The sequence below is a fragment of the Dendrobates tinctorius genome, unplaced genomic scaffold, assembly GCF_039654945.1.
Source record: "Dendrobates tinctorius isolate UK_male_01 unplaced genomic scaffold, ASM3965494v1 ptg000463l, whole genome shotgun sequence".
In the NCBI taxonomy this organism is placed as follows: domain Eukaryota; kingdom Metazoa; phylum Chordata; class Amphibia; order Anura; family Dendrobatidae; genus Dendrobates; species Dendrobates tinctorius.
In genome coordinates this window covers 22,469-147,056 of record NW_027362125.1, presented here as the reverse complement: position 1 = coordinate 147,056, position 124,588 = coordinate 22,469, and the positions used below count along the sequence as shown (strand labels likewise).

General features: G+C 44.2%; 1 protein-coding gene across 1 annotated transcript; it reads left to right on the top strand.

The window, feature by feature from the left end:
• The first annotated feature begins 13,637 nt into the window (after positions 1-13,637).
• Positions 13,638-92,009, top strand: LOC141077866 (transmembrane protein 209-like). Its single transcript, XM_073564591.1, has 9 exons — positions 13,638-13,871; positions 14,794-14,865; positions 17,072-17,168; positions 19,275-19,400; positions 51,848-51,945; positions 56,667-56,781; positions 57,763-57,860; positions 69,709-69,782; positions 91,583-92,009. Exons 1-9 carry the CDS (start codon positions 13,653-13,655, stop codon positions 91,638-91,640), a joined length of 957 nt encoding a protein of 318 aa, XP_073420692.1. The 5' UTR covers positions 13,638-13,652; the 3' UTR covers positions 91,641-92,009.
• The last annotated feature ends 32,579 nt before the right edge of the window (positions 92,010-124,588 follow it).

The following is a 124,588-nucleotide window of genomic DNA, read 5'->3' as shown; positions in this document are numbered from 1 at the left end:
ACACTTTGCAGGGTGAAAGCACGGAAATGAAGGTGCATGCTTGAATAAACACACATGAGGCAATCCAAAAAATAAGAAAGGAAAAAAAGCAGCACACTCCGTTTACCGTATCCTAAAAATCCTAAGTCCTTTATTTTAGAAAAGTATGCATGGACAAGGTTTGTGAGGGCAGGACAAGTGCAGGCATGCAGACAAGAGAAAGGACTACGGCCGTTTTGCGTTTAACACGCTTCCACGGGTCCATCTGGAAACGTGGAAACGTGTTAAACGCGAAATGGCCGTAGTCCTGTCTCTTGTCTGCATGCCTGCACTTGTCTTGCCCTCACAAACCTTGTCCATGTATACTTTTCTAAAATAAAGGACTTGGGGTTTTTATGATATGGTAAACGAAGTGTGCTTTTTTTTTTTTTTTTTTTTCTTATTTTTTTGGACTACCAGTAACTTCATTGCTATATGCTGCATTCTCTAGTAGGAAGCGTGGAATGCAGATCCACCATTTAAAAAGTCCCTGACTAGCTTGGTCTTTCAAGGCTCTAGACTTTTTGGGTCCAAACTGGATCAAATAGTTTCAGATGCTACCGGCAGGAAAAGTACCTCTCTTCCCCAGTCCAAGCCTAAACGTCCTTTCAATAGGAAAAGGTTGCTTCAATTTTGTTCCTTTCGGCCCTTCTCTTCAGGGACTTGCTAGCAATAGGTCCGCTCTTCCACCCATGGGTAAAGAAAGTAGCCGTCCTTCAAACCAGGGAACCGGGAGAATTTCTCTGCTTTGTAGACATTCAGGATGCTTATCTTCACATTCCTGTTTGTGTCCACGGGGACCACTGTCGGATCATGGCACTTCCCTTCGGCCTGACCTCTGCCCCCTGAGTATTCACTAAGGTCATGGCAGTGGTCATGGTCACCCTTCGCTCCAAGTGGTTTCTCATCTCTTACTAGGACAATCTTCTGATATAGGGGCCGTCCCGCCGAGACTACGACCAGTGACTTCAGATCACCTTGGACACTCTGGTCCGTCTTGGCTGGATAGTCAACAAGGAGAAGTCCTCCCTGACCGCAGCACAGTACCTGGCGTTTCTGGGCATGAGGTTCGACATGGCCTAAGCCCGTGTCTTCCTTCCACAGGAGAAGTTTTTCTCCCTCTACTAGGGGATCTGCACTCTAAATCGACCAGCTCCATTCCCCCTGCAATCCTGCATGAGAGTTCATGGAAGATGATTGCTGCCATGGAAGCCGTGCCTTTTGCCCAATTCCATACCCGTCCTCTTCAGCTGGCCCTCTAGTCCAGCCCGTGCTTCTGCCTCTCAAAGTGAGGCAGTTCCTGACCTGGCGGACGTTATCAGCATCAGTCCTGCACGGGAAGTTCTTCCTTCCTTTCCGGTGGCAGTTCATCACCATTGACACCAGTCTCCTCGGTTGGGGAGCGTTTTTTCTTAATCACACAACGCAGCATCGCTGGAACGTCCAAGAAGCTGCCCTTCCTATCAATATCCTTGAGATCAGGGCAATTTTCTTTGCCCTTCGCCGATGACAGACCCTTCTCGCAGCCCAGCCGGTCCGCATACAGTCAGACAACGCCACTGCCGTGGCTTACATAAACAATCAAGACTGGACCCCCAGCAAAGAGGTTATGGTAGAGGGAACAACGATTCTGCGATGGACGAAATGTCACGTGCATATTCCGGGAGTGAAAAATTGGACAGCCGATTTTCTGAGCTGTCAGGGTCTCGCATTGGGCGAGTGGTCCCTCAACCCCGCCGGTTTCATCCAGTTATGCCAGAAATGGGGACACACCGGTCTTTGACCTGATGGTGTCTCGGATGAACCACAGGGTTCCTCAGTACGTAGCCAGGTCCCGGGATCCGCTAGCCATCAGTTGCGATGCTCTAGTAATCCCGTGGTCACAATTCCAACTGCCTTATCTTTTTCCGCCTGTCCCCTTGATTCCAAGAGTCCTGAAAAAGAGAAAGGCGAAAGGGAATACAGTAGTGCGTGTAGCTCCAGACTGGCCCAAGAAGGAACTGGGAAGAGGAGATGGTGGATATGCTCATGGGAACTCCGTGGAGGCTCCCAGACCGTCCAGATCTTCTCACAGGGCCCCTCCTTCCACCAGAGTTCAGTCTCCTGAGTTTAACGGCATGGCCTTTGAGGCCGCAGACCTGAGGGAGACTGTGTTTTATTTTTCAGCAGTCTGCATTATGAATATCTAATCAGAGCACTTCATGAAGACCCCCCATCCCAAAGGCCGCCCCAGAGCACGAGCATATCATTAACTCAAAACTGAAAATAAAGATTAAGCAACAACCATAGGACGGATTTCATCAACCAAGGTATCATTTTAATCAGTATAACAGCGCCAACCTGACACTGTGTGTAGGTTACGGTGCACAATCCAAATGCCAGGTTCTCTTTAAATTGCGAAGTGTGTGTATAATAAATATATATAATTGTTAGTTGCTGTAGAAATAGAAAGTTTTCAGCAGAGCATCTGTTCTTCCATAGTACAGGTAGTGTATAAACCTTAGAAATGAAGATCCCATGGAATGATCGATGTGTGTGTATGTTCTGTGCCCTATATCAAAACAGTGTCCTTGTTGTGTACATAGTATGACCTAATAAACACTTTATTTAAAATTAAGCATAATCTTGTACTATGGGGCACTTTTTATACATACCCTCCATCTTTAGTTTGTAGTAGTACAGTGGCATGTAAAAGTCTGGGCATCCCTGGTCAAAAGTCAAAATTACTGTTATTGTGAACAGTTAAAGCAAGTTGAAGATGAAATGATCTCTTAAAGGGTTAATGTTAAAGACGACATTTCCTTTATATTTTAGGCAAAAGAAAAACAAATGTATTTTTCATTTTTTAAATTTTAAAAATTACAAAAATTAAAATGGGCCGATGCAAAAATTTGGGCACCCTTGGAGATGTGTGCTCAGATAACTTTGACCAAGGTTTCAGACATTAATTATCCTGTTAGGGTTATGGATTGTTCACAATTAGGGTTGACTGAATAGCTTCAGATAAGTGCTTATCCGAATAGCTATAGCGCTTCCCGTATAGCTTCATCGGGAACCTGGATACCTGGAGCGCTCCCGATAATCAGCTGTCCGGTGCCGCAGCTGCATGTGTCGCAGCTGTTTCACAGTAACAACACATGCATGGAGAACCTGTTTGTTGTAACTGTCACACAGCCGCGACACATGCAGCGGCGGCACCGGACAGCTGATTATCGGGAGCGCTCCAGGCATCCAGGTGTCATGTCGGACGCTGTTCACACCACAGCGTCCGGCAGGCAGAGGTAGTTCCACCTCCAGCCACTATAGCCTCAGTGGTGCCGGCTTGATCTTCAGGCTCTCGGGGGTTAATCCTGCTGGAGACCAGGTTGGAAGGTTAGTCACGCCCACGGTCTTTAAATAGTCATGCTGGCATATGGGCGTCGCCGAATATAGCTTGTGTTTCATACCAAGTGGTTCCGGTCTGGAGTGGAGGTGCTGAAGAGAGAGAGATTCGTATCTGGTGGCGTATGATCCGTCGTTATCCTTTCTCCTTCCCATATTTGTGTTTAGTTGTGCCCTGTTCACATTACTGTATATTCCTGTGTGTGTGCGGCGCAGTGCAGTTTAAGTTCTCCCTGTCTGTCTTAATTTGTGTGGGGGCTTTGGTGGTGTGACTCCTCACTGGGTGGAGGGTTAAGTGCAGGGCTGAGCAGGAGACAAGGAAAGGTTGGAGGCTCAGGCATTTGCACGATCAGCAAAAACCCTGGGTTGAGGGTCAGACAGGGTTTCCCCTAGTTACAGGGACATCACAGGGGCCCCGGGAATTACAGCCTTAGTTGAACTAAGCCCCACGTGACACCAGGTTACCAATGCAGCTATTCGGGAAGCGCTATAGCTATTTGGATAAGCTCTTATCCGAAGCTATTCATTCAACCCTATTTACGACCATTGTTAGGAAAGGCCATGTGATACAAATTTCCCAGCTTTATAAAAACCCAGCCTCCTCTAACCTTGTGCCAAAAAATGTCAGCCGTGGACTCTTCTAAGCAGCTGCCTAGTACTCTGAAAATGGTGGAGGCTCACAAAGCAGAAGGCTAAACAAATCTGATGCATTTTGAAAACAAGTCCTGTGGACCGATGAGGTATAATGTCACTCTTTGTATACAATGATCAAAGGTGTGTGTGAAGAAAAAAGGGTACAGAATTTCAAGAAATGAACATCTCCCCAACCATTAAGCATGGGGATGGCTCAATCATGCTTTGAGGCTGTGTTGCAGCCAATTGCACTGGGAACATTTCATGGGTAGAGAAGAAAGTATTCAATGAAATTTCAACTAATTTTTGATGCAAACATAACTTCATCTGTAAAAAAGCTTAAGGTGAAAAAGAGGATGGCTTTTACAAATGAACAATGACTCTAAGCACACGTCAAAATCCACAATTTTCTACCTCAAAAAGGCGCAAGCTGAAGGTTTTACAATAGCACTCACAGTCCTCTGATCTGAACATCATTGAAAATCTGTGACTAGACCTTAATATGGCAATGTATGCAAGACGACCCGAGAATCTCACAGAACTGGAAGAATTTTGTAAGGAAGAATGGATGAACATCCCTCAAACAAGAATTGAAAGACTCCTGTCTGACTATAAAAAGTATTTACAAGCTGTGATACTTTCTCCTTCGTCTCATTGGGGGACACAGAGACTGTGGGTGTATGCTACTGCCATCTGGAGGCCGACACTAAGAATACAAAAAACAAGTTAGCTCCTCCGCCGCCGCATACACCCTCGCCCCGATAGTGGGCGGAAACCAGTTTTTTTTGCTTAGTGTCTGATGGAGGCACACGCAGTCTGGATCTCTCCAGACTATTTTTTTTTTTTTTTTTTTTTTTTCTCGCTATGAAGAGGAGATGGGGGCGGCGGATCCTATTGAAAGGGTCCTATCTCCCCAAACCATCAACGGGCGAGTACGCATGAGTATCGCCTCCGCGTATCCTTTCCCGCACCGAGGGACATCTCTGGGACTTTTCCCCAGACATCTATTTTTCTTTTTTATTTTGTGAAGATAAGACAGGGGCAACGCATCCTATTGAAAGGATCTGATTTCCCCAAACCAGCAACGGGCGACCACGTGCGAGTGTCCCTCCACGTATCCTTTCCCGCGACGTGGGACACTATGCCAGACTTAGCCCTGTCCACCCCTAGGTATTTAAACCATGGGCTTGCACAGAGGCACAAGACTAGTCTGTGCGGCCCCCACTGCTCCACCAACGCACGACGGCAGTGCTGCATGGCGGCGGACGGTCCCTCTCCTCGCCCCTACAAGGCGGACGGAGCTAGGGTGTCTGCACCGTCCAAAAATGGATTACCTCATGGCCTCTGCTGAGGGCAGGTATGGATGGCTGGGGAGGGCCCCTGGGCAGCGAAAGGCTTCAGGTTAGCGGTGCGGCCAGAGGTGGCAGGTTCTTGGGCTAGGGCTGTGATCCAGCAGTCTCCATTCCTCTCCCTCCTCCCCCCTCCTCCTCTCCTCCCTATACCTGCACGTGGAGGGCCGCGTTATGAAGATTCCCCAGCGGTGGTGAAGGAGAGCGCTTCATGGGGGTGCCGGCGGGATCGCCGGGATAGCGGGGCTGCCAGTGCACGGGCGGGCAGTGACTAATTTAGCCCGCAGCTTCGGCCTAGGCCGCGGGTGGAAGTTCCGCCCCCCGGCGTGACGTCATATCCGGCGCCGCCCCCCATGACCAGGGCGGGCGCTTGATAAAATTGAGGCCCTGGCTTCAGAGCAGGGTAGGCCGCGATCAGGCGGTGTATGAGGCATACCCCGTCCCGGAGCCACACTAGGGCATTAAAGGGTTACCCTCCTCCTCCTCCTCATTTCCCATTGAACCTTCAAAGAAAGAAGAAGAAAAATAAATAAATTGGCCAATTTCAGCAGTATGTCTGGGAAAGGAAAAACGCACACGTTCCATTATACCACATGCGTTTCCTGTGGGGTTATGTTCCCACGAGCGCAGACTGTTAAGTTTTATGTGAAGCCTGTAACTCCGAACGCGCCCAGGAGCCCTCCCCTGCAACGGAGCCCAGGGGTCTGGATCCCCCGGAATGGGTGTTATCACTTTCTCGGTCCATGGTTTCGCTTACGAAGGCGATTGAGACCCTTCAGGCCTCGGATAGGGGTAGAGACGACGGCTCGCCTGTTTGGGAGGGTTCATCCACCTCACAAGAGCCTCCGGCCTGCAGGGGCCGCACTCTCTCTAAGCAAACGCATAGGAAGAGAACCCATACGGCGTCTCCGGGCCCCTCCGGTGCTTCGGCATCGTGAGTGCTGCGTCTCGCTCACCGTCACCATTTTCTGGGAGCGAGCAGAGTTCAGGTGATGACGTGGAGGAATCCTTGGACCTGGATACCCTGGGGTGTCGGGAGACGGTAGACAGTCTCATTGAATCTGTCAATCAGACTCTAGGTATTGAGGAGGATGTCTCCCTAACCGCAGGGTATAAGATATCCTTTAAGAAGGCCAGGCGACCACATAGAGTGTTTAGCATTCATCCAGAGTTCGAGGACATAGTGCAGCGGCACAGGGAGCGTCCAGACAAGCGTTTTTCGGGACAGAAAACGCTAGAAACGAGATATCCGTTTGCACCAGAGCTCTGTGAGAGATGGGCGGAATCTCCGGTTGTGGATCCCCCAGTGTCACGCCTGGCCTCAAGATCCTTGTTGTCAGTACCTAGTGGTTCTTCCATTAAGGACCCCACGGATTGGCTCATAGAAGGTTTAGCCCGCTCGGTGTATGAGGCATCAGGATCAGCGCTCTCTCCTTCATTTGCGGCAACATGGGTAGCCAAAGCCATGATGTCATGGTCAGATTCTTTGAATAAAGTCCTACAGGATAGAGACTTGCCGATGGAGGTGTCTGAGATAGCAAATCAGATCGTGATGGCGGGTGACTATTTAGTGCGTCCTTGGATGCGGCTAATTGCGCGGCACTAGCGGCGGCAAATGCTATCGCCATTAGGAGAGCCTTGTGGCTAAGGCTATGGCGGGCTGATTGTATTTCTAAGAAATCTTTAACTTCCCTGCCATATCAGGGTAACCGGCTATTTGGGGAGAAATTAGACAAACTCATTTTGGATGCTACAGGGGGAAAAAGCAGCTTTCTCCCACAGCAGAAGATTAGACTGCCTTTTCGTCAACCTCAGGCGCGCTTTCGAGCATTTCGCACCCCCGGGTGGGCGACAGCGGCCAGTTCTTCCGCCCCAGCTTGCTACAACCAAGACAAAGAGCGTCAGGTCACGTATAGAGCCAACCCGCTGGGTAGGATGCAGGGCCGACCTCCCAGGTCAAGGGGGGTCAGGTCCCAGAGGCCCTCAGCAAAATGACTCGGGGCATCAGGTACCCGAAGACAGCAGAGTAGGCGGACGTCTGCTCAGGTTCTGCCATGTCTGGGTCGAGGTGGCACACGACGCATGGGTGGTGGAATTAATGTCATCCGGGTACAAAATAGAATTTGTCGGAGATCCTCCAAGACGATTTTTTCTTTCCCGGCTTCCCAAATCGGAATCCCGGGCAGAGGCATTGCTAGGGGCCATCAGGGTTCTTCAGCGCAACGGGGTCATTGTCCCGGTACCAGAGTGTGAAAGAACTCAGGGATTTTATTCCAACCTGTTCGCGGTCCCCAAGAAGGACGGAACAGTAAGGCCGGTTCTGGACCTAAAGCTCCTGAACAGGTTCATCAGAGTCAGGCACTTTCGAATGGAATCCCTCCGGTCATTGATATCGGCCATGGAGCAGGGAGAATATTTGGCCTCGATCGATGTCCAGGATGCCTTACCTGCACATCCCCTATTTTTTCCCCCGCATCAAAGGTTCCTTCGGTTTGCAATCGATGGTCAGCATTTCCAGTTTGTGGCTCTTCCTTTTGGGTTAGCCACGGCCCCCAGGATATTCACGAAGGTAATGGCGGTCGTCATGGCCATTCTACATTCTCGGGGCATAGTGGTTTTGCCGTACTTAGACGACCTCTTAGTAAAGGGTCCGTCCTTTCGGGCATGCGAGGAAAATGTCAGCATCACGCTGGATACCCTATCTCGCCTAGGATGGTTGGTCAACGGGAAAAAGTTATCCCTTATCCCAGCTCAGAGGATTCCATTCCTAGGGATGATTTTCAACACTTCCCGAGGGTTGGTAATTCTCCCTCAAGACAAGGCTCGGGCGCTCCGGCAGGGAGTTCGGAGTCTTCAGCAACCAGGCCCTCACACTATTCGATTCGGGATGAGGTTTCTAGGGATGATGGTGGCGGCAATGGAAGCGGTTCCGTTTGCTCAATTTCATCTTCGTCTCCTGCAGCACGCTCTCTTGGCATCTTGGGACAGGAGTCCGTTCTCCCTCGATCATCAGTGCAGGTTGTCCTCTCAAGTCCGACGGGCACTTCAGTGGTGGACGCGTGACTCCTCTCTTCTTCAGGGGAAACCCTTTCCCTCAGATCAATGGTTGGTGATCCCAACCGATGCGAGTCTTCTCGGTTGGGGAGCAGTTTTTCGCCATCACACGGCCCAGGGGCAATGGTCGCCTCAGGAGGCTCGTCTCCCGATCAACTTGTTGGAGATTCGAGCGGTGCGGTTGGCACTGCAGCATTTTCAGCACTTGCTAGCAGGACGCCCAGTCCGGCTTCAATCAGACAACGCCACGGCAGTGGCGTACGTGAATCACCAGAGAGGCACGCGCAGCATGGCAACCATGCGCGAGATAGAGCATGTACTCCGTTGGGCCGAGAGGCACCACTCTGTAACCTCAGCAGTTCACATACCAGGCATGGAAAATTGGGCAGCAGATTTCCTAAGCCGGCAAGGTGTTGCGGCCGGGGAATGGTCCCTGCACCCCGAGGTCTTCCAGCAGATTTGCCAACGGTGGGGGACTCCGGACGTGGATCTGATGGCCGCCTGGGAGAACGCCAAAGTGGGCACGTTTGTCGCTCGGTCTCAGGACCCGCGAGCACTCGCAGAGGATGCGTTGGTCCTACCGTGGAACCAGTTTCGGCTCCCATACCTGTTTCCCCCACTGCCACTTCTCCCGAGGGTCATCAGAAAGATCAAGACAGAGTGGGTCCCGGCAATTCTGCTGGCCCCAGACTGGCCCCGTCGAGTATGGTAAGCGGATCTAGTGCAGCTCCTCGCAGACGTGCTTTGGCGTCTGCCGGAACGACCAGACTTATTGTCCCAGGGGCCGATCTGCCACCCAAACTTAGGGGCCCTGTGTTTGACGGCATGGCCGTTGAATCTTGGATTCTGACCCAGGCGGGGTTTGAGCGTGAGGTGGTTGCTACAATGGTTAGCGCCCGGAAGCCAGCCTCGGCGAAGGTTTATCATAACACTTGGAAGGTTTTCTTTCACTGGTGTCGAGAGCACGGGGTTGCGCCATTGTCCTTCTCGGTTCCCAACATCCTGGCTTTTCTGCAGTCAGGCCTAGACGCAGGTTTGGCCCCGAGTTCCCTGAGGAGACAGATATCGGCCTTGTCTGTCCTTTTCCAGCGAAAGATCGCTACCAATATGCAGGTCAAGACGTTCATTCAAGGGGTCTCTCATTTGGTGCCCCCCCTTTAGAGCACCCATAGATGCCTGGGACCTTAACCTGGTTCTGAGTGCCCTGCAGGAAACTCCTTTTGAGCCATTACAAGACATCTCATTGTCATACCTTTCCAGGAAGGTTGTATTCTTGGTAACATGAAGAGAGAAGGAAGATCCGGCACTGGAGACTTGATAAAATCGACGATAAGTTTTATTCACATGGGGGCCTCACCACACATGGATAACATGTGATGTTGTTGCTCTATATTCATGTATACCTCATGATTTGGCATTATCTGCTGTTTCCACCATTTTGACTGAAGAAAGTAATTTCAGTTCTGATCTTAAAAAATTTATCATTATGGCGTTACAACATCTTTTGAACACCAATTTTTTCAAATTTGACACTAAGTACTATCTTCAGGTGTGTGGCTGCCCGATGGGGTCAAAATTCTCTCCTACTCTGGCCAACTTATATATGTCCTTTTGGGAGAACAAATATATATATACTATGGATAATCCCTATTTAGACAATGTATTGTGGTGGGGGAGATACATTGATGACGTGATCCTATTGTGGTTTGATCGTTGTGATGTATCTCCCTCTCCTGGCATGCTTAAGTTTTTTGAGTATATTGGGACTAATTCTTTGAATATTAAATTCACCCACGAAATACATGGCATTTGTGCCACATATCTGGATGTTAAAATTATGGGAGATGTCAAAACGGGGAATATATATACTTCCCTATATAGAAAAGATACCAGTGGTAATGCCATATTGCATGCGGATAGTTGTCACCCGCCACATGTGATACGAAATTTACCGTTGGGTGAATTAATCCGTGCCAAAAGATCATGCTCTAATGACGCTCTTTATGAATCCGAGCGTCGTAAAATTTGCACCAGGCTATCAAAAAGGGGTTATAAGAACTGGATGTTAAATAGGGCTATTAAGAAAGTGGATAACAAAACTAGGAGTAGTTTATTGCAGAATGACATGGTACACACTAATCAAAATAAAAATATTCCCACTTTTTCTACCGCTTTCAGTTCAGATTACAAGGGTGTTATTAAAATCATAAATAAACATCTTCCCTTACTGCATCAAGATCCAGTCTTATCGCAGATATTGGCTGGTGGACATAGGTGTGTTCCAAAGAGAGCTAAAAATTTGAGTCATTTTTTGTCCCCCTCATTGTATTTGTCTGATTGCACTAAACCTACGTGGTTAAATTACTTGGGCAATTATAAGTGTGGTGAAAAATTGTGTGGTTTGTGCCGCTATATGGATATTACAGATAAATTTGTTAATTTTAGTACACAACAAACCTACAAAATTAAAACCTACATGAATTGTAACACCACACACTTGGTGTATATGGCAGAGTGCACATTGTGCAGTTTATATTACATTGGCTGTACTACACGCAGCCTGAAGAGGAGACTAAGTGAGCACATCACCGCTTCTAATCCAGAGTCTATGTCCAGTCGTAAGAATGTGTCTGGCTTGTCCAAACATTTCCTTGAAATACACAAGGGTAATTTATGCAGTCTTAAAGTTAAGGGAATAGAACGGGTATTGAAACCCCCCAGAGGGGGTGACCGGGAACATTTACTACACTGTCGGGAAGCCTTCTGGATACTTGCGCTTGATGCACGATATCCGCAAGGTCTAAATTATAGAAATGATCTTATGTATTTCTATTGAGTGCTGAGATTTTTGGTGTTTTTTATTTTTTTTTATTTTTTGGGGTTTTTTTTTTTTTTTTGTTGTCATTTGATAGTTGCTATGTATTTATGCATTTATACGTGTGTATTGCACATGTTTTTATTTATTCTATGTCTTGTCCATTGTTGTATAGGTCTTTTCCTTTTTTTTTTTTTTTTTTTCTTTCTTCTTGCAAGGGAGTGACTCCACCAGTGATTTGAGGGCTTAGTTGTTTGCCTCTTTGATTATACACATGTGTGGAGTCCCTCTGCTGATTAGGAATGTTTATAATCATTTTGTGAACTGTTTTGTTTCATGTCTCTGAGGAAGAACCTGGTGTAAGGTTCGAAACGCGTCAGGCGTGGGGGTCTGTTTTCCCCTTTATGGTTTTATCATGAAATTATGTGAATAAAACTTATCGTGGATTTTATCAAGTCTCCAGTGCCGGATCTTCCTTCTCTCTTCATGTTTGCAACACATGGTGGTCAGCCATTTGATCCCTAGGCACGACCGGCTTACAGGACTATTTTGGTGAGCACAAATTTCCCTTTCCCCTTCCTAATTTTCTATGTATTCTTGGTAGCCATAACTTCCATTAGGCGGGTCTCGGAGTTGGCAGCCCTATCTTGTAGAGCTCCGTTTCTGACTTTTTTTTTAAGGATAAGGTAGTCCTTAGACCACCGCCGCCATTTCTGCCGAAGGTCGTGTCCTCTTTCCGTATTAATGAGGACATTGTTCTGCCTTCGTTTTGTCCAGCACCAGTACACAGAGTGGAAAGGGCGCTCCACGTGTTGGACCTGGTAAGAGCTCTCAGGAGGTACGTGTCAAGGACAGCACCTTTTCGCCAGACAGACTCGTTGTTTGTGATACCCAAAGGGCGCAGGAAGGGGCTCGCAGCCTCACGGTCGACCATAGCCAGATGGATTCGTCTAACTATTCAAGAGGCTTACCGTATTAGAGGCACACCGATTCCAACAGGAATAGGCGCGCACTCTACTCGGGCAGTGGGCACCTCTTGGGCGCTTCGGCACCAGGCTTCGGCAGAGCAGGTATGCAAGGCGGCAACCTGGTCAAGCCTGCACACGTTTTCTAAGCATTACAATGTGCATACTCGGGCTTCGTCAGATGCGAGCCTGGGTAGAAAAATTCTCCAAGCAGCAGTGGCACACCTTTAGACAGGAGGGCATGCGGTTTGGATCGGTGAGTTGCTCCCACCCAGGGACTGCTTTAGGACGTCCCACAGTCTCTGTGTCCCCCAATGAGACGAAGGAGAAACATGGATTTTTGTGAGTACTCACCGTAAAATCCTTTTCTCCGAGACGCTCATTGGGGGACACAGCACCCACCCTGATAGCCAGTTGGCTCTTGTTTATTTAATTAGTATAATTCTTTGTTTAAGGTAGGGTGGTCCTTTTTCAGACATATGATTTTTTGCGTTAAGGCTAATTTTGTTTTTATGTTCTCCTACTGCTTTTGCACTAAACTGGTTTCCGCCCGCTATCGGGGCAAGGGTGTATGCGGCGGAGGAGCTAACTTGTTTTTTGTATACTTCGTGTCGGCCTCCAGACGGCAGTAGCATACACCCACAGTTTCTGTGTCCCCCATTGAGCATCTTGGAGAAAAGGATTTTACGGTGAGTACTCACAAAAATCAATGTTTCAAAAAGGGGGTGCTACTAGGTACTAACCATACATGGTGCCAAAAAAAGTTATCGGCCCATTTTTCTTTTTTGTAAGTTTTAAAATGTAAAAAATGACAACTTCTTTTTGCCTAAAATACAAAGGAAATATGTTTTATCTTTAACTTTAATACTTGGCACTCATATAGGTGTATTCAAGAACTTATTTATTGAATGAAGAAATTCCAGAAAATTAAGAGACGTTTCAGTCAATACCTGACCTTCATCAGTCATCTGGATAGAAATAATCTGTGTGGAAGCCCGCTGTGTGAGGGTCTTCAGTGTCCACTACTAAGACAGGAAGCGCTCTTTCTGTCTTAGCAGTGGACACTGCAGACTCTCACACAGCGTGCTTCCACACAGATCTCCTCTATTGACCGAAACATGTCTTAATGTTCTGGAATTTCTTCATTCAATAAATAAGTTCTTGAATACACCTATATGAGTGCCAAGTATTTCTACATCGCAGCTGACTGATTTGTTTATCCTACTTATGCGCTAACAGAATTTCAGAAGTTCTGTGTTTTCCTAATTAATATCTTTAACTTTAGGCCTTTTAGAGATCATTTTAATCTTGAACTTGCTAAACTGTTCACAATAAGAGTAATTTTGACCAGGGGTGCCCAAACTTTCACATGCCACTATGTTTACTGGCTGATACGCATGAGACCCTGCTTCTGAATAGCGCAGAACTGTTTGTCCTATGGGAAATTTCTCTTCAATGCTCTTTCTGAATGGAAATGTAGGGAGTCCAGAATCCAGCTCAACGTCAAACAGCCCAACCTTCTGGAACTATAGCCGCTCCATGGGAGATTATGCCCACACGCTCAGGAAGTATCAATACCAACTGGCATGCAGGTCTCAAGCCCCTTCTGCACACAAGGATGAGGCAGATCTTGGCTCCAAGCAAGCAGCAGAAGAGGTACAGTAATACATGAGACATGCTGTTTGTGGTTACAAACCATAAATAGTGATGTTTTTTTTTTTCTTCTTTTTTTGCTACATTCATTTAATCTCCTTGATGGATTATTATGCTAGAGAAGGTGTTCTGAACGATCACTCAGTAATAAATGTTTTTTTCCTCAAATGATTTAGTAGGTAAGAACTATGCTTTCTTTATAAACGTTCATACTCATCATTTCTATTGTGTTGCACTTAAGAATTAGCTTGCAATTTACATCTACTCATATAATTTGTAACCTTTAAAGGGATATTCCCATCTCCAAGATACTATCCCTATATGTAGTAGGTATAATGGCAAATACCTCAAATAAGAAATGTAGTTTAGGTTTGTTTTTTTTTTTGTTTTTTTTTATTCGATATGTCTTTCCTCTTGTGCAGGCATTGTAGGACCTTAGTTTACCATGGTTACGACTTACGACCACTAACATAGCGACAGTTGCTAGTGGTTGTCATGGATACCTAAATGCCTGCTCATGTGGACAGAGACTTAGAAAATCAGAAAAACCATATTAGATTTCTAATTGGAGGCATTTGCCAATATTGTTGTTTTTACACCTACTGCATATTGGAATAGGATTTTGAGATTGAAATACCACTTTTAAAGGGCTTGGCCACTACTTATTTTATTGATTGGTTAGCAATATTTGATCGGTGGGAGTCTTGACACCTCCTCCGAACAGCTTTTATTGGTGTTGGCCGGAAGTTCTCAATGTTCAGATGAGTAGGGGGTGGATCTGCAGTACCCGGCCATGGAAACTATAGTTTTGACAGCTGCTGTTTCTGCAACATACAAGAACTTCCTAGGCAGTAATAATTTAAAAAAAAAACAAAAAAAAAACAACCTATTTAGTAGAAGAAATAACTTTTATTTTTCTTTGTAGATCTGGGCAAGAGTAATGATGAACCGTCAACTTTTGGATCACATGGATTCATGGACTGAAAAACTCCGCAATGTATGTCTTACTTTAACCTCTTCCCGACCGCCCACAGTAGATAAACGTTGGCGCTTGCTGGGCTTTGTGCAGCGCCGACGTTTATCTACTGTCGGCGGTTTTGTGCCCCCCGGGACCCCCACATACCTTACAACGCGGGGATCCCGGTGCACAATGCATGCTGGGACCCCCGACGTCATCGAGACCTGATTGGTTCAGGTCCTGATGACGTCAGCGTCACAGCAGCCAATGGGAGCGATCGCTGGGAAAGCTGCTTGTTTCCCAGCGATCTCACTCATTGTACTATGAGTCAGATCGCAGGGCAGCAATCTTGTCACAAAAATAAAAAAAAGTAAAGAAAAAAAAAAGCAGGTACACAGGTTAGGGCTAGGGTTAGGGCTGGGATTAAGGTTATGGGTGTGTTGGTGTTAGGTTTTTGGTTAGGGCTATGGTTAGGGCTGAGATTAGGGTTAGGGGTGTGTTGGGGTTAGGGTTGGAATTAGAATTGGGGGTTTCCACTGTTTAGGTACATCAGGGGCTCTGTAAATGCAATATGACGCCCGCAGACCATTCCATCAAAGTCTGCATTCCAGAACGTCACTACTTCCCTTCCGAGCCCCACCGTGTGCCCAAACAGTAGTTTTCTCCCACATATGGGGTACCAGCGTACTCAGGACAAATTGGACAACAACTCTTAGGGTCCAATTTCTCCTGTTACCCTTGTGAAAATAAAAATTGGGGGCTAAAAGATCATTTTTGTGGAAAAAAAATGATTTTTTTATTTTCAGGCCTCTACATTATAAACTTTACTGAAACACTTGGGGGTTCAAAGTGCTCACCACACATCTAGATAAGTTCCGTGGGGGGTCTAGTTTCCAAAATGGGGTCACTTGTGGGGGATTTCCACTGTTTAGGTACATCAGGGGCTCTGCAAACGCGACATGACACCCGCAGACCATTCCATCAAAGTCTGCATTTCAGAACGTCACTACTTCCCTTCCGAGCCCCACCGTGTGCCCAAACAGTAGTTTTCTCCCACATATAGGGTACCAACGTACCCAGGACAAATTGGAAAACAACTTTTGGGGTCCAATTTCTCCTGTTACCCTTAGGAAAATAAAAATTGGAGGCTAAAAGATCATTTTTGTGGAAAAAAAATGATTTTTTTATTTTCACGCCTCTACATTATAAACTTTACTGAAACACTTGGGGATTCAAAGTGCTCACCACACATCTAGATAAGTTCCTTGGGGGGGTCTAGTTTCCAAAATGGGGTCACTTGTGAGGGGTTTCCACTGTTTAGGTACATCAGGGGCTCTCCAAATGCGACATGGCATCCGATCTCAATTCCAGCCAATTCTGCATTGAAAAAGTCAAAAGGCACTCCTTCCGTTCTGAGCTCTGCCATGTGCTCAACAGTGGTTTAGCCCCACATACGGGGTATTGGCGTATTCGGGGGAAATTGCACAAAAAATTTTGTGGTTCATTTTCTCTTTTTACACTTGTGAAAATAAAAAAAAATGGTTTTGAAGTAAAATGTTTGTGAAAAAAAGTTAAATGTTTATTTTTTCCTTCCATATTCCATTCATTCATGTGAAGCACCTGAAGGGTTAATAAACTTCTTGAATGTGGTTTTGAGTACATGGAGAGGTGCAGTTTTTAGAATGGTGTCACTTTTGGGTATTTTCTGTCATATTGACCCCCCAAACTCACTTCAAATGTGAGGTGGTCCCTAAAAAAAATGGTGTTGCAAATTTTGTTGTAAAAATGAGAAATCGCTGGTCAACTTTTAACCCTTATAACTTCCTAAAAAAAAAAAAATTATGTTTCCAAAATTGTGCAGATGTAAAGTAAACATGTGGGAAATGTTATTTATTAACTATTTTGTGCGATATCACTCTCTGATTTAAGGGCATAAAAATTAAAAGTTTGAAAATTGCAAAATTTTCTAAATTTTCGCCAAATTTTGATTTTTTTAACAAATATCGCAGATCATATCAAAAAAATGTTACCACCATCATGAAGTACAGTATGTCATGAGAAAACAATGTCAGAATCAGTAGGATCCGTTGAAGCGTTCTAGAGTTAAAGTGACACTGGTCAGAATTGAAAAAATTGGCCCGTCACGAAGGCAAAAACAGGCTCGGGTGCGAAGGGGTTAATTGAAATCTGCAAATTCTGCAAGAAAAAAAATACCTGTTAATTTTTTTTCTTTTTTTTCTTTTAGTGGATAAATGAAACTATTTTGGTTCCATTGGTTCAAGAGATGGAAACAGTTAACATGCAGATGAGAAGGCTTGGGTGCCCTGAGCTGCAAATAGGAGGTAAGTCATTTGAATCACCGAGTGCTGTTAATACAGGTATATTATTGAAGAATGGTATGTATTCTCCAGAGCTTTTGAGGTACAGATTATTTAAAGGGAACCTGTCCGCTCTTTTGGCTGCTATAAGATGCGGCCACTGCTTTTCAGGGCTTATCTACAGCAATCTATAAGCTCCCCTGACCTGAAAGATAAGAAAAATAAGTTTTATTATACTCACCCGGGGGGGGGGGGCGGCGGTCCGGTCTGATGAAAGTTGCAGGTTCGGGTCCGGCGCCTCCCATCTTCTTGCGACGCTGCCCTTCTGCTTGCTTCCTCGCTCCCGGTATCGCACCTGCGAACTGCAGTACTTTGCTCTGCCCTCAACAGGGCAGGGAAGTACGCCTGCGGAGGAGTGCGATGCCGGGAGCGATGAAGCAAGCAGGAGGACGGCATCGCAAGAAGATGGGAGGTTCCGGACCCAGACCTGCAACACCCATCGGACCGGACCGCCCCCCGGTTGAATATAATAAAACTTATTTTTCTTATCTTGCAGGTCCAACCGGGGGCTTATGTACAGCATTATAGAATGCTGTAGATAAGCCCTGCAAGGCAGTGGCCGCATCTTATAGCGGCCAAAAGAGGTCACAGGTGCACTTTAAAAGTAACTGGACAGCTGTCTAATGGTGCCTGAGCCACTGCAAGCATGAATCGGCCTCTGGCCCTGTCATTTCAAGCAGATGTGTATGCTGCAATTTTTCAGAGAAAACCTAGAAGCTGCTGTGGACCAGCCTCTGAAGCTAGTCACCCTATTGGCCTCCCGTGACTTTTAAATGTATGTTTTATGAAATGTGGCAGTAGCTCAGAGTAAAACATACATTGCTATGCTTCCTACTGAATCTGTACCCCCGCTCTATGTGGGTGCCCAGCTGGCGTAGTTGTGCACTCCTTTCTCCTCTAGGGTGAGATGGGTTATGTAATCGGTAGGAGGCTTCTGCACGCACAGCCCCAACAATCTACCTGTAATTATTATGGCATTGGAATTTGAAACTACACTTCAAAGGTTTAATTATTATTTAACATGCATATTTAGGGCTTGAGTCTGAGCTGTAGTTCCTGTGTTTTTTTTTTTTTTTTTCTGAACTTTCTTCTGTCTGACATTAGTGTGAATTTGCAGGGACTTCCACTCCTGGAAAATTGTAAGCTGTCTTAAGTGTTTTTCACTTGCAAGTAATCTTTCTCATTGACAGACTCCACAGAGGATTCATTTTGTGAGGTAAAATATGTCACTGACTTTTTAAACAATATTTTACCTCACAAAATGTATCCTCTGCGATCTCCTGCTGTCATGTCAGTATTGTCTTTTGCTTCCTCCCCTGCCTATGAGCTGTGGTATGCTCTGTACACGGTCAGACACAGGGGTGACAGAGACAGAGCACAGGGGGAGACAGCTTAAACGGGACAGCACATAAGTGGAGAGAGACAGCAGGCAAGGGGGATAGCATATGGGTAGACAGGTCAAAGAAGAGAAGTCAGCACATGGGGAAAGAGAGAGTGGATAGGTGGGGAGCACATGGGGGGGGGGGGATTCTCAACCCTGCAAAGCTTGCCCCCATCGTGATGTTACCGCCCTCCCGATGCGATAGCATCAGGCCTCCATCTAGTGCATACATAAGCTACTGCAATGCCTGCACATGGGGAAAGAGGCATAGTGACCTGGTCTTGAACTGGTTAAGTGTCGTGTTTTATCTTTTTATTCTTTTTTTGTATGATATTGGTGTTTTTCATTTGGAAGATTAATTTTATAAGGGATAAAAATATATTGTGCAATTTATATATTGCTTCAGCATTTTTTCCTAGTTTTTAATGACTTGTAATGTAAATGTAATTTGTCACGTGGTGGTAATCTGAGGTTGTATGTGTTGTTTTTCCCTGATACATAAAACTAAAGAATTCAAAGTCTAGGTGCTTTGTTTCTCATGACTGTATATCTAGTATTGTGCCTTCTAGATGATTGGTCTGTATTTTAAATGCATCATGTTGAATGTGGAGCATGAGAGCAATGTGAAATGTATACCTGAGTTGTAGTGCACCCTGTAAGATGCAGAATTGCTTTGTGTTTATATCTAGAGTCCAGTATTAGCAGTTTAAAGCAAGCAGCTATTGTAAAGGCACCGCTAATCCCTTCCCTCAATGTGATTGTTCAGTACCTGGACATCACTCCAAATCAAGAATACCTCTTTGAAAGAATTAAAGGTAAGTACTTAAGGGGTATAATGTGCTAAAGAGACACATATTTGACACATTTTTTATAATATTTTTATGCAAATTAAATGCTGAATTTTACATTACCAGCAAAAGCTATGTACTTAAAAAATCTCATACAAATGATTGTTTTTTTTTCTGATTAAATTGGAAAACTGTCATTTAAAAAAAAAAAAAGAAGAATTCACTTGCTACAGTTTTTTCTGCATTTTTTTTGCATCGTTTTTCACCCATAGAAAGCATTGAGTAAAAATAAAACAAAAAATACACATTTTGGGGGGCGTGGCTATGTAGCCGAGGAAGAAGGAAGCACACTGAGAGAGCTCCTGAAAATCCTGCTTCTATCTTGCGTCTGTGGCCTCATAATTGCAACACACCTGTCAGCATTCGTGACATCTGGATGCCAGGGACCCCGGTGGACCCAGCTGGGAGACGTGAGGTAGCTCTGGTGAGCTCAAAGCCGGGGGGGCCGGAGCGGGCGGCAGGGCCTGCACGAGGTGACATCCATTTTAAGACGCGCGCTCTATCAGTAAGAGCTGCGGTGTCCAGTTTCCTTTGCCACAGTGCTACCGGACGGTGACTCACATCCTGAGGACACAAGGGACTCGCGGTGAGTGCCCTGAAAAATTGGGCCCTGCGTTCCTCCCTTTCATTAATAGATTCACTGTGCCGCTGGCGCCACTTCTGTGGGGACTTCTGTACCCCCCCCCACTGCTGCTGTCTCTGCGGGGGCTGTGATCTCTATCCCCTCACCTGGCTGTGACAAACTTTGCTGCTGCAGCACCAGACACTGCCCTTCCTGATTCATGTGACTCCCCCTACATAGGAGCTGCTTCTGAGATATATCTCTTTTTACAAGCCCTGCTGTGCATATAATTGGGGGAAAGTCCCCAGAGCCTGCACCTCTGGTAGTCCTGTTGCGCTGCACTGTATGAGTCGATCTAAAGGATCAACAGCAGCAGAAAAATTAAAAGAATATGCCAGACCCGACCCCTCTGAAGGTGTACGGATTCCCAAAAATAACCCTTCACAAGCTCAGCGAAAAAGCCGTCCCCATGGGGGCGAGGAGGAGAATGAGCAGGAAGAACTGACCCTCAAACAGGCGTCTGAACAGCTAATGCAAGCCATCTCCTTAACTAGAACTTCTCTGACGGAGAAGATAGAGGTGAGGCGACTCCGACAGGACATGCAAGCTATGCGGGGACGCATTACGGAAGTGGAGACGAGAGTATCCCAGGTAGAAGACACCATCGCACCTATGGAGGTCAAGTTGACAAAGGTGGCAGGCTCTATGAACGCCTGGAAGCAAAAAGTGGACGATCTGGAGAACAGGATGCGTCGAAATAACATCCGTGTCATTGGACTTCCGGAGTGTTCAGAGGGTCAATATCCTGAGCAATTTCTGGAAGGCTGGCTTAACCCCTTCACTACCAAGGGTGGTTTGCACGTTAACTACCGGGCCAATTTTTACAATTCTGACCACTGTCCCTTTATGAGGTCATAACTCTGGAACGCTTCCATGGATCCCGGTGATTCTGACATTGTTTTCTCGTGACATATTGTACTTCATGTTAGTGGTAAAATTGCATTCAAATAACTTGCGTTTATTTGTGAAAAAAACGGAAATTTGGCGAAAATTTTGAAAATTTCGCAATTTTCCAACTTTGAATTTTTATGCCCTTAAATCACAGCGATACGGCACACAAAAAACTTAATACATAACATTTCCCACATGTTTACTTTACATGAGCACAATTTTGGAACCAAAATTTTTTTTTGTTAGGAAGTTATAAGGGTTAAAAATTGACCAGCGATTTCTCATTTTTGCAACACCATTTTATTTTTAGGGACCACTTCACATTTGAAGCCACTTTGAGGGGTCTATATGATAGAAAATACCCAAAAGTGACACCATTCTAAAAAATGCACCCCTTAAGGTGCTTAAAACCACATTCAAGAAGTTTATTAACCCTTTAGGTGCGTCACAGGAATTTTTTGAATATTAAAAAAAAAATGAACATTTAACTTTTTTTCACAAAAAAAATACTTCAGGTTCAATTTTCTTTATTTTACCAAGGGTAACAGGAGAAATTGGACTGCAAAAGTTATTGTGCAATTTGTCCTGAGTACGCTGATACCTGATATGTGGGGGGGAACCACTGTTTCGGCGCATGGCAGACCTCAGTAGGGAAGGAGCGCCGTTTGACTTTTTCAATGCAAAATTGGCTGGAATTCAGATCGGACGCCATGCCGCGTTTGGAGAGCCCCTGATCTACCTAAACAGTGGAAACCCCCCAAGTGACCCCATTTTGGAAACTAGACCCCCCAAGGAACTTATCTAGATATGTGGTGAGAACTTTGAACCCACAAGGGCTTCACAGAAGTTTATAACGTACAGCGGTACAATTAAAAAATCATATTTTTTCCACAAAAATGATCTTTTCACCCCCAATTTTTATTTTTCCAAGGGTAACAGGACCTTAAAAGTTATTGTGCAATTTGTCCTGAGTACGCTGATACCCCATATGTGGGTGTAAATGACTATTTGGGCGCATAGCAGAGCTCGGAAGGGAAGCAGCGCCATTTGACGTTTTTGGCTAGAATTGAGATCGGACACCATGTCGCGATTGGAAAACCCCTGATGTACCAAAACAGTAGAAACCCCCCACAAATGACACCATTTTGGAAACTAGACCCCCCAAGGAACTTATCTAGATGTGTGGTGAGCACTTTAAACCCCCCAGTGCTTCACTGAAGTTTATAACGTCCGGGCGTGAAAATAAAAAAATCGTATTTTTTCCACAAACATCATCTTTTAGTCCCCATTTTTTTATTTTCCCAAGGGTAACAGGAGAAATTGGACCCCAAAAGTTGTTGTCCAATTTGTCCTGAGTACGCTGACATCCCATATGTGGGAGAAAACTACTGTATGGACACACGTCAGGGCTTGGAAGGGAAGTAGTGACGTTTTGGAATGCAGACTTTGATGGAATGGTCTGTGGGTGTCATGTTGCCTTTGGAGAGCCCCTAATGTACCTAAACAGTGAAAACCCCCCACAAATGATCCCATTTTGGAAACTAGACCCCCTGAGGAACTTATCTAGATGTGTGGTGAGCACTTTGAACCCCCAAGGGCTTCACAGAAGTTTATAATGCCCAGGCATGAAAATAAAAAAATCGTATTTTTTCCACAAACATGATCAATTAGTCCCCAATTTTTTTATTTTCCCAAGGGTAACAGGAGAAATTGGACCCCAAAAGTTGTTGTCCAATTTGTCCTGAGTACGCGGATACCTCATATGTGGGTGAAAACTACTGTATGTGCACACATCAGGGCTCGGAAGGGAAGTAGTGACGTTTTGGAATGCAGACTTTGATGGCATGGTCTGCGGGTGTCATGTTGCTTTTGGAGAGCCCCTGATGTACCTAAACAGTGGAAACTACCCACAAGTGACCCCATTTTGGAAACTAGACCCCCTGAGGAACTTATCTAGATGTGTGGTGAGCACTTTGAACCCCCCAGTGCTTCACAGAAGTTTATAACGACCGGGCGTGAAAATAAAAATATCGTATTTTTTCAACAAACATCATCATTTAGTCCCCAATTTTTTTATTTTCCCAAGGGTAACAGGAGAAATTGGACCCCAAAAGTTGTTGTCCAATTTGTCCTGAGTACGCTGATACCTCATATGTGGGAGAAAACTACTGTATGGGCACACGTCGGGGCTCGGAAGGGAAGTAGTGACGTTTTGGAATGCAGACTTTGATGGATTGGTCTGCGGGTGTCATGTGCGTTTGGAGAGCCCCTGATGTACCTAAACTATTGAAACTCCCCACAAGTGACCCCATTTTGGAAACTAGACCCCCCACGGAGCTTATCTAGATGTGTGGAGAGCACTTTGAACCCCCAAGTGCTTCACAGAAGTTTATAACGCCTGGGCGTGAAAATAAAAAAAACATTTTTTTCCGCAAAATTATATTTTTGCCCCCACTTTTTTATTTTCCTAAGGGTAACAGGAGAAATTGGACCCCAAAAGTTGTTTTGTAATTTGTCCTGAGTAGGCTGATACCCTACATGTGGGGGTAAAACACTGTTTGGGTGCATGGCAGAGCTTGGAAGGGAAGGAGCACCATTTGACTTTTTCAACGCAGAATTGGCTGGAACTGAGATCAGACGCCATGTTGCCTTTGGAGAGCACCTGATGTGCCCAAACAGTGGAAACCCCCCAATTATAACTCCAACCCTAACCTCAACACACCCCTAACCCTAATCTGAGCCCTAACCCTAATCTGAGCCCTAGCCCTAACCCTAGCCCTAACCCTAACCCTACCCTAACCCTAACCCTAGCGGGAAAATGGAAATAAATACATTTTCTTTTAGTTTTATTATTTTTCCCTAACTAAGGGGGTGATAACGGGGGGTTTGATTTACTATTTATGGCGGTTTTTATGTTTGGCGGCTGTCACACGCTAAAAGACGCTTTTTATTGTAAAAGTAGTTTTTCCATCACCACATATTGAGAGCTATAATTTTTCCGTATTTTGACCCACCGAGTCATGTGAGGTCTTATTTTTTGCGGGACGAGTTGACGTTTTTATTGGTACCATTTTCGGGCACGTGACATTTTTTGATCGCTTTTTATTCCGATTTTTGGGACGCAGAATGAACAAAAACCAGCATTTCATGAATTTCTTTTGGGGGGTGCGTTTACACCGTTCCGCGTGCGGTAAAATTGATAAAGCGGTTTTATTCTTCGGGTCAGTACGGTTACAGCGATACCTCATTTAGGTCGTTTTTTTATGTTTTGTCGGTTTTTTGCAATGAAAACAATTTTATATAAAAAATAATTATTTTTGTATCGCTTTATTCTGCGAGCTATAACTTTTTTATTTTTTTGCGGATGACGCTGTATGGCGGCTCGTTTTTTGCGGGACAAGATGACATTTTCAGCGGTACCATGGATATTTATATGTGTCTTTTTGATCGCGCGTTATTGCACTTTATGTTCGGTGGTATGATAATAAATCATTATTTTTTGCTTCGTTTTTTATTTTTATTTTTTAATGGGACAGTTTTATAGGGCAGGTCATTACGGACGCGGCGATACCAAATATGTGTACTTTTATTGTTTTTGTTTTTTTTTTATTTTGAAAAAATGGATTTATTGGGGAATATTTTTTTTTTTTTTACTAATTTATTTAGCGATTTTTTTTTTTTTTTTTTTTTTTTTTTTTTTTTTTTAATTTTTTTTTTTTTTTTAACTTTATTACCTTGTCCCAGGTGGGACATCACTGTCCTGTGACAGATCGCTGATCTGTCACATCACAGATCACTGTGACAGATCAGCGATCTGTCACAGGCACTGCTGCAGACTTCCTCATGCCTGCGCTTTGCAGGCACTGAGGAAGCCAGCTTCCTCAGGCCCCCGAAGGCCCCCGTCGCCATCTTGGATTCGGGGGCCTGGAGGAAAGGAGCCCCCCGCAGCAGCGCTGCACATTGCGCTGCTGTGGGGGGCTCAGGGAAGCACGGAGGGAGCCCCCTCCCTGCCGATGCTTCCCTTTAACCCCCGGTACACCGCGATCGCGTTTGATCGCGGTGTGCAAGGGGTTAACGTGTCGGGGGCGGTCCGTGACCGCCCCTGACACATTGTGCCGGGTGTCAGCTATGATAATTAGCTGACACCCGGCCGCGATCAGCGGCGCTCACCACATGGGCGCCGCTGATCATGGTGACGTAATATTCCGTCCATGGTAATTAGGTCCATGGTCACATGGACGGAATATTACGTCAATTGTAGGTAAGGGGTTAAGGCCTCTCTGGGGGATGAATTTTCTCCAGTATTCGCCGTCGAAAGAGCGCATAGGGTCCCTACAAAACCCCTTCCTCCAGGAGCCCCACCTAGACCCTTCTTGGCACGTCTCCTCAACTGTAAAGACAGACACCATTCTGCGTCTCGCACGGCAAAAAAGCCCCATCAAATGTGATAATGCTGTGATTTCCATTTTCCTGGATTTTTCCTTGGAACTTCAGAAGCAGCGGGCACAATTCATCGAAATTAAGAGGCGGCTCAGAGAGATGAACATTGTGTATTCCATGATCTACCCGGCCCGGCTCCGGGTTGTACACGGGGGCTCACCTATGTTTTTTACGGATCCAGCGGAGGCGACTGAGTGGCTGCAGTCCCATGGTGGATCCCCTGCAAAGGAATCCTAATGTACTTGCTCCTTCAATTAGAGGCCCAGTTGGGGCTTCCTCGGCGGGTATCCAGTTCCACAACAATACCGGACATTGAGTTCAGTGATGGTATCCCCTTATTCTTTTTTCAATAGGGGCGTGGGACTCTGATCCTATATTACTAGACTAATGTTTTGTTTTTTTCCTTTTAATAGTCTCAGTTTTAATAGTTTTTTAGGTAGTAGTCGCAGTCAGTGGCAACCCTGTCTTTTGTGTGATGTTTCCAATCTCTGCTCGGGTACTAGCATACACCATATTCAGATAGACAAAAATGGGGTCTGAAATATGTATGACCTGGAATGTGAGGGGCATTAAGACCCCCCCGAAAGAAAATCAAGGTATTCTCGCAGATCAGGCAATGCCGTCCGCACATTGTGGCCTTGGTGGAGACGCACCTGACCAGGGATACTGCTCGGTGTGTGCAGAAACCGTGGGTACAATGGTATATCCACTCATTTCATACCAGTTATTCAAGGGGGGTCTCGCTATTGATACATAAGGATGTTAGATGGGAGGCCAGGGAGGCCCGAAGGGATCCTGAGGGACGTTTTGTATTTGTGCATGCACTTATTAATTCCAGACAATATGTTATTCTATGTATTTACAATCCCCCTCCAGCCAATATGTCTCTTCTCCAGAAGGAGATGGGCTTCGCCCTGAACTATCCAGACGCAGATGTCATATGCATGGGGGATTTCAACCAGGTCACGAATAATCATCTTGACAGGCTGAGATTGAGTGATGAAGGGCAGGGGGAATCTCTCCCACAGGTTATATCCCAACTATCACAATTCATGGAGGGCAGTGGATGGCTGGATCTATGGAGAACGCGAAATCCCGAGAAGAGGGAATATACTTGGCATTCATCCACCAAGCGCTCCTTGTCACGTATAGATTACATATTTGGATCCAGTGGTCTAATAATGTGGGTAGATAGTATAGAACATGGCAGTAGGGGGATTTCAGATCATAGCCCTGTCGTTCTTAAACTTAAATACGGACCACTCAGCAACAAGATGGCATGGAAATTAAACCCCTTTTGGCTGAAGTTGATAGAATCACCCGATAGAACGATCGATCAATTACATGGCTTCATTTCATCCCACCCTGAACCCCGGAATGTTAACTTATTTTGGGATGCCCTTAAGGCATACTTGAGGGGCTGCGTATCCTCTACGATCTCTTATATAAAACGGGTGACATCGAGGGAGGATGATGAGGTGGAGCAGCGATTGAGAGACTCGGAGGCCACCTACATATCTGATCAGACTAGTGGCAACAGGGTGGAGTGGCTGGCTGCTAAAAGATTATATACTCAACACATAGACACCAGGACCAAACGTAAATTATTTTTTGCCGTCAATCTTATTTTGAGCTGGGGAACCAGGCAAGTAAATTCTTGGCCTATTTGGTACGTCAGCACAACACTCCTAACACAATATTACAGATCCGTAGCTTAGATGGTACTCTGGTGTCTTCAACTGAGGAGATACTGAGCTGCTTCCATAACTATTATAGATCACTGTACAACTCTAGAAGTGATGTTGATAGTCAGGGGTGTTTGGAATACCTGTCGGATATCACATTTCCCAGTCTAAGCCCTTCCCAGTGGACCTTTATGGATGCTAAATTTACTCTGGAGGAGATAGACAATGCCATAACGGGCATGGCGTCTGGGAAGGTCCCTGGACCTGATGGGTTTCCCATTGAATTATATAGGAAATACCGGGAGATATTAGCGCCACTGTTGTTGATGGTGTTCCAAGGGATTTGGGAGGGAGGGTCTATGCCAGAGTCCTTCTATGAAGCTAACATAATAGTACTAAAAAAAGAGGGGAAAGACCCATTAGACTGTGGATCTTATCGCCCCATATCATTAGTGAATGTGGACTGTAAGATTTTTATGAAAATGTTGGCTACCAGGTTGAATTTGATTATATTAGAACTTATACATCCTGATCAAACTGGCTTCATGCCTGGTAAAAGCACTTCTATTAATATTAGATGAGTCCAGTCAGTGGTCCAATATAGCTCCCTGGTACCAGATAATCAATGGGCATTGGCATCGCTGGATGCGGCCAAGGCTTTCGACCCCCTTGAGTGGCCCTTCCTATATGCATGTTTACAGAAATATGGGTTTGGCGACAGGTTTCTAAAATGGGTTAGTACATTAAATATGAAACCTAAGGCTCGTGTCATTGTAAATAGTTCTATATCTGAGTCCTTTTCATTACATAGGGGAACCCATCAGGGTTGTCCTCTTTCTCCAGCCCTTTTTGCCCTGACGATCGAGGCATTGGCTATTCGTATAAGATCTTCCCCTAATATTGAAGATATAGAAATAGCGGGTCGAGTAGACACCATAGGCTTATACGCTGATGACATGGTGATTTTTATGGGTAGCGCGGAGGACACATTGGCACGGGTAATAGCCACTATCAATGAATTCAGTAAATATTCCGGCTTATTTATAAATTGGGAAAAGTCTGCCCTGATGCCCCTCTTCCATGCCCCGATGCCACGACTGGAGGCCCTCTCCTCATTACCTATTGTACCCAGTTTCAAATATCTAGGTGTTCACATATCTCAAAGCAGTTTGTTGGATTTGCGGCTCAACATATACCCATTGTTGGAAATGGTTAAAGCTAAATTTCTATTTTGGAGTAAACTCCCGCTTTCTGTAGCCGGACGTATTAATTTAATCAAAATGATACTGCTCCCTAAGCTCAGCTACTCTCTTCAGCACAGTGCTGTGGTAGTACCCCGATCCTTCTTTGCAAATTTGAACTCTCAAATTACATCTTTTATATGGGGAAAAGCTAGGCCCAAACTCAGGCTGTCCACTCTGCAAAGACCAAAAAACGAAGGTGGCGCTACCAGACTTTTTTCTGTATTATCTTTCTGGACAGGCCAAAGCCATATGCAAGTGGATGCCTGATGATCACCTCCCTAACTCTGAAAGCCACTTGCTCCATGCCGCACGAGTTAGCTGTCCACTGGGCTTCTTAGAATTGGAAAAAATAAATGTCCCCCGTTTGCTGCCTCTGCTTCGCCTGGTACGATCAGTGTGGAGGCAGATTAAGAGAGTAATTGGATTTGGAGACATAGTGGCTGAAATTTTCCGGCATTGCTTGAACACCCGTCTGCTGAGTTCTGGACTCAGCACAGTGTTTCCTCGGTAAGCGATTTGCACGGTCATGGAACCTTGGTGTCTTTTGAACAATTACAGGTCAAATGTAACGTCCCAAGATCCCAATTTTTCCGTTATCTACAATTGAGGTCGGCCTTTCAATCACATATGAGAAATATTGGGGTAAACAAAGCTATATCGTCTCTGCCCTTGATAGGCATCTTTAAATCGCAAGGTCCCCAGGGTCTCATCTCCACTTTGTACACATATATGCTATCGGTAGGGGCGGAATCTGCCATAAACTCGGTAAAAGGGAAGTGGGAGAGGCTCATCCCCGATGCACAAGGAGAGGAATGGGGAGAAATTCTGTAATCTTTGGTATCGCTGCTTTCAAAAAATGTACGATCTATCAAAATTTAAAATAAATTAATCCAATCTTTGGTATCGCTGCTTTCAAAAAATGTACGATCTATCAAAATTTAAAATAAATTAATCCAATCAGTAAATAACGTAATAAAAAATTAATGGCCAGAATTGTTTTTTGGCCATCCTAACATTGGAGTAAGAGGCAGTATAAAACATCGTCTCTACCCCAAAATGGTATCAATAATATTTCGGTGTGTTTAGTATCTTCGTACTTGTACTGTCCTAGAGAATCCTATTATTATCAGGTCAGTTTTACCATGTAGTGAGCATGGTAAATAAAAAGGTGGAGTTGCGTTTTTATTTGCAATTTCAATGCAATTGAATTTTTTTTTTCCGCTTTCCAGTGCATCACAGGATAAAATGAATGGTACAACTTGTCCCTCAGAAAACAAGCTCTGATACGGCTATGTGCATCGAAAAATAAGAAAGTTATGGCTCTTGGCATAAGAAGAGGAAAAAGCAAAAGTCCCAAAAAATCACAGAAAATCGCACCATCAGGAAGGGATTAATTTAGTGGTTGGAATAAATTAGATTTAAAAAATTATAATAATTTTTTTGTTTGTGTTGCCGTTTTGAGACAGATTTGACATTTTAATTCATACCAATTTGTGCTAAATCGATGTGTTGATCGCATCTTAGCAAAAAATTAATAAGATAATGGCATCACCTGAAAATTAAGGAGTGCTAACTAAAACACATGTAAGGGCTTATTCACATGTCAGAATTTGGTTAGTGTTTTTATCTGTGTGTATATATGTCATAGTCCATGAGTGGACTATACAGGAAAAAACTATACTTGAAAGACTGACACCTGTTCTGTGTTTTGAGACACTACTGGTTTTGACATACAAATACTGATGAAATTCTTATTTAACCCCTTCACTACCAAGGGTGGATTGCACGTTAACTACCGGGCCAATTTTTACAATTCTGACCACTGTCCCTTTATGAGGTCATAACTCTGGAACGCTTCCATGGATCCCGGTGATTCTGACATTGTTTTCTCGTGACATATTGTACTTCATGTTAGTGGTAAAATTGCATTCAAATAACTTGCGTTTATTTGTGAAAAAAACGGAAATTTGGCGAAAATTTTGAAAATTTCGCAATTTTCCAACTTTGAATTTTTATGCCCTTAAATCACAGCGATACGGCACACAAAAAACTTAATACATAACATTTCCCAAATGTTTACTTTACATGAGCACAATTTTGGAACCAAAATTTTTTTTTGTTAGGAAGTTATAAGGGTTAAAAATTGACCAGCGATTTCTCATTTTTGCAACACCATTTTATTTTTAGGGACTACTTCACATTTGAAGCCACTTTGAGGGGTCTATATGATAGAAAATACCCAAAAGTGACACCATTCTAAAAAATGCACCCCTTAAGGTGCTTAAAACCACATTCAAGAAGTTTATTAACCCTTTAGGTGCGTCACAGGAATTTTTTGAATATTAAAAAAAAAAATGAACATTTAACTTTTTTTCACAAAAAAAATACTTCAGGTTCAATTTTCTTTATTTTACCAAGGGTAACAGGAGAAATTGGACTGCAAAAGTTATTGTGCAATTTGTCCTGAGTACGCTGATACCTGATATGTGGGGGGGAACCACTGTTTCGGCGCATGGCAGACCTCAGTAGGGAAGGAGCGCCGTTTGACTTTTTCAATGCAAAATTGGCTGGAATTCAGATCGGACGCCATGCCGCGTTTGGAGAGCCCCTGATGTACCTAAACAGTGGAAACCCCCCAAGTGACCCCATTTTGGAAACTAGACCCCCCAAGGAACTTATCTAGATATGTGGTGAGAACTTTGAACCCACAAGGGCTTCACAGAAGTTTATAACGTACAGCGGTACAATTAAAAAATCATATTTTTTCCACAAAAATGATCTTTTCACCCCCAATTTTTATTTTTCCAAGGGTAACAGGACCTTAAAAGTTATTGTGCAATTTGTCCTGAGTACGCTGATACCCCATATGTGGGTGTAAATGACTATTTGGGCGCATAGCAGAGCTCGAAAGGGAAGCAGCGCCATTTGACGTTTTTGGCTAGAATTGAGATCGGACACCATGTCGCGATTGGAAAACCCCTGATGTACCAAAACACTAGAAACCCCCCACAAATGACACCATTTTGGAAACTAGACCCCCCAAGGAACTTATCTAGATGTGTGGTGAGCACTTTGAACCCCCCAGTGCTTCACTGAAGTTTATAACGTACAGCAGTACAATTAAAAAATCATATTTTTTCCACAAAAATGATCTTTTCACCCTCAATTCTTATTTTTCCAAAAGTAACAGGACCATAAAAGATATTGTGCAATTTATCTTGAGTACGCTGATACCCCACATGTGGGTGTAAACCACTATTTGGGCGCATGGCAGAGCTCGGAAGGGAAGCAGCGCCATTTGACGTTTTTGGCTGGAATTGAGATCGGACACCATGTCGCGTTAGGAAAGCCCCTGATGTACCAAAACAGTAGAAACCCCCCACAAATGACACCATTTTGGAAACTAGACCCCCCATGGAACTTATCTAGATGTGTGGTGAGCACTTTGAACCCCCCAGTGCTTCACTGAAGTTTATAACGTCCGGGCGTGAAAATAAAAAAATCTTATTTTTTCCACAAACATCATCTTTTAGTCCCCATTTTTTTATTTTCCCAAGGGTAACAGGAGAAATTGGACCCCAAAAGTTGTTGTCCAATTTGTCCTGAGTACGCTGACACCCCATATGTGGGAGAAAACTACTGTATGGACACACGTCAGGGCTTAGAAGGGAAGTAGTGACGTTTTGGAATGCAGACTTTGATGGAATGGTCTGTGGGTGTCATGTTGCCTTTGGAGAGCCCCTAATGTACCTAAACAGTGAAAACCCCCCACAAATGATCCCATTTTGGAAACTAGACCCCCTGAGGAACTTATCTAGATGTGTGGTGAGCACTTTGAACCCCCAAGGGCTTCACAGAAGTTTATAATGCCCAGGCATGAAAATAAAAAAATCGTATTTTTTCCACAAACATGATCAATTAGTCCCCAATTTTTTTATTTTCCCAAGGGTACCAGGAGAAATTGGACCCCAAAAGTTGTTGTCCAATTTGTCCTGAGTACGCTGATACCTCATATGTGGGAGAAAACTACTGTATGGGCACACGTCGGGGCTCGGAAGGGAAGTAGTGACGTTTTGGAATGCAGACTTTGATGGATTGGTCTGCGGGTGTCATGTGCGTTTGGAGAGCCCCTGATGTACCTAAACTATTGAAACTCCCCACAAGTGACCCCATTTTGGAAACTAGACCCCCCACGGAGCTTATCTAGATGTGTGGAGAGCACTTTGAACCCCCAAGTGCTTCACAGAAGTTTATAACGCCTGGGCGTGAAAATAAAAAAAACATTTTTTTCCGCAAAATTATATTTTTGCCCCCAATTTTTTATTTTCCTAAGGGTAACAGGAGAAATTGGACCCCAAAAGTTGTTTTGTAATTTGTCCTGAGTAGGCTGATACCCTACATGTGGGGGTAAAACACTGTTTGGGCGCATGGCAGAGCTTGGAAGGGAAGGAGCACCATTTGACTTTTTCAACGCAGAATTGGCTGGAACTGAGATCAGACGCCATGTTGCCTTTGGAGAGCACCTGATGTGCCCAAACAGTGGAAACCCCCCAATTATAACTCCAACCCTAACCTCAACACACCCCTAACCCTAATCTGAGCCCTAGCCCTAACCCTAGCCCTAACCCTAACCCTAGCCCTAGCCCTAACCCTACCCTAACCCTAACCCTAGCGGGAAAATGGAAATAAATACATTTTCTTTTAGTTTTATTATTTTTCCCTAACTAAGGGGGTGATAACGGGGGGTTAGATTTACTATTTATGGCGGTTTTTATGTTTGTCGGCTGTCGCACGCTAAAAGACGCTTTTTATTGTAAAAGTAGTTTTTGCATCACCACATATTGAGAGCTATAATTTTTCCGTATTTTGACCCACCGAGTCATGTGAGGTCTTATTTTTTGCGGGACGAGTTGACGTTTTTATTGGTACCATTTTCGGGCACGTGACATTTTTTGATCGCTTTTTATTCCGATTTTTGGGACGCAGAATGAACAAAAACCAGCATTTCATGAATTTCTTTTGGGGGGGTGCGTTTACACCGTTCCGCGTGCGGTAAAATTGATAAAGCGGTTTTATTCTTCGGGTCAGTACGGTTACAGCGATACCTCATTTAGGTCGTTTTTTTATGTTTTGTCGGTTTTTTGCAATGAAAACAATTTTATATAAAAAATAATTATTTTTGCATCGCTTTATTCTGCGAGCTATAACTTTATTTTTTTGCGGATGACGCTGTATGGCATCTCGTTTTTTGCGGGACAAGACGTTTTCAGCGGTACCATGGATATTTATATGCGTCTTTTTGATCGCGCGTTATTGCACTTTTTGTTCGGTGGTATGATAATAAATCATTTTTTGCTTTGTTTTTTTATTTTTATTTTTTAAGGGGTTAACTAATGGGACAGTTTTATAGGGCGGGTTGCTACGGACGCGGCGATACCAAATATGTGTACTTTTATTGTTTTTTTTTTTTATTTTCAAAAAATGAATTTATTGGGGAATTTTTTTTTTTTTTTTTTTTTTTTTTATTATTTTTACACTTTTTTTTTTTGTTTTTTTACTTTATTACATAGTCCCAGGTGGGACATCACTGTCCTGTGACAGGTCGCTGATCTGTCACATCACAGATCACTGTGACAGATCAGCAATCTGTCACAGGCAGTTCTGCAGACTTCCTCATGCCTGCGCTTTGCAGGCAGTGAGGAAGTCAGCTCCCTACAGGCCCCCGTCGGCATCTTGGATCCGGGGGCCTGTAGGGAAGGAGTCCCCCGCAGCAGCGCTGCACATTGCGCTGCCGTGGGGGGCTCAGGGAAGCACGGAGGGAGCCCCCTCCCTGCCGATGCTTCCCTTTAACCCCCGGTACACCGCGATCGTGTTTGATCGCGGTGTACAAGGGGTTGCCCCTGACACATTGTGCCGGGTGTCAGCTATGATAATCAGCTGACACCCGGCCGCGATCAGCGGCGCTCACCACGTGGGCGCCGCTGATCGCATTAGACGTACTATCCCGTCCCTGGGGATTAAGTCCCAGGGCACATGGACGGGATAGTACGTCTAATGGCAGAAAGGGGTTAATGCAGCACACCCAGAGCCTCGGAATATCAGTCTATTCGGGGATACATTAAAAGCATACCTTGGCGGTTGTCTATTCTCAACAATTTCATGTATTAAGAGTCACACCTAAGGAGGACACAGATACAGAACTTAAATTGAGAGAAGCTGAAAAGCCATATATGTCCAACTCCTCCAGTGAAAATAGATTGGAATGGCTAAGGTCCCATATGCTCCATAAGCAACACTCAAATTCTAAATCCTAACGTAAACTGTTCTTCACAGACAGTCTTACTTTGAATTGGGGAATCAGCCAAGCAAAGCTATTAGCATTTATTGTTCTTCAGCATAACTCCTCTAATACCATACTCAAAATGCGAAAACTTGTCGGCACTATAGTTATGTCCGCTGAGGACGTTCTCCCTCCGATTTTTATGAATACTATAAATCAGTATATGTGTAACAACCCTGCCGGCATCACTGCGTGGCCTCCCATCCCCCACCAGCCTTACTCACTACTCCGGGCCATCCTGTGAGTTCTGTCTGCTGCCGGCTCCATGCTGTATGCCTCTTGCTTCCTGCCTGCTCTCTGCATGCTTCCTGGCTGTGTGCATAGGGGGCGTTGCCGGCACTCTCTGGTTCTTATAGAATCAGGGTGCACCTGTCTAACGTGCCCCTGGCCAATCACCAAGAGGCCTCTAGTATTTAGGGCAGCTCCACCCAGTGGTAGCTGCCTGTGCAATGTCTTAACTCAGTTAGTGTCTTGCTGCTGAGTTGCCAGGTCCTGTACTGTGTTTCGCCTTCTCTGGAGGCTTCATTCCTAGTCCTGTGTCTGTGCCTGTCTTAACGCCTTCCAAGAGGCAGAATATCCTGGTCTCTGTGCCTTTGTTCCTTGCCTTGTCTTCTATCTGTCCTGTCTGACCTCCAGGAGGCAGTATATCCTGGTCCCTGTGCTTTTGTTCGTTGCCTTGTCTCGCACCTGTCTGCTCTGCCCTCTAGGAGGCAGTATATCCGGCTTTGTGTCTTTGTTCCAGTACCTTGTCTCACACCGTTTACTTTGTCTGAAATCTGTCCTACCTCTGTCAGTCTCCTTGTCTGTGTCTCCTTTCCCTGCTGTGTCTATCCTTGTGTCCTCTCAGTCTGCCGGTGCTCCGCACTCTTGCGGTTATGCCGGTGCTCCGCACTCTTGCGGTTGTGCCGGTGCTCCGCACTCTTGCGGTTCTGCTGGTGCTCCGCTTCTTCTGCTGCGGAAACTCTTGCTGCAAACTGCAGCTCCTCTCCGCAGTCTTGCGGTTCTTCAGTGTGAACAGGTCTAAACCTGTTTCCTCATACCTGTCCATATTTCCATCCTACTTGTACCAGTTTCTACACCTAATGTGTGAACAGGACCCTACCTATTCCATACACCACTCCTTCCTGCCTGTGTCCCTGTGCCTTTCGAGTTGGTACCTGCCCCTGTGTCTCAGCCGTGCCCACCTGCCTGTGTCTCAGCCATGCCTGCCCGCCTGCCTGTGTCACAGCCGTGAAATTTAAAAAAAAAAATAAATTCCACAATTGTATTTTGTATTTTTTTACCCTGTTCACCAAATGCTAAAACTGACCCCCATTGTAATTCTCCAGGTCATTATTAGTTTGTAGATACCAAACATGTGTAGGTTCTCTTTTATTTAAGCGGTGTAAAAAAAGGTTGCTCAAAAAAATAGTCACCTTTTTCCAAGACTCACAGCATCTCGATTTTTCGTGATCTGAGGCTGGGTAAGGGCTTAATTTTTGCACACCAAGCTGACTTTTTTATTGATACCATTTTGGTGTAGATACAATCGTCTGATCACTGATTACACTGTGTTACGAAGGTTTTGTCCCTCGGACAATTTTGAGTGTTCCTGATAGATTTTTTTTTTTTCATTTTGATTTCAGAAATGACTTCAGATTTTTGCTATCACGTAAGGTTTTTGAGAAATTATATGAAACATTATAATATTTTGTTATAATTCTAAAAACTCATATATGAACTTTTTCTGAAACAGTATATTCTGAATTTTCCAATGAAATAACATAAATCACTGATCTACACATATGCAGGCACTTATGCGAATTCCGCACAAGTGCAGTGAATCATTCGGCTGACCGTGTAGGAGCATACCACATCTCCTGGGCAGGGGAGGAATCAAAAGACAACGCTGACATACTTCGAGCATGGCTGAATGGATCACGACCTTCAATGCCGTTCGCTGTCCTATGATATGGAGAGAGCAGAGAGCTCATGTAACAGATTGCTACTTCTGCCTTACAACTGTAACAGGATATTCAGCAAAAAACAAGAAATCAATAGAATATCCTAATCTTCTTTCAGCCATAATACCAGTGCCAGACGATGAAAGTCTTCGTGTTCCAAAGCCGCCCAAAGTATGGACAATGAAAGAAAACGAAGATGAACTAACAATGTCAGTGAAAAACGAAACTGCTGCAGACCCAGACTTTGAGCCTTCTACATCTAATCCACATCTGTTCAGTCAAGCTGATCTGAGTGAGTTGGTAAGAGAGTTGAAATTGTCAAAGAGGCAGGCAGAATTCTTGGGTTCAAGGCTACAAGAATGGAATCTCTTATTATCAGGCACAAGAGTTTCTGTTTTTCAGTCGTCAAGAAGACAATCAATTTTTCAACCAAGTCGACCGTTTAATCTTTTGCAACGATGTCTTGGGGTTGTTTGGTGCTCTTGGATGCGAACATGACCGAAGGAATGGTGACTGTTCATTGACCCGTCAGTTTTAAGTCTGAAGGCTGTTTTACTAAACAACGGAAATATCTATCCTTCTATACCTATTAGACATGCCGTATACATGAAAGAAACGTATGAGAATATGGAGTTACTGTTGACCCACATTAATTAAATTATGACTGGAACATATGTGGTGAGCTAAAAGTTGTTGCACTTCTTCTTGGACTGCAGCTTGGATATACCAAGTATTGTTTTATTTGTGAGTGGGACAGTCGTGCATGAGAAATGCACTATTTCAGAAAGGACTGGCCACTCCGTGAAAACCTGGTTGCTAGACAGAAGAATGTTAAACATAATCCCCTCGTTGATGCAGCAGATATTTCTCCCTCCTTTGCATATTAAACATGGGCTTATGAATAATTTTGTCAGCGCAATGAACAAAGAATCGGAAGCCTTTTCTTACTTGCGACAAAAATTTCCAAGAATAAATGATGCAGAAATTAAAGAAGGTATTTTTATTGGCCCACAGATCAGAGATATAATCAATGACAGTAGCTTTGATGGTCTTTTGCAAGGTGCTGAACAAGTGGCATGGAGATCTTTTAAAAATGTGACCTTCAACTTCCTTGGCAACAGCAGGGCACTGAACTTTAAACAACTCGTGGACGACATGCTCACAGGATATCATTTGATGAAATGCAATATGTCACTAAAAATGCATTTTCTACATTCTCCCTTGGACTTTTTTAAGCCAAACTTGGTGCCGTTAGCGATAAACACGGTGAAAGATTTCACCAAGACACTGCGCTAAAGGAGAAAAGGTACCAGGGAAAGTGGAGTACGTCAATGCTGGCTGACTATTGCTGGAATCTTATTCGAGAAGCATCTGACACGGATTATAAACGAAAGTCCAGAAAAAAAAATCCTCCCAGATAACTAGGATCCCTTCACACAATTGAACTTCACACAAATTTTATTATCTCATGAAAGACTGCACATAACGCAATAAAAGTGTACCATTTTGTAGGGACCAAAATAACAGAGAAGCACACAGGAGGTATGACCCAAAAGGATTATTATATGCAAAGGTATGTGCAAAGAAATAAGATGCATAAATACCTAAGCTGCCCTATAAGCATTAAAAGGGATACACAGTACTAGTAAGGTGTCACCCATCCAGATCAACAGGTGACTATGGCGTTTAACATAAGTAAATAAAATGCCATCAGTGAACAATAACCTCAGTATCCCTTAAATAACCAGCATCCATAACTGCTGAAAAAGTATATCAATGGTAATTGCCTGCAGTCATGATGCAAATTAGGGGTAACCGCCTGTGATAAAGCACCTTCACGCGTGTTTCACCGTCACAACACGCGGTTTCGTCAGGAGGTCGTGTAGCACGAGTCTGTAATCTTTTATATAGTGGTCTCTTAATCAGACATATGCGGCAGCGCACTGGCCGCCATGATGCGACGTCCCAGAGGGGACGGCGCTCAATGCACGCGTCATCCGGTCACATGCCCGGCCATGTTACCAAGACAATGCGTCACATTATCAGAGCACCTCCCCACCGCAACATAACAGCGCATGTACGTCACGCGCTAGCATGTGCTATATATTACAAGAGGGAAAAAGTATAGAAAATGTGTTTAACTACTCCTATTACATCATGATGATATACCATGTCAGCAATCTGAATGCTAGAAAACAATATAAAGTGATGTAAAAGAAGGAAAAAGATGCGGCACTCACCCAGATTTGCAGTGCAGTGTTTCTTTATTCAACCATTAAAGGTCACACAATAAAGGACGGGCAGATAACATGAGGTATGCGGGGAAAAAAGACGGACGACAGCCGTTTCGCGTACACAGACGCTTCAACATGTCCAGGTCGATATAATATAAAGTGATGATAGGTGCCGAGGTTCTCCCACTGCACAGGGGGAATCTCAAGCCATGTCCTCTGCGGTCTCCCATTCCTCTACAGCCGCAGAGGTTCCTGCTCAGCAGAGATGTCGGTCCCAGCGTCTTGCCCAGGCTAATGTTAGGCTTCTGGTTGCTACTCCAGGCTCAGCTATTGTACCATGCATGAGTCAGCGGCGAGCAGTCGCTCCTGGGACTAAGTCCTGCTTTTCTCCTACTGAACATGCCCGTGGTACGCCCTCTCATTGGAGGTCGGAGGTCACATGCTCAGGTCCTATTGCAGCTCGGATTGGGCCATCAGGAAGGTCCCGGAAAGCTGCGTCTTTAAAAGGATCTCATGGCCATGCGCTAATGTAGAAAAAGATTAGGCCATGTGAAGTGAGTGTTGTATGCATGCATGTATGAATGTCTCTGGTGAATGACTCATTATGAAACCCCTACCTTTGGTACACATGTGTTGTGTAGCCTAGTCTACTAGCGCCCAGGCTGAAGTCCAGGTAGAGTCAGAGACTGGCATCGGCATTCACCGGAGGCATTGTCTGTACGCCACGGTGCACATAGTCTGTACTCCTTAGTGGTCAGCGTTCATTAGAGGCGTCTGCAGGTGCGACGCCGCATGCTCTGTAGGTCTAGAGGGACTCGGACCTCGTGTCCTTGGGGCTGAGTTCTGTGACCATTTACTGAGCCCTCTCTTGCCGAGTGCTGTGTGTTTTAACAGGCTCCGGCATTTATGTTCCGCGGTACTGCGGCTCTGTGACGTAACAGAGTCCGCTCCTGTTCACACCGGGTGACGTTAACCCGCGTGTCACCTTTTGTATACTGCTATATACATCCGCCATTACTAAGCAGTTTACCACCTCTGCACGGTGGACCCCGGCCTGCGAACGCACCTTGCTATTATTTTAATATTTGGTGTGTTCCGCTAGACCTAAAAGTTTGTATACAAAGAATAATCCAATTAAACATAGACAGAGAAAAAATAATATAAGTAGACAGTATCCTATAACTAGTGTAACAATCAGGGCCCTCATTCCTCTTGGTATCTGTTATGATCTACAGTTGTGGCCTAAAGTATTGAAACCCCTGCAATTTTGTTAGATAATACTCAGTTTCTTCCTGAAAATGATTGCAAACACAAATTCTTTGGTATTATTATCTTCATTTAATTTTGTCTTAAATGAAAAAAACACAAAAGAGAATGAAGCAAAAAGCAAAACATTGATCATTTCACACAAAAGTCCAAAAATGGGCCAGACAAAAGTATTGACACCCTCAGCCTAATACTTGGTTGCACAACCTTTAGCCAAAATAACTGCGACCAACCGCTTCCGGTAACCATCAATGCGTTTCTTACAATGCTCTTCTGGAATTTTAGACCATTCTTCTTTGGCAAACTCCTCCAGGTCCCTGATATTAGAAGGGTGCCTTCTCCAAACTGCCATTTTTAGATCTCTCCACAGGTGTTCTATGGGATTCAGGTCTGGACTCATTGCTGGCCACCTTAGAAGTCTCCAGTGCTTTCTCTCAAACCATTTTCTAGTGCTTTTTGAAGTGTGTTTTGGGTCATTGTCCTGCTGGATGACCCATGACCTCTGAGGGAGACCCAGCTTTCTCACACTGGGCCCTACAATATGCTGCAAAATTTGATGGTAGTCTTCAGACTTCATAATACCATGCACACGGTCAAGCAGTCCAGTGCCAGAGGCAGCAAAGCAACCCCAAAACATCAGGGAACCTTCGCCATGTGTGACTGTAGGGACCGTGTTTTTTTTTTCTTTGCTTTTTTTTCTCTCCTGTAAACGCTATGTTGATGCCTTTGCCCAAAAAGCTTTACTTTTGTCTCATCTGACCAGAGAACATTCTTCCAAAACGTTTTAGGCTTTTTCAGGTAAGTTTTGGCAAACTCCAGCCTGGCTTTTTTATGTCTCGGGGTAAGAAGTGGGGTCTTCCTGGGTCTCCTACCATACAGTCCCTTTTCATTCAGACGCTGACGGATAGTACGGGTTGACACTGTTGTACCCTCGGACTGCAGGGCAGCTTGAACTTGTTTGGATGTTAGTCGAGGTTCTTTACCCAACATCCGCACAATCTTGCGTTGAAATCTCTTGTCAATTTTTCTTTTCCATCCACATCTAGGGAGGTTAGCCACAGTGCCATGGGCTTTAAACTTCTTGATGACACTGCGCTCGGTAGACACAGGAACATTCAGGTCTTTGGAGATGGACTTGTAGCCTTGAGATTGCTCATGCTTCCTCACAATTTGGTTTCTCAAGTCCTCAGACAGTTCTTTGGTCTTCTTTCTTTTCTCCATGCTCAATGTGGTACACACAAGGACACAGGACAGAGGTTGAGTCAACTTTAATCCATGTCAACTGGCTGCAAGTGTGATTTAGTTATTGCCAACACCTGTTAGGTGCCACAGGTAAGTTACAGGTGCTGTTAATTACACAAATTAGAGAAGCATCACATGATTTTTCGAACAGTGCCAATACTTTTGTCCTCCCTCTTTTTTATGTTTGGTGTGGAATTATATCCAATTTGGCTTTAGGACAATTCTTTTTGTGTTTTTTTTTTTCATTTAAGACAAATTAACCTCTTCACGACCGCCCACAGTAAACGTTGGCGCTTGCTGGGCTTTGTGCAGCGCCGACGTTTATCTACTGTCGGCGGTTTTGTGCCCCCCGGGACCCCCACATACCTTACGAACGCGGGGATCCCGGTGCGCAATGCATGCTGGGACCCCCGACGTCATCGAGACCTGATTGGTTCAGGTCCCGATGACGTCAGCGTCACAGCAGCCAATGGGAGCGATCGCTGGGAAAGCTGCTTGTTTCCCGGCGATCTCCCTCATTGTAACGCGGCTTCTCCCTCTGATCTAACACTGACAGCTGATCAGAGGTGAAGCAGCGTTATTGTGTGACTAGATCGCTGCCTGGCACAGCTGATCGCTGCCTGGCACAGCTGTGCCAGGCAGCGATCTTGTCACACAGTAACGCTGCTTCACCTCTGATCATCTGTCATTGTGAGATCAGAGGAGAAGTCGCGTTATTATGTGCCAGGCAGCGATCTTGTCACATAGTAACGCTGCTTCTCCTCTGATCTCACACTGACAGATGATCAGAGGTGAAGTGGCGTTACTATGAGTCAGATCGCAGGGCAGCGATCTTGTGACAAAAATAAAAAAAAGTAAAAAAAAAAAAAATGCAGGGGCTAGGGTTAGGGCTAGGGTTAGGGCTAGGTCTAGGGCTGGGATTAAGGTTATGGGTGTGTTGGTGTTAGGTTTGTGGTTAGGGTTATGGTTAGGGCTGAGATTAGGGTTAGGGGTGTGTTGGGGTTAGGGTTGGAATTAGAATTGGGGGTTTCCACTGTTTAGGTACATCAGGGGCTCTGTAAATGCAATATGACGCCCGCAGACCATTCCATCAAAGTCTGCATTTCAGAACGTCACTACTTCCCTTCCGAGCCCCACCGTGTGCCCAAACAGTAGTTTTCTCCCACATATGGGGTACCAGCGTACTCAGGACTCAGGACAAATTGGACAACAACTCTTAGGGTCCAATTTCTCCCGTTACCCTTGTGAAAATAAAAATTGGGGGCTAAAAGATCATTTTTGTGGAAAATGATTTTTTTATTTTCACGCCTCTACATTATAAACTTTACTGAAACACTTGGGGGTTCAAAGTGCTCACCACACATCTAGATAAGTTCCTTGGGGGTTCTAGTTTCCAAAATGGGGTCACTTGTGTGGGGTTTCCACTGTTTAGGTACATCAGGGGCTCTGCAAACGCGACATGACACCCACAGACCATTCCATCAAAGTCTGCATTTCAGAACGTCACTACTTCCCTTCCGAGCCCCACCGTGTGCCCAAACAGTAGTTTTCTCCAACATATGGCGTACCAGCATACTCAGGACAAATTGGACAACAACTCTTAGGGTCCAATTTCTCCTGTTACCCTTGTGAAAATAAAAATTGGGGGCTAAAAGATCATTTTTGTGGAAAAAAAAAATGATTTTTTTATTTTCACGTCTCTACATTATAAACTTTACTGAAACACTTGGGGGTTCAAAGTGCTCACCACACATCTATATAAGTTCCTTGGGGGGTCTAGTTTCCAAAATGGGGTCACTTGTGGGGGGTTGCCACTGTTTAGGTACATCAGGGGCTCTCCAAATGCGACATGGCATCCGATCTCAATTCCAGCCAATTCTGCATTGAAAAAGTCAAACGGCACTCCTTCCGTTCTGAGCTCTGCCGTGTGCTCAAACAGTGGTTTAGCCCCACATACGGGGTATTGGCGTATTCGGGAGAAATTGCACAAAAAATTTAGTGGTTCATTTTCTCTTTTTACACTTGTGAAAATAAAAAAAAATGGTTTTGAAGTAAAATGTTTGTGAAAAAAGTTAAATGTTTATTTTTTCCTTCCATATTCCATTCATTCATGTGAAGCACCTGAAGGGTTAATAAACTTCTTGAATGTGGTTTTGAGTACATTGAGAGGTGCAGTTTTTAGAATGGTGTCAATTTTGGGTATTTTCTGTCATATTGACCCCCCAAACTCACTTCAAATGTGAGGTGGTCCCTAAAAAAAATGGTGTTGCAAATTTTGTTGTAAAAATGAGAAATCGCTGGTCAACTTTTAACCCTTATAAGTTCCTAAAAAAAAAAAATTATGTTTCCAAAATTGTGCAGATGTAAAGTAGACATGTGGGAAATGTTATTTATTAACTATTTTGTGCGATATCACTCTCTGATTTAAGGGCATAAAAATTAAAAGTTTGAAAATTGCAAAATTTTCTAAATTTTTGCCAAATTTTGATTTTTTAACAAATAAGTGCAGATCATATCTAAAAATTTTTACCACCATCATGAAGTACAATATGTCATGAGAAAACAATGTCAGAATCAGTAGGATCCGTTGAAGCGTTCTAGAGTTATGACCTCATAAAGTGACACTGGTCAGAATTGAAAAAATTGGCCCGGTCACGAAGGCAAAAACAGGCTCGGGTGCGAAGGGGTTAAATGAAGATAATACCAAAGAATTTGTGTTTGCAATCATTTTCAGGAAGAAACTAAGTATTATCTGACAAAATTGCAGGGGTGTCAATACTTTTGGCCACAATTGTATGTGATTATTGTTATGCTGTAATGTCTATTGTCTGTACAAGTCCCCTCTGAAATGTAAAGTGCTGTGGAATATGTCGGCGCTATAGAAATAAAATTTATTATTAAGAAAATAAATGACAAAAATAGAATATAATAAAATAAAAAATAATAAGAAATGGTGAAATATATATATTCACAATTGAATATATAAATAAAGTGACTCAGTGCAAATAAAGTGCAATATATAAATAGCATAATAATAAAAAATCGCCAGTGCGACAGTGAAAGTCCATAAGGAATTTTTTTAAAGGTGCAAAACATCTTGATAATTTTTCTCTATCCATGAAGAGACAATAGCCTTGATCATCTTCAAGATTATCGATCAACTGGTGGACAACATTATGGAACAAGTACATCACATGGAGATAACAATCTCAAATAAATAGGCTGAAAATAAAAAAACAAATGTTAATAATATGCAAATAATTAAGCATAATACAACAGGAGCAAGAAACCCACAAAACAAACACAGAAACAACAGCTAAAACAAAATATTAAAATTCGCGCTAACCTAGAAAGGGTTTGAAACTCACATACTCGTTTAGACCATTGGTTGCAACCGTATCCAGAACCACCATCCATTTAGTTTCACGTTTCAACAATTCTTTTTTGTAGTTTCATCCTCTGATGCCCAATTGTACCCTATCAATCCCCCGCACCTTAAAGGGAACCTGTCACCCCCCCCCAGGCGTTTTTAAGTAAAACAGCCACCTTGTGCAGCACTAATGCTGCATTCTGTCAAGGTGGCTCTCTTACTGAGCTTCCGTTCCACCGCAGAAATAGTCGTTTATGAAATTGTTCAAAAATACCAGAATTTTGACAGGGGGGCAGGTCTTTCCCCCTCTGACAGACGCCTCGCATCCATCAGTCATTTCGTATTTGGCGCCGCCAAAAGAAAGCTGAATGTGGACTCATCAGACCAAAGCACGAATTTCCACTGGTCTAATGTCCATTCCTTGTGTTCTTTAGCTCAAACAAGTCTCTTCTGCTTGTTGCCTGTCCTTAGCAGTGGTTTCCTAGCAGCTATTTTACCGTGAAGGCCTGCTGCACAAAGTCTCCTCTTAACAGTTGTTGTAGAGATGTGTCTGCTGCTAGAACTCTGTGTGGCATTGACCTGGTCTCTAATCTGAGCTGCTGTTAACCTGCGATTTTTGAGGCTGGTGACTCGGATGAACTTATCCTCCGCAGCAGAGGTGACTCGTGGTCTTCCTTTCCTGGGGCGGTCCTCATGTGAGCCAGTTTCTTTGTAGCGCTTGATGGTTTTTGCCACTGCACTTGGGGACACTTACAAAGTTTTCCCAATTTTTTGGACTGACTGACTTTCATTTCTTAAAGTAAGGATGGCCACTCGTTTTTCTTTACTTAGCTGCTTTTTTCTTGCCATAATACAAATTCTAACTGTCTATTCAGTAGGACTATCAGCTGTGTATCCACCAGACTTCTGAACAACACAACTGATGGTCCCAACCCCATATATAAGGAATGATATCCCACTTATTAAACCTGACAGAGCACACCTGTGAAGTGAAAACCATTTCCGGTGACTGCCTCTTGAAGCTCATCAAGAGAATGCCAAGAGTGTGCAAAGCAGTAATCAAAGCAAAAGGTTGCTACTTTGAAGAACCTAGAATATAAGACATATTTTCAGTTATTTCACACTTTTTTTTTGTTAATTATATAATTCCACATGTGTTAATTCATAGTTTTGATGCCTTCAGAGTGAATCTAAAATATTCAGAGTCATGAAAATAAAGTAAACTCTTTGAATGACAAGGTGTTTCCAAACTTTTGGTCTGTACTGTATATGTGTGTGTGTGTGTGTAGGTATGTGTGTGTGTATATATATATATGTGTGTATATATATGTGTGTATATATATATATATATATATATATAACACTATGACTTACCTCAGCTAAGACAAACCCTAGATCCTCAGGCTACATGCAGACCATGGGCGTAGCCAGGATCAAACCTGGGGGGGGGCAGAACCTCATACTGTTCTGCAGAACCTCATACTGCACACCTCAGCTGCTGCAGAACCTCATAATGCACACCCCTACACTTGAAAATAAAGCCTGCACCATAAGAAGATGTGGTGAATGCAGTCTATTTATTCCAACTATCAATTGATGTTGATGTGTTACTAAGGACGAGCAATGTCTGTCCTGGGCATCCTTTTTGGCGGCTATGAGGTGTACCTGACTGGTGCTAAAAAAAAAAAAAAGGAGTGTTAGTCTGTGTGCTACCCGGCTTTCATTCTTTTTGGTACTGATAAGATATGGATAGACAGATATGGATAAATGGATAGCGCAGATTTCTAATCTGCTTTTGCTATTGAAAACATTATCTATGAGCTTAAAAACCTTTCAGGTGATGCGATATTTTTAAAAAGCTGATCTGCTTTTGCAGCTGAAAAACGTATCCTCAAAAAATGCAGGAAAAACACTGTGTGTGAATGTAGCCTTAGATCAGGAATAGAACAGTCATTTATAGGACATTTCATAACTTTCCCAAACTCCTGTGAAAAAATATTCAGCACATTCTGCATTGATTTACTGTACCCAATTTATTATATATTTTAGGAGTCGGAGTCCGTCCATTTTATTCCGACTCCACGACTCCGACTCCACAGCCCTGGTGACAGGTTCCCTTTAAAACCACTAGGATTGCTTTTATGATGAGTTCTAAAATGCCTAGGGATTGTTTTGAGGATTTCAATATCTTGTAACGAAGATCCTTTTTTTTTATGTCTCTGACTTGTTCCAGAACTCGTGCACGTAATTGATGAGTTGTCATGCCAATGTAAATGAAATTACAAGAGCATTTGGCATAGTAGACTACATTTTCAGTTTTGCAATTGATGTGATGAGTAATGGAAAAAGTTTTAGTGGCATTACTGTTTTCAAAAGTAGATACTCTCTCCATGAACCTGCATGCAGAACAATCACCGCATTGAAATGAACCCCATTTTGGGCCAATTTTATTATAAAAAAAGGACTTTGTAGGTGCTACATAGTGTCTCCTAGTTAAAATATCCTTCAGATTCTTGGACCTTCTCCAAGTTACTGAAGGTTGACCCGGAATATGTGGCTCTAAATCCTCATCCGCCAATAATACCAACCAATGTTTCCTCAAAATTGCCATAACATCCTTCCATTCGAAGTTGAAGGTCGTAATGAACGTCACTGATTGTTTATCAGGGTGTTTATTCACTGGGGAATCCTTATGAGAAAGTAATGACTCTCGTGGTGTAAACTTGGCCATTCTATAACCTGATCTGTTGACTCTATGATTATAACCCCTCTGTTGAAGGTTGTTTCTCAAAATAGTAGCCTGATGCTCAAACATAGTCATTAGAACAGATACGTTTCATCCGTAGAAATTGGCTGACAGGTATGGACTTAAATACCTGCGGATGATGTGAATAGCTGGCATGCAACATGGTGGTCGTTGCTGTACACTTGCGAAAAACATTAGTGGTAATGAATCCTCTCATGTCTTTTTGCAGACATACATCTAGAAAATCTACTTTCTCCTTGCTATACTGCCATGTCAGATGGATGTTCAGTTGGTTTCTATTCAATCTATTGAGGAAGGAAACAAGAGAAACCTCAGACCCTTGCCAGATAAGCAAAATATCGTCTATGTATCTAGACCATGAGACCACGGCATCAATGCCCTCCAAATCATGAACAACCTCTCTTTCCCACAGCCCCAGGAAAAGATTTGCATTCGAGGGCGCACAAGTCTCCCCCATAGCAGTTCCCTGGAGCTGTAGGAAGAATCGGTCTTTGAATGTAAAAAAATTGTGGGTCAAAAAAAACGTAACAGATCAAGAATAAAATTTAACTAAATCAGTGTCTAAATTAGCCATTTGGAGGAAAAATTTTGATGCCGTGATCCCATGGTCATGCTGTATGGACGTATACAACGATTCGACGTCGCAGGCAACTAAGAACATATCGCGTTCCAATTGAATACCATTAACACGATTGAGGATATCTGTTGTGTCCTTGATGTAAAAAGGTAATGTTTCCACACATTTTTGAAGATAAAAATCAATGAATCTACAGATGCCCTCCGTTAAGCTAACCTATTCCTGAAACAATGGGGCGTCCTGTCGGATTACTGGAGTTTTTATGTATTTTTGGTGTTAAATAAAAAGTAGGGATCACCGGATGCTCAGTAACAAGACCCTCAAACATCTTATTAGAGATTATACCTTGGTCTCTGGCCAGATTTAACATATGATCCAACTCAATTTTGAACCGATCCAAAGGATTATTATCCAATTTTTTGTAACACTGTGTCATATTGAGTTGTCTAAACGTCTCCCATTCATACATATCTACAGGCCATAACACAACATTTCCCCCCTTATCAGCAGGTTTTATAACTACATTTTTCAAATTTTTAAGCTCCTTAATCGCTTTATTTTGTGCTGCTGTCAAATTAAATCTTGAAATGCGTTTGAAGATCCCAGCCATGTCCCTTTTAACTAATTTGACAAAAATATCCACATTGGGACATAGACCAACAGGGGGAAAATGTTGTGAACGACCATGTAGATATGTAGACACCCCTATCTGTTCAGAGGCCCTCTGTTCGTCCAAAAGAACTTCTAGATCTGCCAATGCCCTTTGTTCTACATCACTCGGAAATATATTTTTGGACTGATTGGCAAAATATTTCTTGAAAGTCAATTTTCTGGCAAATAGTTCAAGATCTTTAATAAACGTAAGAGTCAAACGCGGCCGTTGGTGCAAAGGTGAGACCCTTTTCTAACACCTGTATTTGTGTAACTGTGAGGGGTATATTAGAAAGATTAATTACCTTTAAATTCGACGTTGTCGTGTGTCTCTCTTGACAAAATTTACACATGGGAGGAAATGGAGTGGCGGATTTGTGGGACTGATGATCTAACATTCTTTCCTCTCCTCGCCCACTCCGCTTTCCTCAAAAATTGTCTCCACATGATTCTTCAGATTGATTGGAGGTAATAGATGATGACCGTGAGGTTGCCTTTCTATTGATCTTGTTATTCTGCCACCTATAGACTTTCTTTTGTGCAAAATCTTGCAGATCACATTGGAACTTACAAATTTTATGGCTCTGTACCTCTTGTTCCCACTTTATCTCGATATCGACTTCTTTATCGAAATTATTACACTCTTGCGCAGTGAGATTTGACTGTATTTTGGTTCTCAGAAGACCAATTTCACCTTCAATAACTACAAGCCTTTTTTTTATCTGCACCAATACCAATGTTCACTGATGGCATTTTATTTACTTACCGTATATTAAACGCCATAGTCATCAGTTGATCTGGATGGGTGACACCTTACTAGTACTGTATATCCCTTTTAATGCTTATAGGGCAGCTTAGGGATTTATGCATCTTATTTCTTTGCATATACCTTTGCATATAATAATCCTTTTTGGTCATACCTCCTGTGTGCTTCTTTGTTATTTTGGTCCCTCCTGTTTGGTACTTTATTTTATTGTGTTGTTATGTGTAGTCTTTCATGAGATATAATAAAATTTGAATTTATACATTTTTACAAATTTGATCTTTGTCCTTCATTTGTGCTTTTTGGTAGTATAAAGGAAAGTCGTCTGCAAAACACTTTTGAACAGCTGCTTTTGCTTCTGACATCGATGCACATGTATGTAGTGTTTCGGACGTCATAATGTAAATATAAACTTTCTTGAAAACCTTACGTGATACAGACTTTTTGTATTCAGCATATCAAAATCTATAAGATACAATAAAATTTTCTCGGGATAAGAACTTCTCTGAAATTTGTTGCGCAGTGTTATTGCATCTTAATGCAGTGTAGCGGCAACCAAAAAAAAAGTAATTCTGGCGGTTTTGACTTTTCTCTCATTATTCCGTTTACCGATCAAATTGGTCCTTATATATTGATCGTGAGATTCTGAACACCGCAATACCAAATTTGTGTTTTTGTCTTTTTTTTTTTTTGGTTTTATTTTGGGGCAAATAGGGGGTGATTTAAACTTTTTAATATTTTTTTATTTTTTAATTTTAAAAACTTTTTTTTTACTTTATTGAAGCAAGTGTAGTCATCCAATATTTGCAACTGTCATATGCTTCACAGCGCGGCAAACAGTGCTTCTCATCAAATGACAGTGTGCACCCGCATCTGTGATCGGAGGTAAAAAGTTTACCTCCGGTCACTGGCATCGGCTAATGGGACTACTGCTCACATCAGCTTATGCCTGCCGCCGCTAATAGCAGCGAAAGCAGGCAGCGGCTGATGGGTGTATTTATCAGCCAGCGCCTGCGTTCTAAATATATAAGTTAAAAAAAAAAAACTTGAGTGGGTTCCCCTGTATTATTGATGACTAGCCAGGCAAAGTTCACAACTGGGGGAAACAACCGGTGTTCGGGAGGCTGAACCCGAACAGTAACATGTACTTCCTGGTGAAGTCTGTGTTCGGTGTTCATGCCCGAACAGTACGTGTTCGGTACGGACACCGAACACTATTATTTGGGCTCACCCATCTCTACTCTTTATTCAAATCCATATTGGCTACATGTTGTTGATGTATACCTTAGACCCTGCTCTCATATTGCTACATACTTGAAAAATGTAAAGCACAAGATTTGTTTCATTGAAACTTTATTGAAAAGAAATCTGAATAACAAAGACTTTAGAAATAGCAAACTATACTGTGTTTACACATGTAACTGTATATATCTGTCCATAACATGGATTATTGTTAATAAAAGCTAATAAATACTGATGTGTATTTAATGCCTTTTTCACACAAATGAAAAAAGGACACATCCAAAAGATCATTGCACTTTCTAAATTTAAATGTAATTGCTTATTGTTTAACAGATACATTAATAATGCAGTATTATCAGAAGCATATTAGAGGTAAGCAATAACACTGCATTGGAGTTGTGCATAGTCATCAAGGTACATTAGCTCATAGAAAGTGTCATGTTTCACTAAGGACCCAAACTCTTTTTTGAATACTATTTGACATTGCTTTAGGAGAAGTTTCTAAATATCTATTTTAGATATTCACTATATTTACATAGCTCTTTTGGTTATCATTCCAGTTATCTGGAATGTAACCTAGTGTCAGTTTTTGGCCTAGGACACCATTTCTGGCGTGTTTTTGTCTACGTTTTTGCGTTTTGATATATAATTAAATTCCGGAGGTGCAATCGATCTTTTGTGTTTTTCCTCTTTTTAATTTGATCACTTCTTACTGCATGTTGTTTTTGTTTTCTGTTTATAGTGTTAACTGATCGGGTTAAATTTGATAGATCAGACTTGGCTACAGGCTGGGTTTCAACAAAGCTCCGTCACAGGCATGTAGTGCCCTCAGTACACCCCCAACTGTCATAACTCACTGGCGCCCCTCGATCACATCGCAAGACAACTGATGGGCGCAGACGATGACAGGCCCCCATGTCGGCACTGTGTTAATGCATCTGTCAGAGACTGACAGCAGCATTTAGCACGTTAGTAGTCACAGGCAGATCTCTGCTCCAACAACGGCTGTTTGTGGCTGAATGTCACATCCAGAGTCTGGCTCCATTTATCCGATCCCATACATATATGGCGGGAAGGAATTAAAGTGGTTTTATTTAAGGCTATTGAGTTTCTTGCTTGTTTTCTTTTTTATTCTAGAACTATCCCATGGTGGATGCATGAGCTCTTACCGGTGGAATGGAGGTGGAGATTTCAAAGGCCGGAAATGGGATACTGACCTTCCTACAGACTCTGCGGTATGGTAGTGTTCATAAACACAGGTTCCTTGAATTGACAGCTCACCAGTGATCACATAGCGATTCACCAGCGATCCTGACACATTGATATCGTTGTCAGGATCGCTGGTGAGTCGCTATGTGTGACTCCAGCCTAACAGTTGTCATTGTGAGAATAAGACAACATTCACATATTTATTTGTTGGTCAAATTTTTTTCCCTAAAATCTGCAGCAAAAACTATATAAAACAAGTTTGAAAAAAAAAGTCTCTCAGATTTCATGGTGTGTTGCCGGTTATGCAATTCAAGCATGCTGTATTCTGCCAGCAATTTCCTCATGAATTTACCATGGATTTCATGCATATCTGTGCAGAGGATAAAATCTGCAGCCAAATTTGCATGTGACACACAGCCTGGAATCCATTACAAAATATATAAGTGTAGCAGACTTTTTCAGGGTCTGAGTGAATTTCAGCTAAGACAGATATATGCGTATATTTTTTAATTATAAACTTCCACAATGAGCCGCTCAAGACTTGTGACAAATTAAAAATACATTTTGTCTGCCTCATCACAAGAACTGCTTGGTCAATCTAGCCTTTTTTCTTTACAGGTGTGGATTTGTCTCAATAATAAGCTGTCCCACTTTATTGGCTATGTAATTGGGTCATGAGGATCAGATCAGTAGCCGTGTGATACCCCTGTTGATCAGCCGTTAGCTCTGGAGACTGCCGTATACAGTGGGGCAAAAAAGTATTTAGTCAGTCAGCAATAGTGCAAGTTCCACCACTTAAAAAGATGAGAGGCGTCTGTAATTTACATCATAGGTAGATCTCAACTATGGGAGACAAACTGAGAAAAAAAAATCCAGAAAGTCACATTGTCACGACCAGCTCTACCCTCGCCTACTGTATTATCACCCATCCCTTGAAGATTGTGAGCCCTCGCGGGCAGGGTCCTCTCTCCTCCTGTACCAGTTATGACTTGTATTGTTTAAGATTATTGTACTTGTTTTTATGTATACCGCTCCTCACATGTAAAGCGCCATGGAATAAATGGCGCTAGAACAATAAATAATAATAATAATAATTGTCTGGTTTTTTTTTTCATTTTATTTGCATATTATGGTGGAAAATAAGTATTTGGTCAGAAACAAAATTTCATCTCAATACTTTGTGATATATCCTTTGTTGGCAATGACAGAGGTCAAACTTTTTCTGTAAGTCTTCACAAGGTTGCCACACACTGTTGTTGGTATGTTGGCCCATTCCTCCATGCAGATCTCCTCTAGAGCAGTGATGTTTTTGGCTTTTCGCTTGGCAACACGGACTTTCAACTCCCTCCAAAGGTTTTCTATAGGGTTGAGATCTGGAGACTGGCTAAATGCTTCTTACAAAGCCACTCCTTCGTTGCCCTGGCGGTGTGCTTTGGATCATTGTCATGTTGAAAGACCCAGCCACGTTTCATCATCAATGCCCTTGCTGATGGAAGGAGGTTTGCACTCAAAATCTCACGATACATGGCCCCATTCATTCTTTCATGTACCCGGATCAGTCGTCCTGGCCCCTTTGCAGAGAAACAGCCCCAAAGCATGATGTTTCCACCACCATGCTTTACAGTAGGTATGGTGTTTGATGGATGCAACTCAGTATTCTTTTTCCTCCAAACACGACAAGTTGTGTTTCTACCAAACAGTTCCAGTTTGGTTTCATCAGACCATAGGACATTCTCCCAAAACTCCTCTGGATCATCCAAATGCTATCTAGCAAACTTCAGACGGGCCCGGACATGTACAGGCTTAAGCAGTGGGCACAAGTCTGGCACTGCAGGATCTGAGTCCATGGTGGCGTAGTGTGTTACTTATGGTAGGCCTTGTTACATTGGTCCCAGCTCTCTGCAGTTCATTCACTAGGTCCCCCCGCGTGGTTCTGGGATTTTTGCTCACCGTTCTTGTGATCATTCTGACCCCACGGGGTGGGATTTTGCGTGGAGCACCAGATCGAGGGAGATTATCAGTGGTCTTGTATGTCTTCCATTTTCTAATTATTGCTCCCACAGTTGATTTCTTCACTCCAAGCTGGTTGGCTATTGCAGATTCAGTCTTCCCAGCCTGGTGCAGGGCTACAATTTTGTTTCTGGTGTCCTTTGACAGCTCTTTGGTCTTCACCATAGTGGAGTTTGGAGTCAGACTGTTTGAGGGTGTGCACAGGTGTCTTTTTATACTGATAACAAGTTTAAACAAGTGCCATTACTACAGGTAATGAGTGGAGGAAAGAGGAGACTCTTAAAGAATAAGTTACAGGTCTGTGAGAGCCAGAAATCTTGATTGCTTGTTTCTGACCAAATACTTATTTTCCACCATAATATGCAAATAAAATGAAAAAAAAACAGACAATGTGATTTTCTGGATTTTTTTTTCTCAGTTTGTCTCCCATAGTTGAGGTCTACCTATGATGTAAATTACAGACGCCTCTCATCTTTTTAAGTGGTGGAACTTGCACTATTGCTGACTGACTAAATACTTTTTTGCCCCACTGTATGTACATATAAAGTACACATTGAACAGACGATTGCTATTCAGCTGCATTCAATGTTTTAAGGCTGCTGCTGAAAACTGAGATCAACTCTAATTCTCTTAAAATAGAAGGGATCTGCAGTGCCAGGCAGCAGCTGCTGCACATTAACCCCTTAGTGACAGAGCCGTTTTGCAGCTTAATGACCAGGCCAATTTTTACAATTCTGACCACTGTCACTTTGAGGTTATAACTCTGGAACGCTTTAACGGATCCAGCTGATTCTGAGATTTTTTTTTCGTGACATATTTTACTTCATGTTAGTGGTAAAATTTCTTCTATATGACTTGTGTTTAGTTATGAAAAAAATGGAAATATTGCGAAAATTTTGCAATTTTCAAACTTTAACTTTTTATGCCCTTAAATCAGAGAGATATGTCACAGAAATTTCTTATTAAATAACATTTCCCACATGTCTACTTTTACATCACCACAATTTTGGAAACAAAATTTTTTTTTGTTAGGAAGTTATAAGGGTTAAAGGTTGACCAGCGATTTCTCGTTTCTCTTTCGCCTCATTGGGGGACACAAGAGACCATGGATGTACGCTGCTGCCACTAGGAGGCTGACACTATGCACAAAAAGGTTAGCTCCTCCGCAGTGTACACCCCACTGACCGGCAGGAAATTCCTCAGTTTAGCTTAGTGTCAGTAGGAGGTGGACACAGGTCCTTCATTGGACCCATATCTACCTCGATGTGCGTCGTTCGTTTTCAGGTTTCAGGAGGGATACAGTGTGAACAGTCACAGCTGTACTCCCACAAAGAGGCTATGAGTACGGCGTGTACTGCCACCCCGTATCCTCATAGTTCTCCGGTTGACCACAGATTCAGCACAGGTGATGTGCCAGCGAAAACGGATGGTCCTTGCCCCCTTCGCCTCCCACCCACTCGCCCACCAGAGCCTGTCATTGGACGAGGCGCGAACACGTAAAGGATGAACAGACAGTATGGGATACTGAAGGTACCTTTATTGGAGCACCAGAACATGAAGCCAGGAGCGGCGCCATAAATAGCGCCGCAGATTCTCGACCGCTCGCGCCTTCCGACGGCCGCCGCATCCCCCTTTGGGTCCGACTGCGGTGTGGACTTTCTTCACCCACCGCCGGTATTCCTGCAGGCTGGCGTCTAGGAGCAGGGCTCTGGCGGCGTCTTCTATAGGGAATCCTATAGCTGAATCCTTCTAAGCTCTATATAGAAATAGGAAGTCAATTTTCCCTTTGAGTGATAAGTCACTGCAAAAGTCCCTGGTAGGTGGAGGAGCGGAGCAGCTGGGTCATGGGTTGAAGAGGGGAATGATAAATGCAGGGACAAGAGATTTCCTGTTTTTACATAGAATAGAGAAAAAAGAATTAGCTGGGTAGAAAGGCAAAATGATCAATTGTAAGTGCTATATAATATGAATGCAATATATTAAGAGGATAAAATATTTGATGGGGTACCTCTTTTACCCTTAGGCTGGAGTCACACACAGCGAATAAAAAATTGGTCCCATTTTAACGGTACGAAATCGCACACAGAATTCTTGTCCAGGGATCCGTCTGTCATCCCATTTTCCGGCGTGGAACCGATTTTATTCGCATCTATGCATCAAATTGACATCCAATGCCAATGCCTGATGCTCTTTGCTGTTGACTTAGAGAAGTCTTGCGATTTAATTACAAGTCACACGTGTGGTGCGTTTTCAATGCGATTTTTAATCACATCCATAGACTTGCATTGTCGAATCCGATCTGAAAATCGGTGACAATCGCAGCATGCTGCGATTGTCTCGGTCCGACGATCGGATGCGATAAAAAATCGCAAGATGTGAGCTGCCCCATAGAATAACATGGGTTCGAATGCAATGCGATTTTTTTATCGCATTGCATTCGTCGTTTTAATCGCCAGTGTGACTCCGGCCTTATAGCGAACACCAGAAAAAAGACAAAAATTGTGCTTCTCAGGCGCTTGGTTTGGGAACACCGGATACCATGGTATATCCTGCAGTCACAAGGAGGCTGACACCCGTACCTTACAAAGAAAGGAGAACTTATTTCAAGCTGGCTCCTTCCTGGCATACATAAGATCAAGAAAATGAGTGCCAAGAAATGTTATTCAGTGTGACAATTATAATGTTATCCTCATGGGTAAAGTCTAGTAAATCTTTTTCCACTTTTTATTTTTTAAAGATACTTATGCATGTGTTCTGTACATATCTTGACTCTCGACTGCCCCCTCATCCCAAGTATCCCGATGGCAAAACCTTCACATCTCAACACTTTGTTCAGACACCTGATAAACCTGGTATGTAATTGTAAAACGAGACCTGATTCTTATCTCTCTCATAATTCACGCAAGCATGTGTTTTTACATTACAATAAAACTGTTTTTACACAAAATACAGCTCTGGCAAAAATTAAGAGACCACTTCCAAATGTTCAGTTTGTCTGATTTTTCTCTTTATAGGTATATTTTTGAGTAAAATGTAAATTGTTCTTTTAGTCTATAAACTAATGTCAACTTGTCTCCGAATTTCCAAGCAATAATTTTATTTTTTTTTCTGAAAAGGAGAAATGGTCAAAATTAAAAAAAAACAATGCTTTCAGACCTCAAATAATGCAAAGAAAACAAGTTCATAATCATTTAGAAACAACAATACTAATGTTTTAACTCAGGAAGAGTTCAGAAATCAATATTTTGTGGAATAACCATGATTTTTAAAAACCGCTTTCATGCGTCTTGAAATGCTTGCCACCAGTCTTTCACACTGCTCCTGGCACAAAAATTTAAGCAGTTCTTTGTTTGATGGCTTGTGACTATCCATCATCCTCTTGATTACATTCCAGAGGTTTTCAATGGGGTTCAGGTCTGGAGAATGGGCTGCCCATGACAGAGTTTTGATGTGGTGGTCTCTTAATTTTTTCCAGAGCTGTAAATCTTAACTAGAGCAGATATTTAATGTGAGGATTTCACATATTCTCACATTTTCATCTATACTTACCATATTTTATTTTTTTGCCATAAAAGATCTTTTTTTAATTCCACGTGTACTTCCTGGTCCCTACCACCATGACAGGATGGCATAGGGAATAGGATGGTTATGACAAGCAAGCAAGTTTCTAGATAATTCAGGAATACTACACATAGTGCAATATATATTAGCATTGGACCTTCATTGGAAGGTATGGAGCAGATGTTAATAGCTTAATTCACAGATCCTTTTGTACGTGGGAGATATAATTTTAATTGTAACTTCTGTTTGTTTTTATTTTTTTCTCTTCCTAGATACAACAAATGAAAATGTCTTTTGTATCCACCAGAGCAACATCAATCCTCCCCACTATGAGCTTGTCTACCAAAAGCACATATACAACTTGCCAAAGGTATCATTTTTATAAATTCCAGCAAAAACAAACAAAAAATAATTGATACAATGATCCAAACAAAAAATGTAAACTCCAAAAGATAAGAGGCCATGGGCCTCCTAGAAATCAATATCCAATAACCTAAGAAAAAATTCCAAGACTATTTAATTATTGCAAATAGACAGTCTCACATCCTTGTACTTGGAAAAGTGTAAAAATTACAGTTTTTATTAATGTTATTGAACCTAATTACAATAAAAGGTCTTGAATGGTGAAAGCACAGAAACATAGGGGTATGCCTAAGAACATTGTATAGACGGGTAGCAACTCGTGTCACAAAACAAGATTGATAATTTTACAGAATATTCCTAGTCACATGATTGTATAAAAGTATGCAAATGTAAGGCAAATCATAAGTTTGCCAAGTTGTACCAGGACTAATAGAATTAACAAGTAGCAAGCACAGAGCAAATGTAAATAAAGAGGAGCTTACCCATGACTTGATATGTCTCGGTGTAACCCGCAAAACCCCAACACGCGTTTCGTATGGGTTTCCTCAGGGAATTGTGATTGCCTGATATAGGACTCCCCACAAGTGATTGAAAATAAGGCATAGAGTGGCGCATGGGTAGTGGCATTCATGTCATGTGCGCATCATTTTCGGCCAATCCGGTGACATGGCGGGTCAAAGGAAAATTTTCTTGTGATGTCATTGATCTGCACACGTCACCCATGGATGCTTTTACAAAAAGAAAAAGACAGCGGGCACCACATAGATGTAAGGGTCAGGGATCAACCATATGCATATAAAAAGGTACAAAAAGAAACGAGAAAAAGAATATGCATAACATAGTAACATAGTTTTAAAGGCTGAAGGAAGACCTTATGTCCATCTAGTTCAGCCTATTTTTAGTGCAGCTGTTCTGCATTGTTGATCCTGGGGAAGGCAAAAAACACAGAGTAGAAGCCAATTTTCTCCATAGGGAAAAAAATTCCTTCCCCTAAGCTGGGTCAACCATCTACCTATAATATTCTGTTATTCGTTACCTTCTATACTGTTACTCACAAGAAAAGCATCCATTCCTTTCTTAAATTCATTCAGTGAGTTGGTCATCACCACTTCCTCAGGAAGAGAATTCCAGAGCCTCACTGCTCTTACCGTGAAGAACCCTCTTCTATGCTGGTGCAGAAATTGTCTTTCCTCCAAACAAAGAGAATGCCCCCTTGTTCTTGTCACAGTCCTTGGTACAAACACTTCATTGGATAGATCTCTGTATTGCCCTCTGATATACTAACAAAGGGATCAACCTTGACAAATCTTTATTTAGTTAACAAATACAAAAGAGGCATAGAAAAACACCATAATTTAAAAACATCTTAAAAAGTCCATATGGCAAAGAGAAAACAGACCAAACATGGTCCTCCCCAGGTCATAAATAGATGAAAAGTAAATCTAGCAAGTGATTGAAAATAAGGCATAGAGTGGCGCATGGGTAGTGGCATTCATGTCATGTGCGCATCACTTTCAGCCAATCCGGTGACATGGCGGGTCAAAGGAAAAGTTTCCTGTGATGTCATTGATCTGCACTCGTCACCCATGTATGCTTTTAGTGATGCAAAAAGCAGAAGGACGGCAGTAGGCACGCACACTAGCGGTATCCAAATTGGAAAAGGGGCAAACAAAGCATCATACATAATTCAGGTTCTGTTTTTATGATGGACCTGTGCTTCCTCAAAATATTTCTCATTGTTTCCCACTTAGGATTGTATGTAGACATAAAACGGTTCATAGCAAGTGAGCTTTTCTGCTACACACAGGCGATCTGATCATCGCCTGTGTGTAGCAGAGGCGAGCAAAGTACTACAGCTTCTAGTCTCCCATATTAAAGCATGCAAAACTTCAAAAAGTTTTTAACAATATTGAAAATATATATATAAAAGTTCAAATCGCCCACATTTCGCCCCGTTCAAAATAAAACTATAAAAAAATCAAATGTACACACATTTGGTATCGCAGTGTTCCAAATCGCCTGATCAATCAATATAAAAAAAATAGCCTGATTGTGAAATTGCGTAACATGGAAATAATTCAAAACGCCAGAATTAGGTTTTTTTGGTCTTTGCTACATTGCAATAAAATGCAATAACGGGCGATCAAAAGATCATATGTATACCAAAATGGTATAAATAAAAACGTCATCTTAGCCCACAAAAAATAAGCCCACACCCAGCCCCAGATCACAAGAAATGGAGACGCTACAGGTTTTGGAAAGTAGCGCTCTTTTTTTTTTTTTTTATTTATTTTTTTTTTAAAATACCACTTACTGTATTTTTCGGATTGTAAGACGCACTTTTATGATCCACAAATTAGGTGGAAATTGGGGGTGCGTCTTGAAAACCAAACACTGTTCTTACCGAGGGGTCAATGCTGCGGGCCTGGAGCTGGGGGTGTTGCAGTCGTGGTGTGGTGGTCGTGCGGTGGTGGTACGGCGGCAAGCGGTGGTGGTACTGTGGTGAGCTGTAGCCCTGCAGCGGCATAAGGGTCTGGCTTCTCACTCTGCGCAGATGGAGGAAAGCCGAGATCTGCGCCTGCCTTTATGCGATATCTCCTGGAAAATGGCCATGGATGCAGCGCAGGTGCAACACCAATGGAGATTTCGGCACCAAGATCTCAGGAGATGAGATCTCAGCGCCAATAACCTCCATCTGCACATGCGCCGCCTGGGCAGAAATTTTCCCGGAGTCCACTGCATAGTAAACGGTGCAGGGGCTCTGGGCTTTCACAAAACGTCAGTGGAGCCCCCGCACTCTTGCCTCCTCCAGCTGTGACCCTGCTCCACTGCGGCCTGCACCACCGAACACCCCTTTCTCCCCAGTCTGGGGTCCGCAGCATCGCCCCACTCCTGCCTCCACCAGCAGCGACCCTGGGACCCCGCTTCACCGCAGCCACACCCCCGGAAAGCAAGAAGACGCATGGATTGTAAGAAGCACCACTATTTTATTTAAAAAAGTTTTCTTTTCCTAGTTCTCTCCTCAAAATTTGGTGTGCGTCTTATAAACCACAAAATACAGTAAATAAAAACGAACCTAGACATGTTTGATGTCTGTGAACTCGTAATCACCTGGAAAATCATAATGGCTGGTCAGTTTTAGCATTAAATTAACCTTTTTTTTTATTTTTAAAAAAGCAAAAAAATGAGGAATAGCACTTTTTTTTTTTTTTTTTTGCCATTCACCGCACTTGGAATTTTTTTTACAGTTTTCGTGTACATGATATGTTAAAACCAATAGTGTAGTTCAAAAGTATAACTTGTCCCGCAAAAAACAAGCCCTCACATGGCCATAGTGACCGAAAAATTAAAAAAAAAAAGTTATGGCTATGGGAAGAAGGGGAGCAAAAAACGGAAATTCAAAACTTAAATACCCTTGTTAATCTTTAAGGGGTTGATCTTTAAGGGATAGTGATGAGTGAACATTGTTGGCTCCCTCGTTCTTTGGCAAGCTATAGCGCTTACCGATATAGCTGCATCGGAAACCCGGCTATCTGGAGCGTTCCCGATAATCAGCTGTCGGTGCCGAAGCTGCATGTGTCGTGGCTGTGTGACAGTCATGCATGGAGAGCCTGTGTGTTGTGACGGTCACACAGCCACGACACATGCAGCTGCGGCACCGAACAGCTGATTATTGGGAGCGCTCCAGGTAGCCGGGTTACCCATGCAGCTATATCGGTAAGCGCTATAGCTTGCTGAATAAGGAAGGAGCTGACTGTTTGTTCATCTCTAGTTAAGAACCCTTGAATCTGATAAAAGAGAAGAACCATGTAGGCTTTCTCTGCTTAAAGGTTTCTTAAGTTCTCTTGAGCAGCTCACAGCCCTGAAGTCTCCTTACATATATATATTACGATATCAAGGTTTAACTTCAGTGTTATTTATCAGCCTAAAATAGTGGAGTAGGTAATGGTTGTAATCCTTGTCATCAGAATCATTTCACTGAGATGATAGTCTGCTGTGTGATGCAATACATAGCATGTACACGCAAAAAAAGTTGTAAAAAAAAAAAATCCTCAAATTGATTTTTGAGCAAAAAAAGTGTTTAAGCAAATCCAAATGCTGGCAAGGATGCCCATATCTTTTACATTTTTATACTTTCAAAATAAATGTTTTAAGTAGTCTCATCTTTTATTATATACCAGTTTATAACTAATATACGGTACATAAGTGCAGCCCTAGATTGCTGCTACATTTTAGATGTCCATATTAGATAAATTATGCATAATTTGATTCTGCAATTATAAATGTGATTGCACAGTTTAGTACACGAGGTGATGGCTTTTTGTTGACGTCAAAGTGCCTTTTTGAGGCCACAATAATGTCTAGACTGATACTCCTTTTTGTACAATATCCAGGTGCTTCTCACATAATTAGAATATCATCAAAAATTTAATTTATTTCAGTTCTTCAATATAAAAAGTGAAACTCCTATATTATATCGAGTCATTACAAACAGAGTGATCTATTTCATGTGTTTATTTCTGTTGATGTTGATGATTATCTCAGTAAATTAGAATACTTTTAAACACCAGCTTGAAAAATGATTTTAAAATCCGAAATGTTGGCCTACTGAAATGTATGTTCAGTAAATGCATTCAATACTTGGCCGGGGCTCCTTTTGCATCAATGCGTCGCGGCATGGAGGCAACCAGCCTGTGACACTGCTGAGGTGTTACTTAAGCCCAGGTTGCTTTTATAGCAGACTTCAGCTCAACTGCATTTTTGGGTCTGGTGTCTCTCATCTTCCTCTTGACAATACCCCATAGATTCTCTATAGGGTTAAAGTCAGGCGAGTTTGCTGGCCAATCAAGCACAGTGATACTGTTGTTTTTAAACCAGGTATTGCCACCTGTCCACACTGACAAAAGTACCAAGTCCTGCTGGAGAATGAAATTTCCATCTCCAAGCAGCTTGTCGGCAGAGGGAAGCATGAAGTGCTCTAAAATTTCTTGGTAGACGGCTGCGCTGACTTTGGTTTTTATAAACCACAGTGGACCTACACCAGCAGATGACATGGCTCCCCAAACCATCACTGATTTTGGAAACTTCACACTTGACTTTAAGCAGCTTGGACTGTGTGCCTCTCCACTCTTCCTCTAGACTCTGCGACTTGGCTTTCCAAATGAAATGCAAAATTTGCTTTAATCTGGAAACGACACCTTCAACCACTGCGCAACAGTCCAGTTCTTTTTCTCCTTGGCCCATATAAGACACTTCTGGCATTGTCTATTGGTCATGAGTGGCTTGGCGCACGGAATGCAACACTTGTAGCCCAAGTCCTGGATACGTCTCTGTGTGTTGGCTCTTGAAGCAATGACTCCAGCAGCAGTCCACTTCTTGTGAATCACCCCAACATTTTTAAATGGCCTTTTCGTAACAATCCTTTCAAGGATGCGGTTATCCCGGTTGCTTGTGCACATTTTTCTACCACACTTTTTCCTTTCACTCAACTTTCCATTAACCCCTTTCCTACATTGGACGTAATATTCCGTCCATGTGACCTGGGCCCTAAGTCCCATGGACGGAATATTACGTCTAGCGCGATCAGCTGCGCTCACGGGGGGGACACGGCCGGCACGTTAACCCCTTGCACACCGCGGGGGTTAAAGGGAAGCATCGGCAGGGAGGGAGCTACCTCCTTGCTTCCCTGAGCCCCCCACAGCAGCACAATGTGCAGCGCTGCTGCGGGGGGCTCCTTCCCTGCAGGCCCCCGAATCCAAGATGGCGACAGGGGCCTGCAGGGAGCTGGCTTCCTCAGTGCCTGCAAAGCACAGGCATGAGGAAGTCTGCAGCAGTGCCTGTGACCGCTGATCTGTCACAGGACAGTGATGTCCCACCTGGGACAATGTAATAAAGTTTAAAAAAAAAGTTAAAATAATTTTAAAAAAATCGCCAAATAAATTGGAAAAAAAATATTCCCCCAATAAATTCATTTTTTGGAAATAAATAAAAAAAACAAAAACAATAGTACACATATTTAGTATCGCCACGTCCGTAACGACCTGCCCTATAAAACTGTCCCATTAGTTAACCCCTTTAGCGAACCCTTTAAAAAATAAAAATAAAAAAACGAAGCAAAAAATAATTTATCATACCGCCGAACAAAAAGTGCAATAACGCGCGATCAAAAAGACGCATATAAATATCCATGGTACCGCTGAAAACGTCATCTTGTCCCGCAAAAACAAGCCGCCACACAGCATCATCCGCAAAAAATAAAAAAGTTATAGCTCGCAGAATAAAGTGATGGAAAAATAATTATTTTTTATATAAAATTGTTTTCATTGCATAAAACCGACAAAACATAAAAAAAGACCAAAATGAGGTATCACTGTAACCGTACTGACCAGAAGAAGAAAACCGCTTTATCAATTTTACCGCACGCGGAACGGTGTAAACGCACCCCCCCAAAAGAAATTCATGAAACGCTGGTTTTTGTTCATTCTGCGTCCCAAAAATCGGAATAAAAAGCGATAAAAAAAAGTCACGTGCCCGAAAATGGTATCAATAAAAACATCAACTCGTCCCGCAAAAATTAAGACCTCACATGACTCAGTGGGTCAAAATACGGAAAAATTATAGCTCTCAATATGTGGTGATGCAAAAACTATTTTTACAATAAAAAGCGTCTTTTAGCGTGTGACAGCTGCCAAATATAAAAACCCGCCATAAATAGTAAATCAAACCCCCCGTTATCACCCCCTTAGTTAGGGAAAAATAATAAAATTAAAAGAAAATGTATTTATTTCCATTTTCCCATTAGGGCTAGAGTTAGGACCAGGGCTAGGGTTAGGGCTGAGATTAGGGTTAGGGGTGTGTTGGGGTTAGGGTTGGAGTTAGAATTGGGGGTTTCCACTGTTGGGGCACATCAGGTGCTCTCCAAACGCAACATAGCGTCTGATCTCAATTCCAGCCAATTCTGAGTTGAAAAAGTCAAATGGTGGTCCTTCCCTTCCAAGCTCTGCCATGCGCCCAAACAGTGTTTTACCCCTACATATGGGGTATCAGCCTACTCAGGACAAATTGCAAAACAACTTTTGGGGTCCAATTTCTCCTGTTACCCTTAGGAAAATAAAAAATTGGGGGCAAAAATATCATTTTTGTGGAAAAAAAATGATTTTTTTATTTTCACGCCCAGTCATGATAAACTTCTGTGAAGCACTGAGGGGTTCAAAGTGCTCACCACACAACTAGATAAGTTCCTTATGGGGTCTAGTTTCCAAAATGGGGTCACTTGTGAGAGGTTTCCACTGTTTAGGTACATCAGGGGCTCTCCAAAAGCAACATGACACCCGCAGACCATTCCATCACAGTCTGCATTCCAAAACATCACTACTTCCCTTCCGAGACCCGACGTGTGCACATACAGTAGTTTTCTCCCACATATGGGGTATCAGTGTACTCAGGACAATTTGGACAACAACTTTTGGGGTCCAATTTCTCCTGGTACCCTTGGGAAAATAAAAAAATTGATGACTAAAAGATCATGTTTGTGGAAAAAATACGATTTTTTTTTATTTTCATGCCCGGGTGTTGTAAACTTCTGTGAAGCAATGGAGGGGTCAAAGTGCTCACCACACATCTAGATAAGTTCCTTGGGGGGTCTAGTTTCCAAAATGGTGTCATTTGTGGGGGGTTTCCACTGTTTTGGTACATCAGGGGCTCTCCAAACGCGACATGGTGTCCGATCTCAATTCCAGCCAAAAACCTCAAATGGCGCTGCTTCCCTTCCGAGCTCTGCCATGCGCCCAAATAGTGGTCTAGCCCCACATATGGGGTATCAGCGTACTCAGGACAAATTGCACAATAACTTGGTCCTGTTACCCTTGGGAAAATAAAAATTGGGGGTGAAAAGATCATTTTTGTGGAAAAAATATGATTTTTTAATTGTATAGCTGTACGTTATAAACTTCGGTGAAGCCCTTGTGGGTTCAAAGTTCTCAGCACATATCTAGATAAGTTCCTTGGGGGGTCTAGTTTCCAAAATGGGGTCACTTGTGGGGGGTTTCCACTGTTTAGGTGCATCAGGGGCTCTCCAAACGTGACATGGCGTCCGATCTGAATTCCAGCCAATTTTGCTTTGAAAAAGTCAAACGGCGCTCCTTCCCTTCTGAGCTCTGCCATGCGCCGAAACAGTGGTTCCCCCCCACATATCAGGTATCAGCGTACTCAGGACAAATTGCACAATAACTTTTGCAGTCCAATTTCTCCTGTTACCCTTGGTAAAATAAAAAAAATTGAACCTGAAGTATTTTTTTTGTGAAAAAAAGTTAGATGTTCATATTTTTTTTTTTTTTTTTAAATATTCAAAAAATTCCTGTGACGCACCTAAAGGGTTAATAAACTTCTTGAATGTGGTTTTTTGCACCTTAAGGGGTGCAGTTTTTAGAATGGTGTCACTTTTGGGTATTTTTTATCATATAGACCCCTCAAAGTGGCTTCAAATGTGATGTGGTCCGTAAAAATAAAATGGTGTTGCAAAAATAAGAAATCACTGGTCAATTTTTAACCCTTATAACTTCCTAACAAAAAAAAAATCTTGGTTACAAAATTGTGCTGATGTAAAGTAAACATGTGGGAAATGTTACTTATCAAGTTTTTTGTGTGACGTATCTGTGATTTAAGGGCATAAAAATTCAAAGTTGGAAAATTGCGAAATTTTCGCCAAATTTCCGTTTTTTTTTTCACAAACGCAGTTATTTGAATGAAATTTTACCACTAACATGAAGTACAATATGTCACTAGAAAACAGTGTCAGAATCACCGGGATCCATGGAAGCATTTCAGAGTTATTACCTCATAAAGGGACAGTGGTCAGAATTGTAAAAATTGGCCCGGGAGTTAACGTGCAAACCACCCTTGGTAGTGAAGGGGTTAATATGCTTGGATTGTACCGTGTTAGCCAGTAGATAGAAAAATATTCAGGATTGAGAGTCCTCAGTAGTTGATACCTTTTAATGGCTAGCTGAAAAGATGGTAACACATTGCAAGCTTTCGAGACTACTCAGGTCTCTTCATCAGGCTAGACTAATACAAAATCTGAAGTCACATATTTATGCACAATACAGCCTAGAAAAAATGCAATAGATAAGACAAGTGACGTGAAGCAGAACTATCAATATGGGAGAGGGAGAAACATAAATATAAACATTGGACCAGTTCATAGATAAGGAGTCCGGATGTTTTATGGTCCTCTGATTGGGGTCTAGTTCTGTGTTGTGATGCCCCCACAAGGTTTTAAAAGGAAATTCCTTAATTGATGTAAAAAGACATAAATCCATGCGACACATTCATTCCAGCACTGAGAGTGTCAAAGTTCGTCATAAATTTGTACTCCCAAACTCGTCTTTTTACATCAATTAAGGAATTTCCTTTTAAAACCTTGTGGGGGCATTACAACACAGAACTAGACCCCAATCAGAGGACCATAAAACATCCGGACTCCTTATCTAAGAACTGGTCCAATGTTTATATTTATGTTTCTCCCTCTCCCATATTGATAGTTCTGCTTCACGTCACTTGTCTTATCCATTGCATTTTTTCTGTGTTGTATTGTGCATAAATATCTGACTTCAGATTTTGTATTAGTCTAGCCTGATGAAGAGACCTGAGTAGTCTCGAAAGCTTGCAATGTGTTACCATCTTTTCAGTTAGCCATTAAAAGGTATCAACTACTGAGGACTCTCAATCCTGAATATTTTTCTATGCTTGGATACAACACTCTGTGAACAGCCAGCTTCTTTAGCAATGACCTTTTGTGGTTACCCTCCTTGTGGAGTGTGTCAATGACTGCCTTCTGGACATCTGTCAAGTCAGCAGTCTTCCCCACGACTGTGGAGCCTACTGAAACAGACTAACTGACCTTTTTTAAATGCTTAGGAAGCATTTGCAGATGTTTTTGTTAATTATTCTAATTTACTGAGAGACTTTATTAGGTTTTCATTGGCTGTTAGCCATAATCAACATTAACAGAAATAAACACTTGAAATAGATCACTCTGTTTGTAATGACTCTATCTAATATGAATTTCACTTTTTGTATTGAAGAACTGAAATAAAATAACTTTGATATTCTAATTTTGCAAGAAGCACCTGTATTCTGCATCATTGATATTTTCTTTTGTGTGTATGTGTATATATATGTATGTACAGTGGGGCAAAAAAGTATTTAGTCAGTCAGCAATAGTGCAAGTTCCACCACTTAAAAAGATGAGAGGCGTCTGTAATTTACATCATAGGTAGACCTCAACTATGGGAGACAAACTGAGAAAAAAAAAATCCAGAAAATCACATTGTCTGGTTTTTTTTCCTTTTATTTGCATATTATGGTGGAAAATAAGTATTTGGTCAGAAACAAGCAATCAAGATTTCTGGCTCTCACAGACCTGTAACTTCTTCTTTAAGAGTCTCCTCTTTCCTCCACTCATTACCTGTAGTAATGGCACCTGTTTAAACTTGTTATCAGTATGAAAAGACACCTGTGCACACCCTCAAACAGTCTGACTCCAAACTCCACTATGGAGAAGACCAAAGAGCTGTCAAAGGACACCAGAAACAAAATTGTAGCCCTGCACCAGGCTGGGAAGACTGAATCTGCAATAGCCAACCAGCTTGGAGTGAAGAAATCAACTGTGGGAGCAATAATTAGAAAATGGAAGACATACAAGACCACTGATAATCTCCCTCGATCTGGTGCTCCACGCAAAATCCCACCCCGTGGGGGCAGAATGATCACAAGAACGGTGAGCAAAAATCCCAGAACCACGCGGGGGGGACCTAGTGAATGAACTGCAGAGAGCTGGGACCAATGTAACAAGGCCTACCATAAGTAACACACTACGCCACCATGGACTCAGATCCTGCAGTGCCAGACGTGTCCCACTGCTTAAGCCTGTACATGTCCGGGCCCGTCTGAAGTTTGCTAGAGAGCATTTGGATGATCCAGAGGAGTTTTGGGAGAATGTCCTATGGTCTGATGAAACCAAACTGGAACTGTTTGGTAGAAACACAACTTGTCGTGTTTGGAGGAAAAAGAATACTGAGTTGCATCCATCAAACACCATACCTACTGTAAAGCATGGTGGTGGAAACATCATGCTTTGGGGCTGTTTCTCTGGAAAGGGGCCAGGACGACTGATCCGGGTACATGAAAGAATGAATGGGGCCATGTATCGTGAGATTTTGAGTGCAAACCTCCTTCCATCAGCAAGGGCATTGAATATGAAATGTGGCTGGGTCTTTCAACATGACAATGATCCAAAGCACACCGCCAGGGCAACGAAGGAGTGGCTTCGTAAGAAGCATTTCAAGGTCCTGGAGTGGCCTAGCCAGTCTCCAGATCTCAACCCTATAGAAAACCTTTGGAGGGAGTTGAAAGTCCGTGTTGCCAAGCGAAAAGCCAAAAACATCACTGCTCTAGAGGAGATCTGCATGGAGGAATGGGCCAACATACCAACAACAGTGTGTGGCAACCTTGTGAAGACTTACAGAAAAAGTTTGACCTCTGTCATTGCCAACAAAGGATATATCACAAAGTATTGAGATGAAATTTTGTTTCTGACCAAATACTTATTTTCCACCATAATATGCAAATAAAAGGAAAAAAAAACAGACAATGTGATTTTCTGGATTTTTTTTTCTCAGTTTGTCTCCCATAGTTGAGGTCTACCTATGATGTAAATTACAGACGCCTCTCATCTTTTTAAGTGGTGGAACTTGCACTATTGCTGACTGACTAAATACTTTTTTGCCCCACTGTATGTATGTATATAATATATAAATATTCCAATATAGTCTTGTGCTTTTGTATATTTCTAGGGGAGAAACAACTTGTTCCATACATTGCTAATGTTTCTGTACATAATAAAGACTAAAGAATCTGGAATGCTTGGGTAAGTGTAATTTTGTTTTGTCAAATGCTAGTCCCTGAATTTACTTCTAGTTTTGTTGAATAAAATAGTTTGAAAGTTACTCACTTAATTTTTCCCATAAATAAGCATTGCATGCACAGATTATACTCTTTAGTCTTCCCTTTTTCCAGAAGTTCTTTGACAATAATTGTTGTGATTTCTGGACCAGTTACAGGTATCCTGACATCAATTTATAGCTTGATTATATGCCTAAGGGTAAGTGCCCACGGATAGGAATCATGCTCACCAACACAAAAAGAGGGCTTTTTGTGTCGGTGAGCTCTGTTTTGTTGTTTAGTGTTAGGACTCGCAAACGTGGGGACTGTTGATGTGGGTTGCAAGCTTCCATATTTTGGCCATAATATCAACTAATACTACACATATATTGATATGTTTTTTTGCCCTTTATTTATTTTGCAGGGTGCCGTTAGGCCCAGATGGCTCTGTAATCTGTGACCTCTGTTCACACAGGATGCATTTTGATTAGATGCATTTTGGTTAGCACTGGGCAGCCCGCCTGATCTAAGAGTATTGGCATCACTAATAGGCTGTAAGCCAGATGCTCTGCATTACCTGTGTGTTAATAATGCCTCATACAGATTATCGTTTTTTTGTGCACTAATATACCAAAGAGCCACCCCTTGTATGGATTGTCAGGGTGGTTGTTTCATTGGTATTGCTGCACCTGTTTTGCCGCCATCTTTAATTGGATCCGCTGTACCCTGATAGTGCATTTGTTTGGAATCCTGGGTAGGTATACATCTCTGCCTTTTTTCTGGTGTTTTTTCACGATTAGGAATCGGCAGCGCTTTGGACACAGCACATGTCTACTGCGTCCAAATCGCTGCTGGCTTTTGAACACAGGTGATCCCGCATGTGTTCGTTGAACCGTGCGGAGTCGCCGCATCCAGTACATTGTACGGGTGGCATTTTTCTTGCGGAGACTCATGTCTCCGTAAGATAAGTTGACATGCTGCGGTCTGGAAAGACCCCGGCCTTTAGGGTAAGTTGACATGTCTAGTAATCCTCCATTTGAAATGAAACCATTAAGCAAAATAAAAAAGGATCTGTTTCAAATGGGGGAAAAAAAGGCAGATGGTTATTTAATGGAAGTGGTTTTCCTTAGACTTAATTGTTTAAATAAAAAAAAAAAAACATTATCCAGTTGCAAATTTTTATATTTTTTTCCTGGACAAAAAAGTATGCACCTTTTTTTTTCTACTAATTTGATTTCTTCTAGATCCCTTTAAAATGGATGGACATGTGAACGCGTTTTCTTTGGCAGTCTTATTTATGCTTCAATTCTAGGAAAATATAAGGCTGACACCTCCTATTGTATATCTTGGTAAAAGGAACCTGTCATGTATGATAACACTAGTAACCTGCAGATGAAGGATGCTTCATGGAATTTTTAGTTTTTTCTCAAAAGTTGCCTTAGCCCAAAAGTTTTTATTTTCACAAAGGGTAACAGGAGAAAAGGGACCACCTAATTAATTTAGGGGTATGTTGAACATATTGAACACACAGGTGCTTCACAGAATGTTAGAACAGTGGGACGTGAAAATTAAAAATTAACTTTTTTTCGATGAATATGTTTTGGCCCCAAATTTTTAATTTTAACAAAGAATAGGAGGAAATGGACCCAAACATTTACCAATCCGTTCCCTCCGAATACAGCAATACCCAATATGTGGTTGGAAAGTACCATTTGCGCTCACAGCAGGGCTCAGAAGGAAAGAATCGCTATTTGGCTTTTGGATCACCAATTTAGCAGTACTAGTTTATTTGCGCCACTTGCAGAGACTGGGGTGACAGGAGAAACCCTTCTCACATCTGACCCCATTTTGGAAACTACATTCCTCAAGGAATTCATCTGTTGGTCTAATGAATATTTCCAGTTCACCTATCCTTATAGCACCTTGGAGGACGTCCTTCTTATCCTCATTGGGACAGGAAGTAACAAGAGGTTAAAAGAACCCTCCCATCTCCACCCCTCAGTGTTTTTTTCCTGTCCCAATGAGGATACGAATGACGAGAGTACTCCTATCCCTGGCCGCATCTGGCAGATCAGTGTGGATCGGCTTGCCCAGCCTTTCCCTTCCTGCTATCAAGCGGCTGACACAATCCGATGGGGGGGTCTCTCAGCCTACCTCAGTGAAGTGTTGCTCCTGAGTTGCGAGCCGCTTCCCCCTGCCTGGGGCTCTTGGCTTGGGTGTCTTCCTTCTGTGTGCTGCAAGCCCTGTGGGCGCGCTTCCGGCAGTCATCTCTGCAGGCTGGAGAGAGCACTTCCGGGTCGTGGACGGCGTGCGTTCCACGGTGGAATGCAGGAAGAGAATCAGGGGAGGACTTCAGCTGAGCAATGGGTATCGTATACAGTGAGAAAAAAGTATTTAGTCAGCCACCAATTGGGCAAGTTCTCCCACTTAAATATATGAGAGAGGCCTGTAATTGACTTCATAGGTAGACCACAACTATGAGAGTCAAAATGAGAAAACAAATCTAGAAAATCACCTTGTCTGATTTAGCAACATTTATTTTGCAAATTATGGTGGAAAATAAGTATTTTGTAACTTCTTCTTTAAGAGGCTCCTCTGTCCTTTACTCATTACCTGTATTAATGGCACCTGTTTGAGGTTGTGGACAGATGTCTTTTATACTGATAAGTTCAAACAGTCACACTCCAATCTCCACTATGGTGAAGACCAAAGAGCTGTCGAAAGATACCAGAAACAAAATTGTAGCCCTGCACCAGGCTGGGAAGACTGAATCTGCAATAGACAAGCAGCTTGGTGTGATGAAATCAACTGTAGGAGCAATAATAAGAAAATGGAAGACATACAAGACCACTGGTAATCTCCCTCGATCTGGGGCTCGCAAGATCTCACCTTTTGGGGTCAAAATGGCCACAAGAACGGTGAGCAAAAATCCCAGAACCATATGGGGGACCTAGTGAATGACCTGCATAGAGCTGAGACCACTGTAACAAAGGCTACCATCAGTAACACACTACTCCACCAGGAATTCAGATCCTGCAGTGAAGAAGTGTCCCGCTGCTTAAGCCAGTACATGTCCAGGCCTGTATGAAGTTTGCTAAAGAGCATTTGGATTATCCAGATGAGTATTTTTGGAGAATGTTATATGGTCTGATGAAACCAAAGTAGAACTGTTTGGTAGAAACAAACTCGTCATATTTGGAGGAGACAGAATGCTGAGTTCCATCCAAAGAACACCATACCTACTATGAAGCATGGGGTGGCAACATCATGCTTTGGGGCTGTATCTCTGCAAAGGGACTAGGACGTCTGATCTGTGTACATGAAAGGATGAATGGGGCCATGTCTTGTGAGATTTTAAGTGCAAACCTCTTTCTATCAGCAAGGGCATTGTAGATGAAATGGGGATGGATCTTTCAGCATGATAATGATCCCAAGCACACAGGCAGGGCAACGAAGGAGTGGCTTCGCAAGAAGATTATAAAGGTCCTGGAGTGGCCTAGCTAGTCTCCAGATCTCAACCCCATAGAAAACATTTGGAGGTAGTTGAAAGTCTGTGTTGCCCAGCGACAGGCCCAAAACATCACTGCTCTAGAGGAGATCTGCATGGAAGAATGGGCCAACATACCACCGACAGTGTTTGCCAACCTTGTGAAGACTTACAGAAAACGTTTGACCTCTGTCATTGCCAACAAAGGATATGTAGCAAAATATTGAGATGAACTTAGTGACCAAATACTTATTTTCCACCATAATTTGCATAATAAATGTTGCCAAATCAGACAAGGTGATTTTCTGGATTTGTTTTCTCATTTTGACTCTCATAATTGTGGTCTACCTATGATGTCAATTACAGGCCTCTCTCATTTTTTAAGTGGGAGAGCTTGCACAATTGGTGGCTGACTAAATACTTTTTTTCCCCACTGTAAATAGGGTCCTCGTGTGTGTGTGTGTGTTGGCGGCCCTACTGTAAGCTAGGACTTAATACCAGAAAATCCTACATAGAGGATTCCTCTAGAACAGACATTGGCTTGGAACAAAGGCAGAGAAATGTGAGTAAGCTTGCAAAGCGACACCCACATTTAGCCTTTACCCTACACTTAAGCCCCGTCACACACAGCGATCTTGCTAGCGAGATCGCTGCTGAGTCACAATTTTTGTGATGCAACAGCGATCTCACCAGCGAGATCGCTGTGTGTGACAATAACCAGCGACCGGCCCCCCTACCAGTTATTGCTGATCGTCCTCGACTAGCCAGGACATTTTTTTGATCGCTGGTCTCTCGCTGGCCAGCACGCATCGCTGCGTGTGACAGGCGGGAGACCAGCGATCAGCGCGCTGGTAACTAGGGTAAACGCAGGGTCTCTAAGCACCGTGCGGTGCTTAAAACCTGATGTGTACCTTTTAGTTACCAGCGTGCTGATGCAGGGAGCTGGTAACCAAGGTGCACATCGGGTTTCTAAGTGACGCGCGCTGCTTAGAAACCCGATGTGTACCTTAGTTACCAGCTCCCTGCATCAGCGCGCTGGTAACTAACGTACACAGCGACGCCGGGCGCTCGGCGTCGCTGGTACTGACCACTGGTGAAGCTGTCTGTTTGACAGCTCACCTGTGATCATGTAGTGACTCACCAGCGATCCTGACAAGTTGATATCGTTGTCGGGATCGCTGGTGAGTCGCTATGTGTGATGGGGCCCTTAGAAACACATGGCATATACTCTGTGTATTCTAGGGGGGAATACCTGTCTCAGCAACTCAAAAGATGGATAAAAAGAAGTCGGGGAGAGTTAAAAGATGTGCTATCTGTAACATCAAACTACCAGAGACCTGGCGGAAACACCTATGTGAACCCTGCACTTCAAAAATCATCAGAGAGGAATAGACTTCTTTGCTGTTAGACGTGAGGTCCATAATAAGAGAGGAGGTCCAGGCATCAATTTCCGGGATACTATACTCTCATACCTCACAATCCGAATCCCAGGGAGGGTCCTATAAAAGACGAGGAAGGAGAAGTCTTTACTAACCCACCAGAGGGAGGGTAGAGGTACCTCTTTTCCTCCGAGGACACGGATGAACTCCTTTGTGTGGTACGAAATACCATGCAGGTGGAGGAAACCCCACAACTCCTCTCCGTATGCTGTAGTGTTCCCGGTCAACAGCCACATTCGTTCTATGATTATGGAGGAATGGGAGGATGCGGAAAAAAAAACTGGTCATTCCGAGAGACTTTAAGCTCTGCCTACCTTTTGAGCCAGAGGATGTCAAAGCCTGGGAAGACATCCCCAAGATAGACGTTCTGGTAGCCAAAGTGAGGAAGAGAACTTCGATGCCATTTGACGATTCCTCCAGCTTGAAAGAACTCATGGACCAGAAGGCGGATGGTCTCCTAAAAAGAACCTGGGAAACCTCGGCAGCCATTATCCGAGCCAACATCGCGGCAACCTCCGGTGGATCGGTCCATGCACTTATGGGTCAACGACTTAGGCCTCTTTCACACATCCGTCTTTCACCATCAGTCAAAATCCGCCGTTTTGCAAAAAAACGGATCCGCCAGTTTTGTTGGCGGATCCGTTTTTTCCCCATTGACTTGCATTAACGGCGGATCTTGACGGATGGTTTTCCGTTGGATCTGTTTTTGTACGGATCCGCCAAAATTTTAGCGTCCGCTGACATGGCAGGACGGACACTGCAACGTTTTTTTGGTTGCCGGATCCGCATTTCTACACTGCGCGTGCCCGGAATTGTCTATGCCGGAAAGTTAACCATAAATGCCAATCCTGACGGGTGAAAAAATTCTCTCTCTCTCCTCGTCGTCCCGACCTCTTCTCACGGCTCGTCCTGCGATCTCTTCCCAGTCCCGCGGCCCCGCTCTCTTCTCGCGGCCCCACTACCACGGCGGTACTTTTTAATTTCCTGCGGTTCCTTTAACATTCCTACATCGGCGGACCCCGTCAATGCAACGATCCGTTGGCACCCATTTGTGTCTCGACAGACATGGATCCGTTCTCCGCCTTTTTGGCGGATGGCAACTGACGGGAATAACGTAAGTATGAAACAGGCCTAAGAGGAACATTTGAGATCTAAGACTCTCAGGGACACATGCTAAAATCCCTCTCCCTCCTGAAACTGAAGACCGGTTTAATGGCTGACGCGTCTGCAGAATATGTACGATTTGCAGCCAGGAATGGGTCTTTGTCCAATGCTGCCCCCCAAAGGGCTATCTGGTTAAAGATTTGGTCAGGGAACACTCAGTCCAAAATTAAGCTCTGTTCCTTTCCTTTCACGGGTATTAAAGTGTTTGATGCCTTTTCTAGAATATCATCCAGAACAGGCCCAGACAAAAAAAAAGGGGTTCCCTGAGGAGAAACCAAAGAAATATAAGCCGTTTCGTAGGCCCCAACCTAGCCAGAAGTCGGGCAATAAGGGGAAAAGAAAAACGGGCAGATGGAGTTACCCTAATGGAGTTAGGGGATTAAGATCAACATTTTTGGCTCAGGTAGAAAGTGACGCCGTGAGACTAGGGGAACGTCCAGGACAGTTCCTGGGGGGGTTGGGGCTGGCAGGAGATCTCAGAAAATCTATGGATCTTAGAGAGTCTCCTGTGACTACAAAATAGAGTTCACCCAGCTACCCCCCCTGAAAGGTTCATATTAATAAACTCCTGTCTTCAGTCATCCGCTTCCCCCATGGGAGCAGATGTCCAGGACTTACTAGAGATCGGATCGGAAGTTCTGGTCCTCTTCAGTAAAGAAACCCTCAGGAGAGAGCAGGACAATAATAAACCTCAAGCCCTTAAACCAATGGATAAGATACAAGACATTCAAGATGGAATCCATCAGATCTACTTTTCCTCTTATAGACAAAAATATGGTGTTGTACCCTAGATTTAAAGAACATGTACTGTCACGTTCCAGTCCATGCTTCTTACCAGAGATTCCTAAGGTTTGCTCTGAGGGTCCAAGGGAGGGTCTGTCACTACCAGTTCTGATGTCTTCCCTTTGGCCTAGCCTCAGCACCCAGAGTATTCACCAAGCTTGTGGCGGAGGTAGTTTCCTACCTAAGGAAACGGGACATCATCGTCCCCTATCTAGACGACTTCCTGAGAATGGCCAGCTCTGAGGAACAGCAAAGGGACCATTGTCAGATCTCGATCTCCACGCTTCAGACCCTGGGATGGGTCATAAATTGGGAGAAGTCAGACCTGGTTCCAGAACCCATTAAGAAATTCCTAGGGCTCCTACTAGACTCCCGATTGAGAATATCTTTCTTGCCAGAAGAAACACAGCATGCCATGGTGGAAAGAATCCACCAATTTACAGGAAGCCGCTGCTCCATCAGAGAAGCAATGAGAATCTTGGCACTAATGACATCTTGTATCTCCTGGGTACGGTGGAGTCATTTCCACTCTCGAGAGCTTCAGGTTGCGGTTCTATCCGCCAGGGACAAACGTCAACTGTCGCTGGACAAAATGATGCCCCTATCCCTCCCAGTAACGGAATCCTTAGTGCCAAGAGTGGATCTGTTCGCAGCCATAGAGAATGCGAAGGTCAGAAGATTTTTGTCCCTAAACCCTCTAGACGATTCAGGAGGAGTCGACGCACTGTCCCAGCCAGGGGGAAAAGGGGCTGTCCTATGCATTTCCACCTCTTACTCTGGTTCTGAGGGTGCTCAGGCAAGTACAGGAGGAAAGGGCGAAGATTGTCTTGGTGGTGCCCTTCTGGCTGAAGAGGAGTTGGTTCCCTCTGCTGAGGAAAATGACGGAAGACCCCATTCTCCTTCCAAGAAGAAAAGACCTCCACCAGGGCCCAGTTCTCCACCACAACCCAAACAGTCTTCAACTCTCACCATGGATCCTGAGAGACAGGTCCTGAAGTCAAAAGGATTGTACGACGAATACGCATTTATTGCAGTGAATCGTCAGTAGATGCATCCCTCCCGGACATCCCCGAGATCCTTGATTTCCTGCAGACAGGTTTCAAGAAGGGCCTTAGACCAAGTACTCAGAGGGTACAAATCTTGGATCTTAGCGTATTTTTTGTCTCTCCCCTATCCACCCACCCCTGGATACCTAGGTTCTCTAGAGCTATACAGAGGCTGAAGCCTTCTGTAAGGAAGTCTGTCCCTCCTTGGGATCTTAACCTAGTACTTTATTTAAAACTGCTTTCCTCGTAGCAATCACATCAGCCAAAAGAATAGGGCTTGTAATTCGCCTATCTATTCAAGACCCATATTTGCAGGTGTTTGAGGATTGACTGGTCTTGAGACTCGACCCAGCATTCCTTCCCAAAGTAGTATCAACTCCGAACATGAGTCAGGGAGTTGTTTTCCCGTCTTTCTGCCAACACCCTAGAAACCTAAAGGAACAATCCTTTCATTGCCTAGATGTTAGAGAGACTGCTCTTAAATTCCTAGAGGCAACTAAGGGCTGGATACAGGACACAAACTTTTTTGTGCAATATAGGGGGTCAAAGAGCAGCCAAATCCACAATAGCTAGATGGATCAGATCCACTATTGGTCTGACTTATGAGGCTCAGGGAAGATCTCCCCCAGATACTCTTAGGGCCCATTCAACTAGGGCCATAGCTACTTCATGGGCTGAGAAAGAGGGGGCTTCAGTGGATCAGATTTGTAAAGCCGCAACTTGGTCTAGTCTAAATACCTTCTCCAAACATTATACGCTAGACGTAGTCTCAGGGCAACTAACCTTCGGTATGAAGGTTCTTCATGCAGTGGTCCTGCCCTAGATCGTCATATCTTGGTATTCTCCATGGTGCTGTCAAGATTGGTGAACTGGAAAACAGTAATTAGACCTGTCGGTAATTGTAATTCGAGGAACCCATCCCCTGACAGCCCTTACTAGTTCCCTTCCTTCTGAGAAAATTCTATACTAATGTGACAAACGTTTGTATAAAGAATGACTAATGCATTTTTTGTTGCATCCATCCAGATTTGGTACTTTGAAAAGACAGTGAGGGGTGGAGATGGGAGAGTCCTTTTAAACTATTGTTGTTTCCTGTCCCAATGAGGATAAGAAGGACGTCCTCCATGGTGCTGTCAGGATGGGTTCCTGGAAATACAATTACCGGTAGATCTAATTACTGTTTATTCCATAAGTGTATTACCAATTTTTTTTTATCAATGGGAAGTGAGAAAATGAAAAATTACGTTTAATACAATAATTAGATTTAGATCAACATGTTTAATATTTACCTTGGCTATAAAGAAGAATCGTACCTTGTAATACCCAGATTATTCCTCTCAAGTACAGTAAGACCCTATATGGTCATACACTTCTGTTTGGGCACATGGCAGGGCTCAGAACAGATCGAGTGTGCCACTTGGCTTTTAGGGAACAGAGTTTCCTGGAGTAGTTTGTGGTAGCCATTTGCAGAGCCACTAATCTTCAAAAACAGCAGAAATAGTGCTCTGTTTTTCAAATTTCCTTGACTGTAATTATCTAGGGGTGAAGTCACTATTTTGACCCCAATGGCATTTTCCAGAAATTAATGCACAATGGATGTTGTAGAGTGAGAATTGCAAATATCCCATTTTAGTGCTCAATACATAGAGCCTGGATTTTGCTTCTGGAGACAAGTGCTGCATTGATTGATATAATTGTTCATGACCTAACAATTAACAACTCATCTCAGTATAAGATTGGGGGGGGGGGCTGACACTCTCATGATCATGTGAATCTGCTCCAGCAGTGGCCCAAGCTAAGGCGAGGTCAAGACTATGCGTGTAGACACTCTTTGGTGCATACGCGCAGCAGGTATATATGTTCATCAGTGTGTACGGTCAAGATCTGTCCACCATAGGGACACACTGTAAAAAGGTGACTATTGCATGCTATACCTGTCTTTGCAGTGTTCCCGTCTTGGAAAGTTTAATTTTCAGCACTTTCTTGTACAGTTACATAGGTGCAAGTTGGCCAGACATGGGCTGAAAGAACACAAGTTTAGCCTGCGTCTGGTGAATATTCAGCCATTGTGTAAGTCTGGAAAAGTATCTAGACATTTTCTGTAGGCTAGGACACAGTGCACCTAGCCTATGCGACATATGGGCTAAATACAGCGTATATTGCTTGGTGGCCACCTCCTGCATACTGCAGTACTTTCACTACAATGGGAGATAAAGTGCAGTCCTCATGTTCTGCCCATACATCGCATAGATCCGGTGTGATGGTGTTGCATCACCTCTGATCTCATATTGAAAAACTATCCAGTGGATAGATAGAATCAGTGGTTAGATTCTGAGAACCCCTTTGAGTGCATTCTCAGTCTGCAGCAGTGCCACATACAGTATGTTGATATTAAGTGTGGTTTGGGCATGCTACAGGGCTCAGAAGTGGGGGCTATTTGTCTTTTGGAGCGTGAATTTCTCCTTCGCCTCATTGGGGGACACAGATACTGTGGGTGTATGCTTCGGCCGCTAGGAGGCTGACACTAAGTGGAAAAAAAGAGGTTAGCGCCTCCTCCGCCGTATACACCCTCACCCCTATTGCGGGCGGAAGTCAGTTTTTTGCTTAGTGTCCATGGAGGTACACATCTGGTTTTTCTCCAGACTCTTTTCGGCTTTTTCCCATGAAGATGAGACAGGGGCAACGGATCCTATTGAAAGGGTCCGATTTCCCAAACCAACAACAGGCGAGCTCGTGCGAGTGTCCCTCCACGTATCCTCTCCCGCATCGTGGGACACTTAGCCCTGAGCACCCCTAGGTTTTGAAACCATGGGCTGTACAGAGGCACAAGACTAGTCCGTGCGGCCCCCACTGCTCCACCAATGCTTAGACTGCGGTGCTGCAAGGTGGCGGACGGTCCCTCTCCTCACCCCCTGAAGGGGTTAGATGGAGCTAGGGTGCCTGCACCGTCCTATTTTTTATCGAGACCCCCTCACATACCTGCGCTCAGGCTGAAGAGGATCATCGGTGAGGATAGGGTCTGGGAGGGCTCCTGCAAAGATCCGAGGCCTGGAGCCCCGAGCCGGCGGAATCCACCGGCCATGCAAGGCAAGAGTGGCTGGATCCGTCAGGCGGCGCCACGCCGGTTAGTAGCGCCATGTTTTGTCAGCGCCATGGAACCGCGCCCCTTCCCCCCCCCCCCCGGTTGGGTAGGGGAAAAATTAAGACCGTGGCTTTAGCCGGAGCTAGGCCGCGGCCAGAAGTCTCACCACCGTCATTTACGGCGGCCCACCCCGCACCGGGCGGCGGCAAAGAAATTTAGGCCCCGACTTCGGAGCGCGGCTAGGCCGCAAAACGGAAGTTCCGCCCCTAGAGCGGTTATACATGCTGGTGACTCATTCCCACAGCTGGTGGCGCGCGATTTGAAGGTGGAAGCGTCCAGGACGGGGGGGGCGCAGGACTGGGGTAAGTGCTGCCCGAGAGGCCACGCTATAGGGGAACTGAGGTGCTACCTCCTCCCCCCTCCCCAGCAGAGGACAGATACAGCATGTCTGAAAAAGCAAAGACGCACACGTTCTTTTACGCTGCATGTATCTCTTGTCTGGCTGCGTTTCCGCGGGCGCAGAGCAAGCGATTATGCGAAGCCTGCGAATCCGAACGCGCCCAGGAGCCCTCCCCTGCGACTGTGACCAATGTGTCGAATCCCCCGGAGTGGGTCCTATCACCGTCACAGTTCATGGTGTCACTTACGAGAGCAATAGAGTCCCTTCAAGCCCCAGATAGGGGCAGGGACAATGGCTCTCTGGCCTTAGAGGGAACCTCCACCTCACAAGAGCCTCCGGCCTGCAGGGGCCGCTCTCACTCCAGGCAGACCCGGAGGAAGCGAATCCACACGGTGTCGCCCAGTCCATCCGGTGCCTTGGTATCCGTAAGCTCTGCTTCTCGCTCCCCGTCACCAGTGGTTGATAGCGAGCAGACCTCAGATTGCAACTCAGACGAGCCCCTTGACCTGGACACGCCAGGGTCACGTGAAACAGTGGACAGCCTCATAGAAGCCGTCAATCAGACCCTGGGGATTGAGGATGATCCCGCAGCGGCTACGGGGCATAAAGTGGCATTTAAGCGAGTGAAGCGCCCGCACAGAATTTTTTCCTCTCACCCGGAGTTTGAGGACATAGTGCAGCAGCACAGAGAACGTCCAGACAGGCGTTTCTTGGGTCAAAAGGCACTCAAAACAAGGTATCTGTTTGCGCCGGACCTCCATAAAAAATGGATGGAATCCCCGATGGTGGATCCTTCGGTTTCGCGCCTAGCCACTAAGACCCTGCTATCCATCCCTAGTGTTTCCGCGATTAAGGATCCCACGGATCGCATTATAGAGAGCTTAGCTCGCTCAGTATATGAGGCGTCAGGGTCAGCACTCGCTCCCTCGTTCGCAGCAACTTGGGTTGCCAAGGCTATGATATCATGGTCAGAAATATTAAACAAGGTCGCGCAGGATCTACCTGCAGAGATTTCGGAGGTCGCAGGTCAGATGGCGATGGCCGGAGACTATGTAATCAATGCGTCTTTGGATGCGGCCAATTGCTCGGCACTTGCTGCCGCTAATGCAATTTCTATCAGAAGAGCCCTATGGTTAAGGACATGGCGAGCTGATTCTACTTCTAAGAATTCCTTGGCTTCCCTGCCTTATCAGTGCGGCCGCCTATTTGGGGAGAAGTTGGATCAACTTATCTCCGAGTCCACAGAAGGGAAGAGCGGTTTTCTCCCTCAACAAAAGGTCAAAACGTTTTTTCGTCACCCGTTTGAGGCACGTTTTCGGGCCTTTCGCAACCCCGGATGGACTACGTCGGCCAATTCCGCCACCTCAGGCCGCCCCAACCAGGATAGGGAGCAGCAGGTCTCGTATAGAGCCAACCCATTGGGGAGGATGCGTACTCAGCAGTCCAGATTGAGGGGATCCAGATACCAAAGATCGCCGGCCAAATGACTCGAGGCCTTTACCAGACGACACCAGCAAGGTGGGCGGCCGCCTACTCTGGTTTCACCACGTCTGGGTCAGTGTCGCTCACGACGCATGGGTAAAGGAATTGGTGACCTCAGGTTACAAAATAAAATTTGTCAGATGCCCTCCAAGACTGTTTTTTCTTTCCCGGCTTCCCAAGGTGGATTCCCAGGCAAGGGCTCTATTGGGAGCAATCAAATCGCTCCAGCACAACAGAGTCATTGTTCCAGTGCCGGAACACGAAAGGGCTCAGGGATTCTATTCCAACCTTTTTGCGGTTCCCAAAAAGGATGGGTCTGTCAGGCCTGTTTTGGACCTGAAGCTTCTGAACAAATTCATCAGGATCAGACATTTCCGGATGGAGTCTCTCCGTTCAGTCATATCGGCCATGGAGCAGGGAGAATACTTGGCCTCAATAGACATCCAGGACGCATTTTTCCTCCTCATCAGAGGTTTCTACGCTTCGCCATCAGCGATCAACATTTTCAGTTCGTAGCGCTACACTTCGGGCTAGCCACGGCTCCCAGTGTTCACAAAGGTTATGGCAGTTGTCATGGCCATACTGCATAGTCGTCTTGCCTTATCTGGACGACCTCTTGGTCAAGAGCCCGTCAATACGAGCATGCAAGGAAAATGTCAACATCACGCTAGATACTCTTGCCCGCTTAGGATGGTTGGTCAATGTGAAGAAGTCATCCCTTGTGCCAGCTCAGAGGATCTCCTTTCTAGGAATGATCTTCGACACTTGCCGAGGGTTGGTAATTCTCCCTCAGGAAAAGGCGCTAGCTCACCGGCAGGGAGTTCGGACACTTCGCCAGCCAGTCCCTCATACCATCCGATCCGGGATGAGGATTCTAGGGAAAATGGTGGCAGCAATGGAAGCGATACCATTTGCCCAGTTCCATCTTCGCCCCCTGCTGCGCACCCTCTTGTCAGCCTGGGACAAGAATCCTTTCACGCTCGATCGGCAGTGCCGACTGTCCTCTCAAGTCAGGCAGTCGCTCGGATGGTGGATAACCAGTTCCTCTCTGGCCCAGGGGAAACCTTTCCCCCCAGATCATTGGCTGGTAATGACAACCGACGCCAGTCTCCTCGGCTGGGGAGCGGTGTTTCGCCACCATAAAACCCAGGGACGGTGGTCGCCACAGGAGGCACTCCTCCCGATCAACTTATTGGAGATCCGAGCAATTCGGCTGGCTCTGCAGAAGTTTCATCACTTTCTAGCAGGCCGCCCCGTCCGGATTCAATCGGACAACGCCACGGCGGTGGCTTACATAAATCATGAAGGGGCACCCGCAGCAGAGCAGCCATGCGTGAGGTGGGCACGTTCTTCAGTGGGCCGAAGCAAACCACTCGGTGATTTCAGCTGTCCACATCCCGGGCGGTAGACTTTCTCAGCCGGCAGGGTCTTGCATCCGGAGAGTGGTCTCTACATCCCAAAGTTTTTCAGCAGATTTGTCAGCTGTGGGGAACCCCGGATGTGGACCTGATGGCGTCCAGAGTGAACGCCAAGATGCCCACATATGTTGCTCGAGCTAGAGACCCGCAGGCAATCGCTGTGGACGCGTTGGTTCTGCCATGGAACCAGTTTCGCCTCCCATATCTATTTCCCCCGCTGCCACTACTCCCGAGGGTCATCAAGAAGATAAAGACGGAAGGGGTTCCGGCGATTCTGCTGGCCCCGTCGAGCGTGGTACGCAGATATAATGCAGCTGCTCGCCGACGTTCCTTGGTGCCTGCCAGAGCGCCCAGATACACTTTCTCAAGGAACGATTTGCCACCCGAACTCAGGGGCCCAGATCTTGGATTCTAACTCGGGCAGGGTTCGGGAGCAAGGTGGTCGCTACAGTGATTAGCGCCTGGAAGCCTGCTTCAGTACGAATTTACCACCACACCTGGAAGGTGTTCTTTGCTTGGTGTCGAGGCCGCGGTGTTTCTCCGCTGAGATTCTCAATCCCCAACATCTTGGCCTTTCTCCAGTCGGGCCTAGACTCTGGCTTAGCCCCAAGTTCCCTCAGGAGACAAATATCGGCCTTATCCGTTCTGTTCCAGCGCAGAATTGCTACCAATCTGCAGGTGAAGACTTTCATCCAGGGAGTCTCCCACTTGGTACCTCCCTATAAGGAGCCTTTGGACGCTTGGGACCTTAACCTGGTCCTAAGTGTTCTGCAGGAAGCTCCATTTGAACCTCCTCAGGATATCTCCTTGAGGTACCTTTCCTGGAAAGTGGTGTTCCTAGTGGCTATCACTTCTATCAGGCGGGTTTCAGAACTGGCAGCCCTATCCTGCCAAGCCCCGTTCCTCACTTTCCATAAGGATAGGTTGGTGCTCAGACCAGCCCCTCCTTTTCTGCCGAAAGTCATATTTTCACATTAGTGAAGATGTTGTCTTGCCTTCATTTTGTCCAGCACCGGTGCACCGTGTGGAAAAGGCTCTTCACACGTTAGACCTGGTAAGAGCCCTCCGGAGGTACGTGTCGAGGACGGCACCTTTTCGTCAGACGGACACGCTGTTCGCGCTCCCCGAAGGGCGCAGGAAGGGATTCGCTGCCTCAAAGTCGACCATAGCCAGATGGATTTGTTTGTCTATTCAGGAGTCCTACTGCATTAGAGGCACGCCAATTCCAGCAGGGATCAGAGCACACTCGGGCAGTGGGCGCCTCTTGGGCGCTTCAGCACCGGGCTTCGACGGAACAGGTTTGCAAGGCAGCAACCTGGTCCAGCCTGCACACATTTGCCAAAATTATAATATCCATGCTCAGGCCTCGGCGGACGCAAGCCTGTGTAGAAGGATTCTCCAAGCAGCGGTGGCGCACCTTTAAACAAGAGGTGCATGCAGCTTGGATCGGTGAGTCAATCTCCCACCCAGGGACTGCTTTAGGACGTCCCACAGTATCTGTGTCCCCCAATGAGGTGAAGGAGAAACATGGATTTTTGTGGTAACTCACTGTAAAATCCTTTTCTCCGAGACGCTCATTGGGGGACACAGCACCCACCCTATTAGCCAGTTGGCTCTTGTTTTGTTTAAATTTATATGCATTTACTAATGTGATATAAGGGTGGTGTTTTGGACATGTTGTACCTGTATTAAGGCTGATTTTGTTGTTCTCCTACTGCTTTGGCACCAAACTAATTTCCGCCCGCAATAGGGGCGAGGGTGTATACGGCGGAGGAGGAGCTAACCTCTTTTTTTCACTTAGTGTCAGCCTCCTAGTGGCAGAAGCATACACCCACAGTATCTGTGTCCCCCAATGAGCGTCTCGGAGAAAAGGATTTTATGGTGACTTATCACAAAAATCCATGTTTTAGTGGATTGGTTTCTTGGAAGCCATGTTGCTTTTCCAACACTTTTGAACTGCTAGAAACATGAACAATTTCTCAATTTCCAGTTGACAGTATGAGCTTGTTTTTTGCAGCATGAAATGTTTTATTGACGCCATTTGCGAGTCCATCATTTTTTATTAGCTTTTTATTCCAATTTCTGAAAAACAGAATGAATAAGGCTGGTTTCACATTAGCGCTTTTTAAGCGCACGCACGGCCGGGGGTAGCTCCGCCCCTGAGCCGGCTCTCTGCCCGGCGTGCCCGCCCCTTGCTTGTAGCGCCGCCTCCTAGCGCACAGCGGCGCCTGCGATCGGCGCACCCTATCTTTAGCATAGGGTGCGCAGATCGTGCGCAGGGCGTGCGCTAGTTGCGCTTTGACCTGCGCTGCGCACTTTTGACGGTGCACCGTGCGCGCCAAAATCAAACTTTTCGGATTTTGGCGCGCACGGCGCACCGTCAAAAGTGCGCAGCGCAGGTCAAAGCGCAACTAGCGCACGGCCTGCGCACGATCTGCGCACCCTATGCTAAAGATAGGGTGCCCCGATCGCAGGCGCCGCTGTGCGCTAGGAGGCGGCGCTACAAGCAAGGGGCGGGCACGCCGGGCAGAGAGCCGGCTCGGGGGCGGAGCTACCCCCGGCCGTGCGTGCGCTTAAAAAGCGCTAATGTGAAACCAGCCTAAAGAAGGAATTTAGGAATTGTCCTTTTTTTTTTCCCCACACCATTTTAGCCTCTTCCCGACCTTTGACGCCACGTAGGCGTCATGAAAATTTGTGGCAATACGACCCATGACTCCTATGTGGCGTCATGAATTGATTGCCCCCCTGCGGGTCGGGTGACCGGGTCACTGAAAGGTCACCCGACCTGCACACAGAGGACACTTTAGAGTTAACCCCAGGGGGCGTTGCTTAGCCTCCACGTGCCTACGATCGCTCTGATTGGCTGTTTCACTTTTAAGTCAATCAGTGATTTGTAATATTTCACCAATGAAATTTGGTGAGTTATTACAATCCAGCCATGGCCGATGCTGCAATAGCATCGGACATGGCTGGACACCGAGACCCGACCCCCCCCCCCCCCAACACACACACTCCGACTGGCGGGGTGATGGGCCACCAACGGACGGCGGCGATCGGTCGCCGCCGTCATCATCTGCTCCCCCTTCCCTCCGATCCCCCCCCCCACCTTCCGATCACCTGCTGTGGGTCCCGCCGTCCCGACTCATGGGCGCCGCCATCTTGGAAAATGGCGGGCACATGCGCAGTGCGCTTGCCATTTTCCAAGATGGCTGCACCCATGAATTTGCCGGCTGCCCATTCATTTTGATCACTGTGATAAACTCTTACAGTGATCAACATGAAAAAAAAAAGTAAATACACCCCCCGTTTATCACCTCCATAGGTAGGCACAAATAATACAAAATAAAAAAATATATATTTTTATTTTTCCATTAGGGTTAGAATTAAGGTTAGGGTTGGAATTAGGGTTAGGGTTAGAGATAGGGTTGGAATTAGGGTTAGGGTTGGAATTAGGGTTAGGGTTGAATTTAGGGTTAAGGGTGGGTTGGGGTTGGGATTAGGGTTAGGCTTGTGGTTAGGGTTAGAGTTGGGATTAGGGTTAGGGGTGTGTTGTGGTTAGGGTTATGATTAGGGTTGGGTTTGGGCTAGTGATGTGTTGGGGTTAGAGTTGGAGTTAGAATTGAGGGGTTTCGACTGTTTAGGCACATCACGGGGTCTCCAAACGCGACATGGCGCCACGATTTATTCCAGCCAATTTTGTGTTCAAAAAGTCAAATAGCGCTCCCTCCATTCCGAGCCCCGACGTGTGCCCAAACAGTGGTTTACCCCCACATATGGGGTATCGGCGTACTCTGGAAAAATTGCACAATAACTTTGGGGGGTCTAATTTCTCCTGTTACCCTTGGGAAAATAAAAAATTGGGGGCTAAAAAAATGATTTTTGTGGAAAAAAATGATTTTTTTATTTTCATGGCTCTGCGTTAAACTTCTGTGAAGCACTTGGAGGTTCAAAGTGCTCACCACACATCTAGATAAATTCCTTGGAGGGTCACTTATGGGGAAGCTCCAATGTTTAGGCACACAGGGACTCTCCAAACGCCACATGGCAACCGCTAAATATTCCAGCATATTTTCCATTCAAAAAGTCAAATGGCGCTCCTTCCCTTCTGAGCCCTGCCGTGTGCCCAAACAGTGGTTTCTGACCACATATGAGGTATCCGTGTACCCAGGAGAAATTTCCCAACAAATTTTAGGATCCATTTTATCCTGTTACCCAAGTGAAAATGAAAAAATTGATGCTAAAAGAAAATTTTTGTTGGAAAAATTAAAATGGCCATTTTTTCCTTCCACGTTGCTTTAGTTCCTGTGAAGCACCTGAAGGGTTAATAATCTTCTTGAGGCTATGGGCCCACGTAGCGTTTTAAAACGCACAATGAAAACTGGACTCCTTCCCAGAAATTGCGCGTTATTTTCCGTGCGATTTTGCCGCGATTTTCTCAAGCACTTTCCAAGCGATTTGAAGCATCGCTTGGAAAGTGATTGACAGGTTGGTCACACTCGTCAAACATAGTGTTTAACAAGTGTGACCAGCTTTTTACTATTGAGGCTGCCTATGCGGCATCAGTAGTAAAAGATAAAATGTTAAAAATGATTAAAAAAAAATAAAAAATCGGGGTATATTTACCTTCCGACGTCTCGCGCTGCCATCCCGGGCCTCAGCGTTCCCAGCGATGCCTTGCGAGACCTGTGATGACGTTGGTCTCGCGTTACTATAGCGATCTCACGAGACCACGTCATCACAGGACCTTGCCTCAAGGCATTACTGGGAACGCTGAGGCTCGGGAATGCAGCGCTGGACGTCGGAAGGTAAATATACCCCGATTTTTTTATTTATTTTTTTTTTTTTGCAGGGGTATGGTACCCAGGGCCTGGAGGACAGTCTCCTCTTCTCCACTCCGTGGGTTCCAACCGCACATGAGACGCTTAACTTCCCGCATGGTGGGCATAGCCACATGCGGCAAGTAAGCGATTCTCATGCATTCCTATGGGTGTGGAATCATGGCAATTCTTTGCGATTCCGCACAAAGGAATGATCATGCTGCGATTTTTTCCGCGATGCGATTCCGCCGCGGAAAAAACCGCAGCATTAGCACAGCATGTGCGGAATGCCATAGGAATGCATGGGAGGCGTTCTGTACATGATTTTTAAACGTTTTCACGCCGAAAATCGCGGCAAAAATGCTTAAAAATCGCATCGTGGGCACACAGCCTGAATGTAGTTTTGAGTAGCTTGAGGGGTGCAATTTTTAGAGTGGTTTCACTTTTGGGTAGTTTCTGCCATATAGACCCCTCAAAGTGACTTCAAATGTGAGGTGGTTCTTAAAAAAAAAAAAAAAAGGTTTTGTAAATTTTGTTGTAAAAATTAGAAATCGCTGGTCAACTTTTAACCCTTATAACTTCCTAACAAATAAAAACTTGGTTTCCAAAATTGTGCTGATGTAAAGTAGACTTATGAAAATGTTATTTATTAACTATTTTGTGTCACATAACTCTGGTTTAACAGAATAAAAATTAAAAATGTGAAAATTGCGAAACTTTCAACATTTTCACCAAATTTCCGTTTTTTTTTTCACAAATAAACGCAAAAATTATCGACCTAAATTTACCACTAACATGAAGCCCAATAAGTCATGAAAAAACAGTCTCAATCGCTAGGATGCGTTGAAGCGTTCCAGAGTTATTACCTCATAAAGGGACACTGGTCAGAATTGCAAAAAATGGCCAGGTCATTTGGTGTCAAAATAGGCTGGGTCATGAAGGGGTTAAACTTTATCGTGTGGTAAATGTGATGACACGTTTTTAGTCGTAGCTCTTTTGATTGCAATTTTTTTTTTTACTTATTTTTTTCACGCAATTAATTCACTGTGCGATTCACTGTGTGTGTGGTTTTTTGTTATGCACATTAAAAGCCATTTTCTACAAACAACTTGAATTACAGCTTCATATTCTGATAGCTATTACTATATTTTTGTCGACAGCTATATAAGGGCTTGTTTTTTGTGGGACGAGTGATTATTTTATTGATACAATTTTTGTGGGGGGGTTTTAACACTATTTTGTGTGTTGGTATGACCAAACTATTTTTGGTGTTTTTATTTATTGCTTTTTGCAGTGTTCATCTAAGAGCGCAGTCAGATGGCCGTATAACATGGACGAGTATCGAATCGCAATGCTTGGGCTGGCCGTCGGCTCTCCTGACCCGAGCGTGACAGCTGCATAGAAATGCATGCTGTCATGCTCAGGTCAGGAGAGCTGCAGGCTACCAAGCATTGCAGTGTGATAGTCGTCCATGTTAGATCCCTGTGACTGTGCCCGATAACAGGTTACATATGACCGTTTTGTTTGGTTACGGATGCGGCGATACGATACATGTGTACTTTCTTACTTTACTACTTGTTTTTACAAGAAAAAAGTGTTTGTACTTGCAAAACATTTTTCCATTTCTAACTTGCACTTTCCCTTTTTTGACATTTTTACCAACTTAATTTGACTTTTTTCTCGTGTGTGTGTGTGTGTTTATGTACATGGTGGGCCATTTATATGGATACACCTAAATAAAATGGGAATGGTTGGTGATATCCACTTCCTGTTTGTGGCACATTAGTATAAGGGAGGGGGGAAACTTTTCACCATTCATTGTGGATCTCTGGATGATCCAATGTTGTCCTAAATGACGATAAATATAATAAATATCTTTAATAGTAAGCACACTGTTAGCTGCAGCCGTCAGCTTCCTGTAGCGGGTAGGGCAATCACGCGTGTCCTCTACTAAAGTGAATGAATACTCACTGCTCCCTACACTTGTAGTCCCTCCCACCTCTCCACGCAGGCTTCAGTGCATGGAGGGTGGGAGGGATTGTGGGAGTGGGGAGCAGTGAATATTCTTATCTCTTTAACAGCTGGCACAGGGGTTAGCCGCAGCAGCCAGCTCCTGCCTCCTGTGACCAGTTCATCCGCCACTGCCATTCCTCCCTCCCCACCCACAGCAGGTACCCTGAACCATAAGACGTACCCCCCTATCTATCGGCTTTGAAATATAGCGGACGCCCGCTAATGATTTTGCCAGCTTGACTTGTGAGCTGGCATGATCGTGTCGTACATGTACGCAGATGTCAGGAAGGGGTTAATGTAAGGTAGCCAATAGCACTTTCTCGGTTTGTTTTGTTAGTAGAATGTATGTTCGGTTTATTTCATACTGAAATAATAACAGTGGCAATATAAGAATACAGGCTAAGGCCTGAGAAAGTCAACTGGAAAGACTCACTCCTGTATTTCTATGGCCCTCAGCATTGCAGTGTTTATGCCACTGTCCTGTGTGTGTGCGTTTTTATTGCTGTATTTTTTTGTCTTTAAATTGTATTGGTTGCCAAGACGGGGACAAAAATATCATTTTGGTCTGGAAAACTTTTACAAAATGTTTTTTATGCATGCATATATGGCTCTAATAATGTGTAGTCACCTATTTTAATTTTTTTTTCTTTTGTAGGAGAGTCAATCTTGGCTTATCTGGAGTGAACATATTGTGGATTTTTGGCGACCATTGATCAAATGTATTATGAAATCTCAGACCTCCAGAATATCAAGGTTTAGTTTTACATTTTATCTCTGGGGAACAGTGAAGAACCTCATCAAAATAGTGATTTCAATAAGGAATCCTAGCTTCAGTGTTATCACTGAGTGATGTATTATTAAATAAAATTGCAGTGAAGTTATTGCAGTGTTTCCATGTTTTGTTGGTGCATTTTAGGTGGAAGACATATTTATCAAGTTAAAGCAACATTAAATGTTAACAGTATTTAATTGGCCCTTTCAATGCTGTACAATGCTTTTTTTTTTTTTTTTTTAATCCTCTTTTAGGTAACTATAGATGTTTTATATGGAATGATCTATGTAATAAACTTTTCAAATTTTGACTTTGTTCTTGATTTTTTTTTTTTTTTTAAACCATGGATTCTCCCTTTATGTAAAAGATGAACAAAAATTGGAGGGGGTGACAAAACAGCCAATTCGAGTTCAATTTCTGAATTCTAATTGAAACATATATGCTGATTGCTAGTTATGGTCAACAAAGCTACTTTGTCTATGATCATTTTAATATATTAAACCCTTAATGACTGAGACAGTTTTGACCTTTTAAAGAACTGGCACAAAAACTTTTCTTGCCTAAATCTGCATAAATGTATATGTATTGTAAATGCTGTAGACTGCAATCTGTGTGTATATTACTGCATTTACACAGGTTTAGGCAATAATTTTTGTGGGTCTGCTTAGTGGGGTTTTTTTTTTTTTTGTTGGTCCACTAAGAGGACTAGAACCTGGGATCATCTGATTGCTTGTGCTATATGCAGCAACAGCACTGTATTGATGCATATAGTTGGAAATTATGGTCTCCTTTTGAAGCCTCACCACAGGCTGGGAGTCAAGGGAGCTCCTTATTGACAACCACTGAGGTCTACATCAGATCCTCGACTGTCATCGCAATTAGTGATGAGCGAGTATACTTGTTGCTCGGGTTTCCCCGAGCATGCTCGGGTGATCTCCGAGTATTTTGGCATGCTTGGAGATTTAGCTTCTGTCGCCGCAGCTGCATGATTTATGGCTGCTGGATAGCCTGAATTCACATGGGAATTCCCTAACAAACAAGCATTCCTCACATGTATTCAGTCTGTCCAGCAGCCATAAATCATGCAGCTGAGGCGACACAACTAAATGTCCGAGCATGCTAAAATACTCAGAGGCCACCCGAGCATGCTCAGGAAAACCCGAGCAACGAGTATACTCGCTCATCACTAATCGCAACCCATCGAAGACCCAGGATCACGCCACAGGCGTCTGTCAGTTTAGCAGGTTAACTTCGTGCTACCCACAGTTATGTGCAGTTCCTGGCTGTCACCCACAACCATTATCTGCAGAGTATGGGTTGAGCTCACTTAATGCCATACATATACACAGTGCCTTGCAAAAGTGTTCGGCCCCCTGGAAATTTTCAACCTTTTCCCACATATCATGCTTCAAACATAAAGATACCAAATGTAAATTTTTGGTGAAGAATCAACAAGTGGGACACAATTGTGAAGTTGAATGAAATTTATTGGTTATTTTAAATTTTTGTGGAGATTCAAAAACTGAAAAGTGGGGCGTGCAATATTATTCGGTCCCTTTAACTTAATACTTTGTTGCGCCACCTTTTGCTGCGACTACAGCGGCAAGTCGCTTGGGGTATGTCTCTATCAGGTTTGTACATCGAGAGACTGAAATTCTTGCCCATTCTTCCTTGGCAAACAGCTCGAGCTCAGTGAGGTTTGATGGAGATCATTTGTGAACATCATTTTTCAGCTCTTTCCACAGATTCTCGATTGGATTCAGGTCTGGACTTTGACTTGGCCATTCTAACACCTGGATACATTTATTTGTGAACCATTCCATTATAGATTTTGCTTTGTTTGCGATCATTGTCTTGTTGGAAGACAAGTCTCCGTCCCAGTCTCAGGTCTTTTGCAGACTCCAACAGGTTTTCTTCATTAATGGTCTTGTATTTGGCTCCATCCATCTTCCTATCAATTTTAACCATCTTCCCTGTCCCTGCTGAAGAAAAGCAGGTCCAAACCATGATGCTGCCACCACCATGTTTGACAGTCGGGATGGTGTGTTCAGGGTGATGAGCTGTTGTGGCCTTTACGTCAAACATATCGTCTGGCATTGTTGCCAAAAAGTTTGATTTTGGTTTCATCTGACCAGAGCATCTTCTTCCACAGGTTTGGTGTGTCTCCCAGGTGGCTTGTTGCAAACTTTAAACAAGACTTTTTATGGATATCTTTGAGAAATGTCTGTCTTCTTGCCACTCTTCCATAAAGGCCAGATTTGTGCAGTGTACGACTGATTGTTGTCCTATGGACAGACTGTCCCACCTCATCTATAGATCTCTGCAGTTCATCCAGAGTGATCATGGGCCTCTTGGCTGCATCTCTGATCAGTCTTCTCCTTGCTTGAGATGAAAGTCTAGAGGGACGGCCGGGTCTTGGTAGATTTGCAGTGGTATGATACTTCTTCCATTTCAATAGGATCACTTGCACAGTGATCCTTGGGATGTTTTGGAAATCATTTTGTATCCAAATCCGGCTTTAAACTTCTCCACAACAGTATCACGGACCTGCCTGTTGTGTTCCTTGGTATTCATGATGCTCTCTATGCTTCAAACAGAACCCTGAGACTATCACAGAGCAATTACATTTATACGGAGACTTGATTACACACAGATGGATTATATTTATCATCATTAGTCATTTAGGACAACATTGGATCATTTAGAGATCCACAATGAACTTCTGGAGTGAGTTTGCTGCACTGAAAGTAAAGGGGCCAGATAATATTGCACGCCCCACTTCAGTTTTTGAATTTCAAAAAAAATTAAAAATAACCAATAAATTTCGATCAACTTCACAATTGTGTCCCACTTGTTGATTCTTCACCAAAAATGTACATTTGGTATGTATGTTTGAAGCATGATATGTGGGATAAGGTTGAAAAGTTCCAGAGGGCCGAATACTTTCGCAAGGCACTATATGCTGGATGTCTGTAAGTTAAGGCCTGTTTCACACATACGTTTTTTTCATCAGTTGCAATCCGCGAAAATGGCTGGACACGGATCCGCAACTGTTTTGAAAGCAATGTGTGCTACCGGACCGTTGCTTTGACGGATCCGGGGAAGGCAGAAATTTAAAGGAACCTGTGCCTGGGGAGGAGAGAGAGAGAGAATTTTTTTTCAGCTGCCAGACCTGGCATTTAGGGTTAAATTTCCAGCAGAGGCAATTCTTCCGGGCATGCGCAGTGTACATTTGCGGATCCGGCCAGCAAAAAAAGTTTGTGTCCGTCCTGTCATGTCTGCGGACGCCAAAATTTTGGCGGAGCCGTAAAAAAACGGATCCAACTGATGACCATCCGTCAAGTTCCGCCGATAATGCAAGTCAATGGGGAAAAAAACAGATCCGCCAACAAAAATGGCGGATCCGTTTTTTTGCAAAATGTCGGATTTTGACTGATGGTGACAGACGGATGTGTGAAAGAGGCCTAAGGCTTTTCTAAGGAAGCTTCAGTAATATTTAATTATAGCCTAGCTACCAGAGCCACTCCAGAGCAAGTGCAATATTTTCTACTGAAACTAGAAGATCAAGATAAAAGAAATGGAAATAAGCAGTTAATTTGAAGGTGTAAAGTATGACCCAGCAGTGCCCCTTTCCTCCCCTTTCCTTGTGTATTTTAATAAATTGCTGCATTTTCCATAAAATCTGTATCTTTTCCTGGAATTCTGCATTGTAGTGGAACATTTACACATTTTGGAAATGTATGAATGGACAACTTGATGTTATAGTGAACTGGTCAATGGGATGTATCGCTTCTAATACTGGCCAATCTGCACTGGCAATATTGTTGAAATTCAACCTTTTTTTTCTCCACAGAAATTTGGGGCTTAAACTAGACCTTTTTATCAAAATGTTCATTTCAGTTCTTCAATATAAAAAAGTGAAACTCATATAGAGTCATTACAAACAGAGTGATCTATTTCAAGTGTTTATTTCTGTTAATACTGATGATTATGGCTTACAGCCAATAAAAATCCAAAAGTCATTTTCTCAGTAAACTAGACGAACAAAAAACACCTGCAAAGGCTTCCTAAGCGTTTAAAAAGGTCCCTTAGTCTGTTTCAGTAGGCTCCAACAATCATGGGGAAGACTGCTGACTTGACAGATGTCCAAATGGCAGTCATTGACACAGTCCACAAGGAGGGTAAGCTACAAAAGGTCATTGCTAAAGAAGCTGGCTGTTCATAGTACTGTACCGAAGCATATTAGTGGAAAGTTGAGTGGAAGGAAAAAATGTGTGTAGAAAAATGTGCACAAGCATCCGGGATAACAACTGCTTTAAAGGACTGTTAAAGGTAACCTGTCAGCGAGATTGTGTCATAGTAACCTACAGACAGTGTCAGGTCGGCGCCGTTATGCTGATTAAAATAATACCATGGTTGAAGAAATCCATCTTGTGGTTGTTAATCCTTAGTTTCAGTTTTGTGTTAATGATGTGCTCCAGGGCGGCCTGTGGGGGGGTCTTCATGTGGTTCTCTGATTAGGTATTCATAATGCAGACTGCTGACAGGTTGCTGATCCCTCACTGGCCTGCCCCCTAGTTTGCATAATGAATACCTGTACATACTGAAGGAAAAAAAACCCTTCTGCAGGCAGGTGCCAGCCTTAGCAGCTGCATTACAGCATAATCGCATGTTTAGTGTCCTAGCAATCACTGTTATTGGTGTGTATATAGATCCAACAGCAGCTATTTCACATGCTCTGGTGGCGCCATCTTGGAGGAGGAATTTTTTTTTTTTTTTCTCCAGCAAGATGGCGCCGCATGCGCAATAAAAGCTATCGAGTCTCTATACACACCGATGGCTGCTACTACGCAGACGCGGTGGGCGCTATTTTCAAATTGAATTTTTTTTGTTTTTTTTTTACTTGCTCAATAACATCAAGAACAATGATTACTAGGACACTATACATACGATTATGCCTGCAGAAGGGTGTTTTTTATCCTTCAGGTATTCATTATGCAAACTAGGGGGCAGGTCACTGAGGAATCAGAGCACCACATAATGATACGCCCTTGCCCTGGGGCAGGTCTTTAAGCACTGAAAATTAAGATGAACTATACCGTCTGTGACCTGGCACAATTTGATCATGGACGGTATAGTACGTCACAGCGTCGCGGACAGCTCCCGGCACTTTAACCCCCGAAATTCTGCGATCGAACACGATTGCAGCATTACGGGAGCAGGCAGAGGGCTGACAGCCCTTCTGCCTTTGGATCGGAGACCCCGCGGTGTGACGGGTCCCGATCGCTGCCATGGTAACCCGATGTCGTCCGACATCCGGGTTACCAGAGCTGAGAAACTTCCTGTCATGTGCAGTGCATGTCAGGAAGTCTCTCAGATCAGTGTGCACAGAGTGAAGCGCTGACAGCTTCTATAGCATGCAGATGCTGCTTCACCTGCATGCTATAGAAGCGATCAGCCTGCAAAAAATATTGTCCCATAGTGGGACAAAGTGTAAAAATTAGAATGAAGTAAAAAAAAAAAAAATATTTTAAATAATTGTTAGAATATTGATTTTTTTAATTTAAAATATTTTATCACTAAATAAATATTTGAAAAAAATCTAAACAATAAAAGTACACATATTTGGTATCGCCGTGTCTATAATGACCCAACCTATAAACCTGTGCCACTAGTTAACCCCTTTAGTGAACACCATAAAGGCAAAAAGCAATGCTTTATCATACTGCCGAACAAAAAGTGTAATAACACCCGATCAAAAAGACGCTTCAGTTGGGTTCCTGTCCTGGAACGGGATCCCAGTCTGACAGCAGCGGTGCCCGTCATGGATGAAGAAGGACCCAGGGCCATCCTGGCGCGGGAAGAGCAGGTCAGCTTAACTGCAGCGCCGGCCGTCTGCCTGGAAGCGCAGTCCCCGGGGTTCCTCCTGCAGGCCCCGGGGTCGTGCGGGTGCAGTATGGCAACCTCAGCAGCGGGGTTTCTCCGTGCCTCCCTACCCTTGCGTGCGCCCGATCCATCTCCCTGAGTAACAGGGGAAGCCGGGGGCGGTTTCCGGTGTCTGACCCTGGGAGCACGCCACCTGACGTCACAGACGCGACGGCAACATGGCGCCTGGTGCGGCGCCAGCCACAGAAGAGGAAAAACGGCCGGCGGTCGCAGGGGGGGAGGGGTACTGACCACTCACCGAGCACTCACCGGAGGCACCTACAAAAGGAGAGCAAGGAGCAAGACGGCCAGTTGCTACAATGGAGTCTCAGCAGGAGCGTTCATCGTCTCCATTGTCTCTACCCCCGTCGCAGACTTCTGCACGCAAACATGGGAGCCGTTCAAGCGGCAAGAGCAGCCTCCCGAACCACAGATCGATTTTGCTCCAAAATAGCCTCCGAGTCCGGTATCTGACTTTGTGGGTGGTGAGTGATCTTCGAGAATGTTAGGCCTATATTGACAGGGTCCTTCTTGTGTGTTATTTTTTCCCTTAGGAAAAGGGCAAAAAAGCAGGGAGCAAAAGGAATAATAGAGTGTGCGATATGCCACAGCCCCCTAGTAAAAGGACCTTTGCGCCAGCTGTATCCAGCGTACTATGACGGAGGAGGTGCAGAGTCTGGCAACCAACCTCAGATCAGTCATAAGGTCCAAGGTAGAGGGCTCACTTAAAATATTATTAAAGAAAAAGAAGAAAAAACATAGAAGAGACTCCCCAAGTTCTTCATCAGACTCTTCCTAGTCCGAATATCAGGTTGAACACAGATCCTCCTCCTCTTCGGATAGTGATCCGGGGGGCAGGCCGTGTTTCCCGGTAGAGGATACAGACTCTCTCCTTAAGGCCATTAGAACTAAACTACCATGGCCCTACAGGAGGAGAAAGTAACTAAGTCCCTAGAAGACGTAATGTTTGGGGGATTACAGGAAAGGAAAAAGCGCACCTTTCCGGTCAGCGACAAAATCCAGGCACTAGATTTTAGGAGAAATGTATCTTCTACATGGAGCAGCCGCCTTTTTGGCCGACACCTCTGCCGATTCCATGAGGTTGACGGGCGAGGGCAGTGGGGATATCAAACGCTGCAAGGCGTGCTTTATGGCTTAAAGGCTGTCCGGGAGACCTACAATCAAAAGCTAAGTTATGCTCTCTTCCATGTGATGGACAATTTCTTTTCGGAAAAAATATAGACTACATCCTTGAAAAAGCAGGGGATAGGAAGAAGGGCTTCCCCAGATTTATGGGAGATCAAAGAAGCCCGCCCTTTTGGAGGGGAAAATTCAATAGAGGCCGTCCTCCGGGGGATCACAAAAGATGGGAGGACAAAAGAAAGAGTCCGGATTCACGTTTGGGGGAGCCGCTTCTTCCACAAAAAAGTCCCCACAATGACGCCGATATCCCTGTAGGGGGAGACTGATGCTCTTTCATCAGGCCTGGGAAGATATATCTTCCAACACTTGGATTTTGAACATCATAAAAAGAGGCCTAAAATTTCCTTTTTTTTCAACGGCCGAGAGCATCGTTTGTGGTGACCCCCGTCAGGAAAGGGTTAGAAGAGCAGTCAGCCCTAGAAGCAGAGATCCTAAGTCTGCTGTACAAACATGTTCTGATCGAGGTTCCAAGCGAACAGGAAAGAAGGGGTTTCTACTCACCCCTCTTACTAATAAAAAAAACGAATCATTCATTCAGAACGATTATAAACCTCAGAGGCCTCAACCAATGGATAGAAAACCAGACCTTCAAAATGGAGTCAGTCAGTTCGGCTATAAAGCTGTTACACCACAATTGCATTATGGCTGTAGTCTACTTAAAAGATGCCTACTACCACATCCCGATCCACCCAGAGTACCAGAAATACTTAAGGGTAGCTCTCTACATTCAGGGCAACCTCAGACATTTTCAGTTCAAAGCCCTTCCATTCGGCATATCCATAGCCCCAAGGGTATTTACGAAGGTAGTAGCAGAGATGACAGCCTTCCTCCGAATCCACAACACAATTATAATACCCTACTTAGACGATTTTCTAATTGTGGGCAACTCGGAACGTCACTGCACAGAACAAGTGGAAAGGGTAACATACCCTACAGAGACTGGGCTTGATATTAAATGTCAAGAAGTCAAGGCTACAACAAATAAAAAGACAAACATTTTTAGGATTCATCCTGGACTCGGAACAGCAAATTTGTCTTTTACCAGAGGCCAAGGTGGAAAAGGTGAGGAATATGATCTTGGCAGCAATAGACCAACCTCACACGACTGAGAGGGGCGGTGTCCTTGCTAGACACTCTGACAGCCTGTATCCCAGCGGTCAGATGGGCACAATTTCATACTCGTCAACTGCAAGCAGAGATCCTTTCAGCACAGAAATTGCTAAAAGGGCATTTAGAAGGAAGGCTGGAACTTTCCTTAAAAGTCAAAAATTCTTTCAAATGGTGGCTAGACAAAACAAACCTAGCAGCAGGAACATTGTGGCACAGTCCAGTATCCGATGTGGTTCTAACGGACGCAAGCTCCTCGGGGTGGGGAGCACACCTGAGAGGACAGGCGGCCCAGGGGACCTGGGGACACCAAGAACAAAACGCATCCTCCAACCTAAGAGAACTAAAGGCAGTAAATAAAGCCCTAAGGACATTCATCCCCAGTCTAGAAGGCCGCAATGTCTACATCATGTCGGACAACAAAGTGACAGTGGCTTATATCAACCACCAGGGAGGGACAAGGTCACACTCCCTAATGAGCGAAACCAACAAAATCTTTCGCAGAGAAGAACGACACCTATACTCTCTAACACATCAGAGGGGCAGAGAACATACAGGCTGATTTTCTAAGCCGCAACACGTTAAGACGGAGAATGGGCCCTAAATCATTTAGTGTTCCAAAAAATAGTACAACTCTGGGGAGAGCCAGTAATAGACCTCTTTGCCAACAAAAGCAACAGGCAGGTAAAGAGATTCTGTTCATTGAACCCAAAAGAAGACCCATGGGCAGTGGACGCATTACAAATTCCGTGGAAATTCAAACTGAGTTACTCCTTTCCCCGGTAGCTCTAATCCCGGCGGTAGTAAAAAAAAATAAAAGGACCAGGCCAGAGTGATCTTGATAGCCCCGTTCTGGCCAAAAAGGCCCTGTTTTTCACTACTTCAGATGATGTCCCTCTCAGACCCATGGGTGCTGCCAGAAATTCCAGACCTGCTAGCTCAGGGTCCGGTATTCCACAAGCAAGTCAAGGGGTTCCATCTGACGGCGTGGAATTTGAGAGGTCACTTTTAAAAGATAGAGGGTTCTCCCCTGGGTTGGCGGCTACACTGATGAAAAGTAGAAAGCCAGTAACAACCAATATATACGGTAGGACGTGGAATAAGTTTCTGCAGTTCCTAGGAAGACCGTTAGATCAAGAACCCCCGATAAAAGCTATCTTAGAGTTCTTGCAGGCATGACTACAACTAGGCCTAGCGGTAAATACACTCAAAGTGCAAATTTCAGCACTAGGCGCTCTATGTAACTGTAATATAGCAGTGAACAGATGGGTAGCTAGATTCATTAAATCCTGCCAGAGGTCCAAACCAATCCCCTTGCCAAAAATAGCTCCCTGGGATCTAAACCTGGTGTTAGAAGCTCTCAAAAAGGAGCTATTTGAACCTGTGCAACAACTACCAGTGAAATATCTTACCCTACAAACCATTACTTTAGTGGCCCTTACTTCGGCACGTAGAGTGAGTGACTTGCAGGCCCTCTCAGTTAACCCACCCTATACCCAGGTGTACCAAGACAGGGTTGTCCTAAAAACAGACCCTGCTTATTTACCGAAAGTTGTATCAGATTTCCATCGTAGCCAGGAAATTGTCCTCCCCTCCTTCTGTGACAATCCAAAAAACCATTCCATAATCTGGACGTCAAAAGAGCCCTCTTAGAATATATATCAGTAACTAGCCAGTGGAGGAGGTCCCTATTTGTAGCCTTCCAGGGTGCCAGGAAGGGTTACGGAGTATCGAAAGGGACTATTGCCAGATGGATTAAGGAGGCCATAAGTGTAGCCTACTCAGCTAGTGGTGTCCCGATTCCTGACGGCATCAAGGCTCATTCCACCAGAGCCTTGGCGACCTCCTGGGCTGAAAAAGCAGAAGTATCAAATGAGCAAATTTGTAAGGCCGCTACCTGGGCCTCACCCTCAACCTTCTTTAAACATTATAGATTAAATCTATCCTCCTCTGCTGACTTAACTTTTGTTAGAAGGGTGCTGCAAGCGGTGGTCCCTCCCTAAGGTGTTTCGAAGTCTCCAAAAATCTCATGTGGTGCTGTCATGGGTGAAGGGAAAACCACCATGGTTACTTACCGGTAGCCGGTTTTTCCGGAACCCATGACAGCACCCGTATATTCCCCCCCTTTTCACCATATGGGTGTGCACAATAGTAGGGTGCATTTGTGTGATGTGATGTGGTGATGGATAAACATGTAACTAACCGAGAAGTCCTCTCAATGCTCTGTAATCCAACTGAAGCGGGGGAGAGGTGCCGCCCCTTATGTTTCAGTAGGTTCCTGTCCTGGTGGGGCGGATCCCTCTCTCATGTAGTGCTGTCATGGGTTCCGGAAAAACCGGCTACCAGTAAGTAACAATGGTGGTATCGCTGTCATGGTACTGACCTAAAGAATAAAACTTCCTTTATCAATTTTACCACACACGGAACGGTATAAACGTCCCCCCAAAAGAAATTAATGAATTGCTGGTTTTTGCTCATTCGGTCTCCCAAAAATCGGAATGAAAAGTGATAGTCATGTGCCTGAAAATTATACCAATAAAAACGTCAACTCATCTCACAAAAAAAAGACCTCACATGACTCTGTGGGCCAAAATATGGAAAAATTATAGCTCTCAAAATGTGGTGATGCAAAAACTATTTTTTGCAATAAAAGGTGTATTTTAGCATGAGAGCTGCCAAACATAAAAACACGCTATAACGCCTCTTTCTCACGTCCTGAGATTTCCGGTACTGGAGATGTCAGTGTCCATGTGTGTAATACTTGCGGCACACGTCTGGCATGTGTGTACCGCATCAGTACCACACGGATGGGCATCAGGGAAGAAGCATTGCAGCAAGCACTATTCCCCGGTGCTAGGTGTTCAATACGGCTTTCATCATTCTCCCCTGCTCGCGCCAATCGCCGGCAGAGCAGGGGAGAATGAGTTACATTTAACCGCTTAATGACCGCCAATACGCCTTTTAACAGCGGCAGTTAAGGGTACTTAAACCACAGCGCCGCTTTTTAACAGCGTTGAGGTTTAAGGATATAGCACCCCCCCTAGCATTGGAATTTCTCTGGGGTCTCTGCTACCCCCAGAGAACATGATTCGGGTCTGCTTTTACCGACCCTGGTGTTGCGATCGACGTTGTTAACGGTATAACGGTGACCGCAAAAAAAAGTCAGATCTTCCATATAATTTCTCTCTGATGTGATCGCACATCAGAGGAGAAATAGGGTCCCCTGGTTCCCTGATCACCCTCCCCTCGGAACCTCCGTTGTCCCTGCAGGCCCCCTGAAGTCCACCGGGCCGCCGGATTCTTCTTCCGAAAAAAATGGCGGGTGCATGTACAGTACGCCCGCCGAGATCTGTCAGCCGGCACCCGGCAACATTAGATTTTTTCCTATTGGTTCTTTTTTGGTCAAAATTAAAAAAAAAAAAAAAATTGTAAATCAAACCCCCCTTTATCACCTCCTTAGGGGAAAAATAATAAATTTAAAAAAATGTGTATGTTTATTTCCATTTTCGCATTAGGGTTAGGGATGGGCTAAAGTTAGGGTTGGGACTAACGTTAGGGTTAGGGTTTGGGTTACGAATGGGATTAGGGTTAGGGGTGGAGATAGAATTGGGGGGTTTCCACTGTTTAGGCATATCAGGGGCTCTCCAAATGCGACATGGCATCCGATCTCAATTCCAGCCAATTCCGCATTGAAAAAGTAAAACGGCACTCCTTCCGCTCTGAGCTCTGCCATGCGCCCAGTGATTTACCCACGCATATGGGGTATTGGCGTACTCAGGACAAATTGGTTAACTTTTGGGGTCTAATTTCTCCTCTTACCCTTGTGAAAATAAAAAATTGGGGAAGAATAGATAATTTTTGTAGAAATTTTTTTTTATTTTTACGAATCTACGTTATAAACTTCTATGAAGCACTTGGGGGCTCAAAGTGCTCACCACACATCTAGATAAGTTCCGTGGGAGGTCTGGTTTTCCAAAATGGTGTCACGTGTGGGGGGTTTCCCCTGTTTAGGTACATCAAGGGCTCTCCAAACGCGACATGGCGTCCAATCTTAATTCCAGCCAATTTTGCATTGAAAAAGTAAAACGGCGCTCCTTCTGTTCCGAGCTCTGCCATGTGCCCGAACAGTGGTTTACCCCCACATATGGGGTATCGGCATACTCAGGACAAATTGCACAACAACCTTTGATGTTCAATTTCTCCTGTTACCCTTGGTAAAATAAAAAAAAATTGGATCTGAAGTAAATTTTTTGTGAAAAGAAGTTAAATGTTCATTTTTCATTTTTTTTTAAACATTCCAAAAATTCCTGCGTAGCACCTGAACAGTTCATAACATTCTTGAATGTGGTTTTGAGCACCTTGAGTTTTTAGAATGTTGTCACTTTTGGGTATTTTCTATGATATAGACCCCTCAAAGTGACTTCAAATGTGATGTGGTCCCTAAAAACAATAAAAAAAAAATGGTGGTGTAAAAATGAGAAATCGCTGTTTAATTTTTAACCCTTATAACTTCCTAACAAAAAAAATTGATACCAAAATTGTGCTGATGTAAAGTAAACATGTGAGAAATGTCACTTATCAAGTATTTTATGTGACATATCTCTGTAATTTAAGGGCATGAAAATTCAAATTTGGAAAATTGTGAAATTTTTGCCTAATTTCCATTTTTTTCACAAATAAACGCAAGTCATAGCAAATAAATTTTACCAATAACATGAAGTTCAATATGTCACAAGAAAACTGTCAGCATCACTGGGATCCATGGAAGCGTTCTGGAGTTGTTACCTCATAAAGGGACAGTGGTGAGAATTGTAAAAATTGGCCTGGTCATTAACATGCAAACCACCCTTGGGGGTAAACAGGTTAAATAACAACCACAATGTTAGGCGCCGACCTAACATTGTATGTAGGTTACTGTGCACAATCCTGCTGACAGGTTCTCTTTAAGAAAAGACCATTCAAAAATTTGGGGGATATTTACAAGCCGTGGACTGCTTCTGGAGCCACAACTCACAGGCGTATCCAGAACATAAGCTACAAGTGTCGCATTCCTTGTGTCAAGCCACTCATGACCAATAGACAACACCAAAATCGTCTTATCTGGGCCAAGGAGAAAAAGAACTGGACTGTTGCTAAGTGGTCCAAGATCTTGTATTCAGATGAAAGTAAATTTTGCATTTCATTTGGAAATCAAGGTCCCAGAGTCTGGAGGAAGAGTGGAGAGGCACACAATCCAAGCTGCTTGAGGCCTAGTGTGAAGTTCCTGCAATCAGTGATGGTTTATCTGATGTAGGCCCACTGTGTTTTTTCAAGACCAAAGTCAGCACAGCCGTCTACTAGGAAATTTTAGAGCACTTCATGCTTCCCTCTGTTGACAAGCTTTCTGTAGATGGAAATTTTATTCTCCAGCAGGACTTGGCACTTGTCCACACTGCCAAAAGTACCAATACCTGGTTTAGAAACAACAGTATCACTGTGCTTGATTGTCCAGCAAACTCTCCTGACCTTAACCCCATAGAGAATCTATGGGTATTTTCTCTCATCTTCCTCTTGACACCAGACCCAACAATGGAGATGAGCTGAAGGCTGCAATCAAAGCATCCTGGGCTTCCATAACACCTCAGCAGTGCCACAGATTGATCGCCTCCATGCCACGATGCATTGATGCAATAATTGACGCAAAAGGCGCCCCAACCAAGTATTGAGTGCATTTACTGAACATACATTTCAGTAGGCCAACATTTCGGATTTTAAAATCATTTTTCAAGCTGGTGTCATAAAGTATTCTAATTTACTGAGATAATGACTTTTGGGTTTTCACTGGCTGTAAGCCATAATCATCAACATTAACAGAAATAAACACTTGAAATAGATCACTCTGTAATGACTCTATAATGAGATTCCCTTTTCGTATTGAAGAACTTAACTAAATTAACTTTTTGACGATATTCTAATTTTGTGAGAAGCACCTGTGTGTATATATTTACTTTTTCTCTTTTGATGCTGGCCAATCAAAACACAGCCATGCCCACATAGTTCTGTTGTATAAGCCCAGCTAGTTGAAAGGAAAATTTAATTTTAATTTGGGAACAAAGGGGTAGAGAATTAAAAAAAAAACTAAAAAAAAAAAACACTGTTCCAGAATCGGTGAAGTAGCACCAAGTTGAAAAAAAAAAATCCAGTGAAAGGTCTTTTAAAATAAAAACAAAACTCTGTCCTTTGACAATGTCTGAACATGTTTTACTGAGGAAGTGAAATTAATTTGTTAAATACTTAAAATGACTACATCCACCATTTCAAGTTACCTAAGGAAGCATGTTTTGTTTCTAACCAGAAGTTGAAAAATAAATGAAACGATAACCTTTGTCAAATCATGGTTGTGAACTGAATTATTTTTACAAGTCTAAACCATACTCCTTTTCTATAAATTAGTAACTGCAGAGAAAACAGCCCTAAACATTCCCTATTCTTTGGGGGGGAAAGGCAGAGGAGAAATTTTAACAGTTTAGGAGGGTTTGTTTTTTTTTTAAATGGATGCCCATTTATCTTAGCAAATATATACATCTATAATTTAGGCATCGCTTATTCATTTTCCACCAAGCGCTGCCTTCTGGTGCTTTAGGCTGGAGTCACACTTAACGTATAAAAATACAGACCGTTTTCTACGGACGAGAATGGCAAAAATGTTCCCTGAACAGTGATTCGTATGTCATCCGTGTGCAATGCGAGGATGCGATTTTCTCACATGTAAGCATCCGTGTGACATCGGTATGGCGAGGTTTCTCGCCGGCTTGCAAAATGGACATATTATGGATCCATGGCCTCAAATATTCATGAAAAATATATACAGTCTATATATATATATATATATATATATATACATATACACTCACTGGCCACTTTATTAGGTACACCATGCTAGTAAGGGGTTGGACCCCCTTTTGCCTTCAGAACTGCCTCAATTCTTCGTGGCAGAGATTCAACAAGGTGCTGGAAGCATTCCTCAGAGATTTTGGACCATATTGACATGATGGCATCACACAGTTGGCGCAGATTTGTCGGCTGCACATCCCTGATGCGAATCTCCCGTTCCACCACATCCCAAAGATGCTCTATTGGATTGAGATCTGGTGACTGAGGAGGCCATTTGAGTACAGTAAACTCATTGTCATGTTCAAGAAACCAATCTGAGATGATTCGAGCTTTATGACATGGCGCATTATCCTGCTGAAAGTAGCCATCAGATGTTGGGTACATTGTGGTCATAAAGGGATGGACATGGTCAGCAACAATACTCAGGTAGGCTGTGGCGTTGCAACGATGCTCAATTGGTACCAAGGGTCCCAAAGAGTGCCCAGAAAAAATTCCCCACACCATGACACCACCACCACCAGCCTGAACCGTTGATACAAGGCAGGATGGATCCATGCTTTCATGTTGTTTACGCCAAATTCTGACCCTACCATCCGAATGTCGCAGCAGAAATCGAGACTCATCAGACCAGGCAACGTTTTTCCAATCTTCTACTGTCCAATTTCGATGAGCTTGTGCAAATTGTAGCCTCAGTTTCCTGTTCTTAGCTGAGAGGAGTGGTACCCAGTGTGGTCTTCTGCTGCTGTAGCCCATCTGCCTCAAAGTTCGACGCACTGTGCGTTCAGAGATGCTCTTCTGCCTACCTTGATTGTAACGGGTGGCAATTTGAGTCACTGTTGCCTTTCTATCAGCTCGAACCAGTCTGCCCATTCTCCTCTGACCTCTGGCATCAACATGGCATTTCCGGCCACAGAACTGCCGCTCACTGGATTTTTTTTCTTTTTCGGACCATTCTCTGTAAACCCTAGAGATGGTTGTGCGTGAAAATCCCAGTAGATCAGCAGTTTCTGAAATTCTCAGACCAGCCCTTCTGGCACCAACAATCATGCCACGTTCAAAGGCACTCAAATCACCTTTCTTCCCCATACTGATGCTCGGTTTGAACTGCAGGAGATTGTCTTGACCATGTCTACATGCCTAAATGCACTGAGTTGCCGCCATGTGATTGGCTGATTAGAAATTAAGTCTTAACACACAGTTGGACAGGTGTACCTAATAAAGTGGCCAGTGAGTGTATATATATATATATTCCAGTGAGACACATATATATATATAGAGCTAGATAGCAGAAGAGCCGATAATTCAATTGTTGGCATCTGTAAAATCATTACAGAACACCTACCGCTCCAATATTTAACACACATACACTGCTAACATTATTAGTGATGGACATATAAAAAATAACGGATATGCAATGGTTTACTATACGTAAATCATGTCTCATATCCTGTCGGGTACTGTAATGATTTTACAGATGCTGACAATTGAATTTTCACCTATTCTGCTATCTATATATCTATGAAATATAAATGTATATATGTGTGTGTCAATGACATATATATATATATAATATTACAGTAAGGACCAAACGTTTGGACACACCTCTTTCAAAGCGTTCTCTTTATTTTCATGACTATGAAAATTGTAGATTCACTCTGAAGGCATCAAAACTATGAATTAACACATGTGGAATTATATAATTAACAAAAACATGTGAAACAACTGAAAATATGTCTTATATTCTAGGTTCTTCAAAGTAGCCACCTTTTGCTTTGGTTACTGCTTTGCACACTCCTGGCATTCTCTTGATGAGCTTCAAGAGGTAGTCACCAGAAATGGTCTTCTAACAGTCTTGAAGGAGTTCCCAGAGATGCTTAGCACTTGTTGGCCCTTTTGCCTTCACTCTGCGGTCCAGCTCACCCCAAACCATCTCGATTGGGTTCAGGTCTGGTGACTATGGAGGCCAGGTCATCTGGCGTAGCACCCCATCACTCTCATTCTTGGTCAAATAGCCCTTACACAGCCTGGAGGTGTGTTTGGGGTCATTGTCCTGTTGAAAAATAAATGATGGTCCAACTAAACGCAAACCGGATGGAATAGCATGCCGCTGCAAGATGCTGTGGTAGCCATGCTGGTTCAGTATGCCTTCAATTTTGAATAAATCCCCAACAGTGTCACCAGCAAGGTACCACCACACAATCACACCTCCTCCTCCATGCTTCACTGTGGGAACCAGCCATGTAGAGTCCATCCATTCACCTTTTCTGCGTCGCACAAAGACACGGTGGTTGGAACCAAAGATCTCAAATTTGGACTCATCAGACCAACGCACAGATTTCCACTGGTCTAATGTCCATTCCTTGTGTTCTTCAGCCCAAACAAGTCTCTTCTGCTTGTTGCCTGTCCTTAGCAGTGGTTTCCTAGCAGCTATTTTACCATGAAGGCCTGCTGCACAAAGTCTCCTCTTAACAGTTGTTGTAGAGATGTGTCTGCTGCTAGAACTCTGTGTGGCATTGACCTGGTCTCTAATCTGAGCTGCTGTTAACCTGCGATTTCTGAGGCTGGTGACTCGGATGAACTTATCCTCCACAACAGAGGTGACTCTTGGTCTTCCTTTCTTGGGGCGGTCCTCATGTGAACCAGTTTCTTTGTAGCGCTTGATGGTTTTTGCCACTGCGCTTGGGGACACTTTCAAAGTTTCCCCAATTTTTCGGACTGACTGACCTTAATTTCTTAAAGTAATGATGGCCACTTGTTTTTCTTTACTTAGCTGCTTTTTTCTTGCTATAATACAAATTCTAACAGTCTATTCAATAGGACTATCAGCTGTGTATCCACCAGACTTCTGCACAACACAACTGATGGTCCCAACCCTATTTATGAGGCAAGAAATCCCACTTATTAAACCTGACAGGGCATACCTGTGAAGTGAAAACCATTTCCGGTGACTACCTCTTGAAGCTCATCAAGAGAATGCCAAGAGTGTGCAAAGCAGTAATCAAAGCAAAAGGTGGCTACTTTGAAGAACCTAGAATATAAAACATATTTTCAGTTGTTTCACACTTTTTTGTTAATTATATAATTCCACATGTGTAAATTCATAGTTTTGATGCCTACAGAGTGAATCTACAATTTTCATAGTTATGAAAATAAAGAAAACTCTTTGAATGAGGTGTGTCCAAACTTTTGGTCTGTACACACACACGGCTCAATAAATAAAGGGAACACTTAAACAACAGAATATAACGCCAAGTAAATCAAACTGTCCACTTGGGAAGCAACACTGTTTGGCAATCAATTTCACATGCTGTTGTGCAAATGGAATAGACAACAGATGGAAATTATTGGCAACTATCAAGACACACTCAATAAAGGAGTGGTTCTGCAGGTGGGACCACAGACCACATCTCAGTACCAATGCTTTCTGGCTGATGTTTTGGTCACTTTTGAATGTTGGTTGTGCTTTCACACTCATGGTAGCATGAGACAGACTCTACAACCCACACAAGTGGCTCAGATAGTGCAGCTCATCGAGGATAGCACATCAACACGAGTTGTGACAAGGTTTGCTGTGTCTGTCAGCGTAGTGTTCAGAGGCTGAAGGCGCTACCACGAGACAGGCCTGTACACCAGGAGACGTGGAGCGGGCCGTAGGAGGGCAACAACTCAGCAGCAGGACCGCTACCTCAGTCTTTGTGCAAGGAGGAACAGAAGGAGCACTGCCAAAGCCCTACAAAATGACCTCTAGCAGGCCACAAATGTGCATATGTCTGCCCAAACGGTTAGAAACCGATTCCATGAGGATGGTCTGAGTGCTCGATGTCCACAGGGGGAGCCTGTGGAGACAACCCCTATCAGCGGTATTGTATGATCTCAGTGCACCCAGTGCTTACGTGGTTTGTTATCTTGGACAATTACCTCTTTTCTGGACACCGCATACCGGAGTCCAGATACACTATTAGGGTGTTTTATTGCCTTCTTATTGTGTCATCTCTCTGATTGTTAGAGAATGCGCACACTCGCCAGTTTACCTAACTAGAAAGTGGTATATACACTGTGATAACTTTTCATGTACCTTCTACCTATTTGGATTTGATTCGGACATGTCCATGTGCACGCCATTTGTGATACAATGGGATTGTTTATTTAATCTTACAACTACCGCTTTTTTTGTGTAAATATACGATTTATTATAATATTTAAATTCATGATAGTTCATAACATCTATTATTCAGATAGGGGAGTCTAGAGGGATATATTATAAGCCTCAAGGGTTTATTTAAATTGGCATAGATTGACTTTTAAATGTTTTTAAGTGGTTTTTTTGTCTGTCTGTACCTAATAAAAATTTGTGATATTTGTGGTGATCCCGGTGTCTTTGGTCAGTAGCTTTTTCTTCCTTATCGTATCACAGATAGGGGTTGTGCTCACAGCCCAACACCTGCGGCCCTCCAAAGAAATACCACCCCACACCATTACTGACCCACTGCCAAATTGGTCATGCTGAAAGATGTTGCAGGCAGCAGATCGCTCTCCACGTCATCTCCAGACTCTGTCACATCTATCACATGTTGTGACGAGCGTCAGCTTACACTGAGTCGTCTTCCTTTTGAATGAGTGGACCCTCTGGGCCGTGGCACCCACCCACCTAGGGCGAGCTGACCTAGTGAGAATCCACCCCCTATACAGGGAGTGTCAGGGGCAAGACCAAGGGGGTGAGCCACCACAGCAGCTGGACCAGACAGCCGGCTCAGGGAAACAAGACAAGGCGAGACAAGACGTTAGTTCAAGGAAACTTCATTAAGGAACACTTCTGGGTACAACAGGTGCAAAACGTGAACACACAAAGTACATAAAGCAAGATGCGTACAAGGGCACGCCGAGGTCCAAGGCATGAGGAACACTTCAGGGTATAACAGGTGCAAAACGTGAATACACAGAGTACATAGAGCAAGGTGCGTACAAGAGCATGCCGAGGTCCAAAGCATGGTACGTGCAGATGGTAGACAGAGGCACGAGGACATCGGACTCCGGACATCAGGCAACGATCAACCGGGACATCAGGTTCTGTAGCTTTGAAGGTGATCGGCAGGTTCCGGACATCTGGTAAGCAAACCAGGGTTCCATGCAAGGAGACAAGACAAAGTTAGAAACAGGAAGCGTGTCAACGAACACGCCCGGGTCAGGTTCACAGGACGGAGGCCTGCGCATGCCAAGGGGCATGCCAGGTACAGGGACGGTGGCCTGCGCGTGCGAAGAGACACGCCAGGGAGAGGTACAATACAAACAAGGACGGAGACCTGCACGTGTAGAGGGACATGCCAGAGACAAGTACAAGGACAGAGTCCTGCGCATGCAGAGAGGCACGCCAGGGTCAGGCGAGGCAGAGTCCTGCGCGTGCAGAGAGGCACGCCAGGGTCAGGCGAGGCAGAGTCCTGCACGTGCAGAGAGGCACGCCAGGGTCAGGCGAGGCAGAGTCCTGCACGTGCAGAGAGGCACGCCAGGGTCAGGCGAGGCAGAGTCCTGCGCGTGCAGAGAGGCACGCCAGGGTCAGGTGAGGCAGAGTACTGCGCATGCAGAGAGGCGGGTCAGGGTTCAAGGACAGGGTTAGGACCTGTGCGTGCAAGAGGGCACGACAGGGTACATGGCAAGGCCTGCGCGTACTTGTACAGAAGCACGGGGAGGTATGCCAAGAGCAGGCGAGGGCCTGCGCGTGCTTTAGAGAGCACGTAGAGCGCAGTGCAGAAACAGTGTGAGGTGCAAGGGAGCACAGAGAGCACGGCTGGGGCACTGGCTAGCTGATCGGGCTGCGGCACTGACAGACGGGCAAGACTCCAGCGAACCCGGCTGAGGCATGGCAGGCGACACAGCTGTCACTGACCGACAAGCGCGGCTGAGGCACAAGTAGGTGGCTAGGAAGGCCAGGTGCATGCAAAGGGCACACGAAGCAACAAGTGTTATGATGAGTCACCGAAGGAGGAAAAAACAAAATACCAGCTAAGTCCAGAAAAACCAGAGAGGTTGGCAGCTATCGGATTGCAGACCCCTGGACATATCCACAACAACTAGCAGTAGCCGTGGGGGGTTCCTACGGTGCCCTAGACCCCTCGATCACAGCCGGAGAACTAGATAGCCTAAAGACAGAAAGGGGAAAACTAAACTGCCCCAGAGCAGACCCCAAAGCAATAGGCAGCCCCCAACATATAATGACGGTGAAGCAAGATGAAAACACTAACACAGATAGAAAGATAGGTTGAGCAAATGATGGGGCCCAAGCTAACTACATAGGACAGGATAGGAAAGCTGCTGTCTGCCATCCGCAAAAACCCTATCAAAATGAGCCAACCGACTGATAGGAAAAACAGGCCCTGAAGTCGCTAGGCTTCAAAAGACTATATCAGCACTCAGGTATATTCTGAAGACAGAGCAAAAGATCAACAGATCAGAGACAAAAATGGAATTCAGCTCACCCCCGGCTGGGGATGGCAGAACTCCCAAAAAACAAGGCAAAACAAAAACAAAACTGAAGAGTACAAAGCAGAGCAGAAAAACTTAGCTTTGAGATGCAGGAATCAGACTGGTCTCCAAGAATCCAGCAGGAAAATCACCAGCCAGGAAGAAGGGCGTCGGCAGCCTTATATCCAGTCCTCAATTCCAGCCACCCAGTCATCATCTAGCTGCCCAGGTGTTTGATAATCAGCCTCACTACCTTCCTTCACCAGAGGAGGGAGTTCATCAGACCTCAATAGTGAAGGGAAAAATGAACTCACAACAGTACCTCTCCCTTGAGGAGGGGTCACCGAACCCTCATCCATGCCACCAGGGCGATCCGGGTGAGCCCGATGAAAGGCATGCACCAATCTTTCGGCATGAATATCAGAGGCAGAGACCCAGGAATTATCCTACTGACCATAACCCTTCCACTTAACCAAATACTGGAGTCTCCGTCTAGCCAGACTGGAATCCAGTATCTTCTCTACCTCATATTCCATGTTACCTTCAACCAATATAGGGTCAGGAGGTGCCACCACAGGAACTACTGGTTCAACAAACTTCTTCAACAAGGACTTATGAAACACATTATGAATTTTAAATGTGACAGGAAGAGCCAACTGAAAAGAGACCGGATTAATAATCTCCAAAATCTTGTAAGGTCCAATAAATCTAGGCTTAAACTTAGGAGAAGCCACCTTCATAGCGATATTTTTTGATGACAACCAAACCAGATCACCCAACCTTAAACTGGGGACCAACGGTCCTACGCTGGTTGGAAAACCGCTGGGCCTTTTCCTGGGAGAGCGACAACTTATCCACTACTTGGTCCCAGATCTGGTGCATTCTCTCCACCACAGTGTCAACACCTGGGCAGGCAGAAGGCTCCACCTGCCCTGAAGAAAATCGAGGGTGAAAACCAAAGTTACAAAAAAAAAGTGACATCAAAGTGGCAGAACTAGCTCTATTATTTAAAGCAAATTTGGCCAAGGGCAAAAATGAAACCCAATCATCCTGATCGGCAGAAATAAAACATCTCAAATACGACTCCAAAGTCTGGTTTGTTCTCTCCGTCTGCCCATTGGTCTGAGTGTGAAACACAGAGGAGAAGGGCAACTGAATTCCCAGCTTGGAACAGAAAGTCCTCCAAAATCTAGACACAAACTGAACTCCTCTGTCAGATACAATGTTCTCAGGAATCCCGTGCAAGCGAACCACCTGTTGCAAAAACAAGGGCACCAACTCGGAGGAAGATGGCAACTTAGGGAGTGGTACAAGATGGACCATCTTAGAGAATCTATCACAAATCACCCAAATAACAGTCATTCTCTGAGAGACAGGCATATCAGAGATAAAATCCATTGAAATATGGGTCCATGGCCTCCTGGGCACCGGCAAAGGCATCAACAAGCCACTAGAGCGAGAACAAGGTTTAGACCGGGAGCAAGTCCCACAGGACTGCACAAAATTCCTGACATCATGAGACAAGGCGGGCCACCAAAAAGATCGACTCACCAGATCTCTAGTACCAAAAATACCTGGATGACCAGCCAATGCAGAGTAATGAACTTCAGACATCACTCTCTTCCTCCACTGGTCAGGAAAATACAACTTTCCACTGGGACAACGCTCAGGTTTGTCCTCCTGAAACTCTTCCAGAGCACGTCTCAAATCGGGCGAGATGGCAGAAAGAACTACCCCCTCGCCTAAGATGGTAGCAGGCTTAGTCACAACAGGAGAATCAGCGAGGAAACTCCTAGAGAGGGCGTCTGCCTTGACATTCTTAGTGCCCGGAAGAAAAGAGACCAGAAAATCAAACCGTGTGAAAAACAAGGCCCACCTAGCCTGTCTAGGATTCAAGCGCTTGGCCGACTCCAGGTAAGTCAAATTCTTGTGGTCAGTAAGGACCACGACTTGGTGTTTGGCTCCCTCCAACCAATGTCTCCACTCCTCAAATGACCATTTCATGGCCAACAGTTCCCGATTCCCCACATCATAGTTACGTTCGGATGGGGAGAACTTTCGGGAAAAGAAAGCACAAGGATTCATTTTAGATGTCACAGGATCTTTTTGGGACAACACCGCTCCTGCACCAATCTCAGAAGCGTCCACCTCCACCTGAAAAGGGAGTGAGACATCAGGTTGCCGCAAAACCGGAGCAGAAGTGAATCTTCGCTTCAGCTCCTGAAAGGAAGAAACAGCCTCCGGAGACCAATTCAGCACATCAGCACCCTTCCTAGTCAAATCCGTCAATGGCTTGGCAATACCAGAAAAATTAGCTTTAAATTTCCGATAAAAATTAGCAAAACCCAAAAACTTCTGGAGGGCCTTCAAAGAAGTGGGCTGAACCCAATCATAAATGGCCTGTACCTTGGCCGGGTCCATTTCAATAGTTGACGGAGACAAAATAAATCCCAAAAATGAAATCCTCTGTACCCCAAAAAGGCATTTCGATCCCTTGACATACAGGGAATTCTCCCTCAAAATCCGGAACAGTCCGAACATGTTCCACATGAGTGTCCCAATTCTTGGAGAAGATCAAAATATCATCCAGATAGATAATCAAAAATGTATCCACAAAGTCTCGGAATATATCGTTCATGAAGCACTGGAAGACAGAAGGGGCATTAGTGAGCCCAAAAGGCATCACCAGGTACTCAAAATGTCCCTCCGGAGTATTAAACGCCGTCTTCCATTCATCCCCATGCTTAATGCGAATAAGATTATACACCCCCCTGAGGTCAAGCTTGGTAAACCAGCAAGCACCTTTAACTCTGGAGAATAGATCAGAAATCAGGGGTAACGGATACTGATATTTAACAGTAATTTTGTTGAGAGCACGATAGTCAATACAAGGCCTTAATGAACCATCCTTTTTAGCCACGAAAAAGAAAACAGCACATAAGGGTGAAGAGGATGGTCTAATATGACCCTTCTCCAATGCCTCCTTAATATAGGATTGCATAGCCTCGTGCTCAGGTACAGATAAATTGAAAAGCCGACCCTTGGGGAATTTACACCCCGGGTTCAGCTCAATTGCACAGTCATAACTCCTATGAGGAGGCAAAGACGCAGACTCATTCTCACTAAATACATCATAAAAGTCAGCCAAATAGTCAGGAACATCATGCGACTGGGGAGAGGTGGAGAAAACAGGAGCATCACTAAGGGCACACCGACAACCCCAACTCACCACAGACAAAGATTTCCAATCCAGAACTGGATTATGGATTTGCAACCAGGGAAACCCCAGAACAATGGTATCATGCAAATTATGCAACACCAAAAATCTGCAATTTTCTTGATGGTCTGGGGCGACCCGCATTACCACCTGGGTCCAAAACTGAGGTTTATTCTTCGCCAAAGGAGTAGCATCAATACCCCTCAAAGGGATAGGCGTCCGCAGAGGTGTCATAGGAAATCCTCAACGTTTAGCAAAATCCAAGTCCATCAGGTTAAGAGCTGCTCCTGAATCCACAAAAGCCTTGGCGGAAAATGTGGACAGGGAGCAGATCAGAGTAATTGCCAGAAGAAACTTAGGTTGAACACCACCCACAGAAAACGTGTGTGCACAACGTTTCTCTCGTTTAGGGCAGACAGAAATAATATGCGAGGCATCTCCACAAAAAAAACACAGCTTATTACGCCTTCTGAACTCCTGACGTTGCGCCCTAGACAAAACTCTATCACATTGCATAGGTTCAGACATTTGTTCAACAGGTTGCAACACCTCTCGTGCAGTCCTGCGTTCACGCAAACGCCGATCCACCTGAATGGCTATTGACATAGAATCGTCAAGACCAGAGGGAACAGGAAATCCCACCATAGTATCTTTTACCATTTCTGACAAACCCTTCCGAAAGAGGGCTGCCAAGGCACCATCATTCCAGGTAGTAAGGACCGCCCACTTTCGGAATTTTTGACAGTACAACTCTGCCGAATCCCGACCCTGGCTTAATGCCAACAGGGTCTTTTCAGCCTGATCAATAGCATTAGGTTCATCATACAACAACCCCAAGGCTTGAAAAAATGCGTTCACATTATTCAGAATAGGATCATCAGGTTTCAAAGAAAACGCCCAATCCTGGGGATCGCCGCGCAGCAAAGAGATGACAATTTTAACCTGCTGCGCGGAGTTCCCCGACGAGTTAGGCTTCAAGGCAAAAAATAATTTACAATTATTCTTGAAATTCAAGAATTTAGACCGATCCCCAAAAAACACATCAGGAGTGGGAATCTTTGGTTCAGCCGCATGTGAATGAGCAAGATAGGCGGAAATTCCCCGCACTTCAGCAGCGAGCTGCTCCACACGATCAGACAATTGCTTCATCTCCATTGAGAGAAAAATTCCCCCTACGGCCTCAGAGATATAGAGGAAAAAATATGCACACAAAAAAAAAAAAATAATAATTCTGAAACTTTTTTTTTTTCTTTCCTCTTCTCTTTACAATTCTCTCCTGCTATTGAGTACCCTAGGATCTGCGGTATGGCTGGTGATTCTGTTATGATGAGTCACCGAAGGAGGAAAAAAACAAATACCAGCTAAGTCCAGGAAAACCAGAGAGGTTGGCAGCTATCGGATTGCAGACCCCTGGACCTATCCACAACAACTAGCAGTAGCCGTGGGGGGTTCCTACGGTGCCCTAGACCCCTCGATCACAGCCGGAGAACTAGACAGCCTAAAGACAGAAAGGGGAAAACTAAACTGCCCCAGAGCAGACCCCAAAGCAATAGGCAGCCCCCAACATATAGTGACGGTGAAGCAAGATGAAAACACTAACACAGATAGAAAGATAGGTTGAGCAAATGATGGGGCCCAAGCTAACTACATAGGACAGGATAGGAAAGCTGCTGTCTGCCATCCGCAAAAACCCTATCAAAATGAGCCAACCGACTGATAGGAAAAACAGGCCCTGAAGTCGCTAGGCTTCAAAAGACTATATCAGCACTCAGGTATATTCTGAAGACAGAGCAAAAGATCAACAGATCAGAGACAAAAATGGAATTCAGCTCACCCCCGGCTGGGGATGGCAGAACTCCCAAAAAACAAGGCAAAACAAAAACAAAACTGAAGAGTACAAAGCAGAGCAGAAAAACTTAGCTTTGAGATGCAGGAATCAGACTGGTCTCCAAGAATCCAGCAGGAAAATCACCAGCCAGGAAGAAGGGTGTCGGCAGCCTTATATCCAGTCCTCAATTCCAGCCACCCAGTCATCATCTAGCTGCCCAGGTGTTTGATAATCAGCTTCACTACCTTCCTTCACCAGAGGAGGGAGTTCATCAGACCTCAATAGTGAAGGGAAAAATGAACTCACAACAAACAAGGCAAAGCAAGACGAGAATCAAGACAGAGCTTAGGCAGTGTACGGAACCAGGAACGGAAGCATAGGCAGAAACACGGAATCAGGTCAGAGCAAGAACAGAGCTAGCAGCTGAGCGTAGGCTGTAGCCCAGAGCCGGGCCAAGGCAAAGCCTTGGGACTAGCCTAGAAACGTGCAAGAGAGCACAATAGGAAAGATTCTAGCAGCGGAGCGTAGGCTGAAGCCCAGAGCCGGGCCAAGGCAGAGCCTTGGGACTAGACATGGAAAAGAGCACAAAAGTAAGAGAGGAGGAATGGTGCGTGTGCCAGGTAGCACTACAGAGCGCCATAGGAGAGAGAGAGAGGCAGAGCAAGCAAAGACTGAGACCATAGGGAGGAACAAGGCAAGGTACGGAACAAGGCATAGCGAAAACAGGCAAGGCAGGGAACATAAAAAGTACTACAAGGCAAAGCAAGGTATGGACAAACATGGCACGAAGGAGAAACACTAGACAAGACACGAGACAAGAGACGGAGTACGAGCACGGACCGTGTGCAGAGACACACAACAGAGCAAAGTGCAAGGGCACAGAATAGAGGGTGCGACCCAGCAGACCAAGCAGCCATGCAGGGAAGCAACACAATACTCAGGCCCTGAGCATAGGAAGGGGTGGTCTGATATAGGGCATAGCACCTCCACTTCCGGGTCAGGACCAGGGATGAACTTCCAGTTCAGATCCTCCAGGATCACAGGGAGCAGTCACATGATCAGGATTCCAGACACGCAGGGATGATTGCAGAACCAGTGCTGAAACCTAGGCAGGTCACATGATCAGAGTTCCAGACATGCAGAGATGAATGCAGAACCAGCCTCTGCTGGAACATAGGAAGGACACATGATCAGGGCTTCTAGACATGACGAGACGATCACAGAAGGCAGAGCAGAAACGCAGGCATCCCGCAGCTCAACAGTCATGAGGTAAGTGTGCACACTGCTCTAGGGAACATGCAGAATAGCAGACATGAGATGCGCATGCACACCGCTCCAGGGGTCATGAGGCAAAACACATGGCGGACATGACAGACATGGTGAGCATGACACGTGCTCAGTGTGAAACCGGTTTCATCTGTGAGGAGCACAGGGCACCAGTGGCGAATTTGTCAATCCTGGTGTTCTGTGGCAAATGCCAAGCCTCCTGCAAGGTGTTGGGCTGTGAGCACAACCCCCATCTGTGGACGTCGGGCACTCAGACCATCCTCATGGAGTTGGTTTCTAACCCTTTGGGCAGACACATGCACATTTGTGGCCTGCTGGAGGTCATTTGGCAGGGCTCTGGCAGTGCTCCTCCTGTTCCTCCTTGCACAAAGGCTGAGGTAGCGGTCCTGCTGCTGGGTTGTTGGTGTACTGGCCTGTCTCCTGGTAGCGCCTCCTGCCTCTGGACACTACGCTGACAGACACAGCAAACCTTCTTGCCACAGCTCGCATTGATGTGCCATCCTGGATAAGCTGCACTACCTGAGCCACTTGTGTGGGTTGTAGAGTCCGTCTCATGCTACCACGAGTGTGAAAGCACAACCAACATTCAAACGTGACCAAAACATCAGCCAGAAAGCATTGGTACTGAGATGTGGTCTGTGGTCCCCACCTGCAGATCCACTCCTTTATTGAGGGTGTCTTGATAATTGCCAATAATTTCCAAATGTTGTCTATTCCATTTGCACAACAGCATGTGAAATTGATTGTGATTTAGTGTTGCTTCCTAAGTGGACAGTTTGATTTCACAGAAGTTTTATTTACTTGGAGTTATATTCTGTTGTTTAAGTGTTCCCTTTATTTTTTGAGCAGCGTATATACTATGTGTATACAAGTATTCTACCTATTCTATTTTAACCTGTCAGTGTGATTTTACAGTATAGTGCACTGAATTGCCGGCGATTTCCACCGCACGTATAATAAGGGCGAGAAAAAAACGCATTATGGGAGCTGCCCCATTGATTAACATTGGTCCGAGTGCTATGCAACTTTGCTGTGTCACTTCAAGCCAAGGAGCCATCAGTTAAGCAGGAGGATGCCATTCTGAGTGGGGAATACAGCTGGAGTGACAGAGGCTTCAGCTCTACCCAAGTATTTCAGCCTCATTTCCATATCAGTGTAAACTCTGATATCTCAGTAATAGAGGAATGGACTGCCTAGGTAAAGGTATTACTGGGCTTGCCTTTGAAAGCGCTACATGCACAGATTATCTTTAATATAAACTGATTGCCTTTGCTCTTTAATTATCAGCATTATATCTTTTTATTTTCTGCTCTTTCAGAATTTAAAGGTATAAAAAATATATTGATGTATAGTGAAGTGGAACATCACTCGCAGAGGACTCGTATAGCAAGTACATTATGTAGATTAAGAACTTATGTAAATCTAACATTTTTATGATCTAATCTTATGCAAGTCTCCTCAGTCTAGTCTTCTTGGTCTGTAAATAGAAATGGTAACTATAAGAGAAGCAGTAGTTGTTTAACAGCTTGTGACTCCTGACTGCATTAAGCGGCATCTTCCCTTTGTGATGCAGTGTATCATATTGCTTTTCTAAACTGTAATTAATTTGTAACACTATGAAAAGCAAAACAATCATAAGCTTGGTTTGTTAATTGAACGACAACCAAAGACGCTCGTGATTAACATGGTATGTGTATCTGATTGGGGTACTCATAATTTGTGGTTTTCCTGTCATTCACAGTGAGCAAGCCATTTACACAACAGACAGGACTTTCTGCCTCTTGTCTGGACCAAATATGTTTCATTTGCATAAGATACTTGGCTCACAGAAACAGAATGGCATTGGTCAAGCTTATTTCTGAGAGTAAAGGGCCTTTTACACATAGCGATATCGCTAAAGCGTCACCGATTTTGTGACGCAACAGGGATATCGCTAGCGATCTCGCTACATGTGACACTTACCTCCGACCCGGCTCCCTGCTGGATATCGCTGATCGCGCGAGATCGTCCTGGTCCATTTTTCATCGTCGGCTTCCTGATGACGCCGACAAGCGATGCATGGACGCGGGCGGAAGTCATCATCGCTGCGTGTGACAAGTAACGACCGCCGAGCATCGCTGCATCGCTGGTGAGCTCTGCCTGTCTGGCAGCTCATTAGTGACCATTTAGCGATGCACCAGCGATCCTGACCGGGTCGTATCGTTGTCGGGATCGCTGGTGCTTCGCTAAATGTAACGGGACCTTTAAAGGCTTTTTGTTATTGCTCATTTGACTCCTAATTGAAGGGTTAAGCAACTTCTTAAATAGTTCTGACCAACCTACTAGCTGTTCAAGGGAGAGCAGCGCAGCCTCATTTAAACCACAGCAATATGAAACTTCATCTAGTTCCAAGCGTCTCCATTTTTATTGCTTTCCTTGTACAGTGCATAAATCAGCTCAGATTCTCCAATAACTGACATCAACCCCCAAAAATATTACCCCGATTGCTAACTCAACAGGTCAATTGGGAAGAGCCAGGCAAACAACCAGAATTGGCGCATCAAATGGATGCGCCAATTCTGAGGCGGCTGTTATTTTTAGGCTGGAAAAGGCCTATATCTATTGACCTTCCCAGCCTTATAACATCAGAACCCAACTGCTTTTCCTTGACTAGCTATCAGAAATGTGTGGGGGGGTAACCCACATCATTATTTTTTTTAATTATTTATTTACTGTACTTCCAAGCAGCGACTTGTGAGTCAGAGATGTGTCCAGGCCTCTTTCCCATGCTATTCACTTTCTCTTTGAACGATGTTTCCATCCATTTTAACGATTTTTTTTCCTGTGCCTCTAGCCCTCCTGCATGATTTACCAGCTTTCTCTGTCTAGTTTTCAGTTGTCTCTGACATAGTAGATGGAAACTTTCTGTTATGATTTTCTCTCAGGCCCCCTTTCACACGTCCTGATATTTCCGGTACTGGAAAAATCTATACGGGAGCTGTGTCCCTCTGTTACATATGTGTGGCAGCAGTGTGCCGCATCAGTGTGACCCGTACTGGCACTTGGGAAAAGCGGTACAGCTCGTGTTGTTGCCAGGTGCTGAAGGCAGCTCGGGTCATTGTCGCCCGGACTCCCTGAGATCAGTGCGACTAGGTGACAATGATGGATGTTGTATTCAGCACCCACTATGTATATCGTGTGTAACATAAATAATCGCTTTACCCCCCGAGGGTAATTTGAAAGTTAATTACCAGGCCAATTTTTACAATTCTGACCACTGTCCCTTTATGAGGTAATAACTCTGCAACACTTCTATGGATTCCAGTGATTCTGACATTGTTTATTTTCGTGACATACTGTACTTCATGGTAATGGTAAAATTTATTTGATATGACTTGCATTTATTTGTGAAAAAAAGTGGAAATTTAGCAAAAATTTCGCATTTTTCCAACTTTGAATTTTCATCCCCTTAAATCAGAGATATGTCACACAAAATACTTAATAAGTACAATTTCCCACATGTCTACCTTACATCAGCACAATTTTGGAACCAAGTCTTTTTTTTTTTGTTAGGGAGTTATAAAGGTTAAAAGTTAAACAGTGGTTTATCATTTTTACAACATCATGTTTTCTTTAGGGACCACATCACATTTGAAGTCACTCTGAGGGGTCTATATGATAGAAAATACTCAAAAGTGACACCATTCTAAAAACTGCACCCCTCAAGGTGCTCAAAACCACATTCAAGACCTTTATTAACCCTTCAGGTGCTTCACAGGAATTTGGGAATGTTTAAAAAAAATGACCATTTAACTTTTTTCACAAAAAAAATATTTCAGATCCAATGTTTTTTATTTTACCAAGGGTAACAGGAGAAATTGGACCCCTAAAGTTGTTGTGCAATTTGTCCTGAGTATGCCGATACCCCATATGTGGGGGTAAACCACTGTTTGGGCATGTGGCAGAGCTTGGAAGGGAAGGAGCACCGTTTTACTTTTTTAACGCAAAATTGGCTGGAATTAAGATCGGACACCATGTTGCGTTGGAGAGCCCCTGATGTGCCTAAACAGTGGAAACTCCCCACAAGTGACACCATGTTGGAAACTAGACCCCCTAAGGAACTTATCTAGATGTGTGATGATCACTTTGAACCCCCAAGTGCTTAACATAAGTTTATAACATAGAGCTGTAAAAATAAAAATTTTTATTTTGTCCACAAAAATCTTTTCACCTCCAATTTTTATTTTCCCAAGGGTAACAGAAGAAATTGGACATCGGGTTACCATGGCAGCGATTGGGACCCCGTGTCACGCCGGGGGGTCTCCGATCCAAAGGCAGAGGGGTTGTCAGCCCTCTGCCTGCTCCCAGAATGCTGCGATCGTGTTCAATCGCAGCATTTTGGGCGTTAAAGTGCCGGGAGCGGTCTGTGACCGCTCCTGCCACTTAGTGCAGATTGTCAGCTGTGAGAATCAGCTGACATCCGGCCGCACACCACCTGTGTGAGCGGCCAATCGCTGAGACGTACTATCCCGTCCATGGTAAAATAGGCCCAGGACACATGGACGGGATAGTACGTCTGATATCAGAGAGGGGTGAAAAAAATGGTGTGGGCTCCCGTGTAATTTTTCTAACCAGCAGAGGGAAATCTGACCACTTAGAGCTGATGTTGTTAATCTGAGAAAGGGGACAATGTTATGAACGGGTAGCCGAGGAGGAAATAAAAAAAAACAAACAAGCTAAGTCTCAGAAAACCAAAGAGGTTGGTAACTATGCAGACTGCAGACTCCTGATCCTAACACCCAACTAGCAGCAGTCATGGAGCGTTCCTACGGTGATCCTAGACGCCTCATCACAACCGGAGAACTAAGTAAGCCTCAAGCAGGAAAAGAGGAAAACTAACTGCCCCACAGCAGACCCCAAAGGAGAGGCAGCCCCCCACATGTATTGCCGGTTAAGCCAGATGAAAACACAACTGATAGCAAAATTAACCCTGAAGTCACTAGACTTCTCCCAC

Excerpts from the sequence above, each read along its gene's own strand:
- LOC141077866 (XM_073564591.1), top strand. The coding sequence starts at position 13,653 with ATGGGAAATTTCTCTTCAATGCTCTTTCTGAATGGAAATGTAGGGAGT. Across the intron at positions 13,872-14,793 it reads CCAAGCAAGCAGCAGAAGAG|ATCTGGGCAAGAGTAATGAT; the intron begins GTACAGTAATAC and ends TTTTCTTTGTAG. Across the intron at positions 69,783-91,582 it reads AAAGAATCTGGAATGCTTGG|GAGAGTCAATCTTGGCTTAT; the intron begins GTAAGTGTAATT and ends TTTCTTTTGTAG.